The 140,263-nt window shown below is 38.3% G+C and overlaps 4 protein-coding genes across 9 annotated transcripts in view; 1 reads left to right on the forward strand and 3 right to left on the reverse strand.

Moving 5' to 3' along the window:
• LOC121383165 (tyrosine-protein kinase receptor torso-like) overlaps nucleotides 1–30,539 on the forward strand; it is a 190,877-nt gene extending 160,338 nt beyond the window's left edge. For 2 of the 4 annotated variants that reach the window (XM_041512994.1, XM_041512995.1), the window contains 6 exons: nucleotides 3,048–3,149; nucleotides 21,200–21,282; nucleotides 23,350–23,564; nucleotides 24,267–24,404; nucleotides 25,800–25,955; nucleotides 26,596–28,507. In XM_041512994.1, the coding sequence (XP_041368928.1) occupies nucleotides 3,048–3,149; nucleotides 21,200–21,282; nucleotides 23,350–23,564; nucleotides 24,267–24,404; nucleotides 25,800–25,955; nucleotides 26,596–27,016 (1,115 nt within the window). In that variant the 3' untranslated portion in view covers nucleotides 27,017–28,507. Of the gene's footprint in view, nucleotides 1–3,047; nucleotides 3,150–21,199; nucleotides 21,283–23,349; nucleotides 23,565–24,266; nucleotides 24,405–25,799; nucleotides 25,956–26,595; nucleotides 28,508–30,126 lie in introns of those variants that run through there. The other 2 variants (XR_005959268.1, XR_005959269.1) reach the window with 2 other exon arrangements.
• Nucleotides 30,540–42,453: 11,914 nt separating this feature from the next.
• On the reverse strand, nucleotides 42,454–43,434 carry LOC121383483. The gene has a single exon (XM_041513555.1). The coding sequence runs from the start codon at nucleotides 43,432–43,434 to the stop codon at nucleotides 42,454–42,456; it is 981 nt and encodes a 326-aa protein (XP_041369489.1).
• A 26,438-nt stretch (nucleotides 43,435–69,872) lies between these two features.
• On the reverse strand, nucleotides 69,873–79,418 carry LOC121384321 (ADP-ribosylation factor 2-like). 2 transcript variants are annotated; one of them, XM_041514660.1, is made up of 5 exons: nucleotides 79,230–79,418; nucleotides 76,444–76,521; nucleotides 74,730–74,803; nucleotides 72,529–72,763; nucleotides 69,873–70,433 (listed from the first exon to the last, which is right to left on the reverse strand). In XM_041514660.1, exons 1-5 carry the CDS (start codon nucleotides 79,291–79,293, stop codon nucleotides 70,210–70,212), a joined length of 675 nt encoding a protein of 224 aa, XP_041370594.1. In that variant the 5' UTR covers nucleotides 79,294–79,418; the 3' UTR covers nucleotides 69,873–70,209. The 2 variants fall into 2 exon arrangements, with proteins under 2 accessions (XP_041370594.1, XP_041370593.1); XM_041514659.1 differs by lacking the exon at nucleotides 79,230–79,418 and adding an exon at nucleotides 76,892–76,937.
• Nucleotides 79,419–86,186: 6,768 nt separating this feature from the next.
• LOC121383392 (BCL2/adenovirus E1B 19 kDa protein-interacting protein 3-like) lies at nucleotides 86,187–121,488 on the reverse strand. Of its 2 annotated transcripts, none has more exons than XM_041513395.1 (6): nucleotides 121,344–121,488; nucleotides 118,507–118,675; nucleotides 108,745–108,802; nucleotides 93,585–93,643; nucleotides 91,805–91,963; nucleotides 86,187–89,416 (listed from the first exon to the last, which is right to left on the reverse strand). In XM_041513395.1, exons 1-6 carry the CDS (start codon nucleotides 121,384–121,386, stop codon nucleotides 89,353–89,355), a joined length of 552 nt encoding a protein of 183 aa, XP_041369329.1. In that variant the 5' UTR covers nucleotides 121,387–121,488; the 3' UTR covers nucleotides 86,187–89,352. The 2 variants fall into 2 exon arrangements, with proteins under 2 accessions (XP_041369329.1, XP_041369328.1); XM_041513394.1 differs by having other exon boundaries at nucleotides 108,739–108,802.
• Between the last annotated feature and the right edge of the window lie 18,775 nt (nucleotides 121,489–140,263).

Below are 140,263 nucleotides of genomic sequence, written 5' to 3' on the forward strand. Positions count from 1 at the left end.
GGGATCCGAACCCAGTACCTACCAGCCTGTAGACCGATGGCCTACCACGACGCCACCGAGGCCGATATGGCTAAATAAAGTATTCGTAATTCACATGAAACATGTCGTATACCCATAGGACAATTCGAAATGTTTTGAAATTATTTTTAAATCACTGGCATGATTCTGCAAGTAGGGTTTTGATTGGTGGACATGAGCTCCAACTGGCTGCTGTTAGATCCACATGTAATAGTGGAGCTAATTTTAATTAGATTACCCTTTATATGTACACTTTAAAGCATCACGTGTACTTAACTTCAGTGCACTTGAAGAAGTAATCGTCTTATGTACTTTTTTAATCTTGCCTTAAAATAGATTTAATTGTGTATTTAGCTTTTGTAATAGAAAATTCACATCACGAGAGATCAGTCGCATATCCTGGTGTTACCAAACACTGATATTTGTTTTTCTGTCGCCATCTAGATTATAATAACTTTAACGTTTACGTTATAATAAAATAATGAATCCGGGGGTCGTTGGTCCCCTATAGACGAGTCACTAGAAACAGATTCATGGAATCAACTATTATTCTATTCTATCTCCCCAAAGACCCATTCCACTCTGCATTGTGCAGACATACGGCTTTGATCACGGATGGCGGTTTTGTCCGTCAGATTTATTCCTGTTTTGGCTATCACGTGAGCGCTGTAAGTTACCTACACTAAGCGTTCAAAACTTTATCCGAAAACAAGGATATTTTATACGTGACGTAATTTTTATGGTTTACGTACACTAATCACAAACCAAACAAATTGCATCATTAATCACTACAAAGCAGACTTTTGGTCCTTGGTCCTTTCAGCAAGAAAGCAATTTTAATGAAGACTTTTCAATATTTCTTTTATATTAATTGATATATTTAATTGATATATAGCATTTACTGGAAGAAGAATACAATTTTTTTTATATAACCAATACCACTAGAGCACATTGATTTATTAATTATCGGCTATTGGATATCAAACATTTGATAATTCTGACATATAGTCAGGAAACCCACTACATTTTTCTTAATGCAGCAAGGGATCTTTTATATACACTTTCTCACAGACAGGAAAGCATATTCCACGGCCTTTGACCAGTTATGGTGCACTGTTTGAAATGAGAAAAAAAAAACCCAGTCAGTTGAATTGATCTACCGAGGTAGTTCGATCCTGCGACGCATGAACCTCAAGCTGGCACTAAACCGACTGAGCTAAATCCCGCCCCTCTTTTACTGGAAATGAACACACAACACGTAATATCATCTTCTGATATTTGACATTGGAAAAACATTTTTGTCTGGTTTTGACTTTACTTTAGTATAAAGTTAATCTTTAATATATCTAATTCCGGGCCCTCTCGTCTCCTAGATCAGTGGGTAGACTCGTGCGTAAGAAGGTGCCAAAAAATGGGGGTCATGCGTGCTCACACACACACACACACACGCACGCACGCGCACGCACGCACACACACACACACACACACACACACACACACACACACACACACTATCTCACTGTGCCATTCGTGTCTCCTCTTTAGGTAGTACTCAACCAAAAAACATCCGACTGGGTCAAAGTTCGAGGTGCACCGAACATTTGATTGAGCAGTTAATACCACAATCCTACCATTGGTGATAAATATGACTGTTTGTTGTAAAAAAAAAAAAACTTTTTAGTTTCATCTGGGCAAAAAGTGTATGCAGTTTTATTTTATTTAGTACCAATATGTCAAATAGCCTTGTGCTTGAAACGTACGGGGTACCTATTAAAAAAAGTACTCAACTTTTGTGCGAAACTAGGGGTGTTGTGAAAACATGGTTATATCGAAAATAAGCCATGAAAGGTACCATCTTCTTCAGTTAATACTTCGAGGGAGGGGTTGTAGTACCGATATTTATGAGTCATAGTTTGGTTAACACAAACGTTAACATGGTCGCATATCGGATTTTATTTGGTATAGTACAACCTTTACGAAATACAAAGGCGAAAAATAGGTATTACATTTTTGACGGAGGCGGCGACAATGGCGAAAATTCTGATGGCGGTAATTGCGATGGCGGTAATTGTGATGGCGGCGGCGGTGACAGCGTCAAAATTTGTTTTAAAGTTTCGCACTATTTATTCTAAAATTGATGACTCCATGACGCAAAATGACGACATATGCGTCATTACGTCATAGATACGTCACGGTGTCTTTTTAAAAAGTTAACTTAGTTCTTAGGTATAATATATCTGTCTACTGATACGCATATATGTGGTCTAAAAGCAACCATTAAGACGTTATAAGACCTCAAAGTTGATTTTGGTGGCCATATTGGATTTATGCAAATTAGCCCACTTCCGGATGTCTGATTTTGTCCTATTTTGGATATAATATTCAGTGAGATGATATCTACAATATAACCCCCCCCCCCCCCCAAAAAAAAAAAAAAAAACACACACAAAAAAAACACACCTAAAGTTGCAATTTGTCAGAGGTCTATTGGACTAGTTAGAATTTCTAATCAGCTTCTCACAAACTATAAGACGTAGGGCAATGAAAACGTGTATAGTAGGCGACACATTTAATTCGACAGACTTCTTGGTTTTATTAACCCACACAGTAATTCAACTGTACATGTAACATCTTATTCTCTACGATTAGCTGTAAACAACCTGCATGCTACAGACTGTGACAACAAAACGTTTGTTCACTGATAACGCATATTAACTAATCAAATTATAGGACAACACACCATAATCGTAGATACGATAGATCTGTCATTTTGTTTCCATCAAACTTTATTTATTTGTTTCCATTTTGTAAACATCAAGGTGACTGGCTTGCGTGACCTTAGCTGTGACCGGTTGTTCACTGAGAACGCATATTAACTAAACAAAGTATAGGACAACAGGTCATAATCGTAGAGACGATAGGTCTGTCATTTTGTTTCCATCAAACTTTATTTATTTGTTTCCATTTTGTAAGCATCAAGGTGTTTGGCTCGCGTGACCTTAGCTGTGACCGGTTGTTTGATTTTGCAGTTGGTAACGAGGTTTCCGGCTCTGACGAGACAAGGTCAACCTTCACCTCTCGAAGATTTGGTTCGCTTCTGTCATGTGATGCGCCGGACAATGACGGCCCAGGTAGGGACCACTAACCTTTAGTGACTATATCAATGACATAGTCAGGAACTCAAAAAATACTCTAAACTTGTTAAGAGCCATCTCAGGTACCAGTTGGGGAGCGCAAACAGAGGCAATGCTTATGGTTTACAAAGCATGCATACTCTCCAGAATCGATTATGGAGCCCAAGCCTACAGTTGCGCCGCCCCCAAACTGTTACATAAATTAGATGTTATTCAAAACCAAGCTCTTAGAATCATAGCTAAAGTTCCATCAAATACCAGCGGACAGAGCTTAGAAGTTGAGTTTAACATTATGCCACTGAAATATCGTCGCAATCTTCAACATCTTAATTATCATCTAAAAATCCACTCTCTTAAACTAGATCACCCAGTTCAGGAACTCACTCCTATCATAGCTAAACCAGGACTAGTATTCAAAACCAATCAAAATCTTAATGATTCTTTCGCCACTAAAGCTAGTAAAATAGAAATAGAAGTAGGTATAGATAACACGCCAGTGGCACTATACCATATCAATCAGCCAGTCGAGTGCCACACACCATATCTAATTAAACAAGCTACGGATTCAACTCCATTTCCACCATTTAAGGAAATCCTGTTCGAAGCCGCAGACAACGAAAATTACCCTGAGCACATCCATATCTACACGGATGGCTAAAAAAATCCAGATAACGGTAGGGTTGGCTTCGCAGTAGTTGAAGAAAAAATATCTAAACACTCTAAATTAGTTAAATACACCAGGCTGTCAGATAACCTATCAGTCTATACAGCAGAACTGACAGCCATCTATGAAGCCCTAATCTGGATTAAAACTAAACAATACTCTAAAAGCGTTATTTTTTCAGATAGTCTTAGCTCTATCCAATCACTTCAAACTAATAAATCTACCAGGCCAGATATCCTCGCAGCCATCCATAATAAATTCATGAACTAAACCAGCTTAATTTAATAGTAGTATTCGAATGGGTCCCAGCTCACGTAGGTATAATTGGCAATGAAACAGCTGACTATGGAGCCAAAACTGCGCTTTCAATCACTAGCAAAATTACAGCAGTACCTTTAGGAATATCAGAACTAATGTCAAAAGCAAGAAAACACTACATTAATCAATGGCAGGCCAACTGGGACCTAACAACCAATACATGGCACTATAACATCAAACCACTAGTCAACTCTATCCGACCTAAACACTTAAACACTTATGTGGATACAATAATTACTAAATTGCGCATAGGTAAATCTTCGTCGCTCAACAGCTGCTCTTTCACCAATAAAAACCCTGACTGTGAGTGTGGCACCCGGGAAGACATGAAACACTATCTCCTGGATTGCACGCTACACAACAGCCAGAGAAAACTAATGATAGAATCAATAACCGAAGCCAACCACAATAAACCAATTACACCTAACTTTTTACTTAACCCTGATAAATATCTAAAACATAAAACCTTCAAAGCAGTATATCAATTCGTCCAGTCCACCAAACCAAAACTATAAGTGCCAGCGTTCGGTCGACGCGGACCACCAACCCGACTGATCGCAGGCAGGATGGGAAACCGTAGCACACCCATCGGGCTCCTGACAGTCATAAAGTTAAAAACTAAAATTAGAAAATGATCGCCTGTACGTCTCCCGGACGGAAGAGCGACCTTCTGCACTCGACCGACTTGCACTCCAATCCGGGGGACCAACGGAGGGAAGGTGGCGATCTATAATTAAGATACGTAATTAATACGCTGCTTAACTCGTGACACCCGTGATTCCCTGGATGGAACATCCACCCTACGCACTCGAACAGACCACGTATTCCAACCCGGGGAGAGAACGGTGAAACGACAAAAGTAAAAGCATATACCTAGCCAAATTAGCTGGCACAAATTCAGCAATAAATTAACAATTACTCAAAACCACCCGCCTGTACATCTCTCGGACGGAAGAGCGACCTTAAGCACTCGACCAAACAAGCACTCCAACCCGGGGATGGTAGCGAATGATTTAATAACCGCTAGATATGACAATGCTTGAATCGTGACATCTGTGACCCCCTTGGTGGAATATCCACCCTACGCACTCGAACAGACCACGTATTCCAACCCGGGGGGAGAACGGTGAAACGACAAAAGTAAAAGCATATACTCGACCAAATTAGCTGGCATAAATTTAGCAATATAAATTAACAATTACTCAAAAAACCCGCCTGTACATCCCTTGGATGGAAGAGCGACCTTAAGCACTCGACCAGGCACTCCAACCTGGGGATTAACGGCGGGACGGTAGCGAGGATTAATAACCACTAGATATGCCAATGCCATCCAGACCTAACCACGATAACCATATTATTCTACTGTAAATATGTTCATGTTCTAAAGCTCGTGATTGACGGATGGCATGCACCGCCCGCTAACGACACATTATTATTAATTTTCTTTAATTGTTGTTATTATTATTATTATTATTATTATTTTTTTTTTTTTTTTTTTTTTTTTTTTCTTTCTGTCTTACTCACTGGGACGGGATCGAGGTCGCGGTGGCCCAGTTGGCTAATTAACCAGCCAATCAACATCGTTAGATAATCAACCAAGATAGGACACCACTAATTATCGCCTATTTTTTGCAGCACTCTCATTGGTCCAATCCAGCCAATCACGGATCAAGAACCCCACTACACCTAACTGTAAATAAACTGCACGAATTTGTCTTTGCACCCGCACCATGTTTTTTTTTTTGTTTTTTTTTATTACTGATGCATTCCATCCTAGCTAACTAAGGTAAGTCAACTAGGGTTCCAGAAGCAAAGACATGCAGGAAAACCGATACCCAACTATCCAGATAGCCTGAAGATAAACCAAGTAAGCCTACTAAAATCTATTTAGGGGGCGGGAATCAAAATTCTTCAAACTAAATACCTAGATTGGTGAATATATGTATACAATTGCTACTTGCCACCGTTAGTTTCGTTTATTGTATTGGTAATAACGTTAAGTATGCCAAGCACTAGGCTTTTTAAACCAATACCTACACTATAAGGGTTTAACCCTTCAAATTAGATAGCTAGGCTAGTTTAACTCCCCCTCCGTCATTGTATTCAATGCTATACAAGGACGGAGGGGGATTGGTGGTCATGAATGACCGTTGCACTCACTAGAATAGGGACTTAAGACAATTAGGTACAACCTTAACACAAAACTAGGATTCACACACAGACTACAGGCTCACTGCATCAGTACACAGGGTGCATGGACTAATGATAACAATGCACCCGCCCCCATTTAATGGCCCAGCACGTACTCTAATAAGGAATCGGACAAAAGAATACCGTTCCGAGTACACGATTGCAATGCACCCGGGGGAAGCTGAACAAAAGAATTTTGGCCTCCCCCACCCAAACCCCCAATACTTGCTGCTGGTAATAACTTGGTACTTAGTGATGCCTCGACCATAAGCGGTCAGGCCCTTTATGGGGGCCCTGTGGGCAACCTAGGGAGACACCACAGCATCGTAAAGGTCTAAAATTAACGAGCTACTCTCGATTCACTAATATCAAAACCTATATTAGCTCGGCCATTTACCTTTCGACCGACCTTTCAAAATTGCGCCACCCCCACCCGCCTGCTACCGATTTGATCGGGCTGCTGGTGCTCCCTTGCACCTGCCAGTGCAGGCGGTCCCTCCTCTCCTCTCCCCTCCCCCCCCCCCCCACCTTTCCTGTCATGGACGGAGGAGCCGGCCAAGGCCGACTCTTGTGCCCACGATAGGCGTGCGCTACAACAGCTTGTTCTGAATGTGCACGTAAAACCCTATGACATGACATGACCACTTTAAATCTAAACAACAAAACCACTGGTCCACTACTATAGTCAACAATTTTATCTCTGTACAAAACAAAGTCAAAGGAATGCTTTAACAAGGCCGTGATAGCTACTATGCAGCACTGTGGTGTTCTTGGTCTACAGGTGAACTGTCGGGTTCCCAAGATGATGTATCCTTCCTGGTTCATGGGGCGCGAAGTAGCTCAGTGGTAAACGTTCACATGATTCGCGATCGGTCTAGGATCGATCCTCGCCGTGGGTCTGTTGGGGGTATTTCTCGTGTCAGGCAGTGCTCCACAACTGATGTAAAAAAAAGGACGTGTTATGTATTATAGTGTCTATGAGAAAATGTATGTAAAAGATACTTGTCACTTGTCGGAAAGAGTAGCCCATTGTGTGGCGGCAGTGGGTTTTCTCTCTCATTATCTATGTTGTTCTTACCCATATATGTCCGACGCCATATAACCGTAATTAAAATGTGTTGTGTGTGTCGATAAATAAGCCATTCCTTCATTTCGTTCCTATCTTCGCAGTTCAAATGCAGGACTGTCACTGTAGACCTAAACTATGATGAAAAAAATATATATTTTAGGAAATAAAATGAAATTTAACCTAGTACAAATATTAGAACGATCAGAAACACGTTTAATATACAGCCACTAATATTTATGCCGGAAAATATATTTGATATGTAATTACAATCGTTAAAAAGTAGTTGTTAGTCGATAACATCTTAAAAAGTGCAGCAAACTCAGGAATGTCCCTTTAATGTTTTGCTTTTATCATAGTTTGACACCCAACAGCCGATGTATTTTTCGTGCTGGGGTGTCGTTAAACATCTATTCTATTCTATTCTGTACTGTACTACATGAAGAAACCCGACAAGCTCCAAATTGTTTGTTCTTCTGTATTACCACTTGAGTACCAGTCCAGTCATCGGCTATATTGTATTACCACTTGAGTACCAGTCCAGTCATCGGCTATATTGTATTACCACTTAAGTACCAGTCCAGTCATCGGCTATATTGTGTTACCACTTGAGTACCAGTCCAGTCATCGGCTATATTGTATTACCACTTGAGTACCAGTCCAGTCATCGGCTATATTGTATTACCACTTGAGTACCAGTCCAGTCATCGGCTATATTGTATTACCACTTAAGTACCAGTCCAGTCATCGGCTATATTGTGTTACCACTTGAGTACCAGTCCAGTCATCGGCTATATTGTATTACCACTTGAGTACCAGTCCAGTCATCGGCTATATTGTATTACCACTTGAGTACCAGTCCAGTCATCGGCTATATTGTATTACCACTTGAGTACCAGTCCAGTCATCGGCTATATTGTATTACCACTTGAGTACCAGTCCAGTCATCGGCTATATTGTATTACCACTTGAGTACCAGTCCAGTCATCGGCTATATTGTATTTGTATGGGTGACACTTCTATTATGAACGTTTGATTCCAGTCTTTATATACTCTTCAAAAGAAGAAACGCAAAACCACATTGTCGTAACATTTGGAGAATTGATTTAATTATTGAATGGTGAGTCCGATAATTACCAAATGTTGCAGGATTGTTCACAATTCACTCTAGTCCATTGTGAGTAAGTGATAGGACACACCACCAAGGTCAAGGTCATCTGGAGTCAATACCGGGTGTGGCCTCCGTGTGTGTTGACAACTGCCTGGCACCGCCTGCCCATTGAAGCAACCAGAGTACGGATGACGTCCCGGGGGATGGTGGCCCACTCGGCCTGCAAGGCTGCTGCCAGCTCGGGCAGGGTCTGGGGCTGTGGTTGTCGCTGTCGGAGGCGTCGGTCCAACTCGTCCCATAGATGCTCAATTGGGTTCAAATCCGGTGATATCGATAGCCAAGGAAGGACATTAATGTTGTTGTTCTGTAGGAAAGCCGTTGTGAGACGTGCTGTGTGAGGCCTGACGTTGTCATGTTGGAACACTGCGTTGGCGTTGGCCATAACTGGAACGATGTGTGGCCGGAGGATCTGGTCAATGTAGCCCTGTGCATTCAGGTTGCCCTGCACGTGGACCAGGTCAGTTCTGCCAGTGTGTGAGATGGCTGCCCACACCATGACACTACCCCCGCCGAATCTGTCCACTTCCTGCACGCAGTTTGCCGCATAACGTTGACCACGACGCCTATACACGCGACATCTTCCATCATGACGTCGGAGCAGAAATCGGGACTCGTCACTGAACCACACCTGTCTCCATCGCAGTTGAGGCCATTGTCGATGAATCTGGCACCACTGCAGTCGGAGTCGACAGTGTTGTGGTGTTAAGATGACACCTCGAACTGGACGTCTGGCACGAATTCCTACCTCACGTAGGCGGTTCCGTACGGTCTGGTCGGATATCCTGCGCAAACCTGGTATTGCTGCGGCTGTGGAGGTGGCAGTAGTCAATCGTTCCCGAAGGTGGCGTACCCGGATGTAGCGGTCCTGCCCGGGGGTAGTGACCCGTGGTCGACCGGATCTAGGGAGGTCACGTGTTGATCCATGTTGCTGGTAACGGTCCCACAGTCTGGAGATGGTGCTTGGGGACACATGGAAGGCCCTGGCAACGGCCGTTCTGGATTCGCCTGCGTCTAGTCGGCCGATGGCATTGTTTCTCTGCGGTTCACTGAGACGTGGCATGTCCTGGATTGTCAACTGTCGGCCAGATACAGAGGCCAGGCAAGCGAACACCCTGCACTTTTATACTGTCGGTGTTCATGTTGCACGTGCAGACAACGCACGTGCGACAACGCACGTGCAGTGGTGACATGGTTTGCACGTGGCTGCGTTTTTACGAATATTCACATTTTGGAACTTTATTGTACAGTAGCTGCGTTTTATCGAATGTAACCGTGGGAATGTGTTTGGGACATGCAATGACCTTATATTCACAAAGTATGAACCGGTAGGAAACATAAAATCGGAGTTATAACCCATTTGTACCCTTTTGCGTTTCTTTTTTTGAAGAGTATAGTTTCACCAGATGTAACCTGTGCAAATGGGGTTTGGTAGCCTTACACTGAGGCTTTCCCCACAATATTCGACCGCCTTATAGATAGTCCGCCCTCAATATCCAAAGCTATATACACTGTCGCCGGTTTATAGCCACGTTTAAGTTAAATAACAAATATATGGCGGCTTCCACTGACGTTGTATTTGTGGAATTTATTTTTGTATGCAATATTTAGCACGATGTGCGTACCTAAGCGGACCTAAGCGAAAAAATAACTTGCGAAGTGCGGCATCAGGTATTAAAGGGGCATTCCTGAGTTTGCTGTATTGTAAGATGTTTCCGACAAATAAAATATTTCTACGATTAAACTTACATATTAAATATATTTTCTTGTTTAGAATATCAGTGTCTGTATATTCAATGTGTTTCTAGTCGTCTTAATATTTATAAGAAGCCCAAACTGGAATTTGTCTTCAAATAATTTCGTACGTACGAAAAAACCATTTTAGGAAATAAAATGAAATTTACGTTAGTACAAATATTAGAACGATCAGAAACACGTTTAGTATACAGCCATTGATATGTTATGCAGGAAAATACATTTAGTATGTAACTACAATCGTTAAACAGTCTCTGTTAGTCGATAAAATCTTAAAAATTGCAGCAAACACAGGAATGTCCCTTTAACATACAGAGAAAGCTGTTGGCAGAACAAACGAAAAGAGGAGAAATTATCAAACGATTGAAACTTAAAATGGCCTTGCCTATTATGTTATAGATAAGTACGGGGCCTGATTTTCGTCGTTTAGTACAAATTAAAATGGGAGAAGTTGTCAGTACGATCGAATACTATTAAAACAGCCTTGGGTATGACATTATAGATAAGTACGGGGCCTGATTTTCGTCGTTTAGTACAAATTAAAATTGGAGAAGTCGTCAGTACGATCGAAAACTGTTAAAACAGCTTTGGGTATCACATTATAGATAAGTTAGGGGCCTGATTTTTCTCTTTTGGTGAATAAACGGAAGAACATTATGTTAAATTAATATTACTAAGCTGTTACAATATTGTCAGTAATCAGTGTTATTCAGGGTGTCTGATTCAGAAACTGCGTCTAACGAACCAAATGACTGTCTGGCGAAAGATATCTCAACTTAGTGGTACACGGTATTACTGTCCAGACATAAAGTAGACTCAAGGTCACGGTACTTCGGGCAGTTCCGTAATTGAAACAAATGACAATTTTATTAATGGCTAATGGACTGATTTTGAACATTTTCTTCTAGTGTCTCTTGGGTGAAATAAGTAGAATACAGACTGACACAGTAAAATGTCACTTCCGGTGCTGAGAGCTCCAAGACGTGTTCAAATCTGTTATCGTATTGCCGTCACCTTCAAAACAGGTGTTATTCTTTTAGATTTAAAGTTAAAGGGTTTTTTAACGACACCACTAGAGCACATTGTTTTATGTTATTAATAATCGGCTATTGGATATTAAACATTAATTTTTGGTTATTTTGAGAGAGAAACACAAAACATTTTTCCACTGGACGTAAGGGATCGTTTATATGCAACATCCCACAGACAGGATAGCACATACCACAGACAGGATAGCACATACCACAGGCAGGATAGCACATACCACAGACAGGATAGCACATACGACTAATTTAGAATATTGCTTTATTAACCATCGGCTATTGGATATCAAATATTTGGTTATTTTGAGAGAGAGAGAGAGAGAGAGAGAGAGAGAGAGAGAGAGAGAGAGAGAGAGAGAGAGAGAGAGAGAGGAAAGCCGCTACATTTTTCCATTAGTAGTAAGGGATATTTTATATATACTAAAAAGAATTTAAGGGTCAGACGATATTTTCGACATTATTTTCTGAATGTCAGTTATATTAGCTAGACCATAATGTCACGCATGGTATTGTTCCATTTTGACGAAAGTGGGTCTAAGCAACCCATAAATGAATTAAAATCCACTGTCGTTGACACTGTCGACTAGTTCTAATGGCGAAAACATGCTTACATTTGCACGTAAATTATGGCGAAAGCGAAAGGTCTGCTAAGTGCCCATAACTTGCTTTTTCACAAAGCGCTTCATTTGCACATTTTGCACGTGTATTCCATGTTCCCAATGCTGAATTTCCGTATAATTGGAGCTTGTGTTCGTGTACGGTGCACACTCCAAATTCGACAATGGTACGACTTCAACTGACTATCGAAGATCGAGGAAGGGCTATTGCTTGGCTTCAGGATGGCAATACGCAAAGAAATGTTGCTCTGAGACTTGGTGTCAGTCAGAGTGTCGTTGGCCGACTGTGGCAACGGTACCAAGCAACGAATTCTGTTCGAAATCATCCACGTTCGGAAAGACCCCGAAGCACTACAAATAGAGAGGACCGCTACATCACCAATATGGCTCTACGTCAACGCACAACCACTGCACGCCGATTACGTGACAATCTGCGGACTGCGACTGGAACTCGAGTGTCTGATCAAACCATACGCAATCGTCTGAGAGCCAATAATCTACGCTGCCGTCGCCAGGCTGTTCGACCACCACTCCTACCACGTCACAGAACGGCCAGACGTCACTGGTGCACGCTTCATCTGCGGTGGCAACGTGTTCAGTGGGGTCGAGTGATGTTCACTGATGAGACCAGGTTTAGTCTCCAGTTCAACGACGGTCGGGTTCGTGTCTACAGACGTCCTGGGGAGCGCTTCGCTGACGTTAACGTTAGACAACGTCACCGGTTCGGTGGTGGCAGCGTCATGGTGTGGGGCGGCATCTCTATCCACCACAGGACCCCCCTCTATGTGGTGGATGGCAATCTGAATGGAATCCGCTATCTGAATGAGATTATCCGGCCATTGGTTCTCCCAGGCCTTCAGCAGATTGGCGGCGGGGCAGTTCTGCAGGATGACAATGCCAGACCCCACCGCGCCAGGGTGGTAACGGACTTTCTCAGACAACAAGGTATCGCCAGGATGGATTGGCCAGCATATTCGCCTGACTTGGCCCCAATAGAGATCGCCTAGGATGAATTAGGCAGGAGAGTTCGGGATAACCATGCCCCTCCGGCCAACCTTCATGATCTGGGTCAACTTCTTATGGCAGAGTGGCAGGCCATTCCCCAAGAGTTCTTCAGACGTCTGATCAACAGCATGAGGCAACGATGTGTCTAGTGTTTTCGCGCCAGGGGTGGATTCACACACTATTAAACGAATGTTATAATGTGTAAAATCCATGTTTGACAACCTTCAACTTTGACAGCATGTCATGTGACTTTCTTGTATACAGTGACGTTTATTTGTGGGTTTTTGTAAATATGGAACAATAAATAAAAAAATTGGTGTAGTTTACATCATCAATCTAATACTCTGAAACTTATTTGGTTATAAATTTTTGACCCTTAAATTCTTTTGAGTAGTATATATATATATATATTCCTCATCCCACAGACAGGGTAACACACACCACGGCCTTTGATATATCAGTCGTGCTGCACTGGTTGGAACAAGAAAAAGGACTAATGGACCAATCGCTGGAGATCCATCTCAGAACGTTCCAACCAACCAATCAAAACTATTTACGTGCCTTTATCCACTGAAGGTTCAGACACATCCATCCCGATCGCCACCTCCGACTAATGTCGATCGGGACAGAAAGGGGGTTGTTTGAATATTGGGAGCAATTTAGATTGTTGTAAATTTCAAATGGGGAAAGGGAGGCTATTTAATGTGTTTACGTCTTTCAAAAAACCACAAAAAAACACACACAAAAAACAAATATATATGTATATGTATGTATATATATATATATATATATATATATATATATATATATATGTGTGTGTGTGTGTGTGTGTGTGTGTGTGTGTGTGTGTGTGTGTGTGTGTGTGTAATTATTTAGGAGACTATTGCCCATTAGTTAATTATTGACGCATTTTGACGCGGGCATTTGGTCCAAAAAGAAAGCAAAATAATAATTTAACTTAATTTGATCATATACAATTAAACTTCACTATTAACTATATGCCCCTTAGTTTTTTAAGGTCAACAAATTATTGAAAATACTCGCATTCCAAGGCCCAGAGGTTAAAACGTTTTACCACTGGGCACTTTTATATTTAACACATAGGCGTCGGAAGCGAGGTGGGGGAAGGGGTGCACTAAGGCATTACCTTCAACTCTGAAGATAATACATCTCCCCCCCCCCCCCCCCACACACACACACAGAAGTGAAAACGAAATTTATATACGGCCCTCTCCCACAGTCGCTGTTATCTTCCGAGGCCTATAAACATTAAACATATCAAATGACCGTCTACCGCTCATTTTCTCCACTAAGTGTTGTTGTTTATGGTTAAGAGTAACGCAGTAACAATAAAATGGCGGGGTTTTTTGTGGGTTTTTTTTTTTATCTCGCTTTGTAACCGAGTAAATCTGAATAACTAACAATCCATAAAAACAATATTTATAACCATGTCATCCTAAGTCCTTTTATGTCAGGAATTACTCTGTGACGTTATTGCGCTATAATGGCCTATTGGTGTTTTATCTTATGTACGAACTTTTTTTCTTCTGATTTATGGATACGCAGTCATAATTCAGGTATACTGAACAACAAAAGAAACGCGATTATTTTAATTAAAAAAACATCATGATAAAATGAACTCGCTAAATAGACCCAAAATGCGCCTAAGATATTCACAAGACATTGTGATACTTTGAACAGACACAAATTAATGCGATTCACAGTGAACCATTTTAAATAATTAAATTAATAATCGCATTTCATGTGTTATAGAGTATATTTTCCAAAATGTCAACAAGTGGGATATGACGGCATTGCAGTTAATCGAATAAAGGGCGGGACGTACCCCAGTGGTAAAGCGCTCGCTTGATGCGCGGTCGATTTAGGATCGATCCCCGTCGGCGGGCCCATTGGGCTATTTCTCGTCACAGCCAGTGCACTACGACTGGTATATCAAAGGCCGTGGTATGTGCTATTCTGTCTGTGGGATAGTGCATATAAAAGATCCCTTGCTACTAATGGAGAAATGTAGCGGGTTTCCTCTCTATAACTGTGTCAAAAATGACCGTATGTTTGACATCCAATAGCCGATGATTAATAAATCAATGTGCTCTAGTGGTGTCGTCAAACAAAACAAGCTTTAATTGAATAATGTAGGCTCCTATCTCGGGACTTATTAAATGCATTTCCAGGCAATAATGTTCTAGCCCATTTAGTGGGCCGCCTGTCATGCTGTGACCCCGTCTTTAGTAAAAGTTGTCTGTTTTGTTTAACGACACCACTAGAGCACATGAACTATTAATCATCGACTACTGGTAATTTTGTTTTGTAGTCTTCAGGGGAAACCCGCTACATTTTCCCATTATCAGCGAGGTATATTTTATATGAACTTTCCCCACATGCAGGACAGCACATACAACGGCCTTAAATCCCTTTTGATGTTCCAGTCGTGGAGCATTGGTTGGAACGGGGAAAACAGTCAGATAATGGGTCCACCGAGGAGGTTCGATCCTGAAACCAAAGCACGTCATATAATATGAGTGCTCTACCGACTGAGCTAAATTCCGCTCGAGCTTTAATCAGACATTGTTATCAGTAACTACGAATTTTGTACACTAAACAGAAACATACGTTTCTAAGTCGAATGTTCACCTTGTGCGGCGTAGCCTACTGGTAAAGCGCCCGCTCGATGCGCGCTCGGTCTGGGGTCGATCCTCGTCGATGGGTCCTTTGGGCTATTTCTCATTCCAGCCAGTGCACCACGACTGGTATATCAAAGGCCATGGTATATACTACCCTGTCTGTTGATGGTGTATGTAAAAGATCTCTTGCTGCTAATCGAAAAGAGTAGCCCATGAAGTGGCAACATTGGGTTTCCTCTCTCAATATATGTGTGGTCCTCAACCATATGTCTGACGCTATATAACCGTAAATAAAATGTGTTGAGTGCGTCGTTAAATATCCTTCCTTCCCTCGGGCGGTATATAACTAATAATAGTGAACATTTCCACTGATACGTCAGCAGGTTACATCGGGTTTCCTTTCTAAGTCAATCTGATTAAAACGAAGCCCATGTCATACTGTCATTTAGATTTGTTCGATAGATCTGACATAATTCCGTATAATTCCGAGCCCAGGTGACATTTCGTCTGAAAATAAGCATTAAGCCATCGAACAATCACATTTAACCTTTAACATGGTATTTGCGGGAGTGTTTTCGTTAAAGAAGAAACAAAGAAGAAGATGAAACCCAGCTGACATTTTGTTTGTAAACAGTCGTTGATATATCGACCTATCACATTTAATCTTGTATTTGTTATTGAGGTGCATAAAAAAACCCAACAACAACAACGAAACAAGAAAACAAGTTTTCTAAATAAACGACAACCAGGGGCGTATTTTGAGAAACTCTCGAACTTTGCGATCCGATCTCGCAGTGCATTGCAAAAAGACTTGCAAAACCGATGCGAGGTAGACTAAGAGAGTTTAAGAGAGCTGTATGAACTAGACTACTGTGTTAAAGGGAAACCGGTGAATTCGCATGTAACTCCATAATGAATAAAGTTAAACTTCATATAATTATAGAATATCAAGTTACTACGTTTTGATATCGTCGTTATTTGGCGAGGTTTAGATAACGGTGTAACAGACTAGCTTAAGCGAGCCCGTTAAAGCGTTATCGAATTGAGGTTAACACTTTTTGCAATAAGTTACTTGCCATGCGCACAGCTCATTTCCTAGTAACATGATAACACACAGCAACACCTAGGCTATCATGCTAGCAACGAAGGTGTTATCAGGCAGTGGCATAATGACACTTCAAATTATCATGTAGGGGTTACCAGGTCATAGGAAGAATGGTTGCATGGTAAAACATATCATTAAGCTAACAATTAAAAAAAATATTCAGTTTAAATAAAAATAGTTTCGTTATAAATTACCATTAAAAAATCTCAATTTTAACACAGGGGTGAAAACAAAATGCTGGAACAGCGTTATTTCCATTGTTACTGAACTACTCGACAGTAACACATAGACTAGAGGTAGAACCGCGCGTACTTTACCGTGGCTGTTCAGTCAGTTGCCTTCACACCTGCATCCAAGAGAAGATTTAACTTAACATGCAGTTTGATGGTCATTTGTACAGGAACGTTTTTATTTACACTGCATTTTAACTCTTCAGATTATAGTTACCTTTAAATTCCACGGTTCGCTGTTATATTGCTAAACGCATTTCACTTGATGTAAGTTGTCTATTTTTCTGTTTTCAGTTAATCAGCTTCTATTATATATTATGTCGGTCACCGACTTATAGAACGATTGGCTAGTGCACTTATCCTCCGGTTACATCTGTCAATAACCCTTTTTAAGAGTCTAAATGATACTAAACCAACGAAGCGAACCTACTGTGTCACCGTTGTTAAACGACCTGGCAAAAATAATCGATTTTATTACCTACGAGGTACAGCATAACGAGGGTCATATTTATCGTACGATTTCCCTCGTATGTCATAACTAAATCGTATGTCCTCCTGGCATTGTCGTTTAACGATTGGCTGTTGTAAGGGTACATTTATTTCTGATTGGCTGACACGACATTCCACAGATACTACTTTCTTCATTCATACATTTTCACTACGAGTGGAAGCTTGTCACGAGCTGTTTACGACATGCCGTACTGATAAATACGTGTTTTTAATTGATTTAATAAAACATTAATTGATTATTACTAATTAATTCAATTACTGTGTATATGTTTGCTTTTTGGTATAAACATGTTTTACAATTTACAGCTGTTGATACATGTGTACTCTTTCCTTATGGGGTATAAATATGACGTCACTTTAGAACTGGTTGTGATTTAGTTTTTCAAGACAGTAATGAACAAACATTACTCCGCCGTTAAGGAAACGTTATTTTTTAAACAATGACTGGAATGTTCATTTAGCAGTACAGTTCTACGGTAATAAACAGAATATTACATTCGTGTCCATGACAGACGATGTTTACGACACTCGTGCCTAAATTATCGCATTTCCTTCGCTCTCGCTCGGGAAATATGATAATTTAGGCACTCGTGTCGTAAACATCGTCTGTCATGGACACTCATATAATATCCTCTATTTATTTTACAATGACGTCGTTAGATGACAAACGTATAGATTTCACAACGAGAGCGACTACCCTGCATTGCAGGATGGAGGGGTGTGACACAAATATGTATATTTCTACGTAGACCTCTACATGATCTCTCTCTCTCTCTCTCTCTCTCTCTCTCTCTCTCTCTCTCTCTCTCTCTCTCTCTCTCTCTCTCTCTCTCTCTCTCTCTCTCAGTCGATTGAGTGCTCGCTTGAAGTGCTTACATCGAAGGATCGAACCACCTCGGAGATCCATTCAACTGATTGGGTTTTTCTCATTCAACTGGTCAAAGGCCGAGGTATGTGCTTTCTGTCTGTGGGAAAGTGCATATAAAAGATCCCTTACTACTAATGAAAAAAAAATGTAGCGGGTTTCCTCTTTAAGACTCTATGTCAGAGTTACCTAATGTTTGATATCCAATAGCCGATGATTAATTAATCAATGTGCACTAGTGTTGTCGTTAAGCAAAACAAATTTTAAACTCTACATGATCTCGATTTTATATAACGGCAGGCTTCTCCAAAGGAAAAAAACAAATTAGTTAAACACCACTAGAGCACACGGATTATCTATTAAACATCGGCTAGCTATTGGATGTCAACCATTTGGTAATTCTGACACGTAGTCATCAGAGGAAACCTGTTACATTTTTTTCCTAATGCATCAAGGTATCTTTTAAATGCACTTTCACGCAAACAGGAACGCACATACCACGGCCTTTATCCAGTTGTGGTGAATGATATTAGTGACGTGAATTAATATAGCAAAGGCAGGCGTGTAGACGGATGCTGTTTAATAGTTGAATGAAAATGAGAAGATTACTGTGGTGAGATGTTTTAAGTACAATGTATGCCTGCTTTAGAACTATGGGTCTTTAATTCGAGAGGTAGCCCAGTCGTAAAGCGTTCGCTTGATGCGCGGTCGGTCTAGGATCGATCGCCGTCGGTGGACCCATTGGGCGTTCCAGCCAGTGCTCCACAACTGGTGTAATAAATGCCGTGGTATGTACTATCCTGTCTGTGGGATTGTGCATATAAAAGATCCCTTGCTGTTAATCGGAAAGAGTAGCCCATGGAGTGGCGACAGCGGGTTTCCTCTCTCAATATCTGTGTGGTCCTTAACCATATGTCTGACGTCATATAACCGTAAATAAATGTGTTGAGTGCGTCGTTAAATAAAAAATGTCCTTCCTCTCAATATCTGTGTGGTCCTTAACCATATGCCCGACGTCATATAACTATAATTAAATGTCTTGAGTGCGTCGTTAAATAAAACATTTCCTTCCTCTCAATATCTGTGTGGTCCTTAACCATATGCCCGACGTCATATAACTATAATTAAATGTCTTGAGTGCGTCGTTAAATAAAACATTTCCTTCCGTCCTGCCTTTAGTTCGTTATAGATAATGCTACTATAATTGAATGAATGAATGGATGAATGAATAAATGAATGAATGAATGAATGAATGAATGAACAAATGCATGAATGAATATTTTGCTCTCTGAATTAATTTTTTGTGTTGAGTATGTTTTTAACAGTATGGGCGATATTCTTTGCTATCGAGATCAATTAGTTAATTCATTTATTCATTCATTCATTCATTCATTCATTCATTCATTCATTCATTCATTAACTGCTTTAACAACACCCCTTCACTGATAAGATAATCGATTACATACGACGTTCTACCAATACTTCCAAGAAGGCCGAATGTTTAGCCATTGTGCCTATGAGCAAAATTAAAATAACTTTTAAAAAACGTTTTGAAAATAATATGACGAAATGAGTTCTCTGTGATCTTACAACAAATTTCTTACTTGTGAACCAATCGACGCCACTGACACACTAGAGTATATGTAAAACTGGTATTACTACAAACCCAAACAGAATTATATCGAGTTGGTAAATCACCAGCTTAGGTAAGTAAGATATTTGTAATAACGAGGACATTTAATATGAGAATTCAATTGGATTTGCAACAGGCTTTTATCACGATTACAAATAATATTACTGATACTGTTAAACAAAAGCAGAAGATAAAAGACAAATTCCAAGAGAAAAATAGTGTTCATTAGAAATAAAATACCACCCATAATAGTTTTCCTAACGATGATAGTGACAAAAACAATGATTACAAGGTCAAACAAGTAATTATGTGTCTTGCGTGCAAAAATGTAAATACCACCATATTATAATGAACATTATCAATGCTAAATACAGATATACGTTGGTTGTGTGCAATATTTCGATGTTCCTTGACGCCTACTCTTTCCATGATTCATAAAAATATATTTATATACATATATACATCCCACCATTTGAAGTTGATTAGCGGGAAAAGTATGCAATGTAGAACATTGACATTTTACACAAAAGCAGCTTATTTTATTGTTTATTGATGTTAGAATTTTAATTTTGACATACGTTTTACTTTTAAAATGATGCGTGATATAATTTGTAATGTCAAATTTTATTTTTGTACCATTGAACATCTACTCAACATCTACTCTTCTGTACGTACCACAAGCGATGATCGATTGGTTTCTCATTTTCGTTTGTTACAGCTCATAATCTTTTGTTACATGAATAAACTTCTTTATTTTTATAGTATTATTGTTGCCCCCAGCATGTTGAGATGTTCTTTAAAAACACGTATATAGGTGCAATACTGAATACTCCAGAGGGTTGTAGTTACTAGGGGCAGATAAAAAGGAAAATTCAAATAGTTACGGCAAAAGTAATGACTTGTGTGAAAAGAAAATTGTGGGACAAACGACAGTTTCTAGTATAGTACATATAAATATATTTGTCTGGAATATCGGAAATTACAGTCAGTTAGTTCAGCTATCACAGATTAATAAATTACTCGTAATGATTTGCCATTTTCAAATAATTATTTGGAGCTAATTTATTTTTAAAAAAGAAGCCGACAAACTATTTTGTTATTTTCGATTTTGTTTAAAACATGACTTTACGTCATCATATTATGTAAATTTCGGTGTGATTTTTCTTTTGTATAATGGATTTTAATCGCTCTATACATGTTTTCTTTGAAGTTGTTTTAATGTTCTTGGTTTTTCAGATTCTGTTATTATTGATGACTACGAGGAAGGCATTAACCAAGGCACTCTTCTGTCGTACGCTCGGCAAATCGCCATGGGCATGGTTAGTACATACAGAGGATTTTTCTCCACTCGAGTGGAGTTTGTAATCATATCTCACGAGATATGATTGCAAACTTCACGAGATGAGATATAAATTATATTTGACCAAAAAACATGAAATTTTCTATTTATTATACAACTTTTGGCATACTTTATTTTTAAAATGCCAGCAGCAAAATAGTTCCGGCTTTCTTACAGTGAAGATAACACTTTCTACAGTGACGATAACACATTTTAGAGTGAAATAGTGAAATGTTCACTCTAAAATGTGTTATCGTCACTGAGTGACTGATAACAGTTTAATTTCACTGATATTTTAAGATATTTCACTAAATGTTATATAATAAATAATCATACTTGCTCTTCCGAATTATCCTGCTAAGATTAGGACAATTTAATGTATTAAATAAGCGTTTTTCACTGATGAATGGATATAGCTTGGGAACTTTCTTGTGAGGGATAAGCTTAGTACTTGTTCCGTGTATCGTCTACCAACAAGGTGACCCACTTTGTCCATATCCTTTTATAATATGTGTTGAAATTATCACAGTATTAATGAGAAACAACAAAGAAATTAAAAGAATTGCACAGAGTGTCAAAACAATGACAATATACCAAAGACACAACTTTTATTTTAGATAGATCTCCCAAATGTATGTATGGTATGTACTATCCTGTCTGTGGGATTGTGCATATAAAATATCCCTTGCTGTTAATCGGAAAGAGTAGCCCATGGAGTGTGGACAGCGGGTTTCCTCTCTCGATATCTGTGTGGTCCTTAACCATATGCCCGACGTCATATAACTATAATTAAATGTGTTGAGTGCGTCGTTAAATAAAACATTTCCTTCCTTCCTTTCTTTAGTTCGTTATAGATAATGCTACTATAATTGAATGAATGAATAGATGAATAAATTAATGAGTGAATGAATGAATGAACAAATGCATGATAGTACATCCCTTGATAGTACTGTAAAAGTATTGGACATGTATGCCATTTAATTCTGATCTAAAAATAAATTAGTCGAAATCAAAAGTTATTTGGATTAGCAGTATAAAGTTTTCAAAAACGTTTTTTCACCATACAAGATGGAAGCTAGGATGGGGTTCGGAACAATTTACACTTGGACGTAAATGTTTTATTAATATTGTTGAACTTGTTATTAGAAACTTTGAATATAAAATACTGATGATGAACAAATTAATAAAACATTTGTATTTTATTTTGATGAAATAGTTTTGCTGTTATATACATGAAATTGTAAAAAAAAATGGATGTGTTACTTTTTGACGTTCTTGGAAATAGGAACCGCTTTACACACGGCTTGTTAAAGTTTGTTTTGTTTAACGACACCACTAGAGCACATTGATTAATTAATCATCGGCTATTGCATGTCACAAAGTTGGTAATTCTGACACGTAGTTATCAGACGAAATCCGCTACATGTTTCCTAATGTAGCATGGGGTATTTATATGCACTTTCCCACAGACAGTAAAGCACATACCACGGTCTTTGACCAGTTGTGGTGTACTGGTTGGAACGAGAAAAAAACCAATCAGTTGAATAGATCCACCAAGGTGGTTCGATCCGGCGATGCAAGCACTTCAAGCGAGCACTCAACAGACTGAGCTAAATCCCGGCACGCAAACGGACTATGTCGTTCCCACAATATGTCGAGCGTTTCTGTGAACATGAACATAAAACATTATCAGGTTCAATTCTTAAATTCACTTCGAATTTTAATTCACTTCGAATTCGCCATTTCACTAATTTCAGAACCGTCTTTGCATCATTTGTTTTATTGGCTGTTATTTAATTTTTTGTTGGCTATTGACCATTATATGCGTTGAAGGGCAAGTGTTGCATTTGCAAGTGTTTGTATCGGGTGATTATTAAAAGTCTCTCTCTCTCTGTCTCTCTGTCTCTGTCTCTCTCTCTCTCTCTCTCTCTCTCTCTCTCTCTCTCTCTCTCTCTCTCTCTCTCTCTCTCTCTCTCTCTCTCTCTCTCTCTCATGATATACGTGCGTGGATATTGTACTTTCAGTGTTATACCTTGTATCTCTGCAGGAATTCCTTTCACAGAGGAAGTTTGTACACCGAGACCTTGCGGCTCGGAATATTCTTGTCTACAGCTCCAGGTTGTTGAAGCTATCTGATTTCGGCTTGACAAGAGACATATATGAAACTAATGTGTACCAGCCCACGTCGGCTCGAAGACTGCCGTATAAGTGGATGCCCTTGGAATCCATCTTCGACAACATCTTTACAATCAAAAGTGACATGTGAGTGTCAGCTGAAGTGGTTAGATTGCACAAGTACACCAAATGACCAAATGTGAATTAAAACTGAATATCGCAAATACATTTTATTATTACATTGCTAAAATGTTAATTGAAAAATCTAATAAAAACAGTTTCTTTAGAGATCCGTAAAGGAACGGTCACAAGGCAGTGGATTTGAATTATGTTTTGTTTAACTACACCACTAGAGCACATAATTGAAATATTAATCATCGGGTACTTGATTTCAAATGTTTGATAAAATTGGAGATGATTATCCGGCATGCACTTTACCCCAGTCAAGTAGTCCCATACCGAAATGGAAATACTGCGTCTTCACCATTCATCTCATCATCATTAATGTTTGTAATATCAAAACAAAACAAAATAAATAACAGTGGCGGATCCAGAAATTCCATTTAGGGGGGCCCAATGACATGAGGCAGAATAACAAGGTTACTTTGGGAGAGGTTTGAAGGGGGATAGTAAACATTTTTTAAATTAATATATAACAAAATTATAACTGTCGCAAAATTTAGGGAGGGACCGGGCCCCTGCCCCCTAGATCCGCTCTGAACAAATAAACATGTTGCATGAATCATAAAAACGTGCATAGCATAAATTCATTTACCGATACATGTGTTATGTTCGAATATTCATAAGTTAAGTTTTGAATGCCGATAACTGTTTTCATACTATTTGCAGATGGTCGTTTGGAGTAGTACTTTGGGAGATAGTCACCCTTGGTGGTTCCCCGTATCCGGGCATCGACAATCAGGATTTGTTCCATCTCCTCAAAGATGGCTACCGCATGGAAAAGCCTGATAACTGTTCTCATGAAATGTAAGTTTTATTTCAATTTTATTTTTGTTCCTGTTTATATGTTTCATTAACGTACTTTATATAGTTAGTGTACTTATTAATTATTTTACTGCTTTTTAAAGTGTGAAATAGTAATCAATCACATGAATGTACCAAAGTTTGCAAATTACGTTTATCAAAAATATATTAAGTAAACGGAAATAACAAGGCATTAATGTAGATGATAACGTCACAAGTTATGCCCCTTTTTCCACACGAGGAAAAGTATTACGAATTAGTTACCAGCCTCGATGGTAACGTGGTAAGCTGGTAGGTACTGGGTTCGTAGCCCGATATCGGCCCCCACCCTGGGCGAGTTTTAACGACTCAATGGGTAGGTGTAAGACCACTACACCCTCTTCTGTCTCACTAACCACTAACAACTAACCCACTGTCCCGGATAAACAGTCCAGACAGCTGAGGTGTGTGCCCAGGACATCGTGCTTGAACCTTAATTTGATATAAGCATGAAAATAAGTTGAAATGAAACAAAAATGACGAATTTGAATTGTTGCTATAAATATGGTCTTTAACATCCAGGGTCGTATCCTCACCAATATCATGGGTGGGGGTGCACTGGTGTTATAAAGTAATGTACGACTACCGATGGGACGTTTTAAAATTAAATATAATAGCCTAAAGCACGTGGGTTTTTTTTTGCCAATCTGTACGAGAGCTTTTGTTACAGCAACTCTGGCAATTAGTAAAATGGTCATGGCATTTTACACGGCAGGTTTGCGGTCAATGTGTAAGAGAGGAATTGAGGGGTTTTTTTGTTTTGTTTTTCAGTATTAGAAAAAAAAAAAAAATTAGGAAAAGTGACAGAAAATTGAAAGTTCCACAGAAAAGACTGGGACAACAAAGGCATAGCGCCACATACGCACAGTACGCATGTCCGTAATGCAAAAAAATAAATAATCCGGGAATAGGTCGAGGCTGTCTTTAATTGTTTTATAAAATATCCTCTTAAAATTGACTCGAAATAAAGGCTCAGAGTGCATCTACAGGCGTCCTGAGTTTCAAAACTGTAATGCAGTGAAACAAAATATGGCTGTATATAACATTATAGCCTATGGACTATTAGTATTACGTGAATGTTTGTTACACAAATGTATGGAATAAAACACACTGTAAAGGTTAAACACTAATATCATCAGGCTCTGTTCTAGTATATAGGGGTAATAATAATGTCCGTAATCATTCTATGAGACACCCCAGATGGTACGGCCCTGACTTACATATTTCTAATTCGAATATTAAAACACAGAAGACACGTTCGGACTTATTTTTAATTCATTCACTAATTTTTTTTTATCCCGTTTCCTTGACTGGATCAGGAGCTGATGGGTTTTGATCATTTCCGTTCATTGTTTACAGATACCAGATAATGTTGAGCTGTTGGCACCCTAAGCCCCAGGATCGCCCCTCGTTTGCGGAACTCACGTGTCAACTGGATAAACTGCTGGAAGCCACGAGTTCGTACATAGATCTGTCTGTGATGGTTAGCGAGGACTACTACCAACCTTCCACCAGGTATCTCACTCGTCCAGTTTCGTCTCTAGTGTTGCAGTCATGCATATATATATATATATATATATATATATATATATATATATATATATATATATATATATATATATATATATACATGTATATATCATTTCAGTAAATAGACTGTTAAAATGGACCTAAACTGTTCACATGGCATTGGTCATTTTAATAGACACAAAAACTAATGCGATTTAAATTGAATAATTTTAAATAGATTAAAAAAAACAAGTAAATAAATATATTAAGATATCTTGTGGTCGATTTTGAAAATGATAACAATTTTATTTTGTGTCATTACATTTTTTTTTTTTTTTTTTTTTTTTTTTTTTTTTTTTTGGGGGGGGGGGTATTTCCCCAATTTCATGGAAGAAACCTCTTTTATTAATGTATACCCCAGTGTTGTTACCATTTCTTCTGAACTCAATTTTGAGGTATGATTTTGAATATTTTGTTTTGAGTCATTACATTTCTTTCTTTTGTTTAAAATTTCACTGAAGACACCTCTTATATTAATACGTATTCCATTGTTGTTAACGTATCATCTGGACTCGGTTCTGAGGTACGATTTTTAATAGTTTCGTTTTCGATCATTACATTTCTTGTTATTTTCTCCACATTCCAGCGAAGACACCCCTTGTATAAACGCGTACTCCGGCTCTGTCCAGCAAGCTTCGGCGACACCACTGACTACCGCACCAAGCGGTGACTGCGAGGACATCTGCTCGGCAGAGAACGACGTCGACGACACATCCACGTGGGACAAAGACACTTACGACAGCGGCCAGACCGACCTGGACATGTCGATATCGTCGTACGACCAGGATCTGGGCTTCCACTGTGACCAGAGTACCAGCGTGGCACTGATGAAGGCGCCGTCGCTGAGGTACGGAATGCTCAGCCTGTTGGGGAAGATGGGCCAACGAGGTATCGAGTCGCGCCAGAAACTCCACAGACAGTCTGTGAGCATGTCGGAACTGTTCAATATCGAGGATGATGACACGTGTAAACACAGACTTGGATCGGCGCAGTTGCCTTTGTTTTAAACTGAAAAAACAACAACAGGAACAAGTATCTGCGTCACAGATGGGTTGCTGAACGACAGAATTTTTTTTAAAACATGATCTGATGCATCATAGGACTGGACCAAAAGTGGAAATGTAAAACATGATCTGATGCATCATAGGGCAGGACCGAATGTGGAAATGTAAATCATGATCTAATACGTCATGGGGTAGGACCGAATGTGTGAATGTAAAACATTATCTGATGCGTCATGGGGCAGGACCAAAAGTGTGAATGTAAAACATGATCTGATGCGTCATGGGGCAGGACCGAATGTGTGAATGTAAACATGATCTGATGCGTCATGGGGCAGGACCGAATGTGTGAATGTAAAACATGATCTGATGCGTCATGGGGCAGGTCCGAAGGTGTGAATGTAAAACATGATATGATGTGCCAAGGATCACAACCGAATGTGTTCATGGACGTTTGTTGACGTTTCGCTCTACAGGGGCGTAGCTGATGTAAAAAGCGATCGACGTGAAAGCAATTAGTGGCGAAGTCTCGAATATGATAAGAGGAGGCTTTAGACCATACATTACCTCAGGGTTTTTGTGTGTCTGTTAGTTGTTGTTTTTGTTTTTCTTCTGAAAATTGAGGTGCAAGCATGTGGATATACACATGAATCAACGGCAGCTACGCCCCTGGCCGCGGTTACATTTACTGTTGTTCCCGCCTCCCACCCTACGGCAATAGCGACCATTTGATGTTATCCCCGCCTCCCACCCTACGGCAATAGCGACCATTTGCTGTTAACCCCGCCTCCCACCCTACGGCAATAGCGACCATTTGCTGTTATCCCCGCCTCCCACCCTACGGCAATAGCGACCATTTGCTGTTATCCCCGCCTCCACCCTACTGCAATAGCGACCATTTGCTGTTATCCCCGCCTCCCACCCTACGGCAATAGCGACCATTTGCTGTTATCCCCGCCTCCCACCCTACGACAATAGCGACCATTTGCTGTTATCCCCGCCTTCCACCCTACGGCAATAGCGACCATTTGATGTTATCCCCGCCTCCCACCCTACGGCAATAGCGACCATTTGATGTTATCTTCACCATCACAGAACAGTAAAAGTAAATACTGAGGTGCCATATTACCAGTTGTCAAAGTCTTTATTCTGATAACCAAGAGAGCCATTAACAAGTTACAGGTCATCTGAATAACGAAAAATATACTCAGTTTAATACCATGCAATAACATGTTTAATGATCCTTAAAACAGTTAACAACTACAGTTAAAAATAGCTAGTTTTGCGATATTGTAATCGCCAGAAAATCACGGTTAATGAATGTACTGTTGCTCCGCCACCTCCAGTCCATGTGATGACAAAAAGAAACTATTTGAAGCCCCTTTTACCACTACAATATATACATACATACACACATACATACACACATACATACATACATACATACATACATATATAGATATATATACTCTTCAAAAGAAGAAACGCAAAACCACATTGTCGTAACATTTGGAGAATTGATTTAATTATTGAATGGTGAGTCCGATAATTACCAAATGTTGCAGGATTGTTCACAATTCACTCTAGTCCATTGTGAGTAAGTGATAGGACACACCACCAAGGTCAAGGTCATCTGGAGTCAATACCGGGTGTGGCCTCCGCGTGTGTTGACAACTGCCTGGCACCGCCTGCCCATTGAAGCAACCAGAGTACGGATGACGTCCCGGGGGATGGTGGCCCACTCGGCCTGCAAGGCTGCTGCCAGCTCGGGCAGGGTCTGGGGCTGTGGTTGTCGCTGTCGGAGGCGTCGGTCCAACTCGTCCCATAGATGCTCAATTGGGTTCAAATCCGGTGATATCGATGGCCAGGAAGGACATTAATGTTGTTGTTCTGTAGGAAAGCCGTTGTGAGACGTGCTGTGTGAGGCCTGGCGTTGTCATGTTGGAACACTTCGTTGGCGTTGGCCATAACTGGAACGATGTGTGGCCGGAGGATCTGGTCAATGTAACCCTGTGCATTCAGGTTGCCCTGCACGTGGACCAGGTCAGTTCTGCCAGTGTGTGAGATGGCTGCCCACACCATGACACTACCCCCGCCGAATCTGTCCACTTCCTGCACGCAGTTTGCCGCATAACGTTCACCACGACGCCTATACACGCGACATCTTCCATCATGACGTCGGAGCAGAAATCGGGACTCGTCACTGAACCACACCTGTCTCCATCGCAGTTGAGGCCATTGTCGATGAATCTGGCAACCACTGCAGTCGGAGTCGACGGTGTTGTGGTGTTAAGATGACACCTCGAACTGGACGTCTGGCACGAATTCCTACCTCACGTAGGCGGTTCCGTACGGTCTGGTCGGATATCCTGCGCAAACCTGGTATTGCTGCGGCTGTGGAGGTGGCAGTAGTCAATCGTTCCCGAAGGTGGCGTACCCGGACGTAGCGGTCCTGCCCGGGGGTAGTGACCCGTGGTCGACCGGATCTAGGGAGGTCACGTGTTGATCCATGTTGCTGGTAACGGTCCCACAGTCTGGAGATGGTGCTTGGGGACACATGGAATGCCCTGGCAACGGCCGTTCTGGATTCGCCTGCGTCTAGTCGGCCGATGGCATTGTTTCTCTGCGGTTCACTGAGACGTGGCATGTCCTGGATTGTCAACTGTCGGCCAGATACAGAGGCCAGGCAAGCGAACACCCTGCACTTTTATACTGTCGCTGTTCATGTTGCACGTGCAGACAACGCACGTGCAGTGGTGACATGGTTTGCACGTGGCTGCGTTTTTGCGAATATTCACATTTTGGAATTTTATTGTACAGTAGCTGCGTTTTATCGAATGTAACCGTGGGAATGTGTTTGGGACATGCATTGACCTTATATTCACAAAGCATGAACCGGTAGGAAACATAAAATCGGAGTTATAACCCATTTGTACCCTTTTGCGTTTCTTTTTTTGAAGAGTATATATACACATGTATACATATATATATATATATATATATATATATATTATATATATATATACTGCGCGCCATCTTATCATTTGCCACACCCCTTATCTAATAATATCTAATAATGTATTTATTATATATAACTCTAAATCATTTTTATGCAGGGTAGCAATTGCTTGAAATTTCTGGCGGACATTCAGTCTGGCATGTTATCGATTATGTCGGACATAATCAAAACCTGCCGGACCACACATGGCGATAAACGCAAAATAAGTGTCGGTCCGACGGGACGAGCGGCTGAACGATCTCCTGGACCGTGGTGATGTTAACCGACAGACACCGGTCGGTTGGGACGACGATGATTCGACCATTGTGATGGATAAATGAATTCATACGGATGGACAGACCAAAGTCTCGTGTGTTATCTTTAGCAGTCTTTGTGATATAGACATTCAGACATGCTTGAGAAGGACAACAACCCAAGACTAAGACAAAGAGGCTATTTGTGAAGTAGTTGTTATTTGCAATGTGTATGTTGCTTGCAAAGTATTGTTATTTGCAAAGGTATTGTTATTTTTGCACGGCCTTTGTTTTGTTTTAGAGTTTTGACAAGAAGTGGAAGGAGAGAGAAATGCCAGTGTTTTGTTTGTTCAGTGCCATTATGTGGAGAATATTTTAACATTTCTGATGCTGGGTTTTTTTTTAATCGGAGACTCCATCCCGCTTATGTGGGTGAATATTGTCCAAGAACTACTGTGGATTTAAATGGAAAATAAAGTGTATAGAAGTTCATTTATAAATATTTAAACCGCATGGAATCAATTCCAATGTGCTGCTGTTATTAACGTTTTCAGAAAATTAATCTAACTGCCACCTAGGAAAGAAACCACGAGTGTACTGTACTATGTTTATATATATATTAAAATCGTGTCATTCACAAATATATTATACAATTACATATATTTATAATGGATCAATAATAAATGATGTCACAATATGTAATCATCAGCTGTTTTCCTTCGTAACCGGATAATAAATATCAGTGTGATTTCCAAACCATAACATTATAACACTCACACATTGCTGTATTTTGAAGATGCTGCATTGCCTCGAGTGTACAGTGGTCCAGAAGTGAGTAGTAATAGATTTACATTGCTATTAAAAGTGTAATTGTTCAGTTTGCCATTTCCTATCCCAGAACTTTGTGTAAAGGTGTGTGTGTATGTGCGTGTCTGGGTATGCGTGTGTTTGGCTGTGTGCGCGCGCGAGCGTGTGTGTGTGTGTGTGGCGCAGTGGCATAGCGATCAACTGATGCGTAGTCTGTCTAGGATCGATTCCCGTCGGTGTGCCCATAGGGCTATTTCTCGCTCTAGCCAGTGCACCACAACTGGTATACCAAAGGCCATCGTATGTGCTATCCTGTCTAGGATGGTGCATATAAAAGATCCCTTGCTACTAGTGGAACAATGTAGCGGGTTTTCTCTCTCTTTTCCTGTCAAAAATTAAAAAATTGTTTGACTCAATGTGCTCTAGTGGTGTCGTTAAACAAAACAAACCAACCTTTTTGGTATATTCCTATATAAAATATGGGGTATGATCAAAAGCTATAGAACTGCGAAGGGAGATAACCGATTATTACTCCACATTAAGGAAGGCATATAGAGTTCGCTGGTTGCTGTTTTTCAATGGCTGATCCAAGGGGGTTGACAGACGAAAATTATACGGGGCATTATGATCTCCATTATCATCTCACGAAAAGACTTTAAAAAAAAAAAGTTTTACTGTCCCCAGAAACAAGTCACAGTTGGTGGCTTTGAATTATTTCTTTACATTAATTATACATGTATATTGTTTATAGATAATACTAAATAATTTTAGTTTGGTTTGACATAAGAAGAAACGGTAAACGTTTTCGAAATAACAAAAACAAAAAACAAAAAAAATTCAATCGACACAGACATAAAAAAACAACCTTGTAGTTAATTCCATAGTATGAAAAAGGCGTTCTCTGTGGGACGGACTATACTTCCCGTGTGAGACCGTTTATATTACAAGTGTGTTTTCAGTCGTATATAACGAGCCAAAGTGATCGATCTACGATTAAAAAACACACGAGTTGTAATATAGACGGTATTACACGGGAGCGAGTATAGTATTTTATTCATTACACCGCACATCAGTGAACACAAATCGCACAGAATGACTTCCAAAATAACTAAGCAAGACATGAAAATGCACAGATTAAATTATAAATACCGGGGAAATGACGTCACTTCATTTAGCTAGTTATCAATGAAACTTTGAATTCCTACAACACATATTTATCAACGAAGTTTACACAAACAATATTATAAATATATTCAAGGCTAAACAAAATTATTAAAATATATATTTTATTAAATTATGCTGTTAATATTAATTGTAAGAAATGACAGCACGTATTTTTCCGATTTAAAAATATGAATGGAAAGAAACGTGTACACTTTTTGTATGGACATCTATGCGGCGAGGAGCGGGACGTAGCCCAGTGGTAAAGCGTTCGCTTGATGCGCGGTCGGTCTGGGATCGATCCCCGTCGGTGGGCCCATTGAGATATTTCTCGCTCCAGCCAGTGCACCACGACTGGTATATCAAAGGTCGTGGAATGTGCTATCCTGTCTGTGGGATGGTGCATATAAAAGATCCCTTGCTGCTAATCGAAAAGAGTAGTCCATGAAGTGGCGACAGCGGGTTTCCTCTCGCTCAATATCTGCGTGGTCCTTAACCGTATGTCTGACGCCATATATCCGTAAATAAAGTGTGTTGAGTAATAAATTAAAAATACTACATGGGTGGCTGTTAGATGCAATTTATTTGACGAGTAAATGCGAGTTAGATACTTTTTTAAACAACGAGTAATAATGCTAGGCTAAGACATCAACTGCCAGCACAAACTTGGTCAACGTTCTGCTCTCAAGACTTCTATGACTGTCCAGTCTGAACGCTCTTACAACTAGATTATCTTCGTATAACCCATTAGTTGTTAATCTGAACGCTCTTACAACTAGATTATCTTCGTATAACCCATTAGTTGTTAATCTGAACAGACCCGTCGTAATGAATGAATGAAGGAATGTTTAACGACACCCCAGCACGAAAAATACATCGGCTATTGGGTGTCAAACTATGGTAATGCAAACAAATAAAGTGATGATCAACATCAATATAATAATTCAAAATTTAAATAAAAGCTGTAAAGAACTGTGCAAAAACACAAATATCACAGATACTCAAAATTTCTATTATATCTTTAAAAAAAACAAGGGGATTTGTGCTGTATTGGCCATTCTCAAAGAAAATGTTACACCCCTGTACCACGGTGAGGTTACAGCACGCGCAGGTGCACCCGTCATAAGTCGGGAGTTTGAGGAATTACAAAGCAACCGTCGCGTTGGCCAACAGTCGGAACCTAGCATAACGGACATGAATAGAGTATTGTATTTCTTACATATAAACGGGGTTTTTTCCAACTAAAACCTATTTACGTCTCCTATCGCCTGTAGCTAGTTAACTAATGTGTCGCACTTTCAGCTCAACTTGTACGTTATAGAGCAATCAATTTCAATTGTCGCTTTGCCCTCAAAATCGGAGGTGTGTCACGTTTCTAAACACTGACACAGACTAAACAGAACGTATTCAGATGGTGAAACATTAGAATAAATGTTTAACGGCAATCAAAACTTAAATGCGAGTGAAAACTGGGGTGAGTAGCTAACTTTAAGTAAGAAGTGTGGAAAAGCTACAAAATAGTTTCTGTAGCAATAAGTATACAGAGAGAGATTACAGAGTTTGTTTTATTTAACGACACCACTAGAGCATATTGATTTATTAATCATCGGCTATTGAATGTCAAACATTTGGTTATTCTGACATATAGTCTTAAAGAGCAAACCTGCTACATGTATCTACTAGTATCAAGGGATTTTTATATGCACCATCCCACTGACAGGATAGCACATGCCACAGTCTTTGATATACCAGTCCAGTGCACTGGCTGAAACGAGAAAGAGCCCAATTGGCCCACCGACAGGGATCGATCACAAAATGACCACGCATCAAGCGAGCGCTTTACCACTGGGCTACGTCCCATCCCTATGTATTTAGCTATAGATTGTTACTTTGTGCTGGAGATTAGTTTTAGTTACACTATATACAAAAGTTGAAAGATGCCTCATCACGTTGTAAAAAAATACATGTGTTGTGAAACCAAAATGTTAGATGTGTATTTTACTGTTAATTGCAATTTTTTTAATAGCTGGCTTACAAAAATAAGTATCAAAATAAAACAATTAATATAACATGTAAAATAATGAAATTTTATTCAGAAAAAAAGGGGGATTTCAAAATGGGCCCCTAAAATGATGATTTCAAGAAAAAAACGAAGATTTTCTGGAAACAAAACATTTCTAAAAGTAGGCATTCTATTGTTTCTTAACACACAGAAAATACCTTGCAGCATAAGAAACCCTACTGTAATGGATGTCAAACATTTGGTAATTGTAAAACAAAAATGGATTTCAGTGGAAACCTGCTACATTTGTTTTTTCCATTAGCAGTAAAGGATCGTTTATATCCACTTTCCCGTTGTCGTGGCGCCCCCTACCGACTCGACACATCGAGTGGTTGACACGCTAGTTGGCGTGTTCCCAGCAAACATTAATGTAAATAGCCCTATGCAATTCATTGTATTAATAAAGTAGCCACTGAAATTATTTCGTTCTTACAATACTGGTTTGAATATCTAGCACACATGACCAGTTATATAATATAATTGAAATTATTTCGTTCTTACAATACTGGTTTGAATATCGAGCACACATGACCAGTTATATAATATAATTGAAATTATTTCGTTCTTACAATACTGGTTTGAATATCGAGCACACATGGCCAGTTATATAATATAATTGAAATTATTTCGTTCTGTGACGGTACATGCTCTTAATTTCTGCGCGACGGTCATCGAGCTGTACGCCTAATACACACCCAGCCAGTTGCGGAGGCCATGTGGCCAGTAGTTACGTAATATCTCCGCGCAACCATGGAATCTCTAGCGAACTGGCGACATTAAGTCTGACGATCTGAGAAAAAAAATACCGCTTGGTCGCGGTGGAAATAGCACTTGTAGGGATTCGGTGCCGCGATGTACCCCCAGGCGATATTCGCTGTCTCTGAGAGTTTTGAATAAATAGCTAGGATTTAGATATCTCGAGAGAAACATTTGGAAGTATCCCGGGTAACGGTCGACGTCCACTGAACGATCTATATTAGTTCAGACGGGACTTTGGTAAATATATATTTTCTGCTCTGTGTATAACCTTGATGTGATTGATGTGACTTTAAATATTTTAATACTGTATTATATCAATATTATTTAGACGGTGCTGCCGGTCATCTGACGCAGTAATCTGTAGGCTCACTGTCCTAAATAATTATAAAAAGCTTAACCAGTCTTAAAAATTAACCAGTTAGGAATAGAGCTGTAATTCCTTTATTAATTAAGTTCTCCTGGAAGCGTTTCTCAATTATCACACGTGTGGGTGTTGTGTCACGGTAAAGTGATTAGCATATTGTGTAAACTAGACACTACTGCGGCAGTACATTTGTCAGCGTAGGTTAATACAGATTCCAAAGTGTATTGTGTTTTTGTTGGGTTTTCTAGTGAACTAAACGTGCTATAATAATATATACTTTATATAAGATCTTATCTCTGTTCATACCTAGACGAGCCACAGCGGGTATAACCGCCCGTTACAGAGAGATCGAATAGCTATACAGTTAGGAGAGATATTTGGACAATCGTGTTTTATTCAGTTACGGGTATTATAGAATCCCCGTGACACGTTCTTACAATACTGGTTTGAATATCTAGCACACATGACCAGTTATATAATATAATTGAAATTATTTCGTTCTTACCCCATTGGGCTATTTCTTGTTCTAGCCAGTGCCCCACAACTGTCTGTGGGATGGTGCCTATAAAATATCTCTTGCTGCTAATCATGAAGTGACGACAGCGGGTTTCCTCTCTGTGGCGGAACATGCTCTTAATTTTGTTTTCGCCTGTGGCGATATTAATTGTTTTAGAGGGCCGTGTGCAGTTCCAATATGCACTTAAGCCCAGGTGGGCACTTTGTTACGTAATACCTCCGCGCGACCGTGGTCGAGCTGCGCCTAAAACACACCCAGCCCAGGTGCGGAGGCCATGTGGCCAGTAGTTACGTAATACCTCCGCTAGTTCGGTACGATCGGGGTATATTTGGCGAACTAGGCGACAGTAAGTCTAGGCTCTTAGAAAGATATGCCGTCTTGGTCGCTGTGGAAAATTCACATGATACGTGAGGTGCCGCGATGTACCCCCAGGCGATATTCGGTTTTATGATAAATAGCTAGGGTTTTAGAGATATCGGGGAGAAACATAGGAAGGCTGCAGGGGAAACGGACGTCGTCCACTGATCGAAGTATATAAGTTCAGTCCGGACGTGGTAATTATATATTATTTCAGCTCTGTGTATAACCTTGATGTGATTGATGTGACTTTAAATGTTTTAATACTGTATTATACCAATATTATTTAGACGGTGCTGCCGGTAATCTGACGCAGTAAACTGTAGGCTCACTGTTCTATATATATAAAGCTTATCCAGTCATCCTAGAGGACCTAGGTAAACTGTAGGTTATTGTCTTTATTGTGATAGGTACCAGTATTAATTCTGTGTTACAAGGTTACTGAATGAGTATTTAAGGGTTAATTAAAACTTAACCAGTTAGGAATAGAGTTGTAATTCCTATATTAATTAAGTTCCCCTGGCAGCGTTTCTCAATTATCACACGTTATTGAATGAGTAGTTAAGGGTTAATTAAAAATTAAACAGTTAGGAATAGAGTTGTAATTCCTTTATTAATTAAGTTCCCCTGGAAGCGTTTCTCAATTATCACACGTGTGGGTGTTGTGTCACGGTGAAGTGATTAGCATATTGTGTAAACTAGACACCTAGAGATTAACTAATTAAGTGATCAGTTCTGGGTTGTTATTATTTGTTATTGTTAATTAACTACTGCGGCTGTACATTTGTCAGCGTAGGTTAATACAGATTCCAAAGTGTATTGTGTTTTTGTTGTGTTTTCTAGTGAACTAAACGTGCTATAATAATATATACTTTATATAAGGTCTTATCTCTGATCATACCTAGACGAGCCACGCGGGTTTTTGAACTGCCCGTTACAGAAAGATCTTACATTTTTGTTAGCAGATTGAAATAGGAAGTGTATCTTGCTTTTTTTCAAAACTAAATATAATAAACATACCATTTGGCGAACAAAATTTCTAAATACACTAACATAAATTTTTTACAATATGTTTTATAAGTTTATATTTTGACTGTAGTCAAAATCCGAGTTACTTGTAATTTTCTTAATCTTTGACCGATCGGACTTTCATTCTTCGAAATCATAGTCTGTAGGACGTACATGTATACCTAGGTGACTTTTTCGCAATGTTTACATCTCATAAGGAATAGTCAGTAGATGCCCATTTGAAATTACATTTGTCGTTGAAATGAAATTTGTAAATTTTGCGACATTTGTTATATAAGGATCCCAATAGTAACATTTATTTATTCATTATTTGAGATTTTGAGGATCATATTGGTGCTGAAATAGTCAACAGATTTTTGCGAGGCAGGCATGCGCAGTATAATGAGAAATAGTAGATTTCGGTTGTTTTCCCCAATGTGTTACGTAAAGTAAAGTAAAGCTTGTTTTATTTAACGATACCACTAGAGCACATTGATTTTTTATCTTATCATTTGCTATTGGACGTCAAACATATGGTCATTCTGACACTGTTTTTAGAGGAAACCCGCTGTCGCCACATAGGCTACCCTTTTACGACAGGAAGTAAGGCATTTTATTTGCGCTTTCCATAGGCAGGATAGCACAAACCATGGCCTTTGTTGAACCAGTTATGGATCACTGTTCGGTGAAAGTGGTAGACGTAAATTTAAAAGAATCATCTGTGTGTTGTTAAGCGTGGCTATGGTCATAAGTGCATTATCACTGCGCCTAAAATCTCGGTCCTTGTCGCTTGACCCCATCAGACAAGAGATTTGTCCACACCTTCCCCAGTAGAATGTGGAACACAGAACGCTTCCAGAAACGCATTCTTTTGCTCGGTGCTCCAGAAAATGCCAGACTACAAGAAACAGAAGTTTACATCTCAATAGCGACGCCTTGTTGTTCAACACACGAGATCTGTCTGAACATCTCCCTAAAACTCGCTAAATCTCGCTTAGCTCACCAGGTATGGGTTTTTACACAACACTATATATTTAAATACCGACGGACTAAACTAAGTTACGTCTTTAACTGGACTAATTGGTATCGGAGAGACGCTACGATCGTGTCGCCTTACGGAGAATGGGTTCCTTTAATAACGGCTGAGAAGCGGTAGTATAAAGGGAAAAACTACTTCCAGAACAAAACCAAAATAGCCGTCTAGGTATCGTGTGACTGAACCGATAAAGGAGGAAGGAAGCGATTCGTCGATAAGCTTGGGAAATCTATCAATATTGATACCTATGGGAAATGTGGCCAGCTTACATATGCCAAAACTGTTTTAGTTTGTTAGTTTGTTTTGTTTAACGACACCACTAGAGCACACTGATTAATTAATCATCGGCTATTGGATGTCAAACATTTGGTAATTCTGACTTGTAGACATCAGAGGAAACCCGCTACATTTTACCTAATTCAGCAAGGGATTTTTTATATGCACCATCTAATAGACAGGATAGCACATACCACGACCTTTGATATATCAGTCGTGGTGCACTGGCTGGAACGAGAAATAGCCCAATGTGTCCACCGACTGGGATCGCTCCCAGACCGACCATGCATCAAGCTGGCGCTATACCGCTGGACTACATCCCGCCCCTCCCAGACCGACCAGGCATCGAGCTGGCGCTATACCGCTGAACTACATCCCGCCCCTCCCAGACCGACCAGGCATCGAGCTGGCGCTATACCGCTGGACTACATCCCGCCCCTCCCAGACCGACCAGGCATCGAGCTGGCGCTATACCGCTGGACTACATCCCGCCCCTCCCAGACCGACCAGGCATCGAGCTGGCGCTATACCGCTGGACTACATCCCGCCCCTCCCAGACCGACCAGGCATCGAGCTGGCGCTATACCGCTGGACTGCATCCCGCCCCTCCCAGACCGACCAGGCATCGAGCTGGCGCTATACCGCTGGACTGCATCCCGCCCCTCCCAGACCGACCACACATCAAGCTGGCGCTATACCGCTGGACTACATCCCGCCCCTCCCAGACCGACCACACATCAAGCTGACGCTATACCGCTAGACTACATCCCGCCCCTCCCAGACCGACCACACATCGAGCTGGCGCTATACCGCTGGACTACATTCCGCCCCTCCCAGACCGACCACACATCGAGCTGGCGCTATACCGCTGGACTACATCCCGCCCCTCCCAGACCGACCACACATCGAGCTGGCGCTATACCGCTGGACTGCATCCCGCCCCTCCCAGACCGACCAGGCATCGAGCTGGCGCTATACCGCTGGACTGCATCCCGCCCCTCCCAGACCGACCACACATCAAGCTGGCGCTATACCGCTGGACTGCATCCCGCCCCTCCCAGACCGACCACACATCGAGCTGGCGCTATACCGCTGGACTACATCCCGCCCCTCCCAGACCGACCACACATCAAGCTGGCGCTATACCGCTGGACTACATCCCGCCCCAAGAGCTGTTTTAAAACATTTTCTCATTACCTTGGAGAATGGATTTTTTCGAGACTATATTACTGAAACGGTTTGGCGTCCGTTGTACGAGAACAGATTCTAAAAAAGTTTGATTCCTTCCAAGTCTTAGTCAGTTTTGTGCAAATGCCAGTGGAATCCTTGGCAGAGAAACTTAGCGAACAGTTATTTTGAGTGGAAAAGAAGGATGGAAGGAAATGTTTTGTTTGACGACGCACACAACATATTTTATTTACTGTCATGTGGCGTCGGACATAGGGTTACCGCCCACACAGATATTGAGAGAGGAAACCCACTGTTGCCACTTCATTGGCTACTCTTTTCGATTAGCAGCAAGGGATCTTTTATATGCACAATCCCACATACAGGATAGTACATACCACGGCCTTTGTTACACCAGTTGTGGAGCACTGGCTGGAACGCCCAATGGGTCCACCGACGGGCATCGATCCTAGACCGATCGCGCATCAACCGAGCGCTGTACCGAGTGGAAAAGAACGTATAAATTACAAACAAACGGTCATGGATGGACAAGAATTAATTTGTGTCAGTTTTGTGAGAAACTATACGATGATTCTCTACCAGCTTAGGTATACAGTAATTTCACGGAGTGGCTGGAACAGGGCACATGTTTTAAAGACAACAAATGGTCATGGATGGACAAGAATTAATTGGTGTCAGTTTTGTGAGAAACTATACGATGATTCTCTACCAGCTTAGGTATACAGTAATTTCACGGAGTGGCTGGAACAGGGCACGTGTTTTAAAGACAACAAATGGTCATGGATGGACAAGAATTAATTGGTGTCAGTTTTGTGAGAAACTATACGATGATTCTCTACCAGCTTAGGTATACAGTAATTTCACGGAGTGGCTGGAACAGGGCACATGTTTTAAAGACAACAAATGGTTCGGTCTGACCAATATATTACAGAATGTCTTTAGAATTTATTTCTCTTTATAATTTTACATTACACATTATTATTATTTTTTTTTTTTTTTTTTGGGGGGGGGGAGTGTTTCCGATTCGATGCCAAATCCAAAATGCGCGCGCGCGCGCGCGCGTGTGTGTGTGTGTGTGTGTGTGTGTGTGTGTGTGTGTGTGTGTGTGTGTGTGTGTGTTGTATGCATACATGCATAAACAAAAGACAAAGCAAACTGACAATTACACACCTTTATTTAAAACAAGTTCATGAAACTAAATACTAACATCAAAATATCAACATTGAAATAAATAAATATATTGTAAATCAGTTTGTCATTATTAATTAACCAAATCAACCCGATATGAACTATCAACAAATTACAATATATAGACAATACATAACGTATCACTGAATAAAATACTGGGTTCGTAGCCCGGAACCAGCTCTCACCCAGAGCGTGTTTAACGACTCAATGGGTATGTGTATAGTCACTACACAGACTTCTCTCTCACTAACTACTAACCCACTGTCCTAGACAAACAGCCCAAATAGGTATATGTGCCCAGGACAGCGTACTTAAACCTTCACTGGATATAAACACAAAAATTAGTTGAAATTAATTAATGAACTTGTCACAATCGGCTATTCTCGTATATGAAACACTCGTATCGTGTGTCACTCAGCCAATGAAAATACACGAAAGTTAACAAACGTTTGTTTTGTTTAACGACACCACTAGGGCACATTGATTTATTAATCATCGGCTATTGGATGTGAACCATTTGGTAATTGTGATATAAAATCTTGGAGGAAAACCGCTACATTGTTCCATTATTTGCACCATCCCACAGAGAGAATAGCACATACCAAAGGATTTAATATGCCATTCTTTATGTACTGGCAACAACGAGAAATAGCCCAATTGGACCACTTACGAGGATCAATCCTAAACCGACCGCGCATCAGTCGAGTTTTACCACTGGGTTACGTCCCGCCCTTAACATGAATCAAACACCAGGGCCCGTGCTTATAAAACTTAAAGTCTAGACTTTAATAATGTCCAGACTTTAACGTAATGCTATTTGAATGGCGTTGCCATGACGTTGAAGTCTGAACTTTATTAAAGTCTAGACTTTAAGGTTTATAAGCACGAGGCCTGGTCCCGTGACTGAGTTGAGATTCAAGACTCTAATCTTAGAGCGAGACTTTAATTTCATGGCAGCACCATACAAATTGTATGCGTGTGACGTCATTAGAGATTGCGTATAGACTCTAAATGTTTTAGGAGCACGTGCCCTGGTGAATGTGAAAAGTTGTTTGTTTTCTTAATTAACATATACAGTTTTAAAGGTGCAGTTCCTGGTTTCAGATCGTGAAAATGGACACTAAGCTTGGTCAATCTACAAACCTGTAACACATCTGGATGAACTTATAACAGAGTTAAACTAAAGTATGTGGTGTTTAAATGGGGAAAATACGGTCTAAAAATAGACTATTGGTTCGATAACTGTTACTTGTCAGAGGTACGTGCGGGGGAGGGGGGGGGGTGTTATTTTGAATTATTTTTTATTTCGAGGTATTACAAAAATCAGAATAACCAGAAACACTTCGGATGTATGAAAATGGATGTTCTAAACAATAAATTGTAAGTAACTTCTAATTTGAACTATCCAAAATATATCGGATTGTTCAAAAACTAGCGCCTCTCGCTTTGTTTTGCTGTGTTTTTCTACTCAGATTACTTGTGTTACTGAGACTGTTTTCAATGTCTGATTGCCTTGTTTCAACGTTTCAATGATGTTTCCTGAATATGGGTTCTTTTCTCGGAAAACAAAAGGGAAAATGCTGTATAGCTGCGTACAGGGAATGATCTTTTGTTTAGAACGATGCATTTTTACATTATACTTATGCGAGAAATCCGACGAATAACACTCGTGAAATCCGTATAAACGATGGACAATGTCCTCCATTTTATAGGGAACAGCAGCGTAAAGATTTTCGAAGGGACGTAACTTCAGCGGGAATATCTCATCTTTCCGATTGGCTAATTCTGTTTTGATGGCTGATGTCAGAGCCCATACATAAGTCGAATCTTCGGTGAAGAAGAAGATGTCAATGAACGGCCACTTAAACGTTTTGTCTGAAACGGGTGCCATAGCCTTCTGGAAGAACTTCCACTGAACTTCACTATCAGCGAGCAATTCGTACCCTTCAACACGTGACAGCACGTTTTTAATTTTCCTCCAATCAGAACCATTCATGACAACGTCGACGTCATCGTCCCATGGAATAAATCCATGGTGACGGTAAGCCCCGAGAAGAGAGCCGCTCCACAGGAAGTACGTCAGACGCGACTGATCACAGACCCGCACAAACGTTTCCAAGGTAACCATATAATTTTCCCGATCTTCTGCCGACATGGAGGGCATAAAATGGGTAAGAACTGGATCATGTTGGTACTTCTTTTGATCCACCAAACGCCACATCTGCAGTGCATGGGTACCGACAAGTCGTTTATTAATCTGTATTCGAATCGTCGTATTGTTGTTGTCTTCATTAACGAATGTGGTGTTCACTGGAAATTTCTGTTTGTCTAGCACTATCCTGGCGAGATAGTACGCGTCTGTGTATTGTAGTTGTCCTGGGAGCAGTCGCCTCATCATCTGTAGCGTTCCCAAGCAGCACAGTAGCACTGCCGACAGCGCTAGCATCATTATGACCTTTCTGTTGTAAACTTTCATGATGCCACTGAGATTCCTGGAATGTATCAGCGGTTTTTTATTGTTGTTGTTTTTGGGGTTTTTTTGTGGTATCGTTATGCAGTCATATATTGCAAAAAGTTGGGTTTTGTTTTGTTTTTGTTGTTGTTGTTTTTTTGTGTTTTTTGTTGTTATTGCTTCTTCTTTTCTTTTTTTTTTTGGGGGGGGAGTCCAGTTCTAATGGTACAGTCTTTGTGATATCTTGTCACAGCATGCACACTTCATTAACTGCTGAAATAATAATAATAATAATAATAATAATAGCGATAACGATGATGATGATTTAATGATAATGATAATGATGACAATTATGATGATGATGATAATGATACAATGATAATAATAATGATACTGATGATGATGATTATAATAATAATGATAATGATGATAATGATACAGTGATAATGATAATGATGATAATGATAATAGTGATGATCTAATGATCGATTATAATCGAAAATTGATCGGTTTTGTCTCTTACGATGTGATGACCGATTGTAATGAAACTACATAATCGATTGAATGGGAAAATGATAACTGTAATTGTACCTCCAGTTTAGATGATGGAATTGAGTTAAAACTATTGGATTCGTGGTTGTTTTCTTGTGTACATAAAGAAAAGAAAAGAAATATAAATTGCTTATTGAAGGTAAGATTAGAGATTTGTAGCTTCTATCTTCTTATGTTGATCGATTGATGCAAATCGATTATAACCCATGATGAAATTCCAATCGATTCCCAACACTATAAAATAATAATGGTGGTGATGATGGTGGTGATGATGATGATGATGATGCTGAAGAAGGTGATGCTGCTGCTGCTACTGATGATGATGATGATGATATAATATGATATAATAATAATTTTAATATGGTATTGTTAAGATAGGTATTTTGTAATAAACAGTGGAGTAGTAACGAATTATATATTTTAATGTTACCTAGACAACCGAGTATAGGATATCGCAGAATGACGTGCAACAATAAGACAATTAGTGTGGATGCTCTATTCTAAATCCTGGAATCGATCGTCGTCGGTAGGCTCATTTGGGTATGTGCTATCCTGTCTGTGGTATGTTCTATCCTGTCTGTGGGACTTATAACTAGGCCAGTGTGGAAAAAAAAAACATTAAATGAAAATCTTTTTAAACAACTTGTACTGGAATGGTAACAACCACATTCTGACTTCTTACGAATTACGATCGTCCCCGTCGGTGGACTCACTGGGCTATTTCCCGTTTCACCCAGTACACCACGACTGGTATATATATCCACGGCCGAGGTATGTGCTATCCTGTCTGTGGGATAGTGCATATAAAAGATCCCTTGCTACTAATGGAAAAAATGTAGCGGGTTTCCTCTCTAAAACTATATGTCAAAATTACCAAATGTTTGACATCCAATAGCTGATTATTAATAAATCAATGTGTTCTTGTGGTGTCGTTAACCAAAGAAACTTTTTCTTAAAAATTACGAATTAGGTTTAGGGCATTTGAAATAATATTTGTGATAAAACTATAGACTCAAGATTTTATTTCAGACCAAATTAAAATATGTATGTTTGAGTGTGCCAAACACTATTTTACGTTTTGTTTGAAGGTGTGTGTGTATGTGTGTGTGTGGCGGTGGTGGTGGTGATGTGTGTGTGTATGTATGTGTGTGTGTGTTATTTTATTTTCATCTTGCTGCCTACCCCCCCCCCCCCCACGCCCGTTTCCGACCCATATCTAGAAAATTATTTACACTTGCAGTTATAAAGATGCGCGCACTTCGATGTGTCGTTCCGCATATTAACCAAAATGTGCTAGTGATAAGTCAAGGGCGGACCCGGAAAGTATTTAAGGGAGGGAACCAAGGGGTAAAAGGACATATGTACCAACCTCCTGAAAATAACAGTTCAATAAAAATAAAAAATAAAATAAAAATGTAAACAAGTGACTCAAAAACTAAAATATTTTTCTCCACTTACCTCAATGTGCTATACTTGATTACTAAGTAAAATAATTGTTTTGTTTGTTTGTTTGTTGGGTTTTTGTTTTGTTTTTTACAAGTTTCATCAAATTTTACTACTAATTAAAATTACTATGATGTTATCGCCAGGTATCCACGAAATGTATCCACAAATTTTTGTTTCTCACGTCAAAACTTCAAGATAAATTTATCGGAGGAAAGTCACAAGGAAATATAATTGATAATGTTACTGACTACTATATTTAGAAGGTAGTACGTTGTGACACAGATCTATTAATTACACTTTGTACCCAAAACAAAACGCAGCTTAACTTTGGACCGACGATACTGATAGTAAGTAAACATAAAGTCGGGTCAAGTGACCGAGAGTCGGACTCCTTAGTTTCATAGTGGCGGGACGTAGCCCAGTTATAACGCGTTCGCTTGATGCGCGGTCGGTCTGGGATCGATCCCCGTCGGTGGACCCATTGGGCTATTTCTCGTTCCAGCCAGTGTTCTACAACTGGTGTAACAAAGGCTGTGGTATGTACTATCCTGTCTGTGAGATGGTGCATATAAAAGATCCCTTGCTACTAATCGAAAAAGAGTAGTCCATGAAGTGGCGACAGCTGGTTTACTCTCTCAATATCTGTGTGGTCCTTAACCATATGCCTGACGCCATATAACCGTAAATAAAATGTGTTGAGTGCGTCGTTAAATAAAACATTTCCTTCCTTAGCGTACGAGACAGGGGGAGGGGAGGGGTGAGATGAGGGAGGACAGTGGAGGGGGTTTCAACTGTCCCCCTAGTGCTGGAGCAAAACCTCAAATTCGGGAAAACGTTATACAGATATTCGAGCAAAATGTTCTAATCTGAGACCTTTTTACCATGTATTTCTATCATACTACCTTCACAATTAGTAGTAATACATAATGATTCGTTTGCAACCGTATATAGCTGTTTGTTAGCGAGGCCAAACAAAATAATTCGCTTGTCTCTGGTGAATGAATGAATGAATGAACAAATGTTTAATGACACCCCAGCACGAAAATACATCGGCTATTGGGTGTTAAACTATGGTAAAGGTCAAACTTATTGATGGTCAACATCAATATAAAAATTCAACAGTTACAACAACAAACAAAAAAACACAGTGTAAAGAACTGTGCAATTTTTTTTACAAATATCACAGATACGTAAAATTAAAATTTAGAATAAATGTGTGTATCATGTAAAACTTGTAGTAAATGATTCCATCACATTTCGTTGTCCAAATATATATTTTCTAATGTCTTTAAGATGAGCACACTCCACCAAAATATGGTGTACCGTCTTCAAGATAAACGAATGAGTCAAGTATGTATGACCGATGCGGGCACGACACAAAACTATTTCATTCTTCCTGCACTGCCTATAGGAGGACTGCCACTCTCGCAAGTATGGCTTGATAGCATGAAGCTTGCTCGCAACCGCACCGTCCCAATCATGTTGCCAAGTCAAAAAGATACATTGGTTGATACTATGTTTAAAATCAGTATACGGCACGCCAACCCTGGCATGAGGCAAATCTAAAGCAGACTTGGCAGCAGAATCTACCTTTTCCTTACCCCTGATGTCAACATGGCTGGGCACCCAAAAAAATATAATATCTTTATTGGCAATGTATAAAAAGACACACTTTCGTATCACCATCCCAATTAAGGGATGGTTCAGCTTCATATTTCTTAAATCTTGGAGACACGAAAGTGAGTCGGTAAAAATAATAAATGTGGATGCAATAGAATCTTTTATTTCTTCTAAGGCTTTAATGACTGCCCAAACTTCAGCACTAAATATTGATGCTGAGTCAAGCAGTCTCATGGAAATGTTAGTGTCTGATGGAAACACTTTAGCGCAAGCCACAGACGTCCCATCCAATGATCTGTCTATATAAACTTGAATGTAATCACGGTACCTGTCTTGAATTTCCATGAAAAATTGTTTGTACACAACAGCATCTGTACGATCTTTCTTCAAATGCGCAAGATGAAACACAGTTTTAGGTAGTGTAATACACCAAGGTGGTAAAACAAAATATGAAGGAGTTTCCAGTGTCAGTTAAATCAATGTTGGAAATCGACAAAAAAACGCTGAATGCGAAGACCAACTGTACGAATAGCATTTGATCTTGCATCAAACAACTTCATGTATTTGTTATCAAACATCGCATTATGTGTAGGATGTTTCAGTAATGATTTAATCTTGATGGCGTACTGTAGAGAAAGCTTTGCACGCCTAACACCCAAACAAGGTTCGTGTGCATCAACGTACAAGCTCTCTACAGGAGATGTTCTAAATGCACCAAGACAAAGCCTACGTCCCTGGTTGTGTATAGGATCTAGCATCTGCAAGTAAGACTTGCGTGCCGACCCATACACAATGCATCCATAGTCAAGTGTGGATCTAACTAAAGATCGATACAATCGGAGCATAACCTTGTGGTCTGCTGTGTAAACTGTGGGTTGTACAGCTACCCCCCCCCCCCCCCCCCCGTTTAGGAAAATATAGAGAGTACCAAGGCAAAGGAGGGGCACCATGGCCATTGAGGATGGACCAAGTCAGACGAGGAAGACATAAAGAAAACCTAAAGATACCCTCCTTTGTTGTGCAATCCATGATTAAAAAAAAAAAAAACGCATTGCCGCATCAATTCTGGAACTTTGGTCTGACGAGAGACCAACTTTCTTTTTCGGCCTAATACTAAGATGAATAATTGTTGTTATCCAGATTCGGGAAAAAATGGGAGCCCGTACGTCTATGCCTATTCCCCTAGGTTCACCAAGAAGGCTATGAGTAGTCTGTAGTATGGCCTGGTATTGTGTTCTACATGATCTATTCCCCTAGGTTCACCAAGAAGGCTATGAGTAGTCTGTAGTATGGCCTGGTATTGTGTTCTACATGATATATTCCCCTAGGTTCACCAAGAAGGCTATGAGTAGTCTGTAGTATGGCCTGGTATTGTGTTCTACATGATCTATTCCCCTAGGTTCACCAAGAAGGCTATGAGTAGTCTGTAGTATGGCCTGGTATTGTGTTCTACATGATCTATTCCCCTAGGTTCACCAAGAAGGCTATGAGTAGTCTGTAGTATGGCCTGGTATTGTGTTCTACATGATATATTCCCCTAGGTTCACCAAGAAGGCTATGAGTAGTCTGTAGTATGGCTTGGTATTATGTTCTACATGTTCTATTCCCCTAGGTTCACCAAGAAGGCTATGAGTAGTCTGTAGTATGGCCTGGTATTGTGTTCTACATGATCTACGTATAATTACTACACGTGTGCTCCATTGGTTGTTTTTGTTTTATAGTATATAAGCCTATGTTTTAACAAATTGCGATTTCTAGTATTGCCATATGATTTTGTTTGTTCATGTATTAATGGACCACAATGCGAAGCACAACTCATTTATACTGTTCATGTCAGGGCTTTACGTACACATTCAGAGCAAGTTGTTGTAGCGCACGCCTGTCCTGGGCACAAGAGCCGGCCTCGGCCGGCTCCTCCGTCCAGGACAGGAAAGGTGGGGGTGGGAAGGAGGAGGGACCACCAGAAGCTCGACAGTGGTCGGTTACAGGCGGGGGGGGGGGGGCAGGAGGAGGAGGAGGGGGGGGGGTAATGGTTCTTCCATGAACGTGAAAACTGCACTTTTTCGGTAAACAAATAAAAACAGAATGCTATTACCGGAACTACTTTTTATCAATTACGTCAACAACAGAATCCCCGAGAATTCCATAGCTTCTATTTTTATCCCAATATCGTCTGCTCTGTGAGTGACAGTGACAAACTGACAGACGACAATCACAGACCTACACCGCACACAGTCTGCGAGCCACCTGTGGTGACCTTTAGACCACCGGCCAGATTACTTTACACTGCAATTCAGGCTTTAAACAACTCCGGTTTGAACTGAGACACATAATGTATATAACAGGCCACAAAAACGAAGCTTCTATTACAAGTTATAGCAGAGAATGCTCAACAAGTCAAAAGAGAGACATGAGCGCAGCCCTGTCACATTTGACAAAAACACCAAATCGACAACTTACACGCGTGAAAACACATACGTCTTCGTCCTGTCCTTTCCGAGAATAATATCACACAATCACAAACTTCCTTTGAAATCCACACACATAGTAATACTGAAACTACTTTATCCCTTTCAAGTCAGTCTTCACATTCACTTTTCCCAAATTCAACTTTTGACAAGTGATTATACATCTTCTAAATAATTTGACGCTCTCCCTTATGTTAATTAGTTAAAAATTCATACTCTAACCGCCTTACAACAAATCTTCCATTTAAGTATATAGATCGTTCAATTATTAATTAATTATCATTTGATATTTTTTTTTAAAACCTGTTTGCGTTATCAGTTATTTTAAATTTTATAACTTTTTATCCACATTTGATTCAGAAAATTAAAATTGATAAAACCTTATGTAAATCATTATAATGAATCGGAGGTTTGACGGAAAAAAACGAATGTAACTTTCTAAGGGAATTCCCTTATTTGTGTATTGATACAGTTGTAAATCATTGTGGAATAGAGTTCGACTGGGGGTTCTAATATAGTTTTGTATAATGGCAATATTAATGCATTTGGAATTATAAGAATTGAACGTTATATTTTTATGTATGAACAGCTTCGCGCTAACGCGCTACGCCATTCATACAGTGTGTAAAACGGTTTGGGTGTTTATCATCGCATGGACGTCAAAAACATAACGTTCAATTCTTAAATGAATAAACTGATCTGATTTGGTTTGATTTGTGTTAAGTTTGTCTGTCAATCTGATTAAAATTAGCTCTACTGGGTCTACCAGTAGATTTAACAGCATTGCGTGGACTCCCATGTCCAGGTGACATTTCATTTATAAATAACAATTTTAATACCGACAAATTACACTACGCCTTTTATAGCGTTATTCGAGAGCATACAAATTCTAAAAATATCGGGCGAGACTATTTATGCAATAGGCGAACTTGTTGGTCTATTTCAACATTGAAAAAACAGGGGGGAAAGTGCAGTAATAAACTCTGGATTGTATACTAGTATAAACACATTTTTATGGCTATACCATGACTGTTTTTTGTTTCGTCTTGAAACGAATTTTATATAAAATGTATATTGCAATTAGTTTGCGGCATACTTCGTAATTCACCCGAATCATTTCGTATACTTTCGGCATAATCCCGAATGTTTTCAAATTGTTTTCAAATCACTGGCATAATTTAGCAATTAAGGTTTTGATTGGTCGAATGAAAGGTCAACTGGACATGAGCTTCAACGGCCTGCTATTAACTATTTTACTAATTGCTATTTTCAAAATTCTGCCCATTTTCAACTACATCCCCCACCCCACCCCCCCACCCCCCTCCTCCTCCATCCCGAGTCAGGTCACCGATCTTATCGGAGGTCGGACTCGGGATGGGCGTTTTCGAAACTCTAGTGGTATATGGGCACGTTAAACAAGTTATCATCATCATCATCATCAACGGCCTGCTATTAGATCCACATGTAACAGTGGAGCTAATTTTAATTAGATTGGTTTGTCTGTAAACAATAGTTCACTTATCCGTGGCTGTAAATGTGTCGCAGTCGCAGTATCCTAACCGCACGCGTACGGCGCGACATATAAATCTGTCGCGTCGTACGCGTGCGGTTAGGATGCGGCAATTGAAATCAATGATTTCTAAAATAATCGCTCGCAGTGCTCGCATCGCTCGCGTCACTCGCGTCCGGTTAGGATGCAGTTTAAAGCTGTATCTTAATCGGACGCGTACGCGCGAGCGATGCGAGGGATTATTTTAGAAATCATTGATTTTAATCGCTGTATCCTAACCGCACGCGTACGGCGCGATGGATAAATATGTCGCGTCGCACGCGTCCAGTTAGGATACGGCAATTGAAATCAATGATTTCTAAAATAATCGCAAACATCGCTCGCGTCGCTCGCGGTCGGTTAGGATACAGCTTTAGGATACATCTTTAGTATACAGCTTAACAACTAACCCACTGTAATGGACAGACAGCCCAGATAGCTGAGGTGTGTGCCCAAGACAGCGTGCTTGAACCGTAATTGGATATAAGCACGATAATAAGTTGAAATTAAAATATCCAACTTATGAGGCCCTCTCATATTTAATCTGTCATTATGTGTTACATCATCAGCTTCAGTATTCAAAGTGCACGTTGCTGCAGGTCTGACAAATGAACTTGAAGTTTTATAAGCATGTGTATGACAGCGTAGATAAATCGTCCGATGTTATATACATTCTATGGTGCCCTTTCCATGTTTAAAATTCTATTCGGCGGGCTTTCCTTCTGATCATAGAACTTTACAGTGACGGATCTGAGGGGCCACACATCCTTACATTTTGCGACAGGTTATATATATATATATATATATATATATATATATATATATATATATATATATATATATATATATATATATATATATATATTACGTTGCAAAATCCGAGAAATCCGTTCGGTAACGTGTCATCCCCCACCCCACCAAATGGATTTTCTGGATCAGTCACTGAAAACGTTATATTAACACGATCGACCACGCCAGGCGCAAATAAAACTTTTGAAGTCTAGACGCAAGATTCTAGCAGAGCCTGAAAGTTTAACCTCATGGTAACACCATACAAATTGCATGCGTGTGAAAGCTTGTTTTGTTTAACGACACCAGTACAGCACATAGATGTATTATTCATGAGCTATTGGTTGTCAATCATTTGGTAATGTTTGACATATAGGGTTAGAAAGGAAACCCGCTACATTTTGTAGCAAAGGATATTTTATATGCACCATCCCACAGACAGGATATTACATACCACAGCATTTGATATACCAGTCGTGGTGCATTGGATAGAACGAGAAATAGCCCAATGGGCCCACCGACTGGGATCCTAGACCGACCGCGCATCAAGTGAGCGCTTTACTACTGGGTTACGTCCCGTCCTACATGCGTGTGAAGTCCAAGTTGGCCTCAGAGTACAGTTAACTTCCCATTTGGTTTACCAAAATCCGGAAATTTGACCGCGCAGGTAGTCGGCTGTTTAACTGTGATTATTTCATGGCAGACAGCTATGAAGTGGCAACTATTTGACTTAAGTGACAGGGGAGAGCATGTAGTTTGTAAACATGATTGTGTAACTTGTTGACATTGAAGTAATTTGTGACATTTGTGGTAATTCCGGCCCATGCAAAACGTAGTGCTTTTTGTGTAAAATGGGTGTACTCCGGCCTGGTTTAGAGGGTGTGTTTGTTTAAACCAATATGCTGTGAGAAAGAGCTGGACAACAGGGGTTGTCCTTTACAGGGTATGTGTCCCCCAGGCAGGCAAAGGTACATACAAAAATCCACGGGCCTGCTGATATTAATAAAAATGTTATAGCCACTAAGGCTATATAGAAACATATAGCGAAATTAATTGTGGTCTGAAGCCAGTTTTAGAAGCACGGGCCGAGGGCGACCAGTAGGCATGACTATACCAAATAAAATCCCATAGGCGACCATGTTAACGTTTGTGTTTAAAACCACTATATGCAAATTATGATCCATAAATATCAGTACTACAACCCCTACTTCAAAGTATTAATTTCATGGCTCATTTTCGGTATAACCAGATGTTTTTACAACAACCCTAGTTTCGCACAAAATTTGAGTACTTTTTTTTTTACAGGTACCCCATACATGTTCCAAGCACAAGGCTACTTGACACAGTCATACTAGATGAAATAAAATTCCATAAATTTTTAGTCGAAATGAAACTCTTTTTTTTTCCAACCAACACACTCACATTTATAACCAATCACAGGACTTGTGATGTTAACTTCTCTATCAAACGGTCGAACTTTAACCCAGCCGGAAGTTGTTTAGTTTAGTGCTACCTATATTGATGACATACATTTTTCAAAAAGTGGCGAATCATGTGTTTTTATGACAACCAGGATCTGGTGTCTTCTGACATAAACTGACGACCTCGCTGAACTGTTGTTTCTACAGTGCAACCTAATATAATGTACACCTCATAAGGCACATATATTGTGTACAGTTTTGTACAAATACAATGTCATATTTGAAAACAAATAACAATATTCCTGAAGATATTTACTGTCAGATGTGTGTGTGTGTGTGCTCAGCTATATATATAGAGACAACATGGATATTCAGAGTACCTCAACTCCTTAAACTTATTCCGTTGAAACACATGTACTTGACTGACCCCTAGATTATGAAGACCTTCACAGGCACATCAAAGAAATATCCGTATTAAAAAATACAATGTCTGAGGAAGGAAAAATCAACACGACTGCACCTATATGAAATAATGACTTAATGTCCTGCACAACACTGGTCATGGTCATGGTCATAGGGTTTTACGTGCACGTTCAGAACAAGCTGTTGTAGCGCACGCCTGTCATGGGCGCAAGCGCCGGCCTAGGCCGGCTCCTCCGTCCATGACAGGAAAGGGGGGGGGGGGTAAGGTGGGACCACCTGCGCTGGCAGGTGCAAGGGAGCACCAGCAGCCCGATTGAATCGGTAGCAGGCGGGAGGGTGGTGGTGGTGGTGCTATGGAATTTTGAATGGAGCTATTAGTGCCAAAGAGAAAGTGTGCACATTTTTGTTTGAAGGAAATTTGGCGCAATTTAGAACGGTCGGTCAAAAGTGAATGTGTGAGCTAGTATAAATTTGGAATCGAGAGTAGCTCGTTAGTGGATCGAGAGTAGCACTGTTGGAGGGAAATCCTATATACCGAGTGTGGGTGTATTCAAGTTACCAGGTGCGGGAATTTCAAATCCATCAGCTATGTTGATTTTCAAAATGGACCACCAAAGCCATTGGCAGCCATCAATATTCCTGACTATATTTTATGTATACCCTACCTTAGTTGGAGGTTTTAAATATTTGTGATATCTGGAATTACCATGCAGCTTTTACATATTTATTTTAATTCATTACTACCCACCCACCCCAGTTTTAAATTACTTAATTACCCGAACGTCTATTTTATTGAATTATTTTCTAATCCAGATCAATACAATATGTATGGTGAATGTATTCCTACAATCTGTAATCAAGCATATTATTTAGCTATTAACATTGGATAATACAGCTTTAAAAATAAAATAAAATATCAACTTACACCAAGGTAGATAATCAAATCTGGAAAAGTTGGTTCTAACTCTAGTATACACTTCAAATGCACATCATGGGAGCAAACTCAGTGATTCTTTTTTTAAAAATGATCCGGAGACCTAAAGATATGCTTAACAAGCGTATTGTTATATGTAAATGAGAACAGAAGGCACAATAGTGACCAAAAATTTAATTATGGATTTGGTAAAGTTTTTCTTAAAAAGACATTTTGGTGTGTGCATAAAACTACAATTTTATCTAAAATATGACTTAGCACCCTATAAATATGTCAAAAGGACAATAAAAATCAAGGTCTTTAAAAAGTTAAGCTTTCAGAATTACATACATGAAACATTAACTATGTTTATGGAAATTAAAGACATTAACCCGATATTGGCACATGTTATCTTTAATATAAAAATAAATTGCTATTAAAATCTAAGTTCAGGTTGCCCAGATATATTACCATATTTAAGAGCAGTTGTATATTGTAAGTCAAATACAATGTAAATAAAAATATTCAAATCTTTATTATTTGAATTATAGGCCAAAACCAACTTTTCCTCAGTGCTAACTTTTATTCAAACTCCATTCAGAGCCATGTACAGTAATTATTGTCACGGTTAAGGTCATTGTGAACTGGCATGGCCGAGTGACGGCTGCTTAATCAAATAGTATAGTTTAATTTAATTAAATGACAAAAATCATTAAACAAATTATTATGCACTGAATATGTGCTATAGGTATGACTATAAAATCCCATAGGCGACCATGTTAACGTTTGTGTTTAAAAACACTATATGCAATATATCAACCAAACTATGAAACAACCCCTACCTCAAAGTATTAACTGAAGAAAATGGTACCTTTCATGACTCATTTTCTATATAGCCAGATGTTTTTACAACACCCCTAGTTTCGCACAAAATTCGAGTACCTTTTTTTTTCACAGATACCCCATACATGTTCCAAGCACAAGGCCACTTGACACAGTGGTACTGGATGAAATAAAATTCCATACATTTTTAGCCCAGATTAAACTAATGTTTTTTACAACCAACACACTCACATTTATAACCAATCACAGGACTTGTGGTGTTAACTTCTCTATCAAAAGTTCGAACTTTGCCCCAGCCGGAAGTTATTTGGTTTAGTGCCACCAGTAACACATACATTGGATTTGACCAAATTGATAACTTTATGCCAGAAGTTGTAAGTACACTGTAACTGTAATTTTAATAGTAAATAAATCTGTTACAGCCTAAAGTATTTCACATTGCCAAATATTTTTTTTGTTTTTGTTTTTTGTTTTTTTGTTTACAAGTTTTATTGCCATCCCCTTCTTTACAATTAGAACAACACATTCCAAGGGTAAAACATGGGTTGTGTACATAAAAATAATAAAACAACATAATATAATACTTTAGGGTACTGGCTTGCAAACGCCACCTCACCCCCCCCCCCCCCCCCCCCCCCCCCCACCACCACCACCACTATCCATCCCCGCCCCCCCTCTCTCTCTCTCTCTCTCTCTCTCTCTCTCTCTCTCTCTCTCTCTCTCTCTCTCTCTCTCTCTCTCTCTCTCTCTCTCTCTCTCTCTCTCTCTCTCTCTCTCATAACTAATCAATGTAGCTATCCATTTATTTTTCTCTCACGCAAAAAAACAACACACTTTCATCCTTTTCCATTCTATGAACGACGTACATAAATATTTAAAATACGCACATATATATATATATATATATATATATATATATATATATATATATATATATATATATATATATATATATATATATATATATGTATGTATGTATCTACATTATTAATGCGTGGACCGCTGGGAACAAGACGATGCACAAGGAAAGTTACAATAATTAGGTCTGTTCAAAGAGAGAATAATACACTGACAACTTGGTGAAGAATTTATTAAGATTGTTCTTGCTAAGATAAATACATTTTTCTACTTTATATCTTTGTTTAGCTTCGTTTTGGAAGTGTATAATATTTAATTGGACCCTTTGCACTTTACATTTATATATAAAATATTTAGCTAATAATAGTACCCGGTCAAAAACATTATCTGTTTTAATATTATCTTTACATCCAAATATCACTAGCTCAAGAGAAAGCTTTAAATTACATATATGCTTACATAAATTTGATAACCAATTTAAATAATCATTCCAAATGTTCTGAACAATTTTACATTCCCAAAATAAATGCACTATAGATTCTTTTCCTTCATGACAAAACGTACACGTTTCACTGTCAATTAATTTTAATTTATATGCGAAACTATTAGTAGTTAATATTCTATGAAGTATTCTATATTGGAACCATCTAAGTTTTATTTCTTGCGTGGTTACAAATGGTTTTAAATAAATAGTGTGCCAATTAAGGTCTGAAATAAAATAATTTTGCCATTTTGATATTGCAGAATTTGACTTTTCAGAAGTTACAAGAGTGTAATAATATAGTTTCGAGCCATTTCTGATAGAACAAAGTTTTCGTTGAACGGGAGAATCATCTAAAGGAATATTTGTTTCTATTATATTCAGTTTCGTCTTCCTAAGGTAAGTCTTAAGTGAGTTAATAACTCCTTGATACTCTAAAAAAGATGCATTTAATTTGTATAAATTATTAAATGCGGTTAAAGTTAAAAAGTTGCCGTATTCATCAACAAGATCACAGATTTGAGATACACCTTTCCCAAGCCATTTCTTTTTTAAAAAAGATTTGCTGTTAATTTTTATATTGGAATTATAAAAAATTGGCTCTAATAAAAAGTCTTCAAAAGATGAAACATTAATTAATAACGATCAGTCACGGAATGCAATGATACAGTCTTTCCAAAATATATTTTTTACATGTTTTAAGCACAATTGGGGGAAATCATTACCAAATAGAGATATATTACGGAGTTGTGGAAAACATGCAAAAAGAATAGGTTAACATTTTGGATCTTTGGTTTCCAATTTTCGTAGCCATGTAATTTTCAAAGCTTTAGCATAGTTAAATATGTCTATAATTCCGAGACCTCCCTCATTAACAGGTTTACACAAAGTTATTCCTTTTATCCTGGCTGGCTTTTGATTCCATACAAATTTAAATAACATGGTGTGCAATTCTTTCTGAAATGTTTCCAATGGATTTGGTAATGTTAGAAGTAGATAACTAAGCTTAGATATTAACAGAGATTTTATTATAGCTATTCTTCCAAGTGGTGTTAACAACCTTCTCATCCATGTATTTATAATTTGTTTAAATTCAAATAGTTTAGAATTATAATTAGGTTTGGTCATTTCATTCAAGTCGGTACTAAAAATAATTCCAAGTGCTTTAAATGAAGGAGGATTCCATTTTAGATTAAGATTTTGTAAATATCGTATTGGACTATTCCTAAGAGAGCTAATACAGATTACCTCTGATTTATCATAATTAATATTGAGTCCTGATAATTCGGAAAAGATATTCATGGTATTTATTGCTTCTTTAAAAGACGTTCTACTACCATCAAGTATAAAATCAGTATCATCGGCATACTGTGAAATTAGGTATTCTTTATTGTTTATTGAGATGCCTTTAATTTTCTTATTTTTACGTACAAGTCCTGCAAGAATGTCTACACAGAGAAGAAATATATAAGGAGATAATGGATCACCTTGCCTACAGCCTCTATATATATTAAATGATGAAGACACATTTCCATTAACTATAACACTTGATTTTATATTTTGGTAAAAAACAGAAATCCAGCGTTTAATATCTGTTCCAAATCCGAAAAAGTCAAGGGTTTTATGTATATATAACCATGAAATGGAGTTGAATGCTTTTTCGAAATCTACTCGTAGAAATATTCCTGGAATATTATGCGATTCAGTATAATACAAAATATCATACAATATCCTTATATTGTCACCAATATAACGACCCGGCATGAAACCAGTTTGGTCTTCGTTAATAAGAAAATGAAGTACTTCTTTAATTCGTTCGGATATACACGCAGATGCTAATTTATAAACAACATTTAGAAGTGATATCGGTCGCCAGTTGCTAAGAAAACGTTTCGGTTTATCACCTATAGGTATACAAGTTATTATTCCCAGTTTCTGAGTAACAGATAATTCACCATCGATAAAAGTATAATTAAGGGATCTGAGAACAAAATAGCCTATGTCTTTCCAAAAACATTTGAAGAATTCTGCAGAAAAGCCGTCTGATCCTGGACTTTTATTATTTTTTGTGCGCTTCAATGCATTTGAGAATTCCTCATAGGTTAATAAACCTTCTACAGAATCAGTCTGTTCTTTACTTAATTTGTTTAAATCTTGATCTGAAAGTAAATAATTTAGATTGGCGTCACTTATACTTTCTTTAGGAGAATAAAGCTTTTGATAAAATTATTTTGTTTCGTTCATAATTTCTTTTTTATCTGTAATAATAGAACCATCGTTTTTTTCAATAACTGTTATGGATTTACTAATATAATTTCTATTTTCTAAGTTACAAAAGTAATTAGTAATGCGTTCACCCTCTTCAATCCATCTAGCTCTCGATCTGATGTATACATCTTCCATTGTTTTTTGACGCAAATGTTCTAAATCTTTTCGTTTTGAATTAATGTTTTCAAAGTCTAAATGATCGCTTTTTTCTAAGGATTCTATTTCTTCAATTAATTTTTCTTCCCGTTTACTATTTTCTTTTTTCAAATAAGATGAGTAGGAAATCGTCTTGCCTCGTATCTCCATAAGTAAAACTTCTAAAAATAATTGATCATTAATTTGAAAATCAATTTCCGTTAGGGGGATATTATCGATTACTTCCAGATTGTAGACTAGTACAGCATACTGTCTCTTAACACTAGCAATTATGTTTTTTATTATTGTTAAGTAAGATTTATTTTTTAAAAGTGGGTTATTAAATTTCCAATAGGTATTATGTTTTTATATTTTCAGTTAATTCAAACTTAAGACTTAGCAGAGAATGATCGGTTCTATATCCATAATGTATATTAGAGTTTATTACAGAAGAATATAGTGAATTTGATATTAAGAAAAAATCTAATCGGGCCTGTTTCAATGGTGTGTTCCTCCATGTATATTTACGAAGTTCGGGGTTATGGTCTCTCCAGATATCAACAAGATCTAGCTCACTAATCATCTCTAATACTGCTTCGCGTGCCTTTGGGTTATTAATATTTACGTAGTTGAGTGTATCTATGTGTGGGATTAAAACCAGATTCCAGTCACCCCCGAGTAGATAGTATGTATTATTAAGCAATTTTACTTGTTGTAAAATTTGCTTGTAAAAATCCTGACTATCTGTATTTGGACCATATAGGTTTACCAAAGTTAAACGTAGATTACAAATTGTTATATCTACAATGAGTAAATTTCCATTGTCATCTCTAAATAATGAATGTATTTTATATTCAAAATTATTATTTAACAATATTGCAACTCCGCGAGATTGGCTATTATTACAATTACAAATGCATTCAAACCACCACTCTGCACGAATAAACAGTTCTTTTTCTTTTGTAAAATGGGTGTCTTGAAGAAAGTAAACAGAGAACCGTTTTGACCGTAAATAATTAAAGACATCTTTTCTCCTTTTAACTCCCGCAAGTCCCCAGCAGTTCATTGAACAAATTGTAAACGATCTATCCATACTTAAGTATGCACACAGAATATAATAAAATACATAGCTTATATATGACAGTATACATCATTCTGCGTACATCACAATAAAGTTGATCATTCCAACACAAGTACGTCAAACACAAACGGATTATAAATACATGTACATGTACATACTTCAAAAGAACAAACTTCCTTAAAACGGCATTTACACAAAAACGTTCACTCTCAAACACACTACCTTGCTTATGCACACCACAACACATAAACCTGATATATAGAGGTGCGAGATTCTGACCCCAAGCCACCGGAGTTACATAATTATTTCTAGTACAGGTTCGATCAAGATCCAAACGTAACAGGGTAGTAGTAATAATATTAATAGTTGTAGTAGTAGTAGTTATAATAGTGGTGATGATTACGACAGAGGTAATGGTAATGATGATGTAAATGCGACCGAAGAACTTAATATTTGATTAATTACAACAACAGAAAGAAGCAATGAAACACGAAAATAGTTGTAGCATATATTGACTGTAGCCTAAACCCCCCATTCACAGTATCATAAATTTAAGTATGTTACCGATATTCAATCCCACATTAGGTCACTGTATTGTATACTCTGCGCTCATTTACAATGATTTAAATTGGGTCTCAAATACCAGATGTTCTCTTATTTCTTTCCATCAATATATGATCATATTTGTTATTAATATTAACTACTACTATGGAATAATAATTTAAAAAAAAAAAAAAAATAAAAAAATAATAATAATAATAATAAAAATATAATAATAAATAAATAAATTTTAAAAAAAGGGAACAGAGTTATGCTCATTTAATACTAGCCAAGAGAAATATAAATAAATAATATATAAATAATAAATAAATAAATATTCGACTAAAGAATGACTAAATAAATAAATTAATTAGTCAATCAAGGCACCAGTCAATCGATCAATCGATTATACCACAGTATTGAATATGAGCTAGCAGGAACACACTCCCGTCAGGACAAATTATGTTCTCTTTGTATAAAAAAAAAAAAACAAAAAACAAAAAACCGGGTAGTTATAAAAGCAAACAATAAAGCAAACAAACAAATACATAAGTAAATAAATAATCAAATAAATAAATGAAACAAGAAAAGGCAAAAAGAACATAGTATTGGAAGTGTTCCCGGTTCTCATATTATACCGTATTAATAAATAAGTAAATAGACCAATCAGTTATAGTTAACTAATTAATTATATAGATGTACTACACGGGATTATAAGAATATAATATATAATCTAAAGAAAAAAAGTTATTGCTGATTTTATTAATGTTAAATATTGTTATGTTTAAAAACACATATACACAAATGGGAATTCACTCTACCCAAATCGGAGCCATATCCTTTTCGATACGAAAAAAAAGAAGAAAAAAAAGAAAGGAAAAAAAAGAAGAAAAAAAAAGAAGCCACCTCACCTTCAATGTGACTAAAGGTTAAAACTAAAACTGAATAAATAGTAAGATTGAAATAGAAAAGGACCTGACACTTAAAGTGTTCCCAGTCATTATATGAGTTTTCACTCAGTTTTGATTTATATGATAAAAAATAATAGCTTAAATAATAAAAATAATAGTAATAGTAATAATAATAATAATAATAATAATAGTAATTTAATTTTAAAATCAGCGTACTAATAGGTAAAAAGTTTAATAAATAAATCAAATGGATAACTAAATAATAATTATTAATACAATAATAATAATGATAATGATAATGATAATGATAAAGATAAAGATAAAGATAAGATAACATAAGATAACATAACATAATATAACATAACATAACATAAAATAAACAAACAAACAAAATTAAATTAAATTAAGAGGAAGAAGAAGCAGCAGACCTAGTACAAATAAGTCTCTTATTTATACAGTTTTAGTCTTCAGTTTAGGAATCGTCATCAAAAGTAGTTTTTTCACGTAAAAACTCAAACGGATCCACCCTTTTTATTTCCCCACTTTGTTTCATCTTTAGAAAAAAAAGTGTGTCTCTTGTCCAAGCTGATTCCACATCCTTGTGTTGCTGCAGCTGTTTTAAATATTCATGATTTTTTGCCGTCAGGTCCTCACTAATACCCATACCAGTTCCTTTCAGTTTTCGTCGTTGGTACAACGCTTGATTCTTATGCAATCGAGATTTAAATTTCACGATAATCGGCCTTGCTTTATTCTTTGTGAATTTGCCCAAGCGAAGTGCAATGCTGATGTCGTGCTTACTTATCTTCACATCGATACCCGTCAGTATATCCACCACGACGTCCATAGTTTTCTCGGCTGTTTCTTGTTGGTTGAGATCACGTACACCGAACATACGCACCGAGTCTTTCCGTGAATGCTGTTCTAGGTCGTTCAAGCATCGCACAGCAAGCTCACTTTTATATACGGCTAGTCTTGCAGTTGATTCCGCCTGTTCGCATTTCACATTAGCCATATTCAGTTTCTTTTCTAAATTATCTTTTTCAATTTCAAGGGCCAGTACTCGAGAGTCTAACTTTTCAATTGCTTCTGTCATCGACTGGATTATTTCGTGTTTTGTTTCCTCTAACTGTCGTTTTAGATCATCTTTGGAAATACGTTTTTTGCTAATCATATCTAATTGTTCCATCACAGATTTCAAATCACAGTCAGGAGGAGCATTTGACGCAATCGCACTTTGTGAAAATAAAGCTTTCATTGTTTGTTGTTTTTCTGTTTCTTTACTTTGGTTTGCTTTTGATCGTTTTGGGTCAGGTTTTGCAACAGGTTTTTTAACTATATTTTCACCAGTTTTTAAAGCTGTTGTCGCTTGAAAGATTACGCTTGGTGTTTGATCGGTTGGACGACATATTTTCAAATGCAGATAATAATTTATGTAATAAACAAATGTAAACATCAAGCAGAAAGTTTTTTACACGTACAAATGTTAAAAGTAGTTTTACTGAAGAAATAGTAACATACCGATCAACATCATGACAGTTAGTGAGCACAGTTCACTGCAGAGTCGGTCAGCGACTTGGGGCTTGGGGCTAAGGCAACATGGCTGCTACATGATATAATGGCGTTTGTTTATATACAATTCTTTATTCAAACTTTGAGCAATAACTGCTCATCAGTTGTAATATACGGCACCTATATCACAGTGATATATTTACCACAGTTTTTAAAGGCGTAGATTACAAATTATATATTCTCGATGATACCTTCGAAACACCGGTCTAGTGCCAAATAATTAGGATCACAGTTAAAAATTTAGTTTAACGATACCAGTAGAGCACATTGATTAATTAATCATCGGCTGTTGGATGTCAAACATTTGGTAAATATGACTCGTATTCATCCGAGGAAACCCGCTACATTTTTTTCCAGTAGCAGCAAGGGATCTTCTCTATGCATTTTCCCACAGACAGGAAAGCACATATCACGGCCTTTGACCAGCTGTGGTGCACTGGTTGGAAAGAGAAAAACCCAGTCAAGTGAATGGAATGGCTTGTATCACATGATCAAACCACCTCAGGCGAGCGCTCAACCGATTGCGCTAAATCACGCCCAAACTAGGATAGGTGTCTACGTTTTATACTTTTAAAATATTTTGAACATCAAAAACAAATTAACTCTGAAATTAGCCTACGACTGATAACGGAACAGAAACAAACCGATTTTATCCGAAGGGTTACAAAAACCAAATAATTATTATGTTAGGGTTGGTAAATGATGATACCGGCCTCGGTGGTGTCGTGGTTAAGACATCCGACATAAGGCTGGTAGGTACAGGGTTCACAGCCCGGTACCGGCCTCGGTGGTGTCGTGGTTAAGCCATCCGACATAAGGCTGGTAGGTACTGGGTTCGCAGCCCGGTTACGGATCCCACCCAGAGCGAGTTTTAATGTGTAGGCGTAAGACCACTACACCACTACACTTTTCTCTCACTAACAACTAGCCAACTGTCCTGGACACACAGCCCAGATAGCTGAGGTATGTGTCCAGGACAACGTGCTTGAACCTTACTTGGAAATAAGCACGAAAATAAGCTACAATGAAATGAAATGATGAGAAAATAAGTTAAAATAAAATGACAATAATGCTAATTAAAAAGAATCATAATACCAGATATCTTGGATGATGTACGCAGAGTCGAAGTCCGTGGGTCTTATTTAATCTCCACAGACATGCGAATGCGAATATATACTCCGGCATATTTATCTCAAGAGTTCCTGTAACCACAGGAACTGCGCTGACTTAGGCTTGGATCGAGCGAGAATGTCAGAAGTCTTAATTAATTTGTTTGGTTTTATTCTTACAGAGATACTATGAGGGGACAGGGTGAATAACTTAAGAACTGAAGATGTATAACATTGAATCGTTCACTGAACTCATGGGCTCGCATTATACATTTGAAAGTGAGGGGAGGGCACTGCCATTGCGATTTGAAAGTGAGGGGAGGGCACTGCCATTGCGATTTGAAAGTACGGGGATCACTGTCAGGCTGGTGGTCTAGGGAAGGGAAATTTAACGGCCCAAAGGACCGCACCTACTAGGGGCAGGAGAAAATGTTGAATTTGAAGTGTTTAAATACAGCATTTCTGAGCACAATAACACGTAAAAGTGTGGACATGCCCCCACCCCACCTCCTCCTACTGGACTGAGTAGAATAACATTAAAAACATCAGCACGATACATTGTCAAATTCCAGTATATAATCCTTGAAATCTAAATACATAATGTATTTTCAGCGTTCAAGAATCCTTACCCGACTGAAATCAAGTTTTACTTTTAAATCCTCTTGTCTTCATTAGTAGATCGGACATGAGCTTATATTTAACCATTAAGCAGGGTTTTTGGGGGTGGGTTTTTTTTTCTAGTTTAGGAAAGAGTAAAAATACAAGAATGAAATATCCAAAATCCAAACACTATATTTTCCAATGAACATATAACATTTCTATGCATACATCTGAATGCCAAACCGGGCTCGGTGGCGTCGTGGTTAGGCCATCGGTCTACAGGCTGGTAGGTACTGGGTTCGGATCCCAGTCGAGGCATGGGATTTTTAATCCAGATTCCGACTCCAAACCCTGAGCGAGCTCCGCAAGGCTCAGTGGGTAGGTGTAAACCACTTGCACCGACCAGTGATCCATAACTGGTTCAACAAAGGCCATGGTTTGTGCTATCCTGCCTGTGGGAAGCGCAAATAAAAGATCTCTTGCTGCCTGTCGTAAAAGAGTAGCATATGTGGTGACAGCGGGTTTCCTCTAAATTACCAAACAGTTATATGCATATTTACGGTTTTCTGTTTTTTTCTCTCTATATAGTACATTATATAATACATAATTACACAATACATGTTGATGTAACGACAATATCAAGTTAACCGTCAATCGTTTTCAATATCCTCAGTATATGTTACAGTCAATATCTAAAATCAGGCAATTTGTAAAATGCTTGAAATTTTCAGGCAATTTATAAATTGCCTGATTCACTCAGAACCTGTATCCTAAAGGTGTATCCTAACCGGAAGTGAGCGACGCGAGCGATTATTTTAGAAATTATCGATTTCAACTGCCGTATCCTAACCGCACGCGTGCGACGCGACATATACATATGTCACGTTGCACGTGTGCAGTTAGAATCCCGCACGCGTGCGACGCGACATAAATGGTTAATGACTGTTGCCCTTCAAACGTACGAAGGCTGGAACAATACAAGAGCTAAGTTAATGACTGTTTTATTGTGTAATTTGTTACATCCCTCCCTTTAAAACGTACGAAGGCTGGAAAGATACAGGAGCTGGGTTAATGACTGTTTTATTGTGTAATTTCTTACATCCCTCCCTTTAAAACGTACGAAGGCTGGAAAGATACAGGAGCTGGGTTAATGACTGTTTTATTGTGTAATTTGTTACATCCCTCCCTTTAAAACGTACGAAGGCTGGAAAGATACAGGAGCTGGGTTAATGACTGTTTTATTGTGTACTTTCTTACATCCCTCCCCTTAAAACGTACGAAGTTTGGGAAGATACAGGAGCTGGGTTAAAGACTGTTTTATTGTGTAATTTTTTACATCCCTCCCCTTAAAACGTACAAAGGTTGGGGAGATAAAGGAACTGGGTTAATGACTGTTTTATTGTGTACTTTCTTACATCCCTCCCTTTAAAACGTACGAAGGTTGGGGAGATACAAGAACTGGGTTAATGACTGTTTTATTGTGTACTTTCTTACATCCCTCTCTTTAAAACGTACGAAGGTTGGGGAGATACAGGAGCTGGGTTAATGACTGTTTTATTGTGTACTTTCTTACATCCCTCCCCTTAAAACGTACGAAGTTGGGGAGATACAGGAGCTGGGTTAATGACTGTTTTATTGTGTACTTTCTTACATCCCTCCCCTTAAAACGTACGAAGGTTGGGGAGATACAAGAACTGGGTTAATGACTGTTTTATTGTGTACTTTCTTACATCCCTCCCTTTAAAACGTACGAAGGTTGGGGAGATACAGGAGCTGGGTTAATGACTGTTTTATTGTGTACTTTCTTACATCCCTCCCCTTAAAACGTACGAAGTTGGGGAGATACAGGAGCTGGGTTAATGACTGTTTTATTGTGTACTTTCTTACATCCCTCCCCTTAAAACGTACGAAGGTTGGGGAGATACAGGAGCTGGGTTAATGACTGTTTTATTGTGTACTTTCTTACATCCCTCCCTTTAAAACGTACGAAGTTGGGGAGATACAGGAGCTGGGTTAATGACTGTTTTATTGTGTACTTTCTTACATCCCTCACCTTAAAACGTACGAAGTTGGGGAGATACAGGAGCTGGGTTAATGACTGTTTTATTGTGTACTTTCTTACATCCCTCCCCTTAAAACGTACGAAGGTTGGGGAGATACAGGAGCTGGGTTAATGACTGTTTTATTGTGTACTTTCTTACATCCCTCACCTTAAAACGTACGAAGTTGGGGAGATACAGGAGCTGGGTTAATGACTGTTTTATTGTGTACTTTCTTACATCCCTCCCTTTAAAACGTACGAAGTTGGGGAGATACAGGAGCTGGGTTAATGACTGTTTTATTGTGTACTTTCTTACATCCCTCACCTTAAAACGTACGAAGTTGGGGAGATACAGGAGCTGGGTTAATGACTGTTTTATTGTGTACTTTCTTACATCCCTCCCTTTAAAACGTACGAAGTTGGGGAGATACAGGAGCTGGGTTAATGACTGTTTTATTGTGTACTTTCTTACATCCCTCACCTTAAAACGTACGAAGTTGGGGAGATACAGGAGCTGGGTTAATGACTGTTTTATTGTGTACTTTCTTACATCCCTCCCCTTAAAACGTACGAAGGTTGGGGAGATACAGGAGCTGGGTTAATGACTGTTTTATTGTGTACTTTCTTACATCCCTCACCTTAAAACGTACGAAGTTGGGGAGATACAGGAGCTGGGTTAATGACTGTTTTATTGTGTACTTTCTTACATCCCTCCCTTTAAAACGTACGAAGTTGGGGAGATACAGGAGCTGGGTTAATGACTGTTTTATTGTGTACTTTCTTACATCCCTCACCTTAAAACGTACGAAGTTGGGGAGATACAGGAGCTGGGTTAATGACTGTTTTATTGTGTACTTTCTTACATCCCTCCCTTTAAAACGTACGAAGTTGGGGAGATACAGGAGCTGGGTTAATGACTGTTTTATTGTGTACTTTCTTACATCCCTCACCTTAAAACGTACGAAGTTGGGGAGATACAGGAGCTGGGTTAATGACTGTTTTATTGTGTACTTTCTTACATCCCTCCCTTTAAAACGTACGAAGTTGGGGAGATACAGGAGCTGGGTTAATGACTGTTTTATTGTGTACTTTCTTACATCCCTCTCTTTAAAACGTACGAAGGTTGGGGAGATACAGGAGCTGGGTTAATGACTGTTTTATTGTGTACTTTCTTACATCCCTCCCCTTAAAACGTACGAAGTTGGGGAGATACATTATCTGTGGCGCCGTACACGTGCGGCTAGGATACGGCGAGTGCAGTCAATGATTTCTAAAATAATCGCTCGAGTCCGGTTAGGATACAGCTTTACGCCACACTGTCAAAACTAGATGATGCCTAATTAATTTCCAGGTGTATAATGTAGTAAAACTCTGGGGCGGGTAGTAGCCCAGTGGTAAAGTGCTCACTTGATCCGCTGTCGGTTTGTGAGAGATCCGCGTTGTGGGCCCATTGGGGTATTTCTCGTTCCAGCCAGTGAACCAAAGGCTGTGGTATGTTCTATCCTGTCTGTGGGAGGGTGCATATAAAAGACTCCTTGCTAGTAATGGAAAATATAGCGGGTTTCCTCTCTAAGACTATATGTCAAAATTACCAAATGTTTGACATCCAACAGCCCATGATTAATAAATCAATGTGTTCTAGTGGTGACGTTAAACAAAACAAACTTTTAAAACTCTATTTAAGCGAACCAAGTTATGAAGTAGTACAAATTAATTTGTTTTGTAAGTTGACCTCAGTTCTTTTTATGTGGTCAAATTTACGACCCGAGAATGTCCGTGTATACTGTATCGTTGGTGCACTAGTTAACCCTAGGAGCTGGACGTATCCAAGTAAAGCGCTCGGTCTAGGGTCGATCCCCGTCGTTGGGACCATTGGGCTATTTCTCGTTCGAAACAAAAAAAGTTAAAGTCTCTTTTGTTTAACGACACCAGTAGCGTCGTTCGAAACAACGCACCACGACTGGTATATCACAACCCGTGGTATTTGCTATCCTGTCTGTGTGATGATGCATATAAAAGATCCCTTGCTACTTTAAGTTCTTTTGGTCAATCCAAGATCGATTTCAAGCTAGGGTGACCCTGCATGTGCCGTTTCTCGACATTGAACGGAATGGCAACATCATTATCCTATTAGAATGGCAAATAAGCACACATTTTCTTAAACATTTAGAAATAATTTCCAAAAGAATCTGTGATATTTTGAAGTCTAAATCGTTCGTGTGATAAACTGTATTGATAGACCGGTGCTCTGATGCTGTCTGTGGTATAGTTTAATCATTTTGGTTTACGTTCAAGCTCGATGATGTGGTCATAACATTTCGTTGTTTTTGAAGAAGCATGTGTTATTGTCGTTTTAGTTTAGTGTTTCATGGATGTGACTTTTCGCAGATCATTCATTCATTAATATTAATTCGTTAATTTATTCGTTAAGTAATTAATTAATTCAATAAAAGGTGCACCGCTAAGCTCGCTGGATAAGAACATCCACACCCATCAAGCCCGTCAACAGGCCTGTAGGACGGTCTTTGGAGTCGATGGGGAAAGAGTTTCTCGTGGAGGGGGCACAGTCTTTAGTGGGGGTTATAAGCCATATTTTTATCTTTATTTATAGCGTAGGACAAAAACCTAACCTTGTCGTCAAAGGGGGGTGCACAGCCCCCCCCCCCCCCCCCCCCGACCGGCCTCCCAGGTTCCTACTTGCCTGGTCAAAGAAACTTAGGCAAACGTTTGTTAACCAGTACTAATGTTTATGCACCACCCGTACTCAATACATCCTATACGGTACCACTAATCAAGAAATCTTCAAGTCGCCATATTGTGTAAACAGATTTGATATATCAAACCATAATTTCACTGCTTATAAACAACCCACTTTTCATGCATATTTATGGCCGAATTGACAAAGTCTGTTTATGTCTTACACGTATGTAACTACATACATTTACAATACTTAAACACCTGTCTTACACGTATGTAACTACATACATTTACAATACTTAAACACCTGCGTTTAAAAAAAACCCACAAATAACCAGGCTTCGTAAATTCGGCCCTTATATTATGTGTGTATCCATATGATGGTATGCGTTCTGAATTTAAGTCAATACGATTTTTTCTTATGACGTCAAAATCAAATGTTTATTAGCCCTGAACTAAAATCCCAGATATGTCTTCACTGTTCCAATACGTCCTTTGAGGAATGACGTCACGGACCAAACTTCTTTTTCCTTTTCTGCAGACGATCCCTGTGGCAATGTCTTTCTTGGTGTTTTCACCATCTTGGTTATTTGTTTTTTGGCTAACATTTGAACAAGCCAGTCCAAGGGTTCGTAAAGACCGTCGCCATTCAACGCGGAACATCCAAATATAGCAGTGGCTAAAAAAGAAGCAATATATTATCACATGTTAAAAGGTTAAATATAGCAGTGGCTAAAAAAGAAGCAATATATTATCACGTTAAAAAGTTAAATTCAGAAAGAACGTTGTCTGAATAAATCATGGTTTTAATACTGTTGAAGCATGTACGTGAGAATATTCACAATTAAAAAAGTTAATAAAAGGTAGGCCTACTTTCACTAGCGTCAACCTGTATTTTTATGTACATCAATCCCTAATTCACTACATTTGACGTATCTTTGTGAGTAAATTAGGTATGTTGATCAATCGAGCATAAAGACTAAAAAGTAAAAGTAAAGTTTGTTTTATTTAACGACGCCACTAGAGCACATTGATTATTTATGGTCATTCTGACACTGTTTCAGAGGAAACCCGCTGTCGCCACATTGGCTACTCTTTTACGACAGGCAGCAAGGGATCTTTTATTTGCGCTTCCCACAGGCAGGATAGCACAAAACATGGCCTTTGTTGAACCAGTTATGGATCACTGGTCGGTGCAAGTGGTTTACACCTACCCATTAAGCCTTGCGAAGCACTCACTCAGGGTTTGGAGTCGGTATCTGGATTAAAAATCCCATGCCTCGACTGGGATCCGAACCCAGTACCTACCAGCCTGTAAACCGATGGCCTGCCACGACGCCACCGAGGCCGGTAGCATAAAGACTAATTCCAGTGTATAATTTATTTCCAATCTTAGGTCCTAGAACTCCGCCGTACACACAGCTCTGTTATCTGAAATAGCGATTAATTGGTACACTAAGCAGGTGCGTGTGCAAGGGAGGGGGAGGGGGGCTTCGGATCCAAACTCTCTGCTCAAGCAAATTGTCAAGTTTTATCAATATATTTTCCGGGGGAGCATGACTCGACCCCCGTTTAAACTTCGTTCGCCACAGTCTAGAGCCCAAAGGTCGTTTCTGAGTTTGCGACCTTTCAATTGTAACACATTTCCAAATAATAAACTCTTTTAAACGTTGTTTAGAAAAATCATTGTCTGTCTATCTAATGGGATTTTTTTTTTTTCGGGGGGGGGGGGGGGGGGGGAGGTTGTACCGGTACTAATGTTTGTAGTGGTTCAAATTTCATTTACTTCCTAATATAAATGTTGGGGGGTTTTTTGTTCATAGGTACGAAATTATTTGGAGGTAAATTAAAGTTTGGGCTACTACATTAGGATACCAAGAAACATATTGTATATATACCAGATACCGGTATTTTATTCATTTCATTTCATTTCAACTTATTTTCGTGCTTACATCCAATTAAGGTTCAAGCACGCTGTCCTGGGCACACATCGGACTACAGGCTGGTAGGTACAGGGTTCGCAGCCAGGTACCGGCTCCATCCCAAAACAAGTTCTTAAGGGCTCAATGGGTAGGTGTAAGTCACTACACCCTCTTCTCTCTCACTAACCACTAACCAACTAACAACTAACCCACTTCCCTGGACAGTCAGCTCAGATAGCTGAGTTATGTGCCCAGGACAGCGTGCTTGAACCTTAATTGAATATAAGCACGAAAATAAGTTGAAATGAAGTGTGGCTGTTCTCGTACGTGGTACTCGTATCGTGTGGCATCGTCTTTAGGATAAACTTTTCGAAACTCCGATCCTGATAGACACCGATATTTTAATCTGGAACAGTTGTTTAATAGATAGATACAAGTATGCATGGATGTAGTTTCATTTCAACAGTAATGGATCACCCCGTGCAGCGTGATACGCTTGTTTCCTAACTTGTTAAAATGGATTCGGTTATTTCCGTGAACCCTTGATTACATAAGAGGAAGCGATGTTCAAACTTGGAAAGTCATAGAAAGGATACTTGTAAATATGGTTATAGGTATACTTAAAGACGCATGTACTACCACGTGTGTTTGTGTTGTGTTGTCTTCTATTTTGTTATGCCATGTTGTTTCCGTTTCTGTTGTTTTGTTGGTTGGTTGTTGTTTTTCAGGGTGGTTTCCACGGCATATGACATCAATCCTGATGGGAGTCGATGATTAATATGGAATAGCCATTAAAAATAACAGATACTTGAAGTCATAATATTATATTGAAACTAAAGAATTACCACGTACCGTGATTTTTGGCTAATTTGTTCAAACGGATGGATTCGGCTATTTCCGTGACTGTCATGGCGCCGGGAAGATCTTGCTTGTTACAGACGACCACGATAACAGCATCGTTGAGTTCGTCCTCAGAAAATAGGATTTCTATCTCAGATGCAACGTCATCGAGTCTCTCGCGGTCATTGCTGTCCACCACAAAGATCACTGCCTGCGTGTTCTGGTAATAGTGTCGCCAAAGAGGACGCTTAAAAACATAATACAACGAGATACATGTATAGTCCGTCCCATCCTCATACAATTTTTTTTTTAATAATTTGATATAAGAAGAAAAGTACAAGTGTTTTGGAAATAACAAAACAAATCCAATTTTTGTGTTCAATTTAAAAAACAATCGGCTCAGAAATACATAACGTGTAGTAAATTCCACAGTATAAAAAAAGTAAAGTTTGTTTTATTTAACGACGCCACTAGAGCACATTGATTTTTTTTATCTTATCATTGGCTATTGGACGTCAAACATATGGTCATTCTGACACTGGTTTTTAGAGGAAACTCGCTGTCGCCACATAGGTTACTCTTTTACGACAGGCAGCAAGGGATCTTTTATTTGCGCTTCCCACAGGCAGGATAGCACAAACCATGGCCTTTGTTGAACCAGTTATGGATCACTGGTCGGTGCAAGTGGTTTACACCTACCCATTGAGCCTTACGGAGCACTCACTCGGGATTTGGAGTTGGTATCTGGATTAAAAATCACATGCCTCGACTGGGATCCGAACCCAGTACCTACCAGCCTGTAGACCGATGGCCTAACCACGACGCCACCGAGGCTGGTCTGTGAGAAGGACTATAGATATGTAAAACTACACATTATACATGATATAATATACATGATATAGGCGTTCGGTAACTGGGGCAAGGGTAGAGGACTGTTGGGAGGGAGGGGACTGGAGGGGACAGATATTAAATCTGAGGTGATATTCATTCAAATCCATATTCAATTGGGGGGGGGGGGCATAACCTGGCCCCTCCAGGTTGAAAGTTGGGCGACAGTGCATTCTAACCACCACCCCCATCCCCTGCGCTTTTAAAATAATAAGTACATGGCCGTAGGAACCGAATTAAACGAATCTGGGTAACAGCTGTTTTTCATATTAGCATTACTATCAAACTAATTTTGCGGGTAGAATGATGAAAATACATGGTAAAAAGTTTTTTTTTTTAAGGGCACAGGTTAGCGCATTTTACTCGAATTCTCTATCGTTTTTGGGTACCGGCCTCCAGCACTAGGGGGCAGGCAACTGCCCCCAACCCCACCCCCACCCCCATTCCCTGTCTCGTACGCTTATGGCTGTCGTAGAGAATACATATGCAACAATATTTACGACAGCTTGTATACAAGACCCAGAGTACACCACTACTTACATATTTATATTTTAAAAATATGATGTTTGATGGTAGGAACCTCTAGTTTAATAAATGAAAGCCAAGTTTGTTGTTCTGCTTTGCTTATTGTGGTATTAAAACCTCTATTATAATAAATGAAAGGCCAAGGTTTTTTTTTTTTTATCGTGTTATTAAAACCTCTATTACAACAAATAAAACCTGTTATAATGAACAAAAGACCATGTTTTTTGTTTTGTAATCTATTTTTGTGAAGTTTATTTTTCGTGAAGGAGGGGTATTTGCAAATATTGTACACACTAATAATCACAGGTTTTATGTAACACAAAAAACCACATGTACGGTCGCACAAACAAATCAAGGTAGAAATGTAAAGCAATGGTGTTGTCGAGTGCAAATACATTGCAATAAAAATACCACAGATGCATAGATGCAAAGGTAATAATGTGCAGTGTAAACGGAACTCAAGTGCAGAGCTGGCTTTGAAGTGCAGTTACCACAGTGACTATAGTGCAAGTGAAGAGAATGTTAATATACACTGACGTCCAAAAGAACCTGTACCAATACTGCTGCATATTTAAAACATATATTTTAATGAGTGGTGTTTTGGCGTGTTTGGAACAAACTTTCACTCCATAAAAGCAGAAATATATTTAACAAGTATTTTAATTCCAATATCCAAATTATAAAGGAAATTAAATCAACTTTTCTTGGTATAGTTTCTTTTGGACGTCAGTATACTTGGTTGGTAAGTTCGCGACGTGTGTAAGTACAGACACACACGGGTTAACAAATGCTAATCTCACTATTTTGTCACGACCGCCTACGTCCCATGCAGTGAAGTTGACGTTTTTGTACTGCACCGTCTCAACGTTAAACCCTGAAAATAAATGCATGTAAACATGTTAACATGGTTCCTAGTCATTGAACGAAGTAAGGCATTTACTTTGACTCGATGGATGCATGTATGCGTGTGTGTGTGTATGTGCGTGTGTGCATAATGTGTTTGTGTATGTGCGTGCGTGCGTACATGTGTGTCTACATATCAGTAGGTATATTTTTAAAAAAACGAAACGTCCTACTTATTGAAGATGAATAGTGGTAAAAGTTTGCAAATGTTCTTGGACGGGAGGTAGGGGGTTGGTCCCACAACCCTGCTAACCTCTGCAGACGCGCCTGCGATCATAATTGTTTGTTTTGTGCAGTGGATATTAAGTAGCTTTTCGACGATGTATCACTTTCCTCTTCAGCACCAATGGCTGGGGTTGTTAGAAACTGAACCCGTGGTGGTCGTGCCTGAAACTTAAATGTGTATGGGTGCATGGGATCAAAGATTACTTTGATCATGACCATGGCCATGACCCGCTATATCAAAAATTATTATTATTATTATTATTATCATTATTATTTTATTTTATTTTTTGTGTGTGTCATGCACCGTGTTAATATTGAAATGTGTTTTGCTGCATACCTTTGCCACTATTAAACTTTAGATAGGGGAAGCTGGATTGTTTGTTGTTGTTTGTTTGTTTTCGTTGTTGTTGTTGTTTGTTTGTTTTTTGCTGTGTGTGTTTTGTTTTGTTTGTTTGTTTGTTGTTGGGGTTTTTTTTTGGGGGGGTTGGGTTTTTTTGTTTGTTTTGGGATTTTTTGAAAAAAATTTGGGGGGGGGTTCGGGGGGGGGGAGTGGTTTACGAATCGTCGATATGTTGTAGTTAATGCTGAAACAACATGTTTTGGGGGTCAGTCACAACTAGCAACATTTTCAGAAGCGGATAACTATACATTGTAATAGTCTATCTGCCACGTTCCTCCTCTCTCGCGATATAATTTTTTTTTACCAAAAATAGAATTTGATTTGTTTCACGACACCACTAGAGCACACCAATTAATTAATCATCGGCTACTGGATGTCGAACATTTGGTATTTTTGACATTTATTCTTAGAGGAAACCCGCTATATTTTCCATTAGCTGCAAGGGATCTTATACATGCACTTTTTTCACAAACTGGACAGCACATACCACGGTTTTTTTATGTACAAGTTGTGAACGAACCCTTATATTAATTGTACATTTTCTCAATATTTGCTACACGCCGATCGCTATTTTTATTAATCGTTCTGTATATTATCCCCAAGCCTATAAAAATTATTTTATAGAGAGTACTAAAGCACAAAAATAATTATATAAACAGTACTAAACCACAAAAATAAAGATATGAACAGTATAAGAAGAAGACATTTTTTATTTAACGACGCACTCATCATATTTTATTTACGGTTATATGGCGTCAGACATATGGTTAAGGACCACACAGATTTTGAGAGGAAACCCGCTGTCGCCACTACATGGGCTACTCTTCCGATTAATAGCAAGGGATCTTTTATTTGCGCTTCCCACAGGAAGGATAGCACAAACCATGGCCTTTGTTGAACCAGTTATGGATCACTGGTCGGTGCAAGTGGTTTACACCTACCCATTGAGCCTTGCGGAGCATGAACAGTACAAAAACACAACTTACCTATTGTGGGAATAGTGGTGACAACTTCTCCAAGTTTTAGTTGGTACAGTATTGTTGTCTTACCAGCAGCATCAAGGCCTGACAAAAAAGAAGTAATAATGCTAATAATAATATCACACACACACACACACACACACACACACACACACACGTACACACACACAGACACACACACAGACACACACGCACACACACACAGACACACAAACATACACACACACACACACACAAACATACACACACAAACATACACACAACACACACACACACACAAACATACACACACACACACACACACAAACATACACACACAGACACACAACACACGCACGCACACACACACACACACACACACACACACACACACACACACACCTGGAAATTAATTAAGCACACAATTTATACTGTCGCTCAATTATAATGGGTGGTAGCCAGGCAATATTAATACTGTAAAAACCATGTCGCTTCCCACGCTCCATACTGTCGTTTCGTTGTCCTTGCCAGTCAAGAAACCGCACAAATAGCACGTGCATAAAACTACCCTCACACGTGGGAAAACCAGGTTTTTGTTCAATTAAGTTTTATGCTTGTTTTCGGAAAATAACTTTCCTTTTGTGCTTAATAAGCGTCTAATGGTTCGTCGAAAACTGTCCATTGCCACTAGGTGGCAGATTGCTGGAATGAATAATGCGGAATTGTCATGCAGGGAAATTGGGCGTCAGTTGTGTCGGAATCATACTGTAATTAGTCGACTCGTACGAAAACACCAACAAACCAATGACGTCAAGGACAGGAACCGTCCAGTCCTGGTGCTTATAAAACGTTTAGAGTCTAAACTCGAGCATAGGCACTTGATGACAGGATTATTTAAATATTCTCAATATATCACAATATACCACTCAAAAGAACCCTCTAAGGCACGCACTAGCCTATATACAAATTAATTAAACTTTTTAAATCTCTAAACTGGTTTATGAAGTTGCATTAAAATGTCAAATGTAGATATTATACAAAGTAATTTAAAAACTTACATTTTCAAAGTCGGATATATAATAATATGGGAATGGTTTATTATCCTGTCATCATGTACCTATGAACTCGAGACTCTAATAGAGTCTGAAACAGTAACGTCATGGCAACGCTATACAAATTGCATGCGTGTGACGTCATTTGAGATTGAGTCTGGACTCTAAAGGTTTTATAAGCACGGGCCCAGGACAACCTCGTAAAACATCTCCAAGAGAAGACAGGGCGTTGTTAAGACTTGTTCGACGTTTCCCTTTTTACAGCAGCAATATCTTGAGAGATAACTGGATTCCCAACAGGGCCATGTCAACGAGGACCGTAAGGAATCGACTGAAGACCGCTTGGTACCGAGCCAGGAGGCCTATCAAACGTCCCCTTCTGACACCAGCACACAAAGCAGCACGTTCAGCATGGTGTCAGGTACGTCACAGATGGAATCTTGCATCCTGGAGAAAGATGTATTGGTCCGATGAATGTCGCTTTCTTCTGCACATGACTGATGGAAGAACATGTGTCTGGAGGCAACCAAATACCGTCTATGCCGCCAACAACATCCAGGAAACCATTCAATTTGGCGGCGGTTCGGTGATGGCATGGGGATGCGTTTCGCATGATTGCAAGTTGGATCTGGTCACTGTTGAAGGCAATCTTAATGGGCCAAGATATCAGAGGGACATCCTGAAAACCGTTGTCGTCCCTCCCTTTGACGACCATGCTTTGGTCACGAGACCAGTGTTTATGGATGACAATGCTAGAACCCATCGAACGCGTACAGTCATGGATTTCCTACAGCGAAATGCAATCACTACCATTCCTTGGCCGGCACGAAGCCCGACCTCAATCCGACTGAGAACTTGTGGGACATTCTGGGTCGAAGAGTAAGTCAGAGAGATCCTCCAGTCTAACATTTAGCAGAATTGTCAGCAGCATTGCAACAGGAATGGCGGGCGATCCCACAACGTCAGATTCAACGTCTGGTCCAGGGCATGAGAAGACGTATTGAAGCGGTCATCCGTGTTGGTGGGGGTTACACCAGATAATAAAGTTTTGAAGATTTTCTAAAACTCTGCACCTTGTTCGAGCATGACAGCCACAAAACACTTCTGGAAATCATTTCAAACTAGCGTCAGTCCCATAGTTAATTTACCTACATTTTCACCCACACTGACACATTTCATTTCCCTTGTAACATTACACATTAAATTAAGATAAAATTATGTCTTAACTTTCGTGTGATCATGTGACATGCTACATCTAAAAAAAAAGAAAGCAAGTTACATGGAATGGTTCAATTAAATAGTCACAGTACAACGTATATACAACTTACAATGTACATGTCAATTGTATATATTTCCTGTTCCGCTCCTGCAAGTCTGAACTTTTAATACCAAATCACTGGTGTGGGAAACGTGGGGTGGGGGGTGGGGGGGGGGGCGGGAAGTGGGGCATGTTCCCCCACCACCACACTTTTCAGATATTTTGCTTTATAGGCTATTAGTGTGAAAGTGTGTAAATATAAAAGTGCCCCCCCCCCCCCTTTTGGCACCTTACCACGCCATTGCAAATAGTTAAAATATGGCATTAAATATTCATTAAATATAAATGAAATATTGTTCTCCAAGCACTATGATGTGTCAGTTATTGAGCTTACCTCCTCTAAATTCACTGTTAGAGGTGACTGTACGGTAGCAGTCCGCTTAACTTGCCTTAAGTTAAAGAAAAATCGTTATCATACGGTTATGTATCAATATTTTTCTTACCGTGCATTAGAATTCTAATGTCTTTTTTTCTGAATAATGTCGAAAGGCTAAATGTTGTCCCCATGTTGATACATGAACAAGACGCGTAATGAATTTCTCTACATCAATGTTTTTATTTTCCGGGTTTTATTTACAATGGGCAACGCAATCTCGAACAGTTATCACAAAACACGTTGGCCCGGAAGTAAACAAACATCCGAAGACTTTCGACTATCTCCGGGACCCGTATTCGGCTTTTCTCCGTTCGTGAGAAGGCCGGTGTAATGTGGTATTTGACCCCTGTTGAATACTGCTCAGGAGTCACTTTTTTACGGATCAGTTTATATTCTGCTAATGAACCGATTTATCTCTTACTATTAACAATTAGCCACAAAATCACTGTCTTGAACACACATCCCAGATAGCTGACGTGTTTGCCCAGGACAGCGTGCTTGAACGTAATTGGAATTAAGCACGAAAGTAAATTGAAATGATAGAATCCTAAAACTACCTCAGTCGCTTAATGGTGCATAGTCAACCCAATTCGTTTAAACAGATTATCTGGAAAATTGTTGAGCCAAGCTTAGCAACTTGGGATATATAAAGCAGAACAGCCTATTCAAATGCACTAAATATTGTGTATATTGCTATAGAAACAAAAAAGGCCACCAATGACTATTTACAATTGTCCACTAAAAGCATCATGGATTTCATTGGCAAATATATTTGTAAGGGTGTTTTTCCTCGTTTTGGGGCATATGAACTTATTCACGCCATTTACAATTTCATAGTTTGAATTATGGTTGTCTTTACAAGATAACAATTAATAATTTGTTGTTTTTTACTTGTTGTTGGGTTTTTGTTTGTTTTTTGGTTTTGTTTTGGGGTGTGTGGGGTTTTTTTTTTTTTGGGGGGGAGGGGGGTGTCTTTTGGTTTTGGGGGTGTGTGTGTGTGTGTGTGTGTGTGTGTGTGTGTGGAGGGTTGCTTTTGTTTAGATTTTTGTCAAAAATGGTAAATTATACTTGCTGGTAGGACTTTCCAGTCCCGTTCCACGAAGCGATCTTAGCTCTAAGATCACCCAAGTGCATACCTACCTTATGCACTTTAGGTGATCTTAGCTCTAAGATCGCTTCGTGGAATGGGGGCCGTGGCAGATCCATAGTTATTGTGTCTCTCATTTTGCCTTAAATACTAGGCTGTCAAAACTGTTATTAACGCAATTAAATGATTAAACATTGCCATCAGTATTTGTTAAATAGACTCATCTTAGAGATAACATTAATTGTCATGTTTCAGACTGAACGAGATACAGTGACTCATCTTAGAGATGACATTAATTGTTGTCATGTTTCAGACTGAACGAGATACAGTGACTCATCTTAGAGATAACATTAATTGTTGTCATGTTTCACACTGAACGAGATACAGTGACGGAAGAAAAAAGATGGGGGTAGGGGCGTGTACTTTATTATGTTCTCTGTGCATTTATAATTTTCAAACTGTGAAGATCATTTTGTTTAAAAGTACTAAGTTGGAATAAAAGTGTGTACACATCATGAGTGTGAAAGGAAATCATATTTACTAAACCAAATTGCCAGCCATCTTTGATTTAGGTAATTATCGCATAAACAAGATTATTTGGAAAACTACTAAACCAAACTTAGTGAAATATGGGGAAAAGGAAAAGTTATGGGAGCTCACCGGAGTGCACTAAAGATTTGAAGGGGGTGGGGGTGTCCCTTTAAAACAAACCGATTGCTACCGACCAATAACAATCAAATACTTCAAGAACAAACGTAAGTTTGTAAATTATAGTTATATAATAAACAGAAAATATTATGGCGTTGTTGTTTGGGTTTGGTTTTTTGTTTGTTCTGTTGGGGTTTTTGTTTGTTTGTTTTGTGTGGGTACGTGCAAAACAAATACGATTAATATCTCATCCCATGAGGTCTTCAATGTCATATCATACTCGCTGCACAAACGCGACTCGTGAAATATAATTGCAAACGTCACCCGACGATATATCAATCATATTTGACAAACCACATGAAATACCCTCTATATGAAACACACGCATGCCATTAACGTTGGTACCATTGAGTGATATTGGGGTGACGAGTGCTAGACAAGGTTGGACTAATGACTGATTATGTATGAATAAAATGTAGAAACCAAATACGTCTATGAAAGTTTATTGTAATTGTAAAGAATACACATACATTATTCGTTTAGTGTACACCAATTGTAATTTAAAAAAATTGTATACATGAACACAAATGCAGCCATTGTATTTCGCAGTTACAACATATCCAATGTTTTTTGTGTTTCATAGAAAACCAGAACATAAAATATCCATTTACAAAACCTTGAACATAGTGATCAGAAAAAGAGAATATGATATAAAATATAATCAACGAAAAAATAACTACCGAGAAATGCATCAACTAGAGTTAATATAATGATAGGGTATACATGTTCAAACGAATTCGATACAAAACTGTTTGCGATTTTCAGTTAAATTAATGTAAATACTTTTGAAAATATATGATTATACTATATCAAAAAAGTACCGTAGCTATTTTACCTTAAGCTAGGGTGATTAAAACACCACACAATTATTTTGAAAAGTAAACAGAACCAGATATACACAGTTATGGTAATTCTTTTGAATATTCTGTATTTAATATATATATATATATATATATATATATATATATATATATATATATATATAGATAGATAGATAGATAGATATATATATATATATATATATATATATATATATATATATATATATTACTGTAAAACATACTTTAGTTTATACTTACTCAGTAATAATAATACCAAAAAAGAAAATTAAAATCTGTGCCAGTGGACGCTCACAACTCGATGCTCAAATTCGAACCTCAACTCAACTTACTTCAAATATACAATTGCTAAATTGATTGGATAAGGTGTTGTTTCGATTTATTTGCTACAACAAATCGCAGTTAATGCATTTTGATAAATCAATCTGTGGAAATTCAGTTTTGAATTGACCTAACTAGTTGGTAATTTAAAAACATATTATAAAACACGTCCTCTTGGATTTGTATCAGGTACTTGAAAACAACCGCATTATGTATTTACCTTGTTTAAACGTTTACATTTATATACATTTAAAACTGAAATTAAAACCAATGTCCATCAGCATATGGTATATACACCATTATTATTGGATTTCACACCCTAACCAACCCTTATTTAAAAAAAAGTAAATGCCATAACAGCAATGTACATTAGAAAATGAAAAAAAACAAAATGCGTCGCTTTTGCGTGAATAGTCTAGCCTACGTGTATAAACACTTACGGAAGAATTTATATGGAACGTACAAATACCACGTTAAAACACAATACTTTTTACCAACAGGGCCCCGTTTTACTAAGCGATCTTAGCGCTAACATCTCCTTAAATGAATTTAGCTACCGTATGTACTTAAGATGATCTTAGCGCTAAGATCACCGGAATTGAATTTAGCTACCGTATGTACTTAAAGTAATCTTAGCGCTAAGATCGCTTCGTAAAACAAGGCCCAGGACCAGTTCGACTCAACATCTAGCTAACCAACATCAATTTGACGCAATATACACACGGGGTATTGTAAAACACTTATAAAATATTGCTCCTATAAAAGAATGTGTATATAAATATATCACCAAAACCGGTATACAGGCTGAACACATACCGAGACTAGTCCATTGGCTGAATTACAAGAATGTAGTGTTCTTCTTAAAGCTGCCATCTCCAGTATATTGCAGAAGACAACTTCAATACTATATATATTTTTTCCTTACATGGGAACTCGGCAATCACATTCCCCAATAGTGCCCCGCACGAAATTTATTTCACATTCAGTCCATTTGAACCTGACCTAGACTGTAAATGAGAAGTAAACAAAATCGAAGAATAGCGCGTCATAGGAAAACAAAAATGTATGATAGATCCGAAGTGCTTAAGTTAAATTTACCGCATAAACGTACTCGTGGTATGCACTTGTTTATTTGCTGTCATCAAAACATCGAAAGCGTCCAAATAACCAAGCATACCACAAGTATGTTTGTACAATACCTGACATGAACCGTATAAGTGACGTTGCATGACGCCATAAGGAAGTTTGGCTCGATGAGAGGTTAAAATGTGTGCGCCTATAGATTTATCGCACACTTTTGCCAATGGAAAAACAACCAAAGCGTGATACAAATAGTAAATATAAACTAGAGACAGCAGCTTTAGCGACTATATCGTAATGTTCGTATACTAGTGCAAAAGGACCCCCACCTCCCACTCCAGAAAACCTTCCCCTGAAAGTTGCGCTATTTCCTTGCTTATGTAACTGTACATTATGTGCGTGCACCTACATGTACGACTAAACTGTAACAATTAATTGTTCTGCTTTCTTAAAATTAACAAAAATGAAGAAGAAAGAATATTTTTTTGTTTTAGAAACTGTCAATTCAGTATTATAGAGTAACATTTGGTAGCAGAACATATTGTACTCTGGCACGTGTGCGGGGGGGGGGGGGGGGGGGGGGGTTCGGGGTGCAGCCACCCCTCCCCCTCCCCCCCATCTCCATCACCCGCTTTTTTTCAATATATTTGCTGAGTGAGCCTGACACGACTCGCCCACACCCCGTAAACTTTGCTTGCCTAAACCCTAAATATTCCTGCACACGTCTGTTAATTTGAATGATTTATAAAATAAAATAAAAAACATCTTAAAATTATTTACACAACACTCAAGACCACAAACGAAGTAAGTCACTGACGTCACAATGTTGATGATGGAGGGATGAAAACTTTACGGCAAGGGTAGAAAAACAATAAGACCACATCTCGTATCATACAGCCATTAATATTCACATCAACTGAGGTATGTGGAAGTAGTGTTAAAGGAAATATCCATAGACATACATGTCCATGCATATACTAGTAAATCAAAACCTTTTGCATTTTTAATGTGCTATATATTATTCAGGGGTGTAACGTGATCTGGACCTGAGGGGTGTAGGGAGGTGTTCGAATATGAACCAAGTGGACCCTTTTTCTATTTTGTTTTTGCACCACCAGAAACTCCCTATGTATAAACCGGTATGTTTTAGTTCTGAAAGCGGACCATTTGCTTCAGCGGGGTGGGTCGTCTGACCCCCCCCCCCCCCAGCCCCGCCCCCTGCCTACGTCCCTGTTATTTAATCCGAAAAGATGACAGAAAATATGGCAACATAAAGACGCAAATTTACGACTAAACCACAATTTTTATTACTATCATAGTATAATAAATAGTTAGAAGTACACATATTTCATTTTCTTTGTCCTTACAATGCTCCATCTTCTATAATGATGTAATTTTCTGTGAGAAATAGATGCCAAACACACGTAAACGTATGACCGGTAAAACTGCTAGTCGCAGACGTAAACTTACGATGGTTTGTGAAATTGACTTCAGGTCCGTAGGAACGGGGGGAGGGGGGCTGCCTGCGTATGCCTGTGCCCCCCATGCGAGGACAAAATGGTACGTTTTTGTCCTACTCTATATAAACTAGGGCACACATATGGTTTGTGCCCTCCCCCACCCCCCTAGAAGCTATGTTCCTCCACTAGCACTGTACCCTCCTCCAGATATTTTTCCTACGGCCTAAGAAAGTAATTGTTTATGCTGTACAATGAAATAATTAACCCTAAATGTACATGTACAAATGCCTACTGCACGAAAGATACATAAATATTAAAAAAAGCCTAGTACTAGTATATGACAATGGAAATATTACATATATCATTAACAAGCTATTGCAAAACACAATGGAAATATTGAATATAATATATCATTAATAAGCCGACAAATATTTACAAACGAAAGATTGTGGAAAGTAGTGGAACATGACTATAAATTTAACTGAAAATGTTTTTTGTTTTTTTTTTCTTCAAACTATAACAAGTATAAACATTTTATTATCCTCTGTAAAGTTTTAGTTGTTATTTGTTATGCGTAAAAGTAGGACAGTCTGAATAAAAATACACTTCCAGCCACTGACTGCATATGTCAAGTAATGGGATGGTCATACGGTTTATGCACCAAACTGTTAGCCATCAGAACAAAACATGCTAACTGTGAAGCACATTTTCAAATAGCAGCATGGAAGGACATGGCAGTAGCCCATCGGTCAACAACACACCGCGTTTTTTCTTTCAAAAAAAAAAAGAAAAAAAAAAAAAAAAAAGAAGATTTTCTGAGATTTTTTTTACATGAACACTTAAGAACTGGCACAGTGAATACAAAAGAAAACTGCGTACATGTATTTGAGTTACTTGCTGAAGTTAGGGCTGTTAGAGGAGGTATTAAAATTGACCACATAGGCCGAGGGAAGCAAGAGGCAATATTTTTTATATACCCATCATCCAATGGCTATTGGGTTGTTTGGACCATGCATTCTTCGGTTCTAGGAGAAAATGACATTAGTTCGAATTCAGGTTAAGTTGAAAATTAAAAAAAAACATTTTTTTTTTTAATTTACACCATGGGAGTTTTGGGGAGATGCAGAAGACCCCCACTACCCTCCCCCCCCCCCCCCCCACTACAAGGCAAAAAATAATAATTGTAGATTGTAGTGCCTCCACCATTTAATCAAAATATAGTGCAACCTCTGAAAACCGGACCCTCTATAAACCAGAATCCCCTCAAAACTGGACCTTTTTCATGGTCTCTTTTTAATATCTGTGCAGAAGAGAACCTCTCCACACCAGACTTTTTAATTGGTCCTGAGGCTGTCCTGTTTAGAGGAAAAAGAAATGTTTTATTTAACGACGCACTCAACACATTTTATTTACGGTTATATGGCATCAGACATATGGTTACGGTCCACACAGATTGAGAGAGGAAACCCACTGTCGTCACTTCATGGGCTACTCTTTTCGATTAGCAGCAAGGGATCTTTTATATGCACAATCCCACAGACAGGGTAGTACATACCACGGCCTTTGATATACCAGTCATGGTGCACTGGCTCCTGTTTAGAGGAGTTTCACTGTATATATAATTATAATTATAATTAAAAAAAAAAAAATTTAAACCTTGAAACCCATGTTTTTCCTCTAGGCCCCGTCCACAAATAATTGACATACAAACCCAAAATATACAAACAAGACTGCAGCAGACTTACAAGGTATAAAATAATGACAATGCCTCCAGCCTCCCCCATGTATTAATTTACATTGTTATTTTCATAGTCTAATTTACACACTTAAACATTTCGGTTAACTAACAAACACTGAACAAGATCAAACACAAAATTATATTAACTTGTGCGTTATGAGCTTTTGACGACAAAGATTTTTTTTTTTTTAGAAAGACAAATTGATGAAAATCATAAATTAAATAAGATGTATATATATATATATATATATATATATATATATATATATATATATATATATATATACCAGGGGTATGCAGTAAAGACTATAAAATCCATCAAGTTACAAAATAAAAAATAACAGACAATATTAGGTTAAAACAGTACAGGAGTGAGTTGAAATCTGCTTATGTTTTATTCGAAGGGTTTATCATTAAAAAACAAAGTAATCTACCTTTTTTGGTATGGGCTAATCAACAATTAGGAAAAGTTAAAGTTTGTTTTGTTTAACGACACTACTACAGCACATTTATTTCTTAATCATCAGTTATTGGATATCAGACATTTGGTTTCAACAATTAAGTAATTTTATCCTCCACACACTCTTTTTAACATGTACTTTGAATGCAAACATAATGCATTCCGTAACCATCCTTAGGCTATGTTCTTCAAGCTGTAAGTTAATTTTTATTTATTTATTAAACAGCCTATTAAGTGATGAGCTATTAATGAAATATTTGTGGGGGGTTTTATTCGTACCGAATTATTAAAAATAACAACAAAGAATTGATATTACAGAAGGTAATATTAACTAATATTACAGTAACTAATAATATTAAAGTAACTAATATTACAGTAACTAATAATATTACAGTAACTAATAATATTACAGTGACTAATATTAACTAATATTACAGTAACTAATAATATTACAGTGACTAATATCAACTAATATTACATTAACTAATAATATTACAGTAACTAATTAACTAAAGTCGCAAAATCTTCAGTTCTATATACAATGAAACCCCTTAAAAACGGATAGTCTGTAAACCAGATGTTTTTCAGTCTCCTTTGAAATATGATATTATTATCAGTATAGAACAGAACCTCTCTAAACTGGGCACCTATTAAAACAAAACCTGTTTACTACATGTAGGTCCCATCAGTGTTCAGTTTAAAGGGGTTTCACTGTATCACCAAGCATTAGCAAGACAATGAGGATATTTTCAATCTGATAAATTAGTACCACATCAGTAAAACTCTATATACTAGTACACGTGCGAGGTCATGAATACGGGAAAAAAGCTACATATCTGGGACATCCTTAAGACTTGGGTTTCTTTCTAGTCCTTTCCACATTTTAGTAGGAGGATGGGATGGACTATAAGTACACCGTACTTACAAAATCTTTTATGGTCTAACCATGGGCCTAATGTTTTAACAGACTCTCATACAAAGCTTGAAACAAGGTACAATCCAGAAATAAAGGGCATCCTTAATACTGTATTATATGCTGTGTATTCATGTGCACCTTAAACTAAGTATGTATCTGCAGAAGCAAGGCTGGCTTATGTATTTATAAAACATTAACCATTTATATTCTGGCCTAGGGCTCAAAGTTAAATAAAGATTTTATATAGCAGTCTACACTATACATGTGAATCTTGAGAAAAAAAATTATGTTTTATAAACCAAAATAAAATTGTTCCTCAATGGCAGTCACAATTTATTTTTAATCTTTACTGATTTTTTAAAAATCTATCACAATTTTCTTGTATCCAACTGATAGCGATAATCTACATCAGTAGTATGTACCAGCTGTCACCGAGGTGTATCTGTATAATTTTGTATGACTATTTGCTTCTTTTCCAAATGAATGCACATACTGGGTGATCTTGCTGTACAGGGTACCATTCCACGAAGCGATCTTAGCCCTAAGATTCACCTCAAGTGCATCACTATCTCATGCACTCAAGGTGATCATTGCGCTAAGACTGCTTCGTGAAACAAGGCCCAGGTCTGCATGATCACCTGCTCAGAGCTTTGAAAACGAGAACCATGCATGTATCAGAGTGTGATATAAATGTACAAGCACATACTCCTACTAAGAGTCACAGTAATTACATTTATATAATAATTAACATTCTAAGGATGCATAAAAGAATACACTTAGGTTAAACATTCACCTAAAATAGTTGCATTAAGTGGCTTCTTTAGATAGGTTAACAAAGATGAGAATCAATTTACTTTAATGACCAAGGAATATTATGAAAGTGGCTGCATAACAGAGGTGATGGTATGTGCATCATGTGTAGAGGGGCTGGGATTGGGGAATTACAACTTTTCACTTTTATTGTGCTCAGAAGGATGGCAACGCCATATTTGAAACATGAAATTCACATTTTCTCAGGGATGCATACCTGTAAAAACCCTAAAACAATTTCTGCCCTTCAATTCCCATCCCCTTGTTGAACTGAAAATACCCCCCCCTCCCCCTCCCCCACCACATACACTTACTAATTCACTCTGTGGGTACTGGATTATGTTAAAAATGTATTCTGTATATAAAAGTTTACACAAACCTATTTTTTACTGGATTAAAAAAAAAATGACACTTACAAAATTAACTGTTGGTGATATAAGTAAACATTTCGACCACTGCACAGAGATGGTCTAAAAAAAAATAGGTTATAAACCAGTGTAATCTGGGTTTTTTTTTTTTTGTTGGAGTCCACTATGTACTATATACAAGGTGTCCTTTATGTAGAGAGGCACAGTTTACTGCATTTCATTATGATCATATACAGCTTGGCCAAGAAGAGCTGAGGTGACAAAAGCATTCTAACTTCCCAGTGACATCAAAGCAGTTCAAAGCAAATGGCCTGCGTTGATAAAACAGAACATTGCATCGATTAGTGCAACCAACTCCTTCAAACAGTCTTACTCCCGCAGTCATGTTCGTCATGTCGAAAGCTCAGTCAACGGCTGGTGCAGATATAGCAGCCATATTCCAATATTTTTTAGCAAACAGAAACATTCTGAAAAGAAATGAAAACACATTACATGTACTGTTGACAACAAGGAAGGAAATGTTTTATTTAACGATGCACTCAACACATTTTATTTACGGTTATATGGAAAAAAAGAAAGAAATGTTTTATTTAACGACGCACTCAACACATTTTATTTACGGTTATATGGAAAAAAAGAAAGAAATGTTTTATTTAACGACGCACTCAACACATTTTATTTACGGTAATATGACGTCGGACATATGGTTAAGGACCACACAGATATTAAGTGAGGAAACCCGCTGTCACCACTTCATGGGCTACTCTTTTTTATTAGCAGCAAGGGATCTTTTATATGCACCATCCCATAGACAGGATAGCACATACAACGGCCTTTGATGTACCATCATGGTGCACTGGCTGGAGTGAGATCTTGACAACAAATGACAGGTTTATTTTGTAATTTCACTGCAAATTTATCTCACGACCAATCCATATTACTGGCAGATAGTGGTGTGTTATTCTGATTAATTGAGTTGTGTCCGGTTCATCCATCTGACCAACTGATCACATGATCAAGTACAAGGCAGAGTTACTTCCCTTTTATAACCTTGGTCCTTAAGTTGATAGTAAAGAAAGTTTGTTTTGTTTAATGACACCACTAGACTCAACATGAGCACATTGATATATTAATCATCGGCTATTGGATGTCAAACAATTGGTAATTTGGACATAGTCTTAGAGAGGAAACCCGCTACATTGTTCCATTAGTAGGAAGGAATCTAATACATGCACCATCTCAAAGACAGGATAGCACATACCACGGCCTATGATATACCAGTCGTGGTGCACTGCCTGGAACGATTAAGTTCATAGATAAAGTTAAAGTTTGTTTTGTTAACAGAGAACATTCATTAATAACCAGCTATTGGATTTTAAACATTTGGTAAGTCTGACACATAGATTTTAAAGGAACCAACTACATTTTTCCCATCAGCAGCTATGGATCTTTTATATGCACTTTCTAGCAGGTGTCAACAGGATATCACATACCATGGTCTTTGATATACATGTACCAGTGGGGCACTGGTGCAAATGTGGAAAAAACCCAATGGATTCCACAAGCTCTACCAACTGAACTAGAACCCACCTACATGTATGTGTATGGTTAAATAGAGAATAATACATGAGTGGCCGTTAGATACCATTTATTTCACAACACGCTTTTTTACAATTGTATCTAATGAGCGAAAGCGAGTTTGATACATTTATAAATAACGAGTTGTGAGATAAATGGTATCTAACGGACACGAATGTATTATTCTATTTCTTACATATCCTCAAAAACCAGGTTTTAAGCAAATTTTAACATCTTTTTCGACTAAAAGTTATTTACAGCCGTTGTACTTATAGCCAACTTACGCATCACATATCCATGAATGTCAGGTTAACTATACGTCACAGTGTAATCTATTCCACTGTGTTGTTTTTCATTGGTTGTATGGCACTGGTAACCTGGTCATCACCTAGGAGCAGCCAGTCGTATGTCTTGAAATTGTTAACACGCGTACGTGTGTTAACAACTCATGTGTTATCAAAATAATGCATGGTGTTCTCACCAACGGGTGTGTTAGAATTTAATTTACAAAATGTACATCTTATTCAAATAATGACATATACATGTATGTACGTACACGTTAGTTACAAAGAAAATTTCATACATAACTATTACATGCCATATTTGTATTTAATTAGTATTTACATGAGGAAATGAAACACAATAAAAAATATATACATTTTTAAATTACTAAAAATTAACCACCACTTTATTATTCATTTATTTAGTTTCAATATGAACTTTCACAAACTTTCATTTTATATGAACATACGTATATTTTTTGTTGAACATACCATGTAAAGGTGTCTATATTTTTAAAGAAAAGGGCCTACATTGTAAGTTAGAAAACCTGTGTCAGGGCTTCTAGATTATAGTAGCCCCACTCCCATGGCTAGTGATATTCAGTGTTGGGCTAGTAAATACCTGCTATAACTAGCCCGATGGCTAGTGGTGGAAAAAAAACCCTTGTCAAATGCTGCAGTTACATATTTTGTAAATATGAATATCCTGCCCCCTCTTTCCACTCCCAAAGTAAGGATTTTTAAGCTCTATCTCCCTCTTTAGGTGACATATCTGATTATTACTATTAATAAAATTGTATATATTTAAAGTAGGGTAAGTGAATTTTTAATCATGGCTAGTACATTTTTAAAATCACTGATCCCATGGCTAGTGGATTTTTATAATATTCTAGAAGCCCTGCCTGTGCACAATCAGTTGTGTGGTGATTTTTAAAGATTTATTTAAATTAAAAATATTCAAAAAAAAAAAATATTAATCAAAGGGAGACAACTTACACGGCCGCTCCGAGGACGAATGTTGCAGCGTGAGTGAGCAGTAGGGTGGGCAGGTTCTCCAGGGTGAACACCGCTCGTCTTAAGGCATTCGTGTGGCGTACACTCAGTGGGTGTTGGCGCGGCTTCGTCATCGGGTGCCGGAACTTGCCATTCCAGTCCCTGTACACAAACATATACTCTGTATTCGATGATTTGGGATAATAAAACTAAAAGTATGACATCTTAATAAAAGTGGTCACCAGAGCAGGTTTGACTGAGTGGAACTTGCCATTCCAGTCCCTGCACACAAACATACTGTGTATTAGATGATTGGGGATAATAAAAGTATGACGTCTTAATAAAGGTGGTCACCAGAGCAGGTTTGACTGAGCTTCCATAATGAATATAATTGTAAGGTAAAACTGAGAACGAAATGCATATCATATCACTGAAATTACAAGGACACATATATTTAGCCCCCTCCCCTATAGAACCATAATCAGGGTTCAAAGTTAACAGCGGCCATGCAGCATATTGTCACAAATGCTATAGTCATAAACACTAATGCCCTGAAAATTTAAACATAATTTTACAGCCATGCTGGCTGTGCCTTATTTTGCATATGATATAACTGGTCATCATACACAAACATACATGTAAAGTTGTTTTATTACATAAACAGTAAACTATTTACACATATTTATTTTGAATAGGTGCTGATGTGTTATATTAATACACTTTATTAAATTTGCCTTGTTGCTTTGCCTGTTGGCCATAATGCCTTCAGGAAATCTCCATACATGTAGGTCAAGGCCAAGTGACTTTGCTCTCTTATTTGCCAAAATTGTGGCTTGATATATGTATATTATGAAATAAAACCTTAACGTATGCATTTGGTAACAAATTATTAGAAACATAGGGGGTTTTATTACCAGAGGCTATTACTGTGTAAATGTCAGACCATAGGATTTCAAATTTCATGGCAAACACTTTTTCGGTTCCGTGCCTCGTGATCATGGGAACCCATCGAAAACTATTTTTAGGTTCTGCCAAAACAAGTCATGGGAACCCATTTTTAATACCATTGATTTAAATTATCGCAAAACTCTGTGCAAAGAGACGTGTTCAAACTCAATATAAAGTTGATTTTCAACATGCCCTCTCCATTTTATGCATGGTTGTGATTTTGACAGCTAAATAAAAGTAATAGTTTAGGCCTACGTCATTTCCTCCCATAATGAAACCACAGGAGATAGTGGGGCCTATTCGATTGCCACTTTCAGTACTTAAGCACAGGTGTGACGTCGATGTTTGTTGACTTCAGTAACAATTACTGTAGTCAGAAGGTTAAATAGTTTCTGCAAAATTATATTTGAATTTAAAGACTATTTCTTGACCCCTACATTTAAGAGATACAGTGCTACACTTAATTAGTGTCGGTGATTTTGGTTCAAATGCATAGCATTTTTTATTTCAGTGCATTCGGTAAAACACAACAATCCAAATTGGGTCTTGTGATTATGTCAAACACACGCTCCAGTAGTGTGATATCAGAAACATAATTAAAAAAATATATATATATAAATTGGAATTTTTTTTTCGGTTCTGTGATTTTAGTGACATGTAGGCCTACATTACCGACACAGTACAAGAAACGATCATTATGTGAAATCTGAAGGCCTGAAACATATTTTCAAATTATGGATAGTTGGAACAAATGCAGTCTCTTGTAAACAATTTGAGGCTGCTGAAAAATATATGCCAGTGTTATAGCCCTGAAATCATATTAGAGTTATCTCACCCTGGTGGCATAACTTCGGGTCGACTTGACCAATCCCAGATCCAATCAGTTCCTGGATCCTACAAAATCGAAAATGAAAAAATGTAAATATCACATCAATCAAGTATATAATAAAATATAAAAATAACTACAGAGCTAAAAAGATTTAAACAAAATCTTTTCCTACATGTAATCTACATGTACTTTTAAATCAATTATGGTATATAATGTACACTTGCAGACATTGCACGGTAAAGCCCTGCAGTTAATTAACAGAATTTACAAAACCTGTTTTTCTCTTACACACATGTATAACTACATACATTTTCAATGCCTAAACACATGAGTTTAATAAAAATGGGCAAATCTAATAATTTTTTAACTTCTCATCCTAATTTACTGCAGGGAACATATTATTTTCAAAATCTTGATTAGCGATATTTCTAGTCAATAAAAAATTAATTAGCAACTGCTGTTTAATGGTTTAACATTGTCTAACAGTCTCTGAAACTTGTGTATCAAATTTAGAAGTTTTTCTTCAGCGTTCAATTGGTTGTATTATATCCCTTGTCCCGTGAGAGTCGCAAAAAGGGCTGTCAGGCGTAGATCCTCTTCAGAGCCCCATAGCTTGGCATCCGTCATAGTACTCACAAATTTAGAAAAAGTAAAGTTTGTTTTATTTAACGACGCCACTAGAGCACATTGATTTTTAATCTTATCATCGGCTATTGGACGTCAAACATATGGTCACTCTGACACTGTTTTTAGAGGAAACCCGCTGTCGCCACATAGGCTACTCTTCTTTACGACAGGCAGCAAGGGATCTTTTATTTGCGCTTCCCACAGGCAGGATAGCACAAACCATGGCCTTTGTTGAACCAGTTATGGATCACTGGTCGGTGCAAGTGGTTTACACCTACCCACTGAGCCTTGCGGAGCACTCACTCAGGGTTTGGAGTCGGTATCTGGATTAAAAATCCCATGCCTCTACTGGGATCCGAACCCAGTACCTACCAGCCTGTAGACCGATGGCCTGCCACGACGCCACCGAGGCCGGTCACAAATTTAGAAGTGATACTGAACAAAACGTTTCCTGTACTGTACAGGTATCCATTTTTTAAATATTAAAAAGAAAATCACAAAAAAGATGACATACATGTATTCCTGAAGCTAAACATGTAAAACAAAATACAGGTATTCCCATTCAAGCCAATCTTTCAATATATTTTTTTTAAATCAGTTGCTGATTTAGGTGACCTAAACATGTAATAACTCACCATTAACTGAAAATACAATGGATACACTGTATCAATGTATTAAGAAATGAGTTTCACAACACCGTAGCACATTGTTTAATCGGAGGATGAACCTGTCTAACTCTGTGTTTCAGTATCTCGTATAATAAATGACCAAGGAAACTCATGGTCCTGCTCTTAGAACGATACACCTGCAGCAAGGGATTTTTATATGTAATTTCTTACAGATAGCATATAGTACACAATATCGTCTTTATATACAAGTCACAGATCAGTGGTTGAAAATAATCAAGCAGATGGAAGGTTTGTTTATTGATTGGCACATCAGCAGTTTACACTATAGCTATTTCAAGTGTTAACATATGGTTATTTTGACATTTGACATTTGACAGAGAGAGAGAGAGAGAGAGAGAGAGAGAGAGAGAGAGAGAGAGAGAGAGAGAGAGAGAGAGAGAGAGAGAGAGAGAGAGAGAGACCTTGCTGCTGCCAAACAACCTACTCTTACTAAAAAAGCAACAAGGGATATTTTATAAGTAATTTTCCAGACAGAACAGTGCATACCACAATTCTTATGCACCAGTTGTGAAACACTGATTGGAATGGGTTAAAACCTGAATCTATTGAGAGTAATAAACTCTGTGACTTAATGTACCTAGTAGTTTAAATAATATATGTAATGTTTCACAGCCCAAGTGGTCTCCAGTGTGAGTCAAGTCACAGGTTAGTTAGGAGCACTACTAGATGATTGTGGGCCGGGACACAGCCCAAGTGGTACAGCACTCGCTTGATGCTCCGTCGGTTTGGGATCGATCCCAATCGGTGGGCCCATTGGGCTATTTCTCATTCGAGCGAGTGCACCAAGACTGACATATCAAAGGTCATGGTATGTGATACTCTGTCTGTGGGATGGTGCATATAAAAGATGTCTTGCTACTAATGGAAAAAATGTTACAGGTTTCTTCTCTAAGACTATTTGTCAAAATTCAAAATTTCTATGCCCCTCAATACAGAAATATGAAATAATATGTAGATGTTCCGGGGCTAGCTGCCTCCAAGGTGAGTCAGTTATAGGTCAGTTTGGAGCACAAGATGATGATTAACACTACCTTTTTCTTGGGCTACTATAAACCTGTAGTTGCCATTGGTGACCAAGCAATCGAATATTTCCACCTCTGGTATTTCTGTCAAAATCGCTACCATTGAGTTCATCCACTTTAGGGATTTAACTGTCAATAAAGGTGCTAGTCTTCTAAATATAGCACCATTCCCCAAAGCCTATGCCATTTTTTTCATCCCAATTTTGATGTCAAAGGAAATGTTTTATTTAACAACGCACTCAACACATTTCATTTACAGTTATATGGCATCAGACATATGGTTAAGGACCACACAGATATTGAGAGAGGAAACCACTTCATGGGCTACTCTTTTCAATTAGCAGCAAGGGATCTTTTATATGCACCATCCCATATACAGGATAGCACATACCACAGCCTTTGATGTACCAATCGTGGTGCACTGGCTGGAGCGAGAAATAGCGCAATGGGCCCTCTGACGGGCATCAATCCCAAACCGACCATGCAACAAGCGAGCGCTGTACCACTGGGCTACGCCTCGTCCCTAATGTTGATGTCAAATTCTCTATCTGTATGTTAAACAGATATATATATATAGGCATTTATACTACATGTATGTATTGCCATGAGATGTATTAGAGCTACATGTAAGGTCCTTTAGCAACTAAATATTAAACATTACATGAAACTATAGGGTGTATACTACCAAATCAAATCCCATAGACGACAATAGTAACATATGTGGCTAAAACTCCTACCTGCAACGTATCAACCGACATAAACGCCACGGATATAAATACTACCACCCCTTACACTTAAAGTGAATCAGAAAAAAATGGGGGTCAAGCTGCTCGTTTCTGAGATAACGGGTAGCGTCTATGACTATCCTAGTTTCGCACAAAATTCGAGTACTGTTTTTTTACAGGTACCCCATACATGTTTCAAGCACAAGGCTACTTGACACATTGGTACTAGATGAAATAAAATTGCACATTTTTTTTACCCAGATGAAACTATTATTTTTTACAACCAACACACTCACATTTATAACCAATCACAGGACTTGTGGTGTTCACTTCTCTATCAAAAGTTCGGTGCACCTCGAACTTTGACCCAGCCGGAAGTTATTTGGTTTAGTACTACCTATAGCACTGAATTAAAATTTGCAATTGGCCAATTAACAATTTGGCTATGCTTGCCCTATGTATAAAGGTGAGTGATGATCATCAAACTGGCCTCAGTGTTGTCATGGTTAAGCAATCGGACATAAGGCTGGTAGGTACTGGGTTCACAGCCCGGTACTGGCTCCCACCCAGAGTGAGTTTTGTAATGACTCTGGGTACTAGTAGGTGTAAGACCACTACACACTCTTCTCTTTCACTAACCACTAATCACTAACAACTAAAACAAGGTCCTGGACAGACAGTGCAGATAGCTGAAGTGTGTGCCCACAACAGCATGCTTGAACCTTAAATGGATATAAGCACGAAAATAAGTTTGTTTGAATGAATGAATGAATGAATGAATGAATGAATGTCACTTCAAATATCAGAGAAAAAGACCAGTCACAACCCGTATGAGTAGGGTTCATGCTGTGACAATAAAGAGCAAACACAATCATGTTACAAGAATTAAATCCATACACATGACAAGCTACAGGTAGCAGGTGTCGTCCAGTGCACTGCACACTGAATCCAAGTTAATAACCAATTAACTACAACATGGAGACTCCAGTAACAATAAGACCTGTCATCCACTGGTAAACACTGACATAATCTATTGATCAGTATGTGTCGCTACAGTAGTATACTGCTAATTGTAATACATGCGCCGGAACCTCTATGAGGTGTGACTGGTTCTAGAATCAATCACCCTTGATGGGCTCAGCTGGCTAGCTAGCTCTCTCTGTCTCTCTGTCTCTCTCTCTCTCTCACTCACTCACTCACTCACTCACTCACTCACACTCTCTCTCTCTTTCTCTATCTTTCTCTCTCTCTCTGTCTCTCTCACTCACTCACTCCCACTCACTCACACACACACACTCTCTCTCACTCACTCACTCCCACTCTCTCACACACACACTCTCTCTCTCTCTCTCTCACTCACTCACACACTCTCTCTCTCTCCCTCCCTCCATCACACCCTCTCTCTCTCTCTCTCTCCCCCCCCCCCCTCACACACACTCACTGTCTGTCTGTATCTGTCTCTCTCTCTGTCTCTATATATATATATATATGGGTGGCTAGCTAGCTCTGTCTCTCTCTCTCTCTCTCTCACTCACTCACTCACTCACACTCTCTCTATCTTTCTCTCTCTCTGTCTCTCTCACTCACTCACACCCTCCCACTCTCTCTCTCTCTCTCTCACATTCTCTCTCTCTCACTCACTCCCTCACACACTCTCTCTCCCTCACACACACTCTATCTCTCTCCCCTCCCTCTCTCGCTCTTTCTCTCCCCCTCCCTCACACTCACTGTATCTATCTGTGTGTCTCTCTCTCTCTGTCCCTCCCTCCCTCCCCCCTCTCTCTCTCTCTCTCTCTCTCTCTCTCTCTCTCTCTCTCTCTCTCTCTCTTTATATATATATATATAGGGGTGGCACATAGCCCAGTGGTAAAGCGCTTGCTTAATGTGCCATGGTATGTACTATCTTGTTTATGGGATGGTGCATATAAGAGATCCCTTGTTGCTAATCGAAAAGAGTAGCCCATGAAGTGGCAACAGTGAGTGTCCTCTCAATATCTGTGAGGTCCTTAACCATACGTCTGACACCATATAACCAAAAATAAAATGTGTTGAGTGTGTTGTTAAATTAAAAAAATTCCTTCCCTCCCTCCCCCGTCTCTCTCTCTCTCTCTCTCTCTCTCTCTCTCTCTCTCTCTCTCTCTCTCTCTCTCTCTCTCTCTCTCTCTCTCTCTCTCTCTCTCTCTCTCTCTCTCTCTCTCTCATTCCATGTTAAACAATATTATCTTCTCTTCATCCACTGAAACCATTACCCACTGGTATATCAAAGTGTTGTCCTGTCTGTGGGAAAGTGCACATATAAAAGATTGAAAAATTTGGCGCATTTCTTAATGACTATACAGGTCAAATGTTTGACATCCAATAACCGATGATTAATAAATCAATTTGCACTAGTTGTTATGCTAAACAAAACAAAACTCATTTAGTATGATATTACTGGTAAACACAACATATGTACAGTTTATGTATTTGTATATGTGATTATCAACTTTAAAAAAAAGAAAAAAAAAGGGAGTTGTAATTTGACTTTACTGAACTTTGTAAATGTATTCCATTCGATCTGTACATGCATCTGGGCTAAATGTTGAATACCTAGAACAATGGCTGTTTGTACATGAAGGTGCTTATCTGTATGATTAGAATCACATATTAATTACCTAACATGAAGTATGTTAAACCTGTCTGTTCAGGACATACAAATAACACGTATATGAATATTATAATTCTCTCCAGACGCGTATGCTGGAAATTATGCTGGGTGGTCTGGTCTGTGTCAAGCAGTGTTTCGAAAGAAGTTGCATCATTCATCCTCAGAAAATATCTTTTTAAAGAAAATTATTTTTGAGTGTGTGTGTGTGTGTGTGTGTGTGTGTGTGATCTGACCCCAGAAACCATCATCTGCAAACACCAACTTTTAAAAGAAATTTGCCTTGTACACAACTTAAAATACAGAAAATATATTACATGTACTTAAATATATACTGATGGAAAGAAATAAAGGATCACACAGATAGCAACAAGAAATAATGACTGCATCAAAAATTAATTCATATTGTCAGAAGTTGACTGGGAACATATAGGCAGCACATTCAACACTACAGACATTCAATCCCACATTGCAACTTGGTATGAAATACAGACATCACTATGCTACTTGTGAATTAAATTTGGTCTACAAATTGATGTGTTCCCTTATTTCTGTCATTTACAGGTCTTTTTACATACACATACATTGTAATCAGGTCTTTTAACTATTTCACATTTACCATAGGTTGACACACAATAACCGATGTATTTTGTGTGCTGGGGTGTCATTAAACATTCATTAATTCATTAAACTGTTTAAAAAATACAGTATGATACATGTATATGTAGCTAAGATTTTTGCACATTACGTTGTTATAAACATTCACATTTTTTCAATACAAAAGACAGGACAGGAGGAAAGGAAACAGGAGACGTCAGGCAGATCTTCTGCCCTACCCCATTCTTTGTAGTGGGGCCTCAATGGATGTGTCATTCCCGGATGTGTCGTTCGGAGCTTACATACATAACATGTAAACGAATACCTGCCTACTGATTTTTGCCGAGTCACTAATCATGTTATATGACACTGAAAGCAGCAAAGATAATCTATGATGTCTAGCGACTTGACAATGGAACAAACAATGAAATGTCACCATGCCGTTTCTAGACAGCTACATGCACATTTGCATATAAATACCACTGGTCACTAAGGTTAATTCCATCTTGTAAAGTATTTCTATTTAACCTACATGTACATGTAACAACTAGAAGGCATTTAAGAGAGTGGGGCAGGGCGTAACTCAGTCTGATGCACAATTGGTCTAGCATCGATACCCATTGGTGGTCCATTAGGCTATTTTTCATTCAATCCAGTGCACCACAACCTTGTATGTAAAAGGATATGGTATGTGATATCCTGTCTGTGGGCCGCTGCATAAAAAACATCCCTTGCTACTAATGTAAAAATGTGGCAGGTTTCCTCTCTGAGACAATACATGTATGTCAGAATTACCAAATGTTTGACATCCAATAGCCGATGATTAATAAATCATTGTCATTGAACAAAACAAAACAACAAAACAGCTTTGAGACAAAACCACTTAAATTCATTGTGTTATACATGAGTACCAACAGTCTGGTAATAAAAAGGTAAATTATAATAAATTAAATAGGCATGTTATAGTATTAAACATACTGTAATTGTGACAAATTGTTTACAGTTTAACTTTAAGATGCAAATTACATTTGTCTGTAATCCAAGTGCAAATAGGTTGAGTAGATAAGGTTCCATTTATGCATGTCTGTATGTGTTATTTGGTCACGCTGTGCATTGCGTATACATATATACAGATTATGGACAAATGTAATTTACACTTAAGAGAAGAAACCCATTTGCCACATATTAATACGTCTGACATTTCATTTGAAAGCATTTTCGTGCTAATTTTAGTTCATTGTCCTGCATGGGCACACCTCAGCTATCTGGGCCAGCTGTCTGTTCACGACAGGGCCTAACTTTTAGTAATTTGTGATAGAGAAGTTCGTGTAGTGGCCCTTACTTCTTGGTCTGGGTAAGAGCTGGTATTGGGGTGTGAACTCAGTACCTACCAGCTTTAAGTATGACGTCTTAACTACTACACTACTGAGGATGGTTCTTTATCTGATAGCAAAAGCAAAAAGTATGTTACATACACCTTCCTGAAAGCCATGACATGTGCTGTCCTTTTTGTGGGAAAGTGCATATGTGCTTATGGAAAAAAACTGCAGGAACCGTGCCAAAACGGCCCCAAAGGAAACCGGATCCAAATTGGACAAAATGGAATCTAGCGTTGGCTCAGACGGTACTAAAATCTATGGCTATATGGCTTAAACCGAAGCAAAAAATTAAATGTACATGTATGGTTGAAATGGCATTACAAACATGCCTTGTTTACATTATTCATAATAACATCCCAACACCGTTTCTGCCAACTGATACATTGAAATGCTGTTATAGCTAAACACAACAAAAAATCCCACAAAACAACCAAACAAACACCAAGCCACCCCCCCCCCCCCAAAAGCCACCCCCCACCCCCAAAAAAAACAACAACAAAAAAACAAAAAAAAACACCCAACAACAACAACACCCAAAACAACAACACAAAAATGGTTCCGTTTTGATAGTGATTTTGATTTAGCTTTATTCCTCAGAAACGGAGCCGGCCAAAGGTCAATAGCTCCTACAAATGATTTGTTTATGTTGAAAATATATTACCGATATGTTTTGAATAAATTCTTTTGTTAAAATACTTGCAGGATGTCACTTGAATTTTGTAAATCTATATTCATGAAAGAAATGTGAAAAACCTAGTCTTGACTAATAGCTTTTGTGTTTGATCTCGTTCATTTGCCATGTGATCTTGATCACTTACCAAGTGTCCTTAATAATGTTATTAATACGTGTGGTTTTTGTTCAGAGGGTTGGTAAAATAGTTGGACATAAACTGAGCTCCTGAAGTGGGTGAAAATGCTAGTGTGTGTGTGTGTGTGTGGGGGGGGGGGGGGGTGTCGGGTGCATGCTATTATAAAAATATTGTTAAAAAATTATAATTAATATATTGTTCTATATTATTGGACGAGTAGAAATTCTGCTGGGCTAGTAAATTTTAACTGGTTCTGGTCTGGCGGGCTAGTGATATATATTTTCCATTTCTGCACCCCTGTTTAATTATGGTTATTTAGCATTGGACATATATGAGGGTCACAGAGATAATGAGAGATGAAACCTGCTTCTCTCACACAATGGGCTATTCTTTCTAATTAACAGCAAGGGATCATTTATATGCAGTATCCTACAGTCAGGACAGTACATACCATGGCCTTTGCTACATCAGTTATGGAGCACTGGTCGGAATGAGAAACAGTTTGATGGGCTCACCGACGAGGATTGATCCTAGACTGACTGTACATGAGGTACTCTAGTGCAGGCAGAGTCTAGCAAGACTTGAGTCTGTTCACAGGACTCAAGTACTCATTAAAGGCAGAGCACTCTCATTAATGTTTTATTATATTTACATCATTTTGTCATATATGCTTGCTGTCGATTACATTATAGGGTTATGAGACATGGAAGGAAACCAAAATTCCAATCTGATTAAAATTAGCTCTACTGTGTTCTACCAGTAGATCTAACAGCACTGTGTGGACTCCCATGTTCAGGTGACATTTCATCTATAAATAACAATTTAAATATCGACCAATTACACTTCACCTTTTATAGCATTATTCGGGAGCATACAAATTCTAAAAATATCGGGCGAGACTAGTTATGCAATAGGCGGACTTGTTGGTCTATTTTAATATTGAAAAAACAGGGGGAAAAGTACAGTAATAAACTCTGGATTGTATACTAGTATAAACAGATTTTATGGCTATACCATCGCGGTTTTTAATTCGTCTTGAAACAAATTTTATATAAAATTATATATTGCAATTAGTTTCCGGCATATTTCGTAATTCACCAGAATCATTTCGTATACACTCGGCATAATCCCGAATGTTTTCAAATTCTTTTCAAATCACTGGCATGATTTTGCAAGTAAGGTTTTGATTGGTCGAATGAAAGGTCAACTGGACATGAGCTCCAACGGGCTGCTGTTAGATCCACATGTAATGTAATTAATTAGATTGCCAAAAGTCGAATGTGTGGAATGCAATCCAATAGCATAATTTGGCATCCATGTTCAATGCTGGAATTAAGATGCATAGTTATAGGACCAGGTTGAGTTTGACCCTTGAGTACTCGAGTCCAATAATATTTTGGACTCGTGGAGGCCCTAGTAATGGCCTATATAACAGGGATCAAAATAGGAAGTAAAATATGACCTCTTTTTTAATTGCAGACCAACAGAAATATGTCCTAGCTGCTGAAACAAATACATAGCTTGCTTGAAATAAGACAGCACAGGATGATGAGAGGGTTTGGGACAGTATGTGGAAAATTAGAACCTGTGGGATGTATTTCAGAGCATTATGGAATTAAAATAGAACAGAATCGCGAGCTAAATAGCAGATGAGACAATTGTATGTAAATATGTCTCTTGAAAACAGACCTGTAATTTGTGGTTGGTTTTAACATGTGTATTTCTATTTCACCCGCTAGGTCTAAACAAATTGACTGATTTTCACAAGCTGTTGTTTCAGGTCCTGTATTGTGGATGTCACAGCATACATGTATATATACTCACGGAAAAAAGTTCCTGTGCATCATTAAAATTTCAGTGAGACGTATATTTATAAAATTTTAAAATATTGTGTTTTACGTAGATGTACTATTTATCTGTCAAAAGTACAGTGATCCCCTCCTGTCTTCTGAACCTGAAATATGGTCTACACAATGCTTGGTGCGCCGTCGGTGACGATATAACAGAACAACGTATTGACGTCATGTCATGGTCGTACTTTGTGATCACCTAATCAGTTGCGTAAAGTTCTTCCACTGATTGGCCTTAACACAGGGATGTATTGGGATGTTAAACTTGTCATTTCCAAATGATTCTACATGTGTACCCACTTGATATTGACAATTGGTTAACGTGACGTCACGTGTCGACTCACTAAACATGAAAGATCCCTAGTATTCCTAAACTGTCGAGAACATCTCCGCAGACACTGCATAGTTTTCTGATGAACACCAATGAACACCAAAATGACTAGCAACGTTTGTGCCATTCTAAGTGCAATCATGCCCATCTTTCGAAGAAGTTAGTTTTCTTGCAGGCGTGACATCACACTGATGACGATCAGAAAGAAAGAAAGAAATGTTTTATTTAACGACGCACTCAACACATTTTATTTACGGTTATATGGCGTCAGACATATGGTTAAGGACCACACAGATTTTGAGAGGAAACCTGCTGTCGCCATTACATGGGCTACTCTTCCAATTAGCAGCAAGGGATCTTTTATTTGTGCTTCCCACAGGCAGGATAGCACAAACCATGGGCTTTGTTGAACCAGTTATGGATCACTGGTTGGTGCAAGTGGTTTACACCTACCCATTGAGCCTTGCGGAGCACTCACTCAGGGTTTGGAGTCGGTATCTGGATTAAAAATTCCAAGCCTCGACTGGGATCCGAACCCAGTACCTACCAGCCTGTAGACCGATGGCCTGCCACGACGCCACCGAGGCCGGTTGATGACGATCAGATGCCAACAAAAGTATTTTTCTGAGTGATGAGAATCCATACATAGTTTTAGAGTCCAATGATAAGAAAAATGACGTCAAAGAGGAGCACGTGACCAACAATGCTAGTAATGCAACTTATGATCACAAAGCATGAAAAGCTCGTGCAATTGATTGGGCACTGCTGGGATGTGGAAGGAAGTGGTTACACATTTATTTACTGAATTGTTTATGACCAGATTTCAATTAAATTATACTCTATATGCAATTATTTGGTGCACAGGAACTTTTTTCCACGAGTATATATCAAGTATGAAGAACTGATCTACTACCACAGAGGTCAATACTGCAAGTCATCATACACAGTCATGAACCACCTGTGCAGCTTGCACATAATTTATTGATTAAACTGATACACTGTGGAGAGGCATTTATACAGGCTTACCGCCTGTTTGCCAATCCACTTCAGTTATTGTATGCATTTATAAACTACTTGTATGGTGGACACCTCTTTCTGTCCAGGGGCAGGACGTAGCCCAGTGGTACAGTGTTCGCTCGATGTACGGTCGGTCTAGGATCGATCCCCATCGGTGAGCCCATTGAGCTATTTCTCGTTCCAGCCAGTGCACTACGAATGGTATATCAAAGGCCGTGGTATGTACTACCCTGTCGGTGGGATGGTGCATATAAAAGATCCCTTGCTGCTAATCGAAAAGAGTAGCCCATAAAATGGTGACAGCAGGTTTCCTCTCTCAATATGTGTGGTCCTTAACCATATGTCTGATGCTATATAACCGTAAATAAAATGTGCTGAGTGCATCGTTAAATAAAACAGTTTTCTTTCTTTTCTTTCTTTCTGTCCATTTTCTAAAGTCATTGAATCTCAATAAAGCCTTACTGAAATTTTTGTAATTCAGGGAACATTTTACTTTCAGAATTTTGACTAGCAACATTTAAAAAAAAAAAAAAAAAAAAAGTTTTGTTTAACGACACCACTGGAGCACATCGATTAATTAATCATCGGCTATTGGATGTCAAACATTTGGTAATTCTGACTCATAGTCATCAGAGGAAACCTGCTACATTTTTTCTAATGCAGCAAGGGATATTTTATATGCACTTTCCCACAGACAGGAAAACACATACCACGGCCTTTGTCCAGTTGTGGTGCACTGGTTGAGAAAAAACCAGTCAGTTGAATGGATCCACCGAGGCAGTTCGATCCTGCGACGCAAGCACCTCAAGCGAGCACTCAACCGACTGAGCTAAATCCCGCCCTGGCAACTGAAAATTGATGAGCAACTAAGTAATTAAATACAGTAAAACCTCTCTAAAAGGGACACTCATGTAACCAACTAAAGTCTGATTTAAGAGGTATCTGCTTATGAGAGGTTCTGTTCTATACCAATATTTAAAAAGGAACTACATGTACACAACTGATGTCAGTGAAAAATTTCTGTTTTTTAGTGAAATCAGAGTTTTATCACCTATGTTTCTAGACTCAGATAATCTGCATCATTCCCCACCATTCTTCAAAAGCTATGTCGTTTTTTATTCCCAATATTGGAGTAAAAAATTCCCAATCAATGAAAAGAATTCTCCTTTTTTATTATATAAAGGCATATTTTGAAAACAATACATAAGACTAGATATTAATTTGAATGAATACAAGTATATGTATAGTATTAGTCTTTTTGATTCTAACAAGATGTTTTTTTAAATGAAACTGAAAATTCCCAGTCAAAGCCATGGGTGTAAAGTCAAATTTTAGAAATAAAACCCTGCTGATTTACAGAGGGTCTTCTTTAGATGGGTTTCAATGTAAATACTATTTAAATAATTAAATGAAACCCCTCTAAACTGGTTTTAACCCAAATGACAAACTAAAAAGTGTGGTTTCAAGAGGGATCTGGTTCTGTACCAATATTTAAAAAGGAAAAACATTCGGTTTTGAGAGAATTCACGTAAACTTACAGAGGATCTGGTTTAGGAGGCTTTCACTGTATACAGACCCTCAGGACCAAGAAAAATTTCCAGTTTTAAGAGGTTCTGTTCTGCACGGATATTTAAAAAGAAACAATAAAAAATGGCTGGTTTTGAGGGAATTCCGGTTACAGAGGGTCTGGTTTAAAGAGGTTTCACTGTATATGCTAATCAATTAATTAAATATTTAATTCCATGAACTCCACTCCCCCGTGGCACACTCACTGTTATAAGAACTGTAAGGACTCTTAGGAAATTCCTGTTTACAGAGTGTCCGGTTTAGAGGGGTTTCACTGTATATATACTATTCTAGTAATTAAATAGTAAAAATTAAATATGATAATTACCAATACCTGTCGTGACCTCCACTCCCCTGCCCACTCGTTGTTAGGACTGTGAGGACTCTTAGGGAATTCCTGTTTACAGAGTGTCCGGTTTAGAGGGGTTTCACTGTATATATACTATTCCAGTAATTAAATAGTAGAAATTAAATATGATAATTACCAATACCTGTCGTGACCTCCACTCCCCTGCCCACTCATTGTTAGGACTGTGAGGACTCTTAGGGAATTCCTGTTTACAGAGTGTCCGGTTTAGAGGGGTTTCACTGTATATATACTATTCCAGTAATTAAATAGTAGAAATTAAATATGATAATTACCAATACCTGTCGTGACCTCCACTCCCCTGCCCACTCATTGTTAGGACTGTGAGGACTCTTAGGGAATTCCTGTTTACAGAGTGTCCGGTTTAGAGGGGTTTCACTGTATATATACTATTCCAGTAATTAAATAGTAGAAATTAAATATGATAATTACCAATACCTGTCGTGACCTCCACTCCCCTGCCCACTCATTGTTAGGACTGTGAGGACTCTTAGGGAATTCCTGTTTACAGAGTGTCCGGTTTAGAGGGGTTTCACTGTATATATACTATTCCAGTAATTAAATAGTAGAAATTAAATATGATAATTACCAATACCTGTCGTGACCTCCACTCCCCTGCCCACTCATTGTTAGGACTGTGAGGACTCTTAGGGAATTCCTGTTTACAGAGTGTCCGGTTTAGAGGGGTTTCACTGTATATATACTATTCCAGTAATTAAATAGTAGAAATTAAATATGATAATTACCAATACCTGTCGTGACCTCCACTCCCCTGCCCACTCATTGTTAGGACTGTGAGGACTCTTAGGGAATTCCTGTTTACAGAGTGTCCGGTTTAGAGGGGTTTCACTGTATATATACTATTCCAGTAATTAAATAGTAGAAATTAAATATGATAATTACCAATACCTGTCGTGACCTCCACTCCCCTGCCCACTCATTGTTAGGACTGTGAGGACTCTTAGGGAATTCCTGTTTACAGAGTGTCCGGTTTAGAGGGGTTTCACTGTATATATACTATTCCAGTAATTAAATAGTAAAAATTAAATATGATAATTACCAATACCTGTCGTGACCTCCACTCCCCTGCCCACTCGTTGTTAGGACTGTGAGGACTCTTAGGGAATTCCTGTTTACAGAGTGTCCGGTTTAGAGGGGTTTCACTGTATATATACTATTCCAGTAATTAAATAGTAGAAATTAAATATGATAATTACCAATACCTGTCGTGACCTCCACTCCCCTGCCCACTCATTGTTAGGACTGTGAGGACTCTTAGGGAATTCCTGTTTACAGAGTGTCCCAGAGTGGTTTAGAGGGGTTTCACTGTATATATACTATTCCAGTAATTAAATAGTAGAAATTAAATATGATAATTACCAATACCTGTCGTGACCTCCACTCCCCTGCCCACTCATTGTTAGGACTGTGAGGACTCTTAGGGAATTCCTGTTTACAGAGTGTCCGGTTTAGAGGGGTTTCACTGTATATATACTATTCCAGTAATTAAATAGTAGAAATTAAATATGATAATTACCAATACCTGTCGTGACCTCCACTCCCCTGCCCACTCATTGTTAGGACTGTGAGGACTCTTAGGGCTGAAACGAAACAACAAAAACAAATCTAGAGTGACAATATAGAGTGACAATATAAAGAGACACATACATACACATATGTGTTAAAATGCAGAGAAACATTTTATTTCAAGCCAATATGAGACAGACTTTGATCTGAAATGGTCATTAAATACAACATTTCCTTTCTTGATTTAAAATCAATGCACATAAAATTGGGAAATTTGGGCTCAGCTTGCAAGCACAAAAATTGTGCAAGATTTACTGTTAGCATAATAAATTAAAAAAATTTACATTATTTAAATGATACATGTTTATTCAAAGCATATCAAATAGATAGGGGCAGGACGTAGCCCAGTGGTAAAGTGCTCGCTTGATGCGAGGTCGGTTTGGAATCGATCCCTGTCGGTGCATTAGCCCATTGGGCTATTTCTCTTTCCGGCCAATGCACCACAGCTGGTATATCAAAGGTCATGGCATGTGCTATCCTGTCTGCATAGAAAAGATCCCTTGCTACTTGTGGAAAAATATAGCAGGTTTCCTCTCTGAGACTATACACTGAAATTACCAATTGTTTGAATTCCAACAGCCAATGATTAATAAATCAATGTGCTCTAGTGGTGTTGTTAAACAAAACAAACACTTTTTATCAAAGAGTAATATAAACACAATTCATGCTCAAAATATGTATACATGTGTGTAACTATGAATACATACATTGTTACACCTGTAGTACATGCATGCACAAAAAAACCAACAAAATTTGATTTATATTGGTGGGAAAATTACATATGTTGTGTACATGTATTTATGCATGTAGCTACAATGTATGTAATATACATGTACAAATGTAGTCTTATTTCTGGCTTGTTGCCAAATAGCAGTCTGGAAAGATGGGTGATGCATCCAAGTGAGAGAAATATGCTATAACTTTTTTCTTCCTTTTTTTTGTGCTTATATCCAATTAAGGTTCAAGCACGCTGTCCTGGGTACACACCTAAGCTATCTGGGCTGTCTGTCCAGGACAGAGGGTTAGTTGTTAGTGGTTAGTGAGAAGGAAGAGGGTGTAGTGGACTTACCCACCGAGTCGTTAAAAATTCGCTCTTGGTGGGAGCCGGTACCGGGCTGCGAACCCTGTACCTACCAGCCTTATGTCCGATGGCCTAACCATGACACCACTGTAGAATGCAGAAAGGACCCCAAGAGAAAAACTTACTTTGATTAAAAATTTTTTTATAAAAAGCACAACAAACAAATGGACACAAGAAAACTTTAAAACTTAGTTACATGTAAATCTAGTTGTAAATAAAATGTTAGCACCAGCCAGTTACACTGAAATGTTATCGTACTGACCAGACCAGGTGCTATAAAGTGCAGTCTCTTTCATTCACGGGGCAGGACGTAGCCCAGTGGTAAAACGTTTGCTTGATCCACGGTTGGTCTAGGATCGATCCCTGTCGGTGGACTCATTGGGCTATTTCTCATTCCATCTGACCAGTTGTGGTGCACTGGTCGGAACAAGAAACACCCAATCAGTTGAATGGATCGACCGAGGTGGTTCGATCCCACGAAACAAGCACCTCAGGCGAGCACTCAACCGACTGAGCTAAATCCCGTTTCTGTTTTGTGTATATACACAACAACCAAACATATGGGTGGGATATAGCGCTCACTTCAGATGTGGTGGGTTGTGATATTGATTGATTGCCATTGATGGATACATACCGCTTTATCCCAACCCAACCCATGACTTGTAGTGGGATATCAGTTTCCAAAAGGAGCAAAATGACTTAAATCAAGGCGAACTGAAGATCAATCCCCTTAAATGAAGGAAGGAAGAAAATGTTTTATTTAACGAAGCACTCAACACTTTTTATTTACGGTTATATGGCTTCGGACATATGGTTAAGGACCACACAGATATTGAGGGAGGAAATCCACTGTCGCCACTTCATGGGCTACTCTTTTCGATTAGCAGCAAGGGATCTTTTATATGCACCATCCTATAGACAGGATAGCATATACCATGGCCTTAGATGTACCAGTCGTGGTGCACTAGCTAGAATGAGAAATAACCCAATGGGCCCATTGACGGGGATCGATCCAAGACCAACCGAGCATCAAGCAAACACTTTGCCACTGGGCTCCCCTTAAATGATTGCATGCAAGCAATGACATTATGTTTCAAATTCATTAAAAAAGGTATTCAAAGCTGATCAGTTTGCAGCTCTCCTAAACCCTTCCATGTGAGTATGGATGGGAGCAGTCACTCACTCACCTTTTTAGGTGAAGACTCAGTCTTCACCAACTGTATATTAAAAACTGATCATAACTGGTCTGTGTGGTGTGTATTCAAAAGTAATTACATACAACTACAAGATCCCCTGATTTGCTAGTGACTTGCAGCAACAGTAGCAGGGCTTCTAGATTATGGTAGCCCCATTCCCATGGCTAGTGATATTCAATGTTGAGCTAGTAAATAACTATTATTGCCATGCCCGACGGCTAGTGAATTATTTTTGGTCAAATGTTGCAGTAAAGTCTATTTTATAAATATGAATATCCTGCCCCCACCCAGGGGTGGGGAAAAGCCCTTTTCCCCCAGTCTGGGACCGATTCTTGATCTCTGAGACTTTTTTTTCTTTTTTTTAAACGCGCATTTGCCGGTCCCACTTTTGTCATTCTTGTCGGTCCGAAGCACCTGTCCATTTCTATTATTGGAACAAATTCCTATCGGTCAAGCGGACCGCCAGCCCAGACATCGGTATCTCGTGCATGATTTAAAATAATAAATAAATAGTGGTCAATAGTGGTCTGGTTTTTCAGACGTTTGTGATTTTAAAGTCTGCCTAAGTATATCGCCAGTCACTGAAGTCGGACCTACAGTAGTGTCACTGTCAATCGACTGCCACTAGGCTAGACATTTGTCAAAGTCGCTGAGTTGGTCAAGAGATTACACAGACATTAACGATAGCGCCATTCTTGGTTTAGAGAGCCATCAAGTTATTACACTTATATTAAAACAAAGGACCCAGAATTTGCAACTGGTTACAATCAACATCTGTCAACACCTGTGTACGGAGCTCTGTCGGGTCGAGTGTCATAGTCCGAAGCAAGAGGCTTTTGTGCAATACAAACTGCTTAAAATAGCATAAAATAAAATGAAATAATCTATAAATGTATTTATTGTTGACTGTTAAATGTAGTGTATCCAATAATTATAAAGGATTTTAAAATTAACAAACGGTTTCCACCTTTTTTTTTAACAAGTGGGAGTAAGCAGAACAGCTACATGTACTGTTATCTCAAGAGCCAGTAGAGGTCAAATTTCATCCAATCAGTGATGACGTTATTACTCTCTTTGTCTAAACATGTGCTAGCTCAGGCTGTCAAACGCTTCAATGCTTTTTTTTTTAATTCCTCCCCCCCCCCCCTGGTAGTGACGACATCAAGTGGGACCGATTGACAATTTTATTTTCCCCCACCCCTGCCCCCACCCCATCTCCCGGTGTTAGTGTTTTTGAGCTCTATCGCCCTCTTTAGGTGTTATATCCAATTATTACTATTATTTAGTAAAATTATATTAACTTAAAGTAAAGTAGGGCTAGTGAATTTTTAATTGTGGCTAGTACATTTTTAAAAATCACTGATCCCATGGCTAGTGGATTTTATAAAAATTCTAGAAGACCTGCAGTAGACTTCCTCTTATTCTTTAGACCAAGCAGACCTTGATAATTAATCATTTCATTCACACGCTGCTTAGACGAAACTAATTTTCTGAAACCTTTTTGGGGGGGGGGGGGGGCATAAAATTTTGGCAATTATTTATAAATTCAGGGCTTCTAGAATTTTAATAAAATCCACCAGCCATGGGATCAGTGATTAAAAAAATTTACTAGCCATGATTAAAAATTCACTAGCCTTACTTTACTTTAAGTTAATACAATTTTACTAAATAATAGTAATAATCAGATATACATGTATGTCACCTAAAGAGGGAGATGCAGCTTAAAAACACTAACATTGGGGGTGGGTTGGGATGGGGGCAGGATATTCATATTTACAAAATAGACTTAACTGCAACATTTGACACTTAGTTTTCACTAGCCATCGGGCATAGCAATAGTAGTTATATTTACTAGACCAACATTGAATGTCACTAGCCATGGCAGTGGGGCTACCATAATCTAGAAACCCTGATAAATGGACATAACGGGTTACACAAAAAGTAAATGGGTTGCCTGAATTGATTTTTGGGTGACCAATAAATGGGTTATGCAATTTTTGTAACTGTCACAAGTCTGCCAACTTAGTGTCAAAATACAATGTAGAAATAGTAATAGTTTACAATGTACTGAGGTGTCATAAAACAAATATTTCTTTCCTTTACCAAAAACATTATTTAATGTACATGTAGCTACACATGTATGCACCATGTACGTGTCAAAAATGATCAATAGCCTCTATGTATATATATATTTTATATATGTATTCTGCCTATAAAGCATAAGAATTATGTCATATATTTGGCACCTGACGAACAGACAAGAAACGTTTCAATGTACATATCGCCTTTGGCAAGAAAATGTGCTGACGGACATTATAAAGGACTATTCTGGTCACCCAATATTATTCATCTACATATATACTTAGTCATGATTATGTGGGGGGGGGGGGGGGGGGGTGTAGAGACACGTAGCCCAGTGCTAAAGCGCTCGCTTCATGCATGGTCGGTTTAGGATCGATCTCTGTCGATGGATCCACTGGGCTATTTCTCATTCTAGCCAGTGCACCACAACTGGTATATCAAAGGCTGTGGTATGTGCTATCCTGTCTGTGGGATGGTGCATCTAAGAGATATCTTACTAATATGGGATCTTTTATATGCACCATCCCAGACAGAATAGCACATACCACAGCCTTTGATATACCAGTCATGGTACATATAGGCTGGAACGAGAAATAACCCAGTGGGCCCACCGATGTGGATCAATCCTAGACTGACTGTGTTTTAAGCGAATTCTTTACTAGGTTCAAAATATTGGACTCGAGTACTTGAATCAAAGTTACCAAACTCGACCTGGACCCAAGTAACCAATGATAATGAGGTTAAGAAATAAAGTAAAATAGCATTATGCATCTTAATTCCAGCGCTGAACATGGATGCCAAATAATGTCAATGTATTGCATTCCACACATTTGACTTTTAGGATCAATACTGTAATATTATAACTGGCTGCAAGCACATATGGTAAAATGACGTAAAAAAAATATATAATTAAATGAGAGTGCTCTTCCTTGCACAGGTACTTGAGTTTTAAACGGACTTGAGTCTTTCTAGACTCGGCCAGTACCCGAGTACTCATGGAAACCCTACGCTTTACCACTGGACTAAGTCCCACACCCTTTTCCGGGTTTCTGCCAGAGGGTAAAATGGGTATGGCGTCATGCATACCCAAATATTAAAAAAAAAAAATTGTTGTTTTTTAAGTTAACCGTTTGCCAAAATTAATCATTCTTATCATTTCTGTATGATTTTCTTAACCCTAACCCTAAACGCAACCCATTTTCTTTCTGGGGTGGCCCCCTGTTGACTGTGGTAGCATTCAATTCTATAGTGCCATATCCAAAAAATTACATGTACGTACATGTCAAGGCTCACATTGGAAACAATTCTGTTTTAGCCAATTTTGTACATATTTTGAGTATTTGTTTTAAAATTAATTTAAAGAAAATTTTATTAGCCAAATGCTAAATGTTGTAGCCACCTTGTATCAAAATTAGCAAATGGCTAATTTGGCAATGGACATGGTGAGCCCTGCACATATGTAACTGTAGATCACCTTGGAAAAGAAATTATGTGTGTTAACTGACATTATAAATTACTGTACTGGTCACCCAGTAAATAAACACACCCGTACTATTTATAGTAATGTTTAAGCGTGAATTATTTCCAGTGAATTAAACAAATACTCAGATTCAGTGATTAACCAATTTTAAAGTATTCTTGTATGTAGGTACATGTACACATAATTCTATATAATGCTGTACTAACAAAGTAAAGTTTGTTTTGCTTAACGACACCAATAAACCACACTGATTAATTAATCATGAATACGTACGTACTTATTAAAGGTCAAGTGATTGATGATAATTCTGACACATTAATCTGCCTTTTCCCACAGACAGGATGTTACATATCATAGCCTTTGAGATACAGGGGGGGGGGGGGGGGGGGGGGGGACGGCATTGGAAAATAAAAACAATCTGAGAATGGGTCCACTGACATGAGGGGGTTCATTCCTATGACCCAAACATCTCAGGCGAGCACGCTTCTGACTAAGCTAGATTCCACCCCATGTAATGATATAAATGTATATAAATATGGTTCATTATTACCCCAGCGGTCACTCATAACAGGGAAAATATTTTCCATATTTTCCCAGTGAGAAATATTCTGCATTGGTCTAACGAACAATACTACTGGACAATTTGATGCTTACAAACCAATGACTTTGTCGGTACTAAATATGACGTCATCACGATTTGACAAACACACAAAATGACGTCGTGTAGTTTAAAGAGTTTGCCTTTGCGGGTCTCTGTTTTTGGTGTTAAATTATTAACAAAATGTCATTTTAATGCAATTCATTATAGATTTGGAAGCAGAATAAAGAGAACTTGTGTTTTTTTAAATTATCTATGAATGTGATTAAATTACGTTATAGTAATTCTCATAACAGTGCGTAAAGTGGTTTACATTCGTTCCTATACAGGTTGGCCTTCGTGCATGTGCGTCGAAAATAAAGGCTTTTAGAGAAAAAATAGCTGAGGTAATAAATAGAATAACAAACTCGGTATCAGTTATTATCAAATTTATGTAGCTACACATGTATGCACCATGTATGTGTCAAAAATGATCAATAGCCTCTATGTATATATATATTATATATATGTATTCTGCCTATAAAGCATAAGAATTATATCATATATTTGGCACCTGACGAACAGACAAGAAACGTTTCAATGTACATATCGCCTTTGGCAAGAAAATGTGCTGACTGACATTATAAAGGACTATTCTGGTCACCCAATATTATTCATCTACATATATACTTAGTCATGATTATGGGGGGGGGGGGGGGGGGGGGGGGGGGGGGGGGGGGGGGGGGGGGGTGTAGAGACACGTAGCCCAGTGCTAAAGTGCTCGCTTCATCATTTCATGCATGGTCGGTTTAGGATCGATCTCTGTCGATGGATCCACTGGGCTATTTCTCATTCTAGCCAGTGCACCACAAATGGTATATCAAAGGCTGTGGTATGTGCTATCCTGTCTGTGGGATGGTGCATCTAAGAGATATCTTACTAATATGGGATCTTTTATATGCGCCATCCCAGACAGAATAGCACATACCACAGCCTTTGATATACCAGTCATGGTACATATAGGCTGGAACGAGAAATAACCCAGTGGGCCCACCGATGTGGATCAATCCTAGACTGACTGTGTTTTAAGCGAATTCTTTACTAGGTTCAAAATATTGGACTCGAGTACTTGAGTCAAAGTTACCAAACTCGACCTGGACCCAAGTAACCAATGATAATGAGGTTAAGAAATAAAGTAAAATAGCATTATGCATCTTAATTCCAGCGCTGAACATTGATGCCAAATAATGTCATTGTATTGCATTCCACACATTTGACTTTTAGGATCAATACTGTAATATTATAACTGGCTGCAAGCACATATGGTAAAATGACGTAAAAAATAATAATAATTAAATGAGAGTGCTCTTCCTCGTTTATTATCCTCTATATACTATACCAGACCTACATCTAATACAAATAAAATGATATGTAACATACAAATCCAGCTATCAGTAATGTACCACTGGTACTGGAGGGGATCATGTCCACCCACCTTACTGGTAACTCGTTTATTATCCTCTATATACTATACCAGACCTACATCTAATACAAATAAAATGATATGTAACATACAAATCCAGCTATCAGTAATGTACCACTGGTACTGGAGGGGATCATGTCCACCCACCTTACTGGTAACTCGTTTATTATCCTCTATATACTATACCAGACCTACATCTAATACAAATAAAATGATATGTAACATACAAATCCAGCTATCAGTAATGTACCACTGGTACTGGAGGGGATCATGTCCACCCACCTTACTGGTAACTCGTTTATTATCCTCTATATACTATACCAGACCTACATCTAATACAAATAAAATGATATGTAACATACAAATCCAGCTATCAGTAATGTACCACTGGTACTGGAGGCGATCATGTCCACCCACCTTACTGGTAACTCGTTTATTATCCTCTATATACTATACCAGACCTACATCTAATACAAATAAAATGATATGTAACATACAAATCCAGCTATCAGTAATGTACCACTGGTACTGGAGGGGATCATGTCCACCCACCTTACTGGTAACTCGTTTATTATCCTCTATATACTATACCAGACCTACATCTAATACAAATAAAATGATATGTAACATACAAATCCAGCTATCAGTAATGTACCACTGGTACTGGAGGGGATCATGTCCACCCACCTTACTGGTAACTCGTTTATTATCCTCTATATACTATACCAGACCTACATCTAATACAAATAAAATGATATGTAACATACAAATCCAGCTATCAGTAAATTACCACTGGTACTGGAGGGGATCATGTCCACCCACCTTACTTAAAGGCACAGATTCTAGTTTTAACCCGTCAAAAATGGAAACTAACCGTAACTCATTTAGATAAAGTTACAATAGAGTGAAAGAAAAGTCTGTGACATTAAAATGGAAAATATCCTTAAAAATAGACTAGAACTCAAATCAATAAACTGCTACTTCTCAGACGCATGTGCGGTTTTAAAATATGAAAAATGCAATTTTTTGTATTAGAAACACTAGGATGACCAGAAACACTTTGGTTGTACGGAAATGGATAATCTAAAGAATAAAATATTTATAATGTTTCATTTCAGTGATCATAAACAGCTCTAATAGTGGAAAATATGCTGCAGTGTCTAAAAACTAGGGTCTGTCCTTTAAGCCCTGCTCCACTTTTAAAATATTAATGGAAAGCCAATTTAATATGGCTTGGATGCAACAGCCAGCACATTTATACCTATTGCTATCATCTGTTTAACAAAGGGTTATTGTGACACTTGGTCAAGACATGAAAGATGAAAAATGAAACCTGTGGCTATCACATGTATACATTCTAGTATTTAGGGGGTGGGACATAGTTTAGTGGTAAAGTACCCGTTGATTTGCAATCGATTTATGATTCTGTTCTAATACTTCTATGGTATGAGACAACACATTTGGAAGGGGTAAAAAAAAAACCTACATTACCTAAAACAATATTCTACCCATGATATGTTTGTGTGTCGAAAGCTCTCTACTGGATTTAAATAAAACATTTCTTACTTCTTTGCTACTGATTAGCCGCAAGGAATATTTCATATGCATTTCCCCCAGACAGGACATCACATACCAGTATTTGAGATATCAGTCATGGAACACTGGTTAGAATGGTTAAAACCTCCAATATGTCCACCAATGGATGATTAATGCCATAACCTACTGCATCTCAAGAAAGTTCAACCACTAATCACAGATGTACATACAAATACATGCTGACCCTTATTAAGTACACTAAAGAACAAATGATAACATTTACCTGCCCCTTGTAGATGATTCTTTACTGTTGGGTCGAGACGGGGTGCGCGATTCCCTCTGCGCTTCAATCAAAAGCTTCTCCAAGTTGCCGTTGTAAACAGAATGGAGAGCAGCAGGATCTGTAAGCTGTGTCTGGCTTGGGCTAGAATTCTGCAGCTCTATCCATGAATCTGAAAGAAATGGTATATTTCTTAAATGGTATCACAGAACATTGCCTGGCCCTAGCTAGTAACTCACACTGGCTATTTTATAATTAAAATATTATGTACTGTACATGTACAAACCTTTCAGGTGTGTATGCTCTGTGCAGATGGGGAGGTTTGGGGTTCAAAAACCTCCATGTTTTTGGGGGTTTTTTTTCCAATTTTTGTAATGGGTTGAGCGTGATCCAACCCCTCTAAAAACTTCACTTGCCATCACAGTCTAGACTCACCCCCTTGCACAATTCACTGCACACATTGATTTTCAATAAAACTACATACATGTAGGAATTGCCTGGTTCTTATTACTAAAACTTTTGGGATCTTAAAATATTTAAGAAAACGTGAAAAGGGGCAATCTATAAATTTATGCACGGGTACATGTACAACCATAGAACTTAGAAGGGTAGGGGTTGGGCATCATGTATGAAGGGTGTATGGGAGAAGGTGATTTTATGGACAGTCACCCCAGCGTACATATACCAAGCTCATAACTGTATCCAATGTACATTTCAGCATGAAAGAATGATGTTAATTAAAGTTTGTTTTGGTTAATGACACTACTGGATTGATTAATTGATCATCAGCTATTGGATGTCAAATATTTGGTCATTCTGACACAGTCATCAGAGGAAACCAGCTATATTTTCCTAATGGAGCAAGGGATCTTTTATATGCACTTTCCCACAGACAGGCTAGCACATACCATTGTCTTTGATATACCAGTCGTGGTGCACTGGCTGGAACAGGAAATAGCCCAATGGGCCCACCGATGGGGAATGATCCCAAACCAACCGCGCATCAATCGAATAGTTGAAAATGGGCAGAATTTTGTAAATAGCAATTAGTAAAAAAGTTAATAGAATTTTTATTAAAAAAGAAAAAAAAGTTATAAGCCAAAAATAAAAAGAATTGACTGCTCGGTCGAATATTTATATAATTTGGAGCATTTTAGAAGGACAGTCCAAAAATAAATAAGAGAAAGAAGAGAGGATCAGACTATTTAATAATATTAAAAAAAGAAAGTAATTTCGCCATAAACTTTTGAACGAAGGTCTAAAAGTTTGAAGTCTGATCTACATGTATATGTCCACGTGAGTGGCCTTGTTAAGACCGTTAGGGTGCACAGCTTGTAGGGACGAGATGGATTGCATCCCATCAAGAAAACCCCTACATTGACAGTCAATAGACGTTGAAACTTGAAGGTGTAGTGCTGTGCTGAAATACAGATCTTGAGAAGCCGGATCCATCTGTACCAAAGAGAGAATCAGACTAGGGTATAGTCCAGTCGTCATGGGTTGGTATAGTGGTGCGGACGTGCCCGACTCCGGAGGATACGAGATGGTATCACAATAAAACAAAGTAAAGTCTAGAAAAGAGTAGTAGGGTCCGACCCCGCTTCCTATTTCTTCTTAGCGTGGGCCGGTCAATCTTCCAGTGCTGCTAGGACAGGCTCGGACATGTAGAGACTAAACGCGAACAACCATGGCGTTCTGCAAAATGGCCATCATACGAGTCACGAAAAAAAAAAGTCAACATAGTCAGAAGGAGAAATGACGTGGAGGCAAGGAATGTCGCTAAAAAAGAATCCAACCTGGTGGTACAGGCTGTCAAAACGAGAAGCGTTCCAGCGTTCAATCAGTTCTAATGGCCGCATACATCCCAGTAAAAAACTTCACTTCGCTGACAAAAACAACGAAGTGAAGGATCCCCAAGTCGAGCCGCGAAAGCATGTGCAGTGTGCACAAGCAAAACAAACACGTCTTACCACGTAGAGCTCCAGACTGGGAATGTCAAACATAAAAAAGATGTTGCCTACATAAAAGTACATTAATAGGGTGGGGTGGGTACAATCCAAAATGTTGTGCATATGTCCTTTACGGATGGCCCCAAATGTAAAAATAATGATACAATCAAGACAATGGCAATGCATGGGAAAAATATCAGCCCGGTCCCCCCCTTCCCCTAACCTCCAACTCCAACTCCAACTCCAACTCCAACTCCAACTCCAACTCCAACTCCAACTCCAACTCCAACTCCAACTCCAACTCCAACTCCAACCCCCAACCCCCAACCCTCAACCGTAACTAAAAATAATAATGGAGGACTCCAACTCCAACTCCAACTCCAACTCCAACTCCAACCCCCAACCCCCAACCCCAACCCTCAACCGTAACTAAAAATAATAATGGAGGACTCCAACTCCAACTCCAACTCCAACTCCAACTCCAACCCCCAACCCCAACCCTCAACCGTAACTAAAAATAATAATGGAGGGGACCGGGCGGATATTATACCAATGCATGGATCCTAAATAATTTAACAGCAGTTAAGGCTCACTATAAAAATTAATAATAAATAATATTAATTAATACCTTCTGTAAATGGTGGGCTTCTTCATGTATAAACATATACAGATCAACACAGTTTATAATAGGTTCAAGTAACTGTCAAAATATATTTCTGTTATTTGATACTGCATAATACTAAATGGTATCCGAGTAACTGTTCTAATCAATGCTAAATTCTATTTTTAGCCAGCTGTCAAAACTGCGATTGTTCCATTTTTCCGCCATTTCTAAGTAGAGTATTCATGGAAATATTTCGTAGGCAGCCCTATTTTAGGTACATGTCTTACCATTGAGATCTTCACCTTGCTGTCGCCTCTCGATGGAAGCCATTTTTGAAACCAGCAAGTAAAACTCTAAATGTTCGACTTCAACACGTCAGTTTGTTGATGTTTTGGTTTTATTGATAATGACGTCAAGATTGTATACATCAGGTGCCCGTTCGCAACGCCTCTACTGGCGAAATTTGGTAAGGGAGATTATTTTATTTATTTATAATTGTACTTCGGCACACTTCGTTTAATTCCGGTAGCCTTAAACTGGCTTCACGTATGTTGTCGGAATGGAACGAATATAAACGACATTTTCCCCATAGTTTACGTGTCATTGTGCACAAGCCCCATAACGTGTTTAACTGCGCAGTGCCCTGTTGTGATTTCACCCCCCCCCCCACCCCTCCACCAATTCATTGAACAGCCGACAGATTGTTAGTGAGGTACCGTTACTAGGCGTTAGTGATATAAATTCACAGACTTACTCACGGATCGCATTAGCGCGATGCCCTGCCTACATAAAAATACTTTCATTTATATAATTATATTATTAAATGTATTAAGATATTTCTAATTTGATGTATATATTGCATGTTTCATTGCTAGTAGTTTTTTGTTTACTATCTGTGTGTTTTGTCAACGTATATCCTAAAGAAGCCAAATATGTGCCTATATGAAATGCATATTTAATAATGCATACCGATTGTTTGTGAGTCACGCAATGTTTAGAAAACAATTTTATTCATAAATTAAACATAATTAAAGCGAGTTATAAACTTATTTATAGACTTCCTTCTTTCTTTTCTTTTTTTCTTCTTTTTTTAAATATTAAAGAATGATGATACCAATAAAACAAATGTAATTAACAGAAAGTGAACCATTCAACAGTTACGTGTTCGCATAAGTTGACGTTTTAATAGGGTCTACCCCACCCGAGCACCTCTGCAAAATGTGTTCCTAGGAAAATTTCCAGGTGAGGCGACCGAGACAGAGGGATCTCAAGTTTCTACAGGGTTCGGGGCATGCTTCCCCAGATAAAATTTTGAAAACTGATCAAAATCTTGGGGGAGGGCACTATTTTTTATGAACAAATGAAACACTATACAAATTAAACCCGGTGATGTGTATGGTATTTTCTGGAGTAAAAAAAAAAAAAAAAGAGATTCTCAGGGGAGCAACTGTAACATTCATCATCGCAAATAAAACGTTGATAAATGCAATTTACAATTTACAACATTGTAAGGAACTTTGTATATGGCCAGGGTATACACTGAGCTATATATAGGCCTAAGCACCACAGTCATGTAGGCCTACAAAACTGCAATCTAATTAAAATTAGCTCCACTATTACATGTGGATCTAAAGACAGCCAGTTGGAGCTCATGTCCACCAATCAAAACCTTACTTGCAGAATCCTGCCAGTGATTTAAAAATAATTTGAAAACATTCCGAATTATCCTGAGGGTATACGACATGTTTCGTGTGAATTACGAATGCCTTAAAACATGTTTTATTTTATAAAATAAATAATTTGTAATGTAAAACTGAAGACTGATTTAGTTGGGGGATTTTATAAATAAATAAATAATTTATAATGTAAAATTGAAGACTGATAACCCACCCCGTACGTATTGGTATGGTTCGCTGTACTGCGGCCACTAAAATGGACTCGCCCGATATTTTTAGAATTTGTATGCTCCCAAATAACGTTATAAAAGGCGAAGTGTGATTGGTCAATATTTAAATTATTATTTACAGACGAAATGTTACCTGGACATTGGGGACTACGCAGTGTTGTTAGTTTTAAATCACTGGCAGGATTCTGCAAGTAAGGTTTTGATTGGTGGACATGAGCTCCAACTGGCTGTCTTTAGATCCACATGTAATAGTGGAGCTAAGTTTAATTAGATTGACAAAACTGTTTCAAATGAAATAATTATTTACAATGAGAAACTTTACGATCCACTCGTATAATCCGTTACAATTACAATCGCAAATAGCATGAATATTAATAACAAACAATCGATTATTTTGCAAAGTGATATTTTCAAGTTACTACGTAGGACATTGTGTTTTTTTTCTTCTGCGTTCAATCTTTTTACGGCCGTCATATCAGTAATCCGGATGTGGCGATGAAGTTTGCCCTCTTCCGGAGGTCGTCGACAGGTCCCCAGAGTTTAGTGTTGAGGGACGTGTTTTCCGTCCAAACTTTCAGTGGGATTTCTTCTAGGTGCGGGCAGATTTGTAGAACGTGTTCCGGTGTTTGCTCTTCAGCACCACATTCACATTGGGCCATCTCTGCAAGTCCTATCCCTTTTAGGTGCTTCTTCGGGCCACAATGTCCATTGCGAAGACGGAAGATTAAAGTTTGTTCATTTCTGTCTAGTTGGTTAATGCTGTCACAGTCAGGGCTGTATCCACCATTCCTCATCTTCCAATCACATTTGAATTTTCGCTTTAGGATTGTCTTGGCTTCACTGTATGATATGGAAGAGTTGGGTTGTGGGAGGCAGCTGCCTGCTTTTGCCAGTGTGTCGGCCTTTTCATTGCCTGTATCTAGGCTTTGATACACCCCCCTCAGTCTAGCCTGGGTCCACGAGGGCCCAGTTACCGTGGTGTGCCAAGCTGAGAGAGCAGGGGGCACTGAGGGAGTCTTGTCTTGCATCTGCCCTCCTTTTCACCATGCCAGGTTATCCGGCGGCTGCAGTTGAAAGCGAGAGGGTTATAGGCCTATGCTACATTACAGCACTACACATCACACAGACCTGTGGTTAGGAAACCCTTACACCACGGACTTTGTATTAAAACGACCGGCCTCGGTGGCTAGGCCATCGGTCTACAGGCTGGTAGCTATTGGGTTCGGATCCCAGTTGAGGCATGGGATTTTTAATGCAGATACCGACTCCAAACCCTGAGTGAGTGCTCCGCAAGGCTCAGTGGGTAGGTGTAAAACCACTTGCACCGACCAGTGATCCATAACTGGTTCAATAAAGACCATGGTTTGTGCTATCCTGCCTGTGGGAAGCGCAAATAAAAGATCCCTTGCTGCCTGTCGTAAAAGAGTAGCCTATGTGGCGACAGCGGGTTTCCTCTAAAAAACAGTGTCAGAATGACCATATGTTTGACGTCCAATAGCCGATGATAAGATAAAAAAAATCAATGTGCTCTAGATGCGTCGTTAAATAAAACAAACAAACTTTACTTGTATTAAAATCTACTCCTGAAATCGTTTCATGGCGTGAGATGTACCCTAAAGTTGGGGTTCGGGGGCTGTAAGTAACTGGTCAGGTCCATGGCCTTGGTAGAGGGTCGCATGGGTGCGAATTCCCCTTCCTTCCCGTTCCGATAACTGAATTTTCCTGTTTTATTATATATAGGCCTGTCACGGGGATCCTATAATACCCGTAACTGAATGAAACACGATTGTCCAAATATCTCTCCTAACTGTATATCTATTAGATCTCTCTGTAACAGGCAGTTATACCCGCTGGCTCGTCTAGTTATGATCAGAAATAAGATCTTATATAAGGTATATATTATTATAGCACGTTTAGTTCACTAGAAAACACAACAAAAACACAATACACTTTGGAATCTGTATTAACCTACGCTGACAAATGTACTGCCGCAGTAGTTAATTAACAACAACAAATAATAACAACCCAGAACTGATCACTTAATTAGTTAATCTCTAGGTGTCTAGTTTACACAATATGCTAATCACTTCACCGTGACACAACACCCACACGTGTGATAATTGAGAAACGCTTCCAGGAGAACTTAATTAATAAAGGAATTAAAACTCTATTCCTAACTGGTTAATTTTTAATTAACCCTTACTATTCATTCAGTAACCTTGTAACACAGAATTAATACTGGTACCTATCACAATAAAGACAATAACCTATAGTTTACCTAGGTCCTCTAGGATGACTGGCTAAGCTTTATATATATATATATCAGAACGGTGAGCCTACAGTATACTGCGTCAGATGACCGGCAGCACCGTCTAAATAATATTGGTATAATACAGTATTAAAGTCACATCAATCACATCAAGGTTATACACAGAGCAGAAATAAAATATTTACCAGTCCGGACGGACTAACGTTCCCCTGGAGCCTTCCTTTTGTTTCTCCCCGATATCTCTAAAACCCTAGCTATTTATTAAAAAACCGAATATCGCCTGGGGGTACAAGGCGGTCCTCCCCCTATCAAGTGAATTTTCACAGCGACCAAGACGGCATATCTTTCTCTTAGATCGCCAGACTCAATGACGCCTAGTCGCCAAAATCACGGTTGTGAAAACCGCACTCGCGGAGGTATTACGCAACTACTGGCCACCTGGCTCCGCTTCTGGGCTGGGTGTGTATTGGAAAGTACAGCTCGACGACCGTCGCGCAGAGGTATTACGTAACAAGTTGCCCACCTGGGCTAAGTGCATATTGGAACTGCACACGGCCCTCTAACACAATTAATATCGCCATAGGCGAAAACAACATTAAGAGCATGTCCCGTCACAAGGCCCTATTTAAAGTCCTCTGGTACCAATACGTTTATGAAAAACATCTCCACATTCACAACTCCGCCATGCCTGGAGTATCAAATATTTCACATATCTAGTTAATTAATCAATGTGCACTAGTCCTTAGTTATGTTAAATACTCTAAATAGCACAGAAGACAGAACAGTCACCTACACTTCCAGCAGCAATCAGTAGTGATGGAGGAGTTCTAATGGGTGGAATGAAATACAATGGTATGATTTGGCATCCATGTTCAGCACTAGGAATTAAGATGCATAATGCTATTTAACTTTATTCCTTAGTCTACTTATATCTCGGATCCGGATTGAGTTTGACCCTCGAGTACTCGGAGTGGAGACCCTCGAGATGAACACATACGAGATACAGAGAGAGAGAGAGAGAGAGAGAGAGAGAGAGAGAGAGAGAGAGAGAGAGAGAGAGAGGGGGGGGGGGAGGGAGGGAAGAAAATGTTTTATTTAAGAGAGAGAGAAAATAAAAATTACTGGAGTTTCTATTCCATAAACCCTCTCCTATACACGCACTTCATTTCAATGTTTGCTTACTTGTATGTCTAATCAAAATTCAAGCACGTGCACGCACGCACACACACACGTTTATGTTAGCGTATATACACACATGTACGTGAATATTGTGCTGGACATACAGATATGGTACCGATTATTAAGAGGAACGCCTGGCCTGATGCTTATAAAACTTTTAGTGTAGACTCGAGACTACAATAGTCCGAGACTTATGTCATGACAACGCCATAATTCGTCTTCATGTAAAATTGTTATTTAGTTTTTGTCCGTGGGAAGCAATCGAATTAGAACACGATATCGGGTTCCTAGAAAGGTTACCAGAGACTGTATTAGGTGGGGGTTCATCTCCATGTTTCGAATTGTGTGTACATGGGTGATGTCATACGGGAAGAGGTCCATTTCGGATGGGGATGATGCGTCAAATGGTGAAATTCAGGCAAGTTCTTTACTCCCTAGATTATGGACCCGCTGGTTCCCAGCTCATTAATTTTTCTCAATTTTTTTTTTTTTTACTTTTTATTTTTGTCGTTAAAATTAATTTCACTTTTAAACTGTACACTAAAAGAAGACAAGAAAACACAATGGTAATTAATAAGTCTTTAATCAACAAAACACATCACAAAGTGTTAAAACGTATTCCCAAGTTACAGTATTTGACTTTATCACCCATCCTTTACTCTAAATGTCGAAAACGCCTACAATAAACGTAAGTAGGCTATGGTAGAATGGGGTGGGCTAATTATTGGCAAAATGCAATATATGCACGTTTGGTAAAGTTCCTGTCAGTGCAGGTATATCAAAGGCCTTGGTATGTACTATCCTGTCTGTGTAGACAATGTATATAAAAGACCCGTTACTACTTGTGAAAACATGTAGCGAGTTTCCAAAAAGTTCGATATGCAATAGCCAATTATTAATATATTAATATGCTCTAGTGATGTTGTTAAACAAAACAAACCTATTTTTGGCCAACTTGATTATGTACGGGAGGGAGGAAAAAGGATTATTGCCAAAATGCAAAATATGCACATTAAATAAAAATTAGATTATGTTGAGTATAAAATATAGAAACGGTATGGCGATATCAACGTAAAAGTGTTGGGGTTTTTTAATTCAAGGATGGACGGACTCATCACAATTCACTCTACAATATATTAAACTTAAAGATGTGGAGAAAACTGTAACTTAATAAACGTTTTTTTAATTACAGATTGTGACAACAGTAGTCATAATTGAAGGTATAGTTTTCCCATATTCCACTGTACATGTACATGTATCATAATTGTTTTAATTCAAATATGATGAAATAGTAGTAAATCTTAGAGCTGGGCGGTATACTGTATATACCATTTGGTATTGGTATCATGTCAATACAAATTTACCATACCAAGCAAATTTCAAAATACAGAAATTTCGGTATTAAAAAATATTATCTGCCATGCAGTAAAACACAAACAATATATCTGACAAATGCAAAATAGCTGAAAAGAAGAGAGAGATGAGGGCCTTGTGTATGGAATTTCATTTATTTAGATGAAATATGCGGGTGAGATTAAACTCGGGCGGGCATTTAAAGCCAAGTATACCAAAAATACTGCTCGATATCGGTATTGGATCAAGACCAAATACTGTACCGATACCTAGGTAAATCACCCGAAAAATACTGATACTGAATCTAATTTTTTTTAATACCGTCCAGTTTTAATCAATCTTCACAACCCACTGTACAATGTTGTTAATTTAAAGGTGTTGAAAATACTCTCCATAGTCCACAATATAATATAAATGTATATTATTTTTTAAAAGATGACAAAAAGAAAACCAGCCTACTGAACAAAGGTTTTTCTTTTTAAATGTAAAAAAAACTATCCAGTCCACAGTAGAATATTTTTACTTAAAGGTGATGAGAAAATAGTCCACTGCACAATGTTACATTAATATTTAAAGATGGTAAGAAAATGTTCCATAGTACAATAATTACTGGTTAAAGATGGTAAGAAAATTCCTAATTCCACTGTACAATATATATATTTTTAATATTATGAAAAAACAGTCTACTGAACAATGTTTGTAAATTACAGATGGTGTAGTGTTTGTTCTGTGTATGTGTGTGTTTTGTTGTTGGTTTGTTCTGGGGGGTTTTGTTGTTGTTGTTTTTGGGGGGGGGATATTATCAGAAAACAGTCCAATCAACAATGTTTGTAATGTAACAGTATAGTACTTATTTTATTTGTTTAAAGTGTATGAAAAAACAGTCCAGTAAACAATGTTTGTAAATTAAAACTGGTGAGAAAACATCCCATACAAATGTCCAGTAAAAAAAAATTCTAACCTAAAGATGGTGAGAACTTCCCATATGTTCCACAGTTCGGTTATTGTTTGAAGATTATTAGAAAGCAGTTTACCTAACTATGCTTATAAACTAAAGATGGTGAGAAAATTCCCCAGTCCAGTGAACAGCGTTTGAACACTAAAGATGGTGAGAAAATTCCCCATAGCCCACTGTACAATAGCTATTGTTTAAAGATGGCTGAGAAAACTCCCCATACTCCACTGTACAATAGCTATTGTTTAAAGAGGGTGAGAAACCTCCCTATAGTCCACTGTACAATAGCTATTGTTTAAAGATGGTGATAAAACTGTCCAGTCCACTGTACAATAGCCATTGTTAAAAGATGAGGAGAAAACTCCCCAGTCCACAGTACAATAGCGATTGTTTAAAGATGGTTAGAAAACTCCCCATAGTCTATGGTGCAATAGCTATTGTAACTGTTTAAAGATGGTGAGAAAACTGCTCATAGTCCACTGTACAATAGCTAGTTAAAAGATGGTGAGAAAACTCCCCATAGTCCACTTTACAATAGCTATTGTTTAAAGATGGTGAGAAAACTGCCCAGTCCACAGTACAATAGCTATTGTTTAAAGATGGTGAGAAAACTCCCCATAATCCACAGTACAATAGCTATTGTTTAAAGATGGTGAGAAAACTCCCCATAGTCCACGGTGTTCGCCCGACTCTCCTTCTCTTGCTGTTTCACCTGGTCCTGAGCTTCTTTCTGCATCTTCTGCATCTTCTCCAAGGTGACCGACTTGAGCGGCAGTAGTTTCGGTTTACACATCACAACTGTCGGCATATCCTCCTGGTACAGCATTCCTTGCTTTGGCAGGACCTCTTTTATTACATTCTTTGATTCAGGCATTCTTGGTTTCAAGGTACAAAGATACTGGGTAAATTTTGGCAGTATTAGCAGATGTCACAAAGTCATTTCTGAAAAGTACGAATATTGACACAACAATATTTGTAGTTTCATTGTGTGTGTATATACATATATGGAAAAAAACACACCAAAAAATCAACACATTATAGTAATAGTATTAATATTATTAAAATGCCTTTTAAACTGAAATCGTATTCATAATGTAAATCACTGTACCTTCAAACATTCAACATTATTAAATTATCTGCAGGCACGTCATGGTTCATACAGAAATTTCAAACCTAAATTTAGGGGCTTTTTAGGGACAATATAAGCAAAATTTAGGGACAAACTATGCTGTCCACCATTTGCAATGACCAATGAAACGTGTTTCGTTTTTGAATGACCAATCATGCGCTCCCCAAATACCAAACATTGACCATTGACGATGTTTTACGAATGAATCGTTATCATTTTGGCATTATTCACACACCAACGTTCGAGCGAGCATTGCGATCAACAAATGAATGTAGATATCGATGTATTTTTGGCGATTTATTTAATGTTTCCGGAAGAAGAAAAATGTCTATTGATTTCAGGGCTTATATGGCCCAATTTAGGGACTTTTTAGGGCCAATTTAGGGACTTTTTAGGGCAACCCTTTAAATTTAGGGCCTTTTTAAGCATGTGTGAACCTTGCACGTGGTTCTGTGCAAAACAAAATATGCTGGGGGTTTAAACCAAAAGACATTACTGGGGAGAGGGGTCAAGTCATGCTCACCCAGAAAATTAGTTCATCAAGATTAACTTTGGCTACAAGTGCAAGCACTACCAAAGGTTAATCCTGGGGACGAACAACGCCATTAGCGCCCTTCCGAGCAATTTTGCTCGGAACGGAATTCAATCTGAATTGCGGTCAAACTAAAAGAAAAACGACTGTCATCACGTTTTTGCACCCAAATCGTGTACTGTGATCTATTTGGAGCATATGGACACTAAAAAATACTTACTTTGAAACGATCTTCACTTTGAATTAAAGGAAAACGACCGACTGTATGACTTGTTTTTAAAACGCGCGGTGCATTATGGGAGGAAAATGAAACTCGGAACAATCTTGTATGTGGAAAAGGATCGGTGAAGTCATTTCTCGTTTCATAATGAATAAAACAAAAACCATAAAACTAAAAATTAATTAAAGTTAATAAAATAACTTAAAAGTAAAAATAAATTAAAGTTAATAAATTAAAATAAAATAAATGAAATTAAAGTTAATAAAAAAACAAAACATTAATTAATAGAAATTAAATAAAAATTATGTTTTACACACACATATTATATATATATATATTTTTTTTTTTAAAGAAAAAAAACAGTTCATTGATGTCTCTAAAAATAACTAAAACATAAGTACTAAGTTTTAAACTTACTTACCTGTCTTTTTTCTGAGTTTTCTTCTAAAATCGTCCGGGTGTGTATGTGTGTGTGTGTGTGGGGGGGGGGGGGGGGGCAATGAAACATATTTCTCTCTTGTTTGCCAGTACATAAAAACGTTACTGTTGCCCCTTGCTCGCCACGAGGAGGCCAGAGAGTTGAACAAGATATACCAAATTTGATGTGTGCCCTGTTCAGGATTTTACATAAGTTAAACAGAAATGATTCCTCATTAAAAGGAGAGAGAAATATGTTTCATTGGCAACCCCCCCCCCCCCCCCCCCCCACACACACACCCGGACGATTTTAGAAGAAAACTCAGAAAAAAAGACAGGTAAATAAGTTTAAAACTTAGTACTTATGTTTTAGTTATTTTTAGAGACATTAATGAAGTTTTTTTCTTTAAATATATATATATATATATATATATATGTGTGTGTGTGTGTGTGTAAATCATAATTTTTATTTCATTTCTATTAATTAATGGGGTTTTTTGTTGTTTTTATTAACTTTAATTTCATTTATTTTATTTTATTTTATTTTTACTTTTAAGTTATTTTATTAACTTTAATTAATTTTTAGTTTTATGGTTTTTGTTTTATTCATTATGAAACGAGAAATGACTTCACCGATCCTTTTCCACATACAAGATTGTTCCGAGTTTCATTTTCCTCCCATAATGTACCGCACGTTTTAAAAACAAGTCATACAGTCGGTCGTTTTTCCTTTACTTCAAAGTGAAGATCGTTTCAAAGTAAGTATTTCTTAGTGTCCATATGCTCCAAATAGATCACAGTACACAAAACGTGATGACAGTCGTTTTTCTTTTAGTTTGACCGCAATTCGGATTGAATTCCGTTCCGAGCAATTTTAATGGCATTGTTCGTCCCCAGGATTAACCTTTGGTAGTGCTTGCACTTGTAGCCAAAGTTAATCTTGATGAACTACCAGAAAATAAACTAAAAGGAACTTTGAGGGGAGTGAATTTGACCCCTTCTTCTTAGGGAAAGGGTTCTGAACATTGATGCAGCATGCTAAAAGTACCACTAACCATTATAACCCTAAACCTAAGACTGAATATACTGAATGCTGAAACGATCAAACGTCCTGCACCCGGCCCTGATCAGTGGATTAGAAAAGACTTTCGAACATTCCAGCATGCATGCTAATACTATCACTAACCCTAAACCTAAGCTTGAATGAACTGAATGCTGTAACGCATATGGGTACATGTGTGTAACGATAACACATCGGGAAACCATAACAGTTATAATTGTAATGTTTTATTTTTAACAATAGCACTAAGTTTCAGGTTACTTTGTCCAAAATATTTTAAACTTAACCCAATAGTAAATATTCAATAGTTTTTGATACACAAAATACGAATACAAAATTAAAATACCTGTTTATTGATGTGTTTCACCTAGCTAAATATCAACAACAAAATAGAATGTCTCAACTGTTCGTTTTTCGTTGCTACGCCGAAATGTGTCTTCTGTAAATCATTTCCACCTCAATGGTACTCTGATCAAAATCTAGTTCTGTTGAGTTTTAAAGTCGCTGTTGTTGCTGCTGCTCATGTTTTACATTTATTTGTGATAAATACCCATAAATTAATGATTGCATTAAAATTATAAAGTGTGGTCACTCGCCGTAAACGGCTTGTGGTTTTCTCAAGAATCCTTGGTAAAATAATTAAACTAAACTAATAATAATAATAATAATAATAATAAAAAAAGAATAATTTAAAAACTCTGTAACGTATGATCCATCAAAACAGCAACCAATTCTTAACCGTCAAGGAATTACGAAAAGACCTAGACACTTGAGTGCGAAACGTACGTGATGACTGAAACGTCACACGGTTCACCTTGTCAATCATCCTGTGTATTTAACAAACTCTCGTTTTTGCTTCTTTCTGGGGGTTTTTCTCAAAAGGTGAACATACACATTTCACTCTGGTTTCTAAGGCCTGATCTGTCAGTTCGTTTCTCGCGACTGTTGGTGGTGGGGGACGGGGGGTGGGGTGGGGGAGACGGAGGGGGGGGGGTAGGTTTTAAATTTATATTTCAGGCATATCATATCAACATGTTCTCACTAATGTCGGCTTAAAGTGTCAAACCCATTTTTTTTTTAAACTACATGTTTTTTATTTCTCACTATTTGAGCTGGGTTTTTTATATAAATAAAATCAGACATTACTCAAATTTTATTAGTAGGTAGGTAAGTAAGTAAGTAAGGTAAATAAGTAAAGTAAGTAAGGTAAGTAAGTAAGTACGGTAAGGTAAGTAAGTACGGTAAGGTAAGTAAGTACGGTAAGTAAGTACGGCAAGTAAGTACGGTAAGTAAGTACGGTAAGTAAGTAAGTATGGTAGGTAAGTACGGTAGGTAAGTAAGTAATTCCGTACATCCAAAGACTTGCTGGTTATTCTGGTGAGGTTTTTTTATTACCATGAAATTAACTTTATTTAAAAAAACCGCACGTACCTCTGAGAAGTAACGGTTACAAGTGGAGATGAGCTCAAGTCAAGTATTTCCCCGTTTTAACGCCACAGACTCGTGTTTCAGTCTCCTGTAACTTTATCCGAATGTGTTACAGGTTTGTAGATTAACTAAACTTAAACTTTTGGTGTCCATTTTCTCAGATTAAAACTAGGATCTGCGATTTTAAGGGATGGACGGTGCTGGTTCGCATTCTGTTAAATCATGATTATGAACCCTAACAAAGAGTGAGTAACTCAATTTTGACATCCAAAGTTACGGTCAAGGTCAAGGGCGTAGCCGGGGGAGGGGGTGGCAGGCATATGGATCATGCCCCCCAGTCGCACCTTTTTTTCTTCTCCCACCACCTTTTATATTTTCCTGTCGCCTCATAGACAGTGTTTATGTGTATGTGTGTGTGTGTGTTACAGTCAATGTCTAAAATGAGGCAATTTATAAAATGCCTAAAATTTTCAGGCAGTTTATAAATTGTCTGATTCACTCAGTCAATTTACAAAGTGCCAGAAATTTCCAATCATCTTACAAATTGCCTGGAAAATGAGCCCTTTTATTTGACAGATTGACTGAAATGAGTCAGATGAAAGAAAATGAAGATAATGTACATGGGCATGTTAAATGCGCGGTTAGGTTATAACGACTCAACAGATTGGCCAATTGGACTTCGCTCTGTACAGTTTTAGAAAAGCAACAGTTACCATTCTGGAATAAAACAATCCTCATCCAAGGCCCTTTTGGGGTGTGATGCACGAATTGGACTACGTTCAACATCCCATCCAAGTGAAATTCAAGAGCGACTTGTGTCTGAAGATGACCTCAAAGATGCACTAACACCTTCTGATTCCATTGCAGTAAATTCTCCTGAAAGCTCTGAAGCCACAGCCCAGATCGAAATCACAGTGTATGAACGGAAAAAACTATAGTTTTTGGGGGGGTTTAAATTCCGGAAGCTGTGACTATGTTAATCGACGATGATATACTTTCGGTTCAGTTAGACGTTTTAGTCTGAGTAATTTTGATTATATTTATCTTCTTTCTATGTACAAACATAACATATAAATGATTGTTCTGGCAAAAATAGTTCATCCCAAATTAGCACAACCAAATTTTATACATATAAATAAAAAAGAACAGACTTATTCAAACGTTTTTTTTCATCACTACCAGGTAAAAATAATTTTAAAAATCAATTTTGACTCCTTTTGAAAGCAGATTGTGTGCTCAGTTTCGAAATATTTTTGTTGTATTGAAGATGTATGGATGACATTAGGCATACTGAAGTTGAAAAACATATTTTAAAATAATAAAGACTTTTTACCCGTTTTTCGTCAAATTTGATTTGTATATTCACTTGCTGGTATTCATTAAAAAAAACTAACTGTATAGTTAATTTAGAGGTGATTGCTTACTCTTGTTCTGTGTAAATGTCGTTAAGCCTTAGTTTTTGGAACTTTATTTATTTGCATTACCATAGTTTGACACCCAATAGCCGATGTATTTTCTAGCTGGGGTGTCGTTAAAGATTCATTCATTCATTTAGTTTTTGGACATCTAAACGAAGTTGAAGGTATGAATAGAAAAAAATATGAATGGCCGTTTGATACCATTTATCTTACGAGTTGTTTAACGATATGAATATTATCTCAAAGACACTAGTATTCTGTTTCTTAGACATCTTTGAAAAAGGTCTTTCTCAGAGAAAAGTGACATACGGAATTGTCTGCATGCAAACTGGCAACGCTTCCAATTGACCAGTTTCATTAAGCATCGCCCTCGTTCTGGTATGCCGAAGTCAGCATAACGGCGTGAATACCGTATTTTGTACACATGACATTACGTCAACGCACTGTCACTGTCTTAGGGACCAACTTAAGTTGCAACAGGTACACAGGTCTCTAACCATACAAGCCGGGATCGTCATAGAGCCAACATGTAATCTCGCAAGCAGTTAGACCACTTCTTTTCCCAGCTTTCGGACAGGACGTCAAGACTGGTGTAGACGTCACACACGCTAAACATTTGCTGAATAGCGGAAGACGATACACAAGCTATTTACTTGCTGAATAGCGGAAGACGTCTCATGCGCTAAACATTTGATAAATAGCGGAGAGTGCAAGTGAAAAACAAAAGTGCACGTGTTTCAAAGCCGGACTAAAGTGCAACAGTAGATGCCACTCAAGTCTTACTTTCCCCAATAAGAACTAACATTTTACTGCATATTTCTGATTAGTTATTTTGAATATGGTATTTATGAAAATAAAATAAGATCATTATTTTTGTTATTATAATTTTATTTATTTTAATTATTGTTATAAAAAGATATTTGTCTTTCTTGTCTTTTACACTGTGTAAATATCAATGGTATATCTCTAATCTTCGGTTACTGTTGTTATATTATATGTGGTGTTTACAACATCAAACGAATGTCGGATACTTAAGAGCACAATGCATGATTATAGTAAACTCTCACATCAATTCGTTTTTATACTGAATAAATAGGTCATAAAGATATATATTATCTTCGTTTGCTTTCATCTGACTCATTTCAGTCAATCTGTCAAATATATAAAGGGGCTTATTTTCCAGGCAATTTGTAAGATAATTGGAAAATTCAGGCACTTTGTAAATTGACTGAGTAAATCACCAATTTATACATTACACACACTAGTATATGAGAGAGAGAGAGAGAGAGAGAGAGAGAGAGAGAGAGAGAGAGAGAGAGAGAGAGAGAGAGAGAGAGATAGTATACAAATTTATATACACATGTACCATGTTTTATTGTAGCCAAGCATGCATATTAACATCATCGAGCCCCAGATCCACAGTAGTGATTGATCCGATTTAAAGATCGAGTGGCACATTTTCCTGTCTGAGGCCGGTTGTGTAGTGAGTAGTCATCACACTTAAAAGGTCAGTAGGTACGTAGGTACTGGGTTCACATCACGGTAACGGACCCGCCGATACTGAATTTAATGTCTCAATGGGTAGGTGTATAAATGATTGAACGAATGTTTTTACAGTTTTGGATCCAAAGGTGGGGGGGGGGGGGGGGGGGGGGGGGGGCGGGGGCAGGGATCCCGTGACCCCTCCTTTGGAGAATGTTAAGAGACACGAGCCTGATGCGACCCCTAAATGTTTGTTCCATTTTTCTTGCATAGTAGCTACATGTTATATTGCATTGAACCAAATGCTGTACGTTATTCAACGCTCAACAAATTGAGTAAACCCCTAAAGTAGGAATCCCCTTAAAAGTATATTAAATCTACTCACTTTTGTTTTCTTGAATATTTCATAACAAATCATAAAAATATCCAGTAGGTATGACCGATAGGTTAAAGTGTTTTTTAAATTAATTTTTGGTTTTGGTTTTAACGACACCACTAGAGCACATTAGTTATTTAAAAGTCTGTTTTGTGTAACGACACTACTAGAGCACATTGATTAATTAATCATCGGCTATTGGATGTCAAACATTTGGTATTTCAGAGGAAACTCGGTACATTTTTTTTTTTTTTATGCAGCAAGGGATCTTTTATATGCACTTTCCCACATACAGCAATGCACATACTACGGCCTTTGACCAGTTGTGTTGCACTGGATGGAACGAGAAAACCCCCAATCAGTTGAATGAATCCATCGAGGTGGTTCGACCCTGCGACGCAAGCACCTCAAGCGAGTACACAACCGACTGAGCTAAATCCCGCTCTCATTGATTTTTTTAATCATCGGCTATTGGATGTCAAACATTTGGTAATTGTGACTCATAGTCATCAAAGGAAACCCGTTACATTTTTCCATTAGTCTAGTAGCAATTGGGATCTTTTATAGGCACTTTCCCACAGACAGGAAAGCATATACTACAGCCTTTGACCAGTGGCGGTGCACTGGCTGGAACGAGAAAACCCCAACGAGTTGAATACATCCACCGTGGTGTTTCGATCCTGCGACGCAAGCACCTCACATGCGCGCTCAATCGATTTAGCTAAATTTGCCCCCCCCCCCCCCCCCCCCATCTCCACCTCCCGACAGGTTAAGACGTGATATTACATTTTGAATATGTTTTGCACCATCAGTCGTGCCGGTGACGGACAATGGATTATTACTGTACATAGTTCTGCGTTGCTTTAATTTTTTTATCAGGCGCGGATCCTGTGGCAGAGTTAAGTTACGACAATTGCCGAAGACGTTACCATAGAAACGTTAACATTTGTTTTGACGTGACGTCAACAATGCTTTGGCGTTTTAATATGCTTATTAATGTCAAAGCGATACGTACGCACATTCCTTTAACTTCAGAAATGTGTGAAAGATCTCTGTTTGGCAGTTATAATCATATTAAATATGATTTGTTTTATTTATTTTAAATGTGTATAAATATACAAATATCTGTGCATGGATTTAATTCTGCAAACGATGAGTGAAGATACCAATAGAGGTAAGTGGTTGATTGTTAATTTAATTGTTTCTTTGTCAGGACCGATCAAGTAGGAGGAGTGGTGCGTAAACCCAGCCTTCCCCCTACAAAAATGGGAGTCCGTACGCCTATGTTCGGTGCCTAATACCTATCATGTGCCAGTGTAAGAATGAAAGAAAGAAATGTTTTATTTAACGACGCACTCAACACATTTTATTTACGGTTATATGGCGTCAGACATATGGTTAAGGACCACACAGATTTTGAGAGGAAACCCGCTGTCGCCACTACATGGGCTACTCTTTCCGATTAGCAGCAAGGGATCTTTTATTTGCGTTTCCCACAGGCAGGATAGCACAAACCATGGCCTTTGTTGAACCAGTTATGGATCACTGGTCGGTGCAAGTGGTTTACACCTACCATTGAGCCTTGCGGAGCACTCAGTGTAAGAATGTATGTGTATGTGTCACTGTGTGTATGTGTGTGCGCGCAGGTGCGTGTGTCTGCCTGTGTGTGTTTGTGTGTGCGCGCGTGCGTGTGCGTTTGTGCGTGTCAGTGTATGTGTGCGTGTCACGGGGATTCTATAATACCCGTAACCGAATAAAACACGATTGTCCAATATCTCTCCTAACTGTATATCTATTAGATCTCTCTGTAGCGGGCGGTATATACCCGCGTTGGCTCGTCTCTAGGTATGATCAGAGATACGATCTTATATAAAGTATATATAATATAGCACGTTTAGTTCACTAGAAAACACAACAAAACACAATACACTTTGGAATCTGTATTAACCTACGCTGACAAATGTACAGAATCAGTAGTTAATTAATAACAACAATAATAACAACCCAGAACTGATCACTTAATTAGTTAATCTCTAGGAGTTTAGTTTACACAATATGCTAATCACTTCACCGTGACACAACACCCACACGTGTGATAATTGAGAAACGCTTACTACTCGTTCAGTAACGTGTGATAATTGAGAAACGCTGCCAGGAGAACTTAATTAATAAAGGAATTACAACACTATTCCTAACTGGTTAATTTTTAATTAACCCTTAACTACTCATTCAGTAACCTTGTAACACAGAATTAATACTGGTACCTATCACAATAAAGACAATAACCTACAGTTTACCTAGGTCTTCTAGGATGACTGGCTAAGCTTTATATTACCAAATACTCGTATAATGTTAGAACAAAAAGTCTACGATTTACTTCGTCAGATGACCGAAGACACTGTCTAAAGAATATTGGTATAATACAGTATTAAAATATTTAAAGTCACATCAATCACATCAAGGTTATACAACAGAGCAGAAATAAAATATTTACCAAAGTCCAACGGACTACGTTCCCTGGGAGCCGTCCTTTTTGCTTCTGCCATAACTCTAAAACACTCGCTATTTATTATAAATCGAAATATCGCCTGGGGGTAAATCGCGGCACCGAATCGGTATATTTCTCTCTGATCGTCAGTCTGGCTGTCGCCAATCCGCGACCAATCCCCTGGCCATAAACAGCACTACCGGAGATATTACGTAACTACTAGCCACATGGCCTCTACACCTGCTCTGGGTGTGTATTAGGCGTACCGATCTAGGACCGTCGCGCAGAAGTATTACGTAACAAGTTGCCCATCTGGGCTTAAGTGCAATGAAACTGCACACGGCCTTCTAAAACAATTAATAACGCCACAGGCGAAAAAAAAATAAGAGCATGTACCGTCACAGTGCGTGTGTGTGTATGTGTGTGCATGTGTATGTATGTGTGGTGTGTGTGTATGTATGCGCTTGCATGTGCGTTTGCGTACCTATCCGGTTTTTTTGTGGTTTCGTTTTGCGTTTGTCGTTATTTTAGCCGAATAATCCAACTCCTATTCTCTAAATAGTTTTACTCCTGAAAGTTACTTGGGCCTATAATTGTTGTTTTGTTTTGTTTAACAATAATGCTTGTTGGTTAATGAAGATCGACAAATTTAGTTGTTCCACGATAGTTTATTTTTCAAATACAAATACGATTTGTATACCATATGTAAATAGTCAAATGGGTATTTTCACGATGACTGACGTTACATACAAGGTCAACTTTTTAACTTGAAATATATGTACCTGACATGTACTTTGGTATCCACGCATTTCTTGCTGTTATGTTAAATGACCTTTAGCTAATACTGAACACACACCCCACACCCCACCACCACCACCCACAAAAATACGTTGCCATTTATATGGCCACCAAACAACTACACACAAGATAGTACATACCACGACCTTTGATACACCAGATGTGAAGCACTGGCTGAAACCAGAAACAGCTTAATG

This window comes from Gigantopelta aegis, chromosome 10 (genome assembly GCF_016097555.1).
Source record: "Gigantopelta aegis isolate Gae_Host chromosome 10, Gae_host_genome, whole genome shotgun sequence".
In the NCBI taxonomy this organism is placed as follows: Eukaryota; Metazoa; Mollusca; class Gastropoda; order Neomphalida; family Peltospiridae; genus Gigantopelta; species Gigantopelta aegis.

Coding starts and splice junctions, on each gene's coding strand:
- LOC121383483 (XM_041513555.1), bottom strand. CDS start 43,434: ATGATGCTAGCGCTGTCGGCAGTGCTACTGTGCTGCTTGGGAACGCTA.
- LOC121384321 (XM_041514660.1), bottom strand. CDS start 79,293: ATGGGGACAACATTTAGCCTTTCGACATTATTCAGAAAAAAAGACATT. Junction 76,522..79,229: donor CATTAGAATTCTAATGCACG/GTAAGAAAAATA, acceptor CTTTTTTGTCAG/GCCTTGATGCTGCTGGTAAG. Junction 72,764..74,729: donor TAGGCGGTCGTGACAAAATA/GTGAGATTAGCA, acceptor TATGTTTTTAAG/CGTCCTCTTTGGCGACACTA.
- LOC121383392 (XM_041513394.1), bottom strand. CDS start 121,386: ATGGCTTCCATCGAGAGGCGACAGCAAGGTGAAGATCTCAATG. Junction 108,803..118,506: donor GAATCATCTACAAGGGGCAG/GTAAATGTTATC, acceptor GTTTCGTTTCAG/CCCTAAGAGTCCTCACAGTC. Junction 93,644..108,738: donor GGAGGTCACGACAGGTATTG/GTAATTATCATA, acceptor TCGATTTTGTAG/GATCCAGGAACTGATTGGAT.